The following is a 144,179-nucleotide window of genomic DNA, read 5'->3' as shown; positions in this document are numbered from 1 at the left end:
GGCTGCCATTATGGCTCAGTGGAGAGCACTCACCTAGCACGTGCGAGGTCCTGAGTTCGATCCTCAGCCCCATATAAAATAAATAAATGAAATAAAGGTATTGAGTCCAACTAAAAATAAATAAATAAGTGCTATTTACAATTTGAAGTGTTTCCATCTAGACCTGTGTGTGTGTGTGTATGTATGTGTGTGTGTAGTTGTATCATTTGGGGGGTGAGGAGGGGTGTTGCCAGAATGCAGTGAGTTCTGGAGCTGTGCAGAAGGGCCACCAGGAGTTGTGGCCTTACCTAGAGGGACTCAGAACACCCAAGAGAGAGGAGCCTGGTTGAGGGGATCTGCAGTATTAGGAATGCCAGAGGACAGAGAGGCGAAGAGAGTAGGTAGAGGCCGGAGGAGAGTAAACTGCACAGGAGGTAAGTACATTTTAAACAAACCGAAGACTGTGGATGTATCTCAGTGCAACTGGCCCTGGGTTCAATCCCCAATACCAAAGAAACAAAAATAAAAAATAAATAAAGAAAGATCAAGGTGCTGGACGTGGTGTTGCAAACATGTAAACCCAGCAATGCACCAAAAAAAACAGCATGTTCAAGGCCAGCCTCAGCAACTTAGTTTGACCGTTTCTCAAAATTTAAAAAATGAAAAAGGCTGGGAGTGTAGCTTGGTGGTAAATCACCCCTGGGTTCAATTCCCAGGACCAAAATAAATAAATAAAATAAAATAAATTGGGATTACGAGAGGGATGTCAAGCAGTGAGTGGTAGAGCACTCGCTTAGCACACTTAAGGCTCTTTCTGAGACCACCAAAGTAAAGAAATAGATAATAAGGAAATAAATTGGAGTACAGTTTGAGCTTTCTATTTTAAGCTGGGCTTAAAATACATTGTAAGAATTTTTATATACCATATTTTATATACTACAATACATATTATTATAAATGCATAATAATATATATTATAATTTAACTTGTTATAATTTATAATTAATATAAATTAGGGGCTGATATATATATATATATATATATATATATATATATATATATATATATATATATATAATCTTTTATAATACAAATACACACAAATATATATATATATATATATATATATATATATATATATACATACATATATATCATTTATATTATGTATCTATACATTATTTATGCATTGATATTATGTTCTATATTTATGTTATTTGTATATTTACATTACGTATTTCTGTACTATTACATAATATATAAACATTTTATTTATTATACTTCACATAGGTTTTAAAATGTTAAATGTATTGTAGTATTTAGATTTTTTTAATTGTATATATATTATAAGAATGTTCTTCCAGCCAGGCACAGTGGCACATGCTTATAACACCAGCAACTCAGGAGGTTGGTGCAAGAGGATCACAAGTTCAAGGCCGGCCTCCGCATCTTGGTGAGATCCTCAGCAACCTAGAGACAGTCTGTCTTAAAGAAACATCTTTAAGGGGGTTGCTGGGGATGTAGCTCAGTGGTTGAGCACCCCTGAGTTCAATCTCCAGCATCAAAAGAAAGTAAGAAAGAATGTCATTCAAACGCAAGATATTTAAGGACTGCAGACCATTTGAAGGACAGCACTTATTGACCCCCTCATAGAGCCTGTCCTGTCTTCCCCACATCAAGGTCCTCCCTGAGTCCTTGCAACAACTGCTGGTTTTCCCACCCATCTCTGGCTCTGGCTCCTTCAGTTCCTGCTCTGCCCATCCCTGCAGGGCTCATCCTGAGACACAGATCTGGTCACGCTATTTTCCGGCAGAAGTCCCCTCCATGGCTCCCTACTGTTCTTGGCCTGAACTCCAGGCTCTTCCATGTGTCTGGCAGGGGTCTTCAGGCCCTTGCCCCCTGCCCCCCTACAGACGCAGCTCCAGCCCTCCCCACTGGCACCACATGGTTCAAATCTCAGCTCTCCTTCTTGCCCACTTTCTGACTTTGTAGATGTTCCCCATGCCTCAGGATGATTGGGGGACTCCATGAGTTTCTGCATAAAGAGCACTCAGAATGGTGTTGGCATGTGACATAAGTGCTCCTAGGATACATCAGATGTTTTCATCATCAGCAACCCTCCCTGAACACAGTGGAGCAGTTCCCCAATCAGAGCCCCTGGAATCTGGGTGGGCTTAGGATGCTTCATCCAATAGAATGCAGGGGGAGTTCTGCCTGTGACTTCCAAGGCTGTCACACAACGCAGTGCAGAGCCTCTTCTCTAGTGCAATGCTTCCTCTCCAAGGCACCCTGATGGGAAAGAGCCCATGCCACACCTGTGGGAGAGGGGCTGGCAGTCCCAGTCTCTGGGTCACCCTGGCCAGACACAGGAGATATCAGATCATTTCAGCCTCCAGTTTTTAAGTTGCTCCAGTCTCTAGTTTTCCTACTGAGACCTCAGACTCTAAGGAGCAGAGACAAGCTCCCTCCACTCTGCCCTGCCCACATTCCTGACCTACTGACTGTTGTTTTGTTTTGTTTTGTTTTAGTTGTAGATGGACACAATACCTTTATTTCATGTATTTATTTTTATTTGGTGCTGAGGATGGAACCCAGGGCCTCACATGTGCAAGGCAAGCACTCTACCACTGAGCCCCAACCCCAGCCCCTGACCTGTAGACTCTTAAGAGCATAATAAGATGGTTCCTTGAAGTTGTAAGTGGTGGGTAATTCGTTACACAACAATATATAACTCTTTTTCTCATGGCAAACTCCTACACATTCTTCAAGACCCATAAAAATGTTGCCTCCTCCTCTCTGAAGCCTTCCCTGATTCCTCCTTGCCTTGGTGGCTTCCTGTGTGTGAGTCTTCAGGGGCCCATTCCTCACCATGTGGACCTGTTTCCTCATCTATTTCTCTCCTCAGACCAGGCACTCAGCAGGTCCATCTTCATGTCCTAGCACTGCGGCTGCTTAATGGAGGTTACATTTGATGAATGAATGAATGAATGAACGACTGTGGCCAGTGCTGGCCTACCTGACCAAAGTATCAGGAAGATATTCACATAATTACATTGTGGGACTTGATGGATGTTGGTATAGTGGAATTCACTTTTAAACAGCTTTACTGAGGGTTAAACAATGTGCAATCAACAATACATATTTTAAAATGTTATTTTTAGTTGTAGTTGGACATAATACCTTTACTTTTATTTGTTTTCTTATTTTTATGTGGTGCTGAGGATCCAGCCCAGTGCCTCACATGTGCTAGGTGAGTGCTCCACTGCTGAGCCTCAACCTCAGCCCCAACAATACATATTTTTGACAGATAGTCAACTACATATTTTAAAGTGAACAATTTATTATATACATCCACAAAACCATCTACACAATCAAGATAGTGAACTTCTCCATCACCTCATCATCCTCAAATTTTCTTTCTTTCTTTTTCTTTTTTGATACCGGGGATTGAACTCAGGGGTACTTTACCATTGCATTACATTCCCAACCCCTTTATTTATTTATTTATTTTTTACTTTTTTTTTTTTTTTTTGAGATAGGGTCTTTGCAGAGGGTCTCACTAAATTGTCCAGGCTGGCCTCAAACTTGTGATCCTCTTGCCTCAGCCTCCTAAGTGTCTGGGATAACATGCATGCACCACTGTACTCTGCCCAAAAGTTTGTTTATGCTACCTGTGATTGCACCCTCTGAGCACAAGTAACCACCAATCTGCTGACATTATAAAATAGTTTACATTTTCTAGAATTATATATAAACAAAATCCTGTGATATGTGCTTTTAACAAAAATCTGGCTTCATTCACTCATAAAAATTTGTCCACCCTGCTGTGATATAGTCATAATCTATTCCTTTTTACTGTTGAGTAGTATTATTCCATTGTATAGATGTATCACATTATCCTCCATTTTAAAAATGAGGAGACTGAGGTTTGGAGAAGTGAAGCAAATTGCCCAAGGTCATTTTGCTGGTGAACTTGAACCCAGGTGAGTGCCTCCAGAGCCAACTAACTTAACTGCCACCTGTGCCTTCTAACTGGGGCATGGTGACTTTTTTTTCACTCTCTATCTTTTTTTTTTCCAGTGCTGAGAGGCATGGTGCCTTTTGCTGTGGTAGACAGAATAATGACCCCCCAGAGACATCTATGTCCTAATTCCTGGAGTCTGTAAATATGTTATATAAGGTGGCAAGGGGGAATTAAGTTTGCAGATAAAATCAAGGCTGCTCTAAGATGGCCTCAAGACAAAAAAGATGCCCTTGGTTTCTTACACTGGGGGCCAGGGCAGGGTAATCACAAGGGTCCTTTGAAGTAGCAGAAGCAGGCAGAAGACGAGAGGAGGGAAGAGATCTGCAGATGCTGTCTTTGAAAATAGAGGAAGGGGCCACAAGGCAAGGAATGCAAGAGGTCTTTAGGACTTGGAAATGGCCAGGAATGCTCCAGAAAGAATGGAGCCCTGCCAATACTGGAGGGCAGGGGAGGAGCTTGGGGCCCACTTCTGACTTCTGGCCTTCAGGACTGTAAGATAAATTTGTGTTGCTTTAAATCCCTCATTTGTGCAAATTTGTTACAGCAGCAACAGTAAACTAATGCAATGACTTTGACCATTTGTTCTAGAAAGTATGAGCCCTTGGACGAGAGCTAGGGGCTACTGTGGTGTCCAGGGAGAGTTGGGGGAAACTGAGCCTATCAGAGGGTGTGGGTCTCTGGGCAGAGTGGTCACACCCCTATTCCCTGCCATAGGCTCAGTCCCAAATTCTGGGTAAAATATTCCCAAGTAGCGAGCATGGCTCGACGGTGGGAGACCTTGAAGTTCAGACCTGTCTAGGCTGAACAAATAATTTCCTGGTTCTTTGAAGTCCTGGGGTAAACACAAGAGATAGGTTTTCTCCACCAACTGAGCCCAACAGATCCAGGCCCCAGCTGCAGAAGTTGCTGGGAATGTGGGCATGCTGGCCTAAGGTCAGCCTTGCCATGGATGCTCAGAAAACAGAGATGATCAAAGCCTTTGGAGAAGGAGGGCTCGTGGGAGTCCGTAGGAGCTGACAGCAAGTGAGAGTAACTTAGTGCTTATATAACAGAACAAGCAAACTGTTTTTTCCTTCCTGCGCTCTCAACGGCCAGCACAGAGGACTTCTGTGGCCAGGTGTGGGGGTTGCTTTCCTGCACCACACATTTCTCCAATGGACATCTGCTGGGTGACCTGCCATTCAGCTCAATTCTGACACCATTGAGAGGTAAGTTAGATTTCACAGGTGAAGGACTCAGCCCCACAAGCCTGCCCCCACCCTAGTCCAGATGCCCCTTGTAAGTCACAGGTTGTCACCTATATGTCACACCAACTGGCTATAATAAATTGGAGTTCACACGGTGCCTACCTCAGGTTTGATAACTAAACAAGAAGGCTCACAGAACTCAGGGGAACTTGCCTCCTGGTTCATTAAAGGATATGATAAAAGACATCAATGAACAGCAAGAAAGAAAAAATGTGAGAGAAGAAAGAACAAAAGTGTAGTCCTGGGGCTGGGGCTGGGGCTCGGTGGTAGAGCTCTGAACCAGTCCTCAGGGAAGGAGCTGCTGTTCCCATGGAGTTGGGATGCATCGCCCTCTTGGCACGTGAATGTATTCACCAATCTGGAAATACAGTGAGTCCCCAAAGTTCAGAATGTTTAGGAGTGTTTTATATTGGAGGTATGACCGACTGGCTTATTGAGCAGAGTTGGGATTTGAACACTGGGCAATCGCTCCATCACTGAGCTACACCCCAGCCCTAGGCCTGCTTTATTTTCAACCTAATATCCAGCCCCTCTCCCCTCCCTAGAGGATGAGGACTGACATGGAAGGATCCAAACTTCTAATTATGGCTTGATCATGTTGGATAGCAGTCCCCATCCAGAAAACTACCAAGAAAGTCACCTCATTAAAGCAAAGGACACTACTATCACCTAGGAAATTGCAAGCATTTAGGAACTCTGTGCCAGGAACTGGGAATGAAGACCAAAATGTGTGTGTGTGTGTGTGTGTGTGTGTGTGTGTGTGTGTGTTATAGTACTGGGGATTGAATTCAGGGGTGCTCTATCACTGAGCTATACCCCAAGTACTTTTTTATTTAATTTTTTTTAAGAGAGAGAGAGACAGAGAGAGAGAGAGAGAGAGAAAATTTTAATATTTATTTATTTTTTTTAGTTTTTGGCAGACACAACATCTTTGTTTGTATGTGGTTCAGAGGATCGAACCCGGGCCGCATGCATGCCAGGCAAGTGCGCTACCGCTTGAGCCACATCCACAGCCCGGTACTTTTTTATTTTGAGACAGGATCTTGCTAAGTTACTGAAGCTGGCCTTGAACTTGGGATCCTTCTGACTCAGCCTCTGGAGTCACTAGGATTACAGGCATGCACCACCATGCATGGCTCCAAAATATTTTCTTTATTTATAAATCACAATGTCAGCTGGGAGAGGTGGCGCTGGTCTATAATCCCAGAAACTTAGGGAGACTGAAGTAGGAGGATCCCATGTTGGAGGCCAGTCTTGGTAACTTAGCAAGACCCTGCCTCATAAAAATAAAATATAAAGAGCCACAAATATAACTCAGTGACAGAGCACCCCTGGGCTCAACTCCAAGTACTACACAAATTAATCAATCAATCAATCAACCACAATATCATAGTCAGTGGACTTCAAACACAAATCCCTCACTGCAAGGTGATGTACAACTCAGAAGACATGGGTATTACTATAAGTCCATTCAATCATTAATAATTAGTTCATTCCACCCTTCAGACATATGGAAATGTTTCCCAGAACTAGGTCACCAGGTTTGCAGGCTTCCATTTGATCTTTTCAGGTTCCAAAAACAGAAGTGATCTTGTCAAATGGCTTTGTCTTTTTAGGAATCTGCTCTGATTGACCTAAGAGAGACTGTCCTCTCTTGCTCTGAGCCTCTTCAGGTATCCGTATTCCTTGAATTTCCCTCCTTCCAATCATTTCTTGACCCTCAGTGATTATTTCTCCTTCTGTCCATTTATGCCCAAACTTTTCTACCTTTGGAAGGACACGAGGTTGGCCACCATCCTGATCTGGACTTCAGGCAATAATACCACCTTAGCGAGTGTCTGCCCATCAGCTGGCCCCTGTTCTGGGGTAAGGTTACACAGAAGCACAACTAGCCTGGGGCTGTTGTTACCACAGGCCATGCAGCTGCACTTATTGCTGTTTTTTCTTTTAATTTTTTAAAAATCTGTTCTTTTTAGATATACTCTGGTGCACTCACTGTTAATCCCTCTTTTGCCAAAGAAACGACCCACCCTCCAGGCCCTTAGGAACTCTGACCAAGTCCCCAGTGGAGAGGGAAGAAAGAACAAAGTGTAGTCCTGGTGCTGGGGCTGGGGCTCGGTGGTAGAGTGCTTGCCTTGCACCCCCGAGGCCCTGGTTTCCATCCCCAGTGCCCACAAATGTGCACCAGCCTCCTCCTGCCCTGGTCTGCATGCTCCTAGCAGAGCAAAATGGTATGTTGAGAAGGTCCCGCTGGCTGTTTGGTGGCTGATCCACAGGAGAAGACTGGAGACAGTCCAGGAGGAGAGAGCAGGGGCAGCCAGCCCTAGGGAGGTGGGAGCTAGTTGGAAGGAATGAGATATCTTTTGGAGAAAAAGGGACATGTGACCCCAGGATGAGCCCAGACCTGACTATGCTGGCTTCAGGACTTGCCTTCCAGAAAAAATCTCCAGAGCCAGCACTGTGGCTGGTTGGACACTATGGCGGTGTGTCAGCCACCACTCCCAGGCTGGCCAAACCCAGATTGGGTGTGAGATGGGAAAAAAAAAAAAAAAAAAAAAAAAAAAAAAAAAAAAAAAAAAAAACAAGGCTGAAGAGCCCAGTGTTCCTGAGGGGGTTGGAAAATCCTTTTTATCGTCATTGTTTCCTTCTGGGGGCAGAGTTTTTCTTTTGTTGATTCTGGGGAAGGATCCAAGGACCTCACACCTGCTCGTCCAGATCTCTACCACTAAGCCGCCCTCTCCCCCATGAAGGCTTAAGAAAGCACTTCCTGAGGAAGAATAGGAGCTGGAGGAGGCTTCCTGGCCCGTGAGACATGCTCTTGGTCCACCTGTGTGGGAGAAAGCATGACTGGCAGGGTGGAGCCTGGTACCCTGTCCGACCCTGGGGACAGGCAAGGACTGGGGAAACAATCCCCAAAGTGCTGGGCATGAATTTCCATCCCAGGCCCAGATGTGTGAAGGCCTCTACCCCACAGGCTTCTTCCTCATGGATGTGGCCCTGATATGGTGTCCAGCCTTCCTTGGCTTGGGCCTGCAGGACCAAGGGGGCATCTGGGCAGCTGCTGTCTGTCCTCCACCCTGTTCCCTCTCTGTCCCTGCCATGGTAACAGGAAACCACATTTCTCACCACTATGGACCAAATGGTGCCCATTCTGAATTTCATTTTTTGGAGTCCTAACCCCCAGTACATGTGACTGTATTTGGTGACAGAGTCTTTAAAGTTGAGTAAAAAAGAGGCCAACACAGCTCAAAGAGTGGGCATTTTGGGAGTGTACAAGAGGACAGCTGCATCCAACTTCCCCCTGGGCTTCTACACACCCTCTAATTCTCCTGGGACTAGCTGTGCTTCCTCTGCTACAGGTACACAAAACAAGAGCCATTCCCCCCACGCTATTGAGTTGATGTTCCTTGGACATTTCTGCCTCTACTACTGTGTCCTGGTGACTGCTGAGCATGTGTCTCTCCATACATTCTAGGGGATAGCCAACCCCACTCCCAGAGCTGAATCACTGCAGGACTGAATACCTCCCTTTTTTTCTTTTTTTTTATCTTGGTACTAGGGATTAAACTCAGGGGCACTCAGCCTTATTTTGTATTTTGTTTAGAGACAAGGCCTCACTGAGTTGTTTAGGTCCTCACTAAGTTTCTCAGGCTGCCTTTGAACTCACAATTCTCCTGCCTCAGCCTCCCAAGCCACTGAGATTACAGGTGTGCCCACTCTTCCCCTCCCTTTCCACTTACCCACCCCCACTCAGGGCAGAACTAATCACTCCAAAGTCTACTTCCTCCTTCTTTCCACACCTGTCTTGGATCACTCCTGATCCCCTGCATAGTTTTAGACTCACAGGGAACTTTGGGTTCCAGCTGTCCTGTTAGATTCCAAGGTCCAGAAATTATATTAATTACAAAGCAAGTTTATTTCTGGGAAAAACAATAACAAAACAAAAGTCATGAGGAATGGCCATACTTCCATAGGACACATATCTTCATAAGGAGAGGACACAGACACAAACAGAAAGAAGACCAGGTGAAGACACAGGGAGGAGACAGGAAAGGAGGGAGGATGCAGCAGAAACTAACTCTGCCAACACTTGATTTCAGACTTTTGATTGTTTAAGTCATCCGATTAGAAGGAAAGAAAGAGAAAAAAAATCAGTGATCCTTGTTACATAAGCTCTAGCAAACTAATACAGCCACCATCACGACAATAACAACAGCAAACGCATAACTTTGACCTCCATGTGACAAGCTGATCCTCACTAACTCTGGTAGGTGGGAGTTAGGGACCTTGTTGGGATCATCTGCCACCTATCAGCTATGTGATCTGGTTAAATTACTTTGCTTCTCTGGGCCTTGATTTCTGATTCTATCCCCTGGGACTAAAATAGCACCTACACACCAGTGTGGTATTATAGAATGATATAAAGCATTTAAAGGGTTTACAGCAATTTCTAGAACTTAATGTTGACTTTTATTATTGATTTATTTGAAATGAGATCTGGGCCCAAACTCTTAGGGTCAAGGAATCCTTCTCTTTCAGCCTCCAAAGTAGCTGGGACTAGAGAGGCTCTTGGCTTTAATATTGGCTGTTGTTATTCATCTTATTTTATAGATGTGAAAATAAAGGATCTGAGAGGCTAAATAACTTTCCCAGGGTCACACAGCAAGTGGCAGGGTCAGGATTTGAACTCACACAAGTTGGACTCCAAACTCAAAGATGCTGCCTCCCTTCCCACCCCTCAGCTGCCCAGATGCAAAGGCCACCTTGGTGACTCTTTTTTAATTAATTAATTTATTATTAGTTCTAATCAGTTACACATGACAGCAGAAAGCTTTTTGATTCCTTGTTCACAAATGGAGTAGAATTTTTCACTCTTTGGTTGTACATGATGTAGAGTTGCACCATTCTTCAATCATACATGTACCTAGGGTAATGATGTCCATCTCATTCCACCCTTAGTGTCGGCCTCCCCGTCCCTGGAAGCCCCTCCTCAGTCCAGCCCAACTGTGAACACTGGACTCTGGACATTGGCATGGGACAGAGCACTGGTTGCATGGCCTCAGGTGCTCCTCCTCAGTTCATTTCCTCTTCCAGATCTCACTGCTGCCCCAGGCTCTGGGCAAGGCCAGGATGTGGCTTACCCCAGGACACACAGCTGATGAGGCAGAGTAGGGAGGGTCCCTGCCCTTCCTGCAGCCCCAGGTCCATCCTCTGGCTCACAACAGGCAGCCTCAGAAGGGAGATGGGACCATGCCTGGGGTCCTGGGCAGGGACCAGAGCCTCTTGATCCTGGGTGGTCTGGTCTCCTGGGCAGAGATTCTCCTTCAGCTGCTGCCCTGATAGCGGCCAGGTGTATCTGCAAACTGCTCCATGAGCTCAGAGGCCTGTGAACTGAGGACATATGATAAGAAGGACCCTCAGGCACGTCTTGGGAGATCTGTGGCCTTTGCTGGGCAGACTTCATCCTGAAATGCACAAGGTGTCCTTGATATACCTCTTCTCTGCCTCGAAAGTGACCATTCAGCCCACACTTCCGGCATCTTCTGCAGCCCTTGTCCTAGGGCCAGGTTGTTTATGGTCGAAGTGAGAAAATCTAGCCAATGTGGTCAGCTTGGAAGACAACCGTCAGACCCCCACCTACTAAGACCTGATAGGGGGTGTATGTCTCCTCAAATCACAGGCTAAATCAGTAACAGCACAGGACCAGTCCTCCTGTGGGTGCCTCGTGCCTCATGGCCCTGTTGGCCTTGAACATCTGAGCTTCTGGCATGGGGGTTGGCACCTGGAATTGAACCCAGGGGTGCTTAAACCACATCCCCATCCCTTTTTAAAATATTTTATTTAGAGACAGGGTCTGACTGAGTTGCTTAGGGCCTCATTAAGTTGCTGAGGTTGGCTTTGAACTCACATCCTCCTGCCTCAGCCACCCAAGTCACTGGGATTACAGGCATGGGCCAGCTGGTTTGCTGCTTTTTTAAGGAGTTGGAGACCAAGAGAAGCTTCCCAGCTCCCAAGCTGACTTGTGGAAACAGCTGGGAGTGTGTCTCAGTAGCTGGCAGTGACTTGATCCCAGCTTACCACTTGGGCACAGGTCCCTGTAACTGGCCTGTGCTCTTTTTGAGTGGGGGGGAGGGGGGATAGGCATGTCTCTGGATCTCCACACCTATCTGGTCACCCTGTCCTGCACTGTGTCTTGTTGTCAAGTTCCAGAGGAACACAATACCTTTATTTTATTTATTTATATCTATGCTTAACACAGTGCCTCGCACGTACTAGGCCAGTGCTCTACCACTGAGCCGCCACCCAGCCCCCAGCACTGCATCTATCTGGCAGCTCTAATAGTCCTGGTTCTGGCTCTGCTTCTACTCTGCAGCCTGCAGAGTCCTCTGGCCTTAGTTGGTCCTTAACCCCTAAAACCCTTGTCAGCATTTTCCCATCTCTCCTATGATGAATCAAAGCTTAATGGCCTCATGGCCTGTCCAATCTGGCCCCCACCTCCTGCCCATGCCATGCTGACCCTCGCCCTTCCAATCTTGGCCTTGCTTCCTGCAGTACCCACCTGGGAAGCCCTCCATCCCCCATGCCAGATGGCATGTGAGATGAAGCCCATCTGCCACCTCCACCCCAGTTCAGTTCCCAAGGTCTCTCCCAGGGCTAACCTTCATCTAAGTCTGTTCTAACCTCAGTTGGTGATTCTGCAGTGTGGGAAGAAAGGGACCCCAGCCCTCTCTTTCATTCCAAGGGGCTGAGAATGTGAATCAGTCCATCTGCCTTCACTTGGGGATCTGATTCCTGGAGATCTGCCTCACTCCCACCTCAAGATAGCTCCTTCTTCATTGGATTCCACCCTGCCCCTGACAGTGCCCCAGCTAGCCTAACATGCCCACCTGTGAGTACTGGGCTGTTGAAAGCATCTATGGAGGCTCACACCTGCTGGAGCCTCCTGGGTCTCCCACAAGACTGTGGAGCAGGAAAGAGCACAGGACTGTAGAAGCCAAGGGGTTGGCTTCGGATAGGTCTTGTCACTGGAGGGGGTCTGATGAGGTCCCAGAGAGGAGGACCTCAATTCAGGACAATGGGGTCCTTAATGTATGTGAGAGTAAAGAATTCTAGCCTGTGTCAGATATTGAGGTACACAGATTTATTTAGGAAAGCAAGGAGTACACATTCAAGAGAGAATTCGAACCAGGTGTCATGGTGCCCACCCATAATCCCAGCAACTAGGGAGACTCAGGCAGGAGGATCATGAGTTCAAGGCCAGCCTCAACAACTTAGCAAGAACCTGTCTCAAAATAAAAACAATAAAAATAGGGGCTGGGGATGTAGTGAGTGGTTCAGTGCTCCTTGGGTTTAATCCCTGGTACAAAAAAAGGGGTGGAGTGGGCAGGAATACAGGCTATATCAAGAGTGAGAGCACTTCTGTGGTTTGGGCTCTTCTTTTAAAGGAAACTTGGTGAGTGTGGGCCTGGGCAGGTATATGGAGATGACATCAGTCTGGTGATCACAGATGGCTTATGGAGTTCTGGGAGTTCCAGGGATCCTTAGATTGACATCTTCTCCATTATCTAATCAATAGATAAGATTGGGAAAGTACCCTATGTTATAGGTTTACTATCTCCCTTTCTCAACCAATTTTAAAAATGCATGTATTAGTGGGCTAATTAAGAGTGCACAGGGCAGTTTCCTAAAGTGGTGAGTTTCCTGTGACTTGAAGATTGTGGGTGATGATTTGGGAGTGCCAGGTCTAGGAGAAAAACTGGCTTGGGGAGTGAAAGTATAAGGAAATTTATGATGGTGCTTTCAGATGAAAGGAAAAAGTGTCTTTTTTCCTTTCTCTTGTCTCATTTTTACCTGTTTTTTTTTGTATCTCTTCTATCCTACCTCAAGCTGACATGCCAAGGTACCACTCCTGCTTGCCTGAAAAGCTCCATCTTAAAATGATTCCATGCAGTTGTCTGGGGTCAGGTCAGAAAGCTAGGAGTCCTGGTTTCCCCCAAGCACCAGTTCTGTCCCTCAACCTGAGCTGTGGGTGTCTGAACAAAACCTTGCCCTTCTCTGCTGTTGCTCATTTTATCCATGCAATGAAAGGAAATGAGTCAGGAATTGGTTTTGTCTGATTCTCTTTTGAAAAAGTTAGAAATTCAAATTTTGGTATAAAATTTAGATTTTTAGTTGCTAGTAATGAATTCAAAATTGTACACAATACCTCTGGAGATCAAAGGAGACACTCCAGGGGGCAGACTGGGCCCAGAAACCCCGGCTTGCTAACTTGGGACTGGAAAGTCTCTGTCTGACATATAGTGCTGTGGTTTTCATCAGCGCAACTCATTGGAAATTTCTGAGGATTTAAAAAAAAATTGACTCCCTAGTACCCCCAAAGTTCTGATTTAATGGCTAGAAGCAGGACATGAACATGAGGTACCAGATGCAGGGCTGAATCCTGGCTGTGCTGTGGACCCGAGAGGTAAGTTCCATATATATATCACTGAGCCTTGTCTTCACAATGTGACTAGAAGGCTGTGGGCAATGCAGGAAGGACTCTCAGGTAAAGCTTTGGAACACAAAATGTGTTCAATGAATGAAGGGGGAAAGCTATCGACAGCTACTTTTTACTTAGTTACTTGAATCTGGCCTTGGAAAACAAGCCCATTTGCTTTCAGGACTGAGTCGGTATAATGTTCCACAGGGATGAGGGTGGGGAGACATGAATCTGGGTTCCATTTCTGCCTCTGGTCAGCTGTGGAGTTGGCGAGTTTCACAGTTTGATGTTCTCTGTTCTGGGCCTCAGTATCACCTACTTCTTTAACAATGCTTTGGCCAGGGCTGGTTGTTCAATGTGAATGCCAAAATTTCATTGCAGACTTATTTGTGGGGTTGGGGAGGGGTGGGGGTTGACTGACTCAACCAACTCAAAGCTTCTATCTGGAGGCTGAGGCAGAAGTATCACAAGTTCAAAACCAGCCTCATAATTTATTTTTTTTAAAAAGCTGGAGATTTGGCTCAGTGGTGAAGATCTCTTGGAATCAATACCTTGTATCAAAAGCAAAAACAAACAAATAAACAAACAAAAAACAAAATAAGAAAAGGGCCTGTGGATTTACCTCTGTGGTAGAGGATTTGCCAGGCAAGCAAGAGGCTCTGGATTCAATCCCAGTACCACCCTTCCCACCAAAACAAAGAAATAAATAAATAAAAGCAAAAATTACACATATCCAGGCCTGTAGTGAGCATGCATGTAATCCCAGTGACTCTGGAGGCTGAGGTAGGGGGATCAAGGCCAGCCTCAGCACTTTAAGATCTGCCTCAAAACAAAAAGGACTGGGTGTATTTCAGTGGTAAAGTGCCCTTGGGTTCAATCCCAAGTGCTACAAAAAGAAACAAACAAAAAAAATATATTGGCCAGTGACGGGTTCTTGTGCCCCAGCTTTCGAGCCCTTGAAGGACCAACAGAACCTGCCCAGTGTGTCCCCAGACCTCCAGAGGAAAGGAACCCAGGGGTCTGCGGCAGGGGGCGTCTGACCCATCATGCAAACCATTGTCCTCCTGGCCCTCAGAGGAGCCTCCTGGGAGAGTCTCCTGGCTCCTCGCTCTGGGAAACCCCTGGGCCGCAGTTGCCACCTCCTGCCTGCCAGGTTGCACCCAGACCTCTCACGACACTGCCAGGTCCCTTACCCCGCTCAGCCCTACCCCGCCCCCTAAGGGGTGCCCCAGTCCCAGGTGATCCCCCTCGGCTCCCGGCTCCAGGACAGTCCTCCCCCACTCTGCCAGCAGGGTGGCTCCTCAGTTGGGGGCCAGGAACACCCCACCACCGGCCCCCCGCCCTGTGCCCCCAGCTCCGGGGCTCCCCAACCCGTCTCCCCACCCCGCAGCCTGGCTTTCTGCCCCTCTGCCCCCTGTGGCTCTGGAATTCTTGCTGGAACCTACACTGCCCTCCCACTCTCGCCTGCATGGGGTGTGCAAGCGAGTTTGCACTCCACTGAACAGGGGGTTGCGGGGAGTCGTGGCTGCGCTGGGTCCCTCTAGGGGGTGCGTGAATGCGCACAATTGCTATTTGTGCATCCCACTGTGTGCCTACACCGGTGTGTAATTGTTTGTGCACACACACTCAGGGACTCTTGGGGAAACTTTTCTGAAAATCCTGGGCTGGCTGTTTAAATATAAAGAGGCTTTGTTTAATGCCAGAAGCATTTCCCCCAAGTTCCCAGAATGGTAACCTTCACCTGCTTGCCCCTTCCTTAGAGACCAGGAGGCCAAGGCTTGCTGGGGGTGGGGGGCAGAGTGGGGGTGGGGACAGATGCCTGGTTAAGAGATTTTATTTTCCAAGGTTTGTCCTCATCCCCCCGCCCCCCAGACTTCAAACCTCCCCAGGTCTCTGTCTCTCCAGGCGCTGTTTAACTTTGAATCTTTCCTCTTCGAATATCTGGGAGTGTTAAAATGATGCCAACATCATTCTGGTAGTGGAATTCAAGTTGAAAAGCGGTAGAATGTGGAATGCTGAGGAGCTAGGGGATGCAGTAGGGGAGGGTGATTGGGGCAAAGCAAGGAAATTGAGAGAAAGGGGAGTAGGGTGACCCTACGAGTGGGTGTCCTCACCCACCGTTAACTGCTTTACACTGAAGGAGAGGACACCTGTCTGATAAGGTTATTTGGAGTTTCCTTCCTGTACTATAGATCTGATGCCTAGGACTGTCTGCTCAACAAAGGTGCTAACAAATTGATCACTTCATTGGGTTTTTATGAGCAGGATAGGAATAAGGTATAAAACCATGCACATTGGGGTTTTGGGTCGGCATCCTGGCCACACAGTTTTCTGGTAGTATCACTCCATGTAAATTTCTGCATTCCCTCTTTCCTTCTCAGTAAAGTGGAGCCAATAATGGTTACACCTCTCCCAGAGTTATTCTAAGGATTAAATGAGTTAATTTACATAAGCACTAGAACAATACCTGGCACGTATAAGTGTTGTGTATGTTTCCTTTTTTTTTTTTATTATTGGCATCACCTGTATTTATTTCACCCTCCCTCACGTTAAGAATGTTTTATACATCTGCACATTTTTAAATGGTTGCGCAGGGGAGAACTCTTTTATTTCAGGATGCATGAAATGGAATTCAAAGATCAGTGTCCGTAAATAAAGTTTTATTGGCACACAGCCACACCCATTTGTGGATGCTTTTCTACTGGGAAGGCAGTTAAATCCTTTCGATGGAGACCTTATGGCCCCCAAATCCAAACATATTTACTATCTGGTTGTTAGAGGAAAAGTTTGCTGAGGCCTGCTGGACAATATCACCTCCATGAGTGCAGGGAGCTTTGCCTGTGTGATTGTTAGCATATCCCCCTGAGCCTGGAACAGCACCTGGAACATAATGCATGGCCAGTAAGTATTTGTTGCATGAATGAGTTTGGTCCTAGGCAGTGGTGGAGCTGTGGCTCTCACATGCCTGAGCTTGGCATGAGAGTCCATAGTGATTCCAGCAGGTGCTCCTTTGGAGATCCAGAAGAAGGAATCTTTCTCCTACCTCTACCTTCTCAGGGGTGACCAAGGAATCAGATGGCTGCCTGTAAGCAGGAGCTGCCCACTTTAGCCTTGCTTTAGGTTAGGCACTTACCTGGCTCAGGTAGGCGCCTTTCTATAAGCCCAACTGTATGAGCAGATTCTAAGGAAGAGTCAGCTGGTCACCAGCAGTAGGTGTGTGTTCTTATGCCTTGCCTTCCACTGTGGCAGTCTGGGAGCAGGAAGGAGTTGGGAAATGACTTCTCTGACCTTCCTAGGTGGGATGATCTCTGGAGAGGAGGTCTGGGGGATAGCCCTTCCTTTCCTGGAGCCCAAGGATCCCTGAGACCATTAGCCATGATGAGAATCCTCTGGGCCCTGTGAAGAGGCTTTATAAGGATCCTAGTGAAAGGTTCTTGTGAACATGGCTAGGGGAAAAACAGTTACTCCCCACGTGAGGAAAAAGCTGGTGCGCAGCTCAGTGGTAGAGTGACCCTGAGTTCAATCGCCAGTATTACAAAACAAAACCCTCTCCTCAAACCCCAAATAAACATGAGATCAAGAAGAAAATGCAGACAATGCCTGGCATTTAGGAAGTGGTAGATGCCCCATGTTGGCTGGCCCACTCACGCTGGTTGCTGGTCAATATAAAGGTTTGGGGAAGGAGGTAGCTCTTTCTCACTGACCTTGAGACTGCCAGGACAGCCAGACCTGCTGGCAGCCATACTGTCATTCTGTGGACTCCGAATGAAGTCACCATTAGGGAGTGAGGGTGGCAGGCCGAGTGATGGAGAGACAGCTTGTGTCCCTTGTCATATTACTTGAATACCTGAATCCTCCCGAGTCTGAACCTGAAACTACAATTATTTTTGCTAAATCCAAATTTTGAAAAATCACTTACAATAGAAAAATTCCGATTTGTGGTCACTGTCATCCCCGCGTGTCCACTCCGAGGCTCCCCAGCCCAGAAGGCACAATGCATTGATCCAGGTGGGCTTTCTACTGGGGCAGAAGTCCATTCAGAATGTTCAGAGATGGAAATCTGGACTGGGGTGCAGCTCAGTGATAGAGCACTTCCTTAGCAAGGGATGGAGGTGGGAGAGTGAGCCACAAACCTGCCTGACATGTTGAGTGTCTTTTGTTCCTGATGAAACCTCTGAGCATCCCCTTCTCAACTCCCAGATGTCCTGAAGGGGGCAAACAGAACCCCAGCACCTCTGAGGATCAGAAGGAGCTGCAGATCAGCAGGGCCTGCAGCCTTCTATCCTGGATGCTCAGCATAGCCTCCTGGCCCCTTCACTCTTGCCAGGAGCTTTGACCTCCTTCCTACTAAGGTGCCCCTTCCTTCTGGCAACCACTATTCCAAGGAAAGCAGTGCATAAAAGGAAGGCAGAGCCAGGCACAGGTCTGTAATCCCAGAGGCTGAGGATGAAGGATTGCAAGTTCAAGGCCAGGCTCAGAAATTTAGTGAGGCCCTAAATAACTTAGTGAGAACTTGTCTTAAAATAATAAAAAAAATTAAAAAAATAAATAAAAAGGGCTGGGGATTTAGCTCAGTGGTTAAGTACTCCTGGGTTTAATCCCCAGTATCAAAAAACAAAACCCAAAACAACACCCCCCCCCCCCAGAAAACAAACAAACAAAAACAGGGAGACAGGACTGGGTAAGATAAACAAAGAACCGAGTCTCTGTCCCAGGGCAAGTGACTTCTTGAGCCTCAGTTTCACTCCTGTAAAATGGGACCCTCTTCACCTCCCTGCCTGTTCGCCATATGACATTTCTTTTGAGGAGCCAGAACTTCTCTCCTGAAGTGCAAATACCTAAATACTGGGGGCTTTTCCAGCCCTGCTGGGTACCAGGGCAGGCCTCTAACCCTATAGGAACTTTCTTAATTAGGAAGGGCTTAGGTCTAGTTGGAGGGGGTAGAAGGTACCTAGGACATTTGACTTGAAGCTCTGTCTCTGCAAGATTGAGACAACATCAGTTCCACAACAAAGAAAATCCCCCAAACAAGTGTAAAATTTTTTCTTCTATTGGGAGCATATGAAATTCTGTATTATTTTCTGCATGTTAAAAATCTTTCAAGTAGCTGGATCCAATGGCACATACCTGTAATCCCAGCAGCTCCGGAGGCTGGGGCAGGAGGATCATGAGTTCAAATCCAGCCTCAGCAATGGCGAGGAACTAAGCACCTCAGTGAGATCTGGTCTCTAAATGAAATGCAAAATAGGGCTGGGGATGTGGCTCAGTGGTCGAGTGCTCCTAAGTTCAATGCTTGGTACACCCTCTCAAAATCTTTCCACTAGGGGCTGTGGGTGTAGCTCAATGGTAAAACGCTTGCCTAGCTGTCGCGACCCCTTGCCCGCAAGGAAGACGCAACACTCGGGAATCTTCTTTCAGCAGTTTATTCAGGTCCCTGATATTTCTTATTCTTTCTTCTTCTTCTCTTCTTCTCCTTCCCGGATGCCCTCCCAGCCTTAATAAAGCATCCCAAGCCCCAATGCAAAGCTGCCGCGTGGAGCTTTCTCACAGGGTGGTGTACAGGGTGGTGAAAAATCATGTGCCAACTCTCTCAGATAAGGAGTTGTTTGTCACATACCACAGCGGAGCCAGCGCCATCTCGTAATGGCGACCATAGTCTGCAGAAACAGCAGAAGCGGCTCACCACACCTAGCACATGTGAAGCACTGGGTTTCAATCCTCAGCACCACATAAAATTAAATAAATTAAATAAAGGTATTGTGTCCATCTACATCTAATTTGTTTTTTAAATTTTTTTAACTTAAACAAAAGGTTTTGGGGATTGATGGAGATCTGGGAAAAGGGTATCTGCCCCCATCCCATTGACACCTGAGACAATTGTCTGTGGTTCCATCTTTATCTCCATCTCTAGCTTAACCTCCACTCTATCTAACGGTTTATATATCCATCTATCTAAATCGATACATCAATGCTATGCTTCAGGCAAAGTGTAGAAGCTGGAATTAACTAGCTGGAGAGGGGAAATTTTCCAATTTTGGAGGGAGATTCACCTGGATTTCAATCCTGGCTTTATCCCTTAAGGGCTGTGTGACTTTGGATTAGGGACATAATCAGCCTTCATGAGCCTCAGATTTATTACATGTAAAATGGAATTTATAACAGCACAGTGGGCATCAGCTTAGTTGTGTAGGGAGAGCTCTCTGTAGGGCATCAGGTGGGGCACTGGGAGAAAAGTGTGGGGAGGAGGAGGTTGTCCTTCCCCAGCCCAGGGGATGCTGCCTATCAATTTGTCCACTTCAGACCCAGGCGAGGTTTCTGTGAAGCACGGGGCGGGGGAGTTATGTTGGCTTTTTGAGAAAGGCTTGGCGTCTCAAGAGTAGTCAGTGTCCCCTCGGGCCACTGTGGGGAGCCTGAGACGGGAGGCGCACTGGGCATGGTGAGTGCAGGGGGCATGGCCTGCGAGTGCAGGGCGGGGCTGTGGCTCTGGCCCTGCCCCATGCTCACAGGCCACGCCCCTACCCCGCCCCTCAGGTCTCGCCCTGGCTGGGCTCCAGCTTGCAGTTCTGGGAGGTCGCTGGTGGGGTCTTGGGCAGTAGGGAACCCTGTGAGCGGAAAGGTGGGGGACATGGAACGCCTCGATGGACCCGGTGGACAAAGGCTCCCACTTCCTCAGGACCAGCCCTGCATCTCAGGCATGGTGAGGAGGACCCAAGTGCTGAGTGCTCTGTGGCTGAACCAGATGAACCAGCCCACCAGGATGGGCAGGTGGCCAGATGTCAGCCTGGGGCCCTCTTTCACTTAAAAACAATTAAACTGCAAAAACTGGTTTTCAACATTTTCCTGCCTCCTTTTGCAAGGGAAGGAGCGCCCTTGCCTTCTCCATCTGATAAGTTTGGCACCTGAGTCCAGAAAGTTTCTGACTGCCCCCCCCCCTTACTCCCTCCAGGAGAAAAGAAATCTAGAATGTGCCATGAGGCAATGTATCTAGTGAATCCACTGTGTCCCTTGGCTTGCCCCTCCCCCACTGGAAGTTCCATCAGGCAGGAGACCTTTTTGCTTTGCCCAGCTGCATCCCCCAGCACCTGGCCAGGGCCTGTCCTAGGAGAGGTCAGTAAACATTCCTTAGGTGAAGAACACAAACTTTACATTTACAGAGAGTAAGAGGTGATTTTTTTTTTTAAATCACTGTTCTATGTCCTTTACCTATTGGCTCCTATGCTCCTCACAGCTGCCCTACAATGTGGGTACAAGCATGTCCTCATTTTCAAAGATAAGGGAACTGAGTCACAGAAAAATGAACTTAACTTACTGGAGGCAGAGAAGCTGAGAAAGGAATGACATCCACTCTCATTCAGCAAACTCAGGATGCCAGGGCTCCTCCTTGGACCCCTCTTCCAACATTTCCTTGGTACCTGATGTTGGAATTGAGAATGTTGGCTTCAAAGATCAGCCCTGCCATTTGTTGATACTGTGAGCTTCTGCAACTCTTCCCCAAACATCAATTTCCCCATGGGCCCTGGTGAGGGGGTGCCTTATCTTTCTTTCTCTGCCCACAAGCCCTTTAGGAATCCTTTCCTTGGCTGGATGGCAGCTCTGCTCTCAGGGGCAGGAGAAGTTTTGGAGTGCAAACAGAGACTTCCTGAATCCTCCCCTCACTCCTTGCTTTGGCTCTGGGCAGGAGCTCCAAAGCCTCTCCCAGTGGGTGCCAGAGGCCAGAGCTGCATTTGCCTGCCCCAGGAGGCCAGCCAGCCCCTGCCCAGGCCTGGGAGATGTTTTCTTTTTCCCCTGTGTGTTGTAGCTGGGACCATTTATAATAGGGAAAAAAAGAGAATGACCAGGCCAGCCAGCTGGAAAATAAAGACTTAAAAAGAAAATGGCTAGGCCTGTTCTTCTCCTGTGGAGGCTTTGGTTAAGCAGAAAGTTTTAGTTCCTTTCTGAAAGGCATTTGGGCTTTTGAAGTCCCCGGCAGGTGCTCCCTCTGGCCCCTGGGAAGCCAGGCTCTGGCATGTCCCAATGTGCATGACCAGGATGGGGCCAGGCCACTCAGAGAAGGCAGCAGAAGGCCCTGGGAATTGTAGCACCAGGCTGGGTCCATTGGGGCCTTTGGCCCCACCCCCTCTGCTCCTCTCCCAGTGGGGCCCAAGCCCCATAACCTCCCTTTAGTGGCCTCTTGCCTGAATTTCCTCTGCTCCCTCTGGCTTTAAATGCTGGCTGGGTGCCACTTGGGCCAGAGGGTGGGAATGGACTGCTTCTTCATTCAGAGAACCAGAGAGATTTTGCAAACAGAGAGACTGAGGCAGAGAGGGCTTACCCCAGGCCATTCAGAAAACCTAAACATACTGAGTTGTCATTGTCTTGTAAATGTGAACAACAGCTACCATTTCTTAAGCACATGTAATATGGAAGGATGCAGTTGATGAATCCAGGAATTCACCTGGCAGAGGAAACCCAGCAATCTGTCTCTCAAGGACACTGCCTGGATAGCTCTCTTCAAATCTTATTTAGTTCCAGTCATTGCAAATGAGCCACTTCTTTGTGTGGCCACCCCTCGCTAGGGTCTCAGCTACATCTATTACTGATGAAGGAGCACTATCAAAATATATCTAATAGCTGGGCATGGTGGTGCAACCTGCCAACTACTTGGGAGGCTGAGGCAGGAGGATTGCAAGTTCAAGCCCAGTTTCAGCAACTTAGTTGAGAATCTGTTTCCAAAAAAGAGGGGGGGGGCTGAAGGTGTGGCTCAGTGATAGAGTGCCCCTTGGTACCACAAAATTAAAAGGGCTGGGGATGTAGCTCACTGGTAAAGCACTATAATTACCAGTACTGCAAACAAGAAAAGAAAAAAAATTAACAGCAAGCACCTACTAGGTGCAAAGTGTCGTGTGCTAGACTAGACATATTCCAGCTTTAGCCCCCGCTCTGCTCTCCACACAGCAATGAGCCTGGTCACTGTGGTGCTACCCTTCCAGGGCACCCCCCATGACTTACTTCCTCCAACAAGGCAACTAGGCCCTACCTCCTATAGTGTCCATTACCTCCTGATGGTTTGTTCAAATATGTAGATTGATTCACTGACAAAGACAGAGCACTCATGATCCAATCACTCCCCCAAGCCCTGCCTCTGAACATTGCTGCTCTGGGGACCAAGCCTTCAAGATAGGAGCCTCTGGGAAAGGTTTCAGGTACAAAGCGCAAAAGCTGGTAAACAGCACAGCTGGGATTCGAATGCAGCACTGCCTGGTTCTTTACTCGATATGAGCCTCTGTGCTATGTGGCGGCCCTCTCTGTCCAGTGCCTACCTCTGACCTCTGGGCATTGCCCTGACAACTACTCCAGTCACCCCTCATTCACTGGGCAGGGAGTAGGCACCATGATGAGATGGGGGTATATATCAAAATCTAGGCCTCTGTCCTGAAAGAGCTTTTGGTTTACTTGGTGGGCCAAGCTTTCTACCTCTGGTCCTCTTGTCCACTAGAGAGCCTTTATGTGACAGTGGTTGAGTGCACTGTATATGGACCCCTCCTCTATATGTCAGCCAGGATTCTGGTCTTGCTCTTGATGACATCACTGCATTCTGAGCATCCGTAGGGCACAGGGATGTAAAGGGAGCAGTAGACCGAGTGGATGACAGAATTTCCCTCCTTTATGCCCGTGGGTATTGGGTCCCCAAAAGCATTCCATGTGTTCAGCTGAGGCAAGGACCACACATGCTGACACCTCCCTAATATTTCTCCTGGGCCTGTGTATCTAGGAGATTCTTTCTACGACAGTAGGAGTGGAGGTGCAGGAAAGGGTATGTACACAGGAAAAAGAAAAAGTACTCATGCTGGGTGTAGGGGTACACACCAGTAATCTCAGCTACATGGGAGGCTGAGGCAGGAGGACTGCAAGTTTGAGGCCAGTCTGGGCAATTTAGGGAGATGCTACTTCAGAATAAAAGGAAACAAACAAACGTTTTAATTTTTCTCAAAATGATCTGAGCCAGGTTGGTGCTTCTTGGTAGATTCAGATAACAGTGTTATAAGACAGGTTAGAGTCAGGTGTGGTCTCCTGCTGCCCTCCAACCTCTCTAGCAGGTGATAGTGAAGGCAAATGTTAGACCAAATTTGCTACACGAATTGACAGTCATCACACAGACATTCAGCAGCAAAGTGTGGTCTTTTTGTTGTTGTTGTTGTGTGTGTGTGTTGGGAATTTAACTCAGGGGCTCTCAACCACTGAGCCACATCCCCAGCCCTATTTTGTATTTTATTTACAGACAGGGTCTCACTGAGTTGCTTAGTTTCTCGCCATTGCTGAGGCTGGCTTTTTGAACTCACGATCCTCCTGCCTCAGCCTCCTGAGCTGCTGGGATTATAGGTATGTGCGTCTGCGCCTGTCAAAAGTGGGGTCATTTTAAAGATAAAACAGGACCTATAAAGTAGTTTCAACATCTCAGTGAAGTCCCAGCTCCATGTTTCAGGCTATCTGCCCACACCCAAGGGTGAGGAGCCCATCACATTCCTAGGCAGGCTTTGGTGTCCTCAGAATTTCTACTCATGGCTGGACACAGGATGGCCTGGGGGTGGAGCTGTGTGTGTAGGGGTTGCGCAGTTACCCCAGCCTCACCTGCATGCAAGGTAGAGAGCATTCTAGACTCTGTTTGTTAAACCATACCTCAAAGGCCTTGGACGTCACCAATGAGAGCCCATTTTTAAATCTACCACATTTTTGTTTGTTTGTTTTCTAATGTGATAATTAAATTTATTGGTGGCTGAATGATCTACTCAAGACCAAAGGACATGTGACTAGTCCTGGAATGTGCCCACTGCCTGCTGGTGCTGTCTACATGTGCACTGTGAGTCAAAGCTTATAAAACCAGGCCTCATATCACATTTATTATATTTAGTTTAAAAAAAATTAAATTAAAGAAAATACTGCTGGGTGCAGGAGTACATGCTGGTAGTCCCAGCTACATGGGAGGCTGAGGCAGGAGGATTGCAAGTTTGAGGCCAGTCAGGGCAATTAGGGAGATGCTATTTCAGAATAAAAAATAAAAAGGATGGGGGAATGTAGCTGAGTATAGCATGCCCAGGGGGTCGGATCCCTAGTACTGGGGGAAAAAATGAAAGCCAGTCACCAACATTGTAACAGAGAACAAAGTCCCAAATGAACCAGAGTCCAGCACCTGCAGGCTCCAGTGTGCAGCAGCACACCAAGGGCAGCTGAAGGTGGTCTGGGCGGAGGCTCCTGGGGCCAGGGCCAGGAGTTTCAAGCTTTCTGAGGGTGTGAATCCACCAGGGACCCTCCCAATGATTTGGTTTCCTTGCTGCCTTGTGGGTGTTTCCTGCAAAGACTGCTGATGCTTGAAGAACTAAATAATTATAATAGTGATGATAGAGATGGATTTCCCAGCTGAACAGAAACTGGAGAAGACAAGGGGATTCCCACACCCAACTTATGTTTTATGGCACCAGGCTCCTGCAGCCCCAGGGAGGCAGATGTCTGGGTCTGCTGCTGGCCTCTTTGAGTTGTGGTCATGGGGGTGGACAATGCGGAACCTCTGGGGAATTTCAGAAACATCTGCAGGGATTTTCCTCCCCCAAAATGGCAGGCTGAGAACTAGAAGCAAAGGACTGGATAAGCTCTTCTCTCTTGCCTTACCCTCTTGTGAATGCCTAGAAACTTCAAGACCAGCTGGGTGTTGTGGCACATACCTGTAATCTCAGTGACTGTGGAGGCAGAGGCAGGAGGATTGCAAGTTTGAGGCCAGCCCAGACAATTTAGTGAGATCCTGTCTTAAAATAAAAGAAAAGGTGCTGGGGTTGCAGCTCAGTGGCAAAGCACTTGCGTGATGTAGAGAGAGGTCCCGGGTTCAACCTCTATGACCACAAAAAATGAAAAGCAGGAGAAGCCAAAACCTCAAGACGAGGAGGCTGAGGCAGGTGGATTGCAACTTTGGAGCCAGCCTCAGGAACATAGGGAGTCCCTGTTTCAAAATAAATAAATTAAAAAAAAAAAAGGACTGGGAATGTAGCTCAGTGGTAAAATGCCACTTGTTTCAAACCCCAGTACCAGAAGAAAAACCCCCATCAACAACAACAATACAACCTCAAGGCCAGGTTCCTGGGGAAGAAGCCCTCAATCTGCCCAGACACTGGCACACTGGGAAAGAAGCAGCCAGACCCATCCTTGTGGGTGGCTGCATGTGTTGCACCTGGCTACCTGACAGATTCAAGGAGAGCACATGGCCATTGCTTCCTTACTGCCCCCTTGACAGGATGCCCAGGGAAACATGGATTCCACAGATAGATGTATCATTAAATGCAACAAAAAATGCACAATGCTGAGGCCCTGGGTTCAATCTCAAGCACAAGTGCACAGAAAGCATACTGCCTCCTTGGTAGACCTAAAGCAGTAATCTTCTAAAAAGCAAACACAAGTCTGTCTCAAGGGAACATGAGATGGGGGAGTGCCTGAATGAAAGGAGGGAATTTACAGTTATGTGGTTGGCTCTCTCTAAAATGGCATTGACCTTGGCGGTGGTGTGCTGAGAGCCACGGCCAAGTCTGTATGGCACCTGGCATTTTGCCAACAGTATTGATTGACAGGCGAGGCATTACTATCCGCCTCTGCCGCAACTTTTGAGTTCTCGCACTATTTTGGAGTTCTCGTGGGGATTTCCGGGGATTCCCCGAGAGTTCCCATTGGTTGGGGAAGTGCAGGAGGAGGGATTTCCGGGAGAGATATTTCTGGCTGGGGGTTCCTGGACAAGCCGCCTGGCGTTCGGGAGGATTCCCCGGGAGCTGTGTGAAGTGTTTTCCTGCAGTTCAAGAATAAAGTTTGTTCCTGCTTCAGTGGCTCATGATTTGTGCCCAGCCAGACTGCGGCATTTGGCGGCCCATGCGGGGAACATCAGAAGCTTCGAGGTAAGTGAAATTGCTTGCCCCTAAGGGAAGGCGAGAGAATGGGTGACCATTTTAAAAAACAATGTGTTCTTGTTTTGTGTTTGTTTCAAGCTGCCTATCCCTAGAATTTTCTCAGGCAGATTGGGAAAAATGGTTGGCTCAAGGTTTGAAGTTGTTCGCCCCTGAGGAAGAGATAGAAATAGACCACAAATGCACATATCAAGAAAATAGGAAAATTGATACAACGATTTTTTGTTCCGTTTTTGTTTCATTCTGTTTCGGTTTTGTTTTGTGTTATCTTATTGGGTTGCGTTATCTTTATAACAGATTAGAAATTAGTAAAAAACAAACTGAAAGAGTGTTAAGTAAATTGTTAGAGGTTCAGACCATGGAGAAAGACATTTTAGATCAAGCAAAAGAGAAGGTCTCTCAAGCTAGTCAGATAGAGGAAGAAAATTTAAAGGAAGAAAGCTTAGAGGAGAAACAGCTATTAGGGAAAAAGCTACAACAGGAGGCTGCTACTAACACCGTTCTATCACCAGAGGGCGTAATTCAACCAACAGCTCCCCCTATGGAGATAGCTGAGTGGCCCTCAAACCCCGTAGTTGATAGATGGGATCCTGAGACAGGACCTCAAAGATTAGCATGCCCTGTACTTGAGCAGGCAGGAGGGCAGCGAATTCACCGTGCTTTAGATTTCAAAACAGTGAAGCAGTTAAAGGAGGCTGTAACAACCTATGGTCCTCAAGCACCGTTCACTGTAAGCATGGTCGAATCCATTACCAACTTGGACATGACGCCAGCAGATTGGGCTAGTATGTGTAAATCTGTGCTAAATGGAGGACAATATTTGTTATGGAAGGTTGCCAATGAGGAATTTTGCAGGGAGACAGCTAGGCGAACTGCAGCAGCCGGTTACCCTCAAAGAAATCTAGATATGTTGTTAGGAAAAGGACCTTATGAGGGTCAACTGCAACAAATTGAATATGATCCTGGCGTATACACACAAATTGCTGTAGATGCGGTTAGGGCATGGAAAACTTTACAGGGGCATGGAGATTTACAAGGTCAATTATCTAAGGTAATACAAGGAACTAATGAACCTTACGCTGAATTTGTAGATAGGCTTATTCAAGCAGCTTCCAGAATTTTTGGGGATACAGAACAGGCAATGCCATTTATAAAACAACTGGCTTATGACCAAGCAAATTGTTGCTGCAGAGAGGTCATTAGACCATGGAGACATGAAGATTTAAACACATATATTAAATTATGTAGAGACGTTAATGAACAAGGGCAAGTCTTAGCAGCAGTACAACAGGCTTTAGATGCCAGGCCAAAAACATGCTATAATTGTGATCAAACAGGACATTTTAAAAAGAGTTGCCCCATTGGAGGAGGGTTTAACAAAGCTAGGTATCAAAGGAATAGAATACCGGGTATTTGCCCATGATGCCATAGAGGGAAACATTGGGCTAATGAATGCCATTCTCAAACCACCATAGAGGGTATTCCATTATCAAAAAACAGACAAGGACCAGGTGTTTACCCACGATATCGTGGAGAAAGGCAGCGGGCTCCATTGTCAAAAAACGGACAGGGGGACCCAATGCTCCGGGGCCCATGACCACAAATGTACGGGGCACTGGAGGAACCCAGAAACACCATGGAGGAACCCAGCAACACCATCAGCGTAGTGCCCAGGACACATTATCCATCAGATCTCTCATCAGACGAACCAGAGGGAGCGCATGGTTGGACATCTGCGCCTCCGCCAGAGCAGTACTAACTCCAGAGATGGGAATTCAAATCATTCCCACAGGAGTAAAAGGACCTCTTCCCCAAGGAACAGTAGGCTTATTGTTAGGACGCAGTTCTTCTACGCTAAAAGGACTTATGATAAGTCCTGGGGTAATTGATCCCGATTATGAAGGTGAAATAAAAATTATAGCTAGTTCTCCAAAGGGTATATCAGTAATTTCACCAGGAGATAGAATAGCACAGTTATTAATAATACCCAGCCTACATGATAAATTTTCCAGTAGTACTATAGAAAGAGGTTCCAGGGGATTAGGCTCCACAGGTGTAGATTGGGCTATGCTGTCTTTAAATTTAGATTCTCGCCCCATGCTAAAACTAAATATTCAAGGACATGAATTTAATGGGCTACTGGATACAGGTGCAGACCTTAGCATCATATCTCGTCAAGAATGGCCAAAACATTGGCCGTTACAACAAGCCACTCAAATGCTTCGAGGCCTAGGAGTGGCAACTAATCCCCATAGAAGTGCAATGGTATTAGATTGGAAGGATCCTGAAGGATGTGAAGGAACTATACAGCCATATGTATTGGATCATCTTCCTATAAATTTATGGGGACGAGATGTCCTAGATCAATTAGGTTTGACATTAACAAATAACATCAATCCAAATGCACCCACTATTAGGGCTAGACAAGGTTTCAGGAAAGAAAGAAGATTAGGAGAACAAGGCATAGCAGCACCAATTCAAATAGATCAAGCAATAAATAGACATGGACTGGGTTTACAGAAGGGGTCACTGAGGCAATCAAAATTACTTGGAAATCAGATAGACCAGTATGGGTTCCTCAGTGGCCCCTGACTAAAGAAAAGATACAAGCAGCCCATGACCTGGTCAAACAACAATTAGCGGAGGGACATATACAACCTTCCATATCTCCTTACAATACTCCCATTTTTGTCATTAAAAAGAAATCTGGTAAATGGAGATTATTGCAAGATTTAAGAGCCATTAATAATGAATGAGATGGTTATTATGGGACCTGCTCAATCGGGGATTCCTAATTGTCTGCTTTGCCAAAAACCTGGTACGTTTTAGCTATAGATATTAAAGATTGTTTTTTTTCAATTCCAATTCATCCTGAGGATAGTCCACATTTTGCATTTACTATCCCTGCACTGAATCATGAAGGTCCTGATCAGAGATATGAATGGAAAGTACTCCTTCAAGGGATGGCTAACAGCCCAACTATGTGTCAAATTTATGTTAACAAAGCAATCCAGCCACTTAGAAATCAAAATCCTAAACTACAAATATTTCACTATATGGATGATGTATTGTTAGCACACAAAGATAAAAACACATTGCTAGAATGTTATGCCACACTTACAAATTTATTAAAAAATTATAATCTAGAGATAGCAATAGATAAAGTACAATTAAATTTTCCAATTAATTATTTAGGAGTTCTATTATCCTCAACCATGGTCCGTCCACCAAAAATTCAAATATGAGTAGATCAACTCAAATCACTTAACGACTTTCAAAAGTTATTAGGAGACATAAATTGGATAAGGCCTTATCTAGGCATACCAACAGGAGAGTTGGGACCTTTATTTGATATCCTAAAAGGTCCATCAGATCCAAATTCACCCCGCATGTTAACGCCTGAAGCAAGAAAGGCATTAAAAATTATTGAAACATATATGGAAAATATGCATTTGGATAGAATTGATATAAGTTTGCCTTTATTATTTATTGTACTACCAACAAAAAATATTCCTACAGGAGTATTTTGGCAAGAAGGTCCATTATTATGGATACATTTATCTTATTCTCCTAACACTATTCTTACTAGGTATCCTGAGGCTGTAGGACAATTAATACTCAAAGGAATAAAAGCAGCAAAGGGAGTGTTTGGAATTTCTCCCAATAAAATTATTACTCCATATACTATGGATCAAATTGATGAGTTAGCTAATGAGTTAAATACTTGGGCAATAATCATGTGTAAATCTAATGTTTCATTTGATAACCACTTTCCATCTAATCCTTTGTTGTCTTTTTGGTCTTCGCATCCTGTAGTTTTTCCAAAAATGACAAGAAAAACCCCTATCATGAATGCTCCAAATGTATTCACTGATGGGTCAAATAATGGTACAGCAGCAGTATTTACCCCTGATCAAACTTTTACATTTTTAGTACCCAAACAGTCAGCTCAAAAGGTAGAGCTTAATGCAGTTTTACAAGCTTTTGTGATATTTAAAGATTCTGTATTTATTTTCTGATAGTCAGTATATAGTTAATGCTATAGTATCCCTTGAAGATGCTGGCAGGATTTCCCCTTCCTCTACTGTTTTCTGCTATACAAAGTCTAATCTGGGACAGAAAAGATCCATTCTTTATAGGACATATCAGAGCACATACAGGATTGCCTGGAACCCTTAGTTTGGGCAACGATTTAGCAGATAAAACTACACATGACATACATATTTTCTCTACACTAGAAGAAGCTACACATTTTCATAAAAGGTTCCATGTCAATGCTAATACTTTACAAAAGTGTTTTAAAATAACTAAGGAACAAGCTAGACAAATAATAAAACAATGTCAAAATTGTGTGACCTTTTTACCACAAGTTAATCTTGGAGTCAATCCTAGAGGACTGATACCTAACCGTATTTGGCAGATGGACGTCACACAGTTGCCAGAATTTGGAAAATTAAAATATTTGCATGTTACAGTTGATACTTCTTCTGGATTTTTGATGGGCTCCCTTCATTCCAGAGAAAAAACTAAAGATGTTATAGCTCATTGCTTACAAAATTTTGCCACTGTGGGTGTTCCAAAACAGTTAAAAACAGATAATGGTGCTGGTTATACTTCTACCTCTTTTAAACAATTTTGCTCATCATTTGGCATTACTCATATAACAGGAATCCCATACAATCCTCAGGGACAAGGCATAGTTGAAAGAGCTCATCAAACTATTAAAATGTACTTACTAAAGCAAAAAGAGGGAATTGGAAAGGGGTATATATCACCCAAAGATAAACTTAAAATAACCCTTTTTACTCTAAACTTTTTAAATTTGGATTCATCAGAGCTTAGTGCTGCGGAAAGGTATATGTGTCCAAAAAATGTACATAAGCCTAAGGTACTTTGGAAGGATATTCTAACAGGACAATGGAAAGGTCCTGACCCAGTGATTGTCTGGAGTCGGGGTTCTGTTTGTGTTTTTCCACAGGGAGAATAGCAGCCAATTTGGATTCCAGAGAGATTAACTAAAACAATTTCTACAGACCAAAAGGAAGATGATTTGACTCAAATCCATAACAGCTGATATCCAGAACTCCAGTTTGGCTATTCTTACATCTGCGACAGTGATTAACCAGGATGCTTTTTTCAATATTTATTTTATTATTTGCCTTTTCCCACATCATAAAGTTCTATTTTATTTTTGAGCTCATACAGACCTAGGTTAATGTTTTTCTGATCAGTTTTATTTTTTGACTGTGGAGATTTTAAGCATTGCAATGGAGATTTCACCTAGGTAAAGCTACAAGGCCTTTACTATTGTCTTATGTGTTGTATGTTATGTGTGCACACTTCTGTTTTGTGTTGTATGTCTGTATGTGCGTATGTCCATATATCATATATGAGGAGCGCTCATGAATAAATGGATCCGAATTTTTTTATTCAAGTGATTTTAATGGTTTAATTTAGATTGGGTAAACAGCTGTTGAAAATTGTTTTAATATGTGAACAAATAAGGAGGTTAACAGATCTGTTTGTTTACTTTCAACTTTCCTTCTCATTATATTTAATAATTCTGTTCAGGATAATGTAAATTGTTCAAAAAATTGTTTTCTTAGTCCCTGTTGGAATGTTACATAATTTTTTTTCTTAGCATCATTGCCAGAATTCCTATCTTCATCCCAGTGCTGGTGAAGACAAACATAAAACCAAACTACAGCTTCTTCGATAGTTATCACAACAAACTGTATAAACTGATGCATCAATGAATAATAACTCAACAAGTAATGCTCAATCAAGGAGTCGATTTACTTTGGGAGGAAATGGACATATTGACAGATTCCTCTGCTTTGAACTGCTTGCAGAACTTGCCTGGACTATGTATCACTTGTATGCATTGTGAACTATCTGTTGGTGCAGTGAATTGTGGTAGTGCTGGAGTATTTTTGCTGATGGTGTCACCGGTGGTACAATTTTTCAAAGGAGCCCTCAATTGGCTTAGTGTCATGGCATTTTGCATCCTCCTCCCTTCTACTAGTGATGGTCTAAAATTTGGGGGCCAACAGAGGTGAGGCAAAGAACCTCACCCCCCCACTGGCACAAAGGCCAAATTTGGGGGCCAACAGAGGTGAGGCAAAGAACCTCACCCCCCCCCCACTGGTGCAAAGGCCTATCCACAAGTATGGCTGTATGCTGGACCGGTAGTCAGTGACGGGTATGATCCAATTGCAGTGGTACCAACCTAAGACAGGAGGCTGACGCCTAGAGGTCAGTTCATCCGATGACGGGTAAGGACCATATGTTGAATTGGACTGCCTAACAGGCACGGTCCCTAAGCCACATTGCTTGTTGTTTAATTAAACAAAAAGGGGGACATGCTGAGAGCCACGGCCGAGTCTGTATGGCCCCTGGCATTTTGCCAACAGTATTGATTGACAGGCGAGGCATTACTATCCGCCTCTGCCGCAACTTTTGAGTTCTCGCACTATTTTGGAGTTCTCGTGGGGATTTCCGAGGATTCCCCGAGAGTTCCCATTGGTTGGGGAAGTGCAGGAGGAGGGATTTCCGGGACAGATATTTCTGGCTGGGGGTTCCTGAACAAGCCTCGTGGCGTGTTCGGGAGGATTCCCCGGGAGCTGTGTGAAGTGCTTTCCTGCAGTTCAAGAATAAAGTTTGTTCCTGCTTCAGTGGCTCATGATTTGTGCCCAGCCAGACTGCGGCAGTGGTGAAGGTGAGAGATGGGAAAGGAAGAGATGGAAGTGAGGCCTGGTAACAGCTGTCTCGTGGCCTCTTTCTAGGCCAGACAGGCAGTGCTTACTGACATAAAATTCTGAGGACAATCTCATGAGATCTGTGCTATCAATACTCTCATTTTGCAGATGAGAAACTATAAACACAGACAGCCCTTTGCTTGAGGTTCTCCAGTGAGGCAATGAGGAAGATGGATTGGAAAGGGGATGGGATTGGTTATAATGCCTCCTTTAGTTCTTTGCGGGAGCTGTGACAACTTTTCACTGCAAACAACCAGCTTCCTCTCACCTCAGGCCCTTTGCACATACTGTACATTCTATCCTTTTCCTTGACTCCTTCCTTCTCTTCCCTCAGCATGTTAGCCAAACCACTTTTGACCCTTATTTTTCTGGCTTCATTTGTAATTTTTTCTTCTCAGGATTTGTTCAAAACTGTTTAAACCATTATTCTCATAATCTTCTATTGAAAGTTAGCCTTAGGGCTAATTTTTAATACCGCTAAGCCACAACCCCCCCCCCCCCCCTTAGGGGCTGGCATTGTAGTGATAGAATGCCTGACTACCATGTGTGAAGCCCTGGGTTTGATCCTCAGAACCACATAAAAATAAATAAATAAAATAAATGTATTGTGCTCAACTACAACTAAAAAATATGTATTTTTAAAAAATAGTTAGTCTTAGTTGGGTGCGATGGCACATACCTGTAATCCCAGCGGCTAGGGAGGCTGAGGCAGGAGGATTGCAAGTTCAAATCCAGCCTCAGCAAAAGTGAGGCACTAAGTGACTCAGTGGGACCTTGTCTCTAAATGAAATACAAAACAGGGCTGGGGATGTGGCTCAGTGGTGGAGAGCCCCTGAGTTTAACTCCTGGTATCCATCCCCCCAACAAAATCCTCAAAAAAAAAGGCTTTTTCATCACCCTAGCAAACAAGCCCCAGCAGGGAATAGTTGTAATCCTTCTTCATTGTTGTACCCTCAGTCTTGGCACACAGTAGGCACACAATCAATAAATAAATGTTGAATAAACAAGTGAACCAAGGAAGTTATAAATCTTCCTCCCCATAATGACTGATTCTCAGGGGCTGATGCAAGTTCTCCCCACAGAGAGTGAGACTTTCAAGTAATTAACCAGCAAGCAAAAGTTGCAAAATTTAGATTGCATATATAGAAGTGACAGGTGTCATTTAGGATAAGTGTGCATGTGTGTGTGTGCACATACAAGTAGAAATATTTAGGGGAGAAGGTGGTCACTGGATCACATACTGCAAAGCATCTTTTTTTTTTTTTAAACCGGTAATTGGGACTTGAATCCAAAGATGCTCTATCACTGAGCTCCATTCCTAGCCTTTGTGTTTTATTTTGAGACAGTATCTCCCTAAGTTGCCCAGGCTGGTCTTGAATTTATGCCCCTTTTGTCTCAGCTACCCTGATAACTGGGATTACAGGCATGTGCCACTGTGCCTGGCTTTCAAAGATTCTTGTAAAAGACTCTGGGAACTCTTCAGGATCTAATTTAGAGGCCTCAAAAGGAACTCTAACATAGGATTTTGTTGGGGGTGGGGGGTGGATACCAGGGATTGAACTCAGGGGCACTCAACCACTGTGTCACATCTCCAGCTTTATTTTGTATTTTATTTAGAGTCAGGGTCTCACTGAGTAGCTTAGCACCTTGCTTTTGCTGAGGCTGACTTTGAACTTGCAATCCTCTTGCCTCCGCCTCCTGAGCCGCTGGGATTACAGATGTGTGCCCTGCGCCGGGCTCTACAGTTTTACAGGTTTTTTTTGTTGCTGACTGGACTCTTGCATTCACCAGATCGCTCTGGATGATACACTTGCCTCTTCTTGGAAATTCAGAGCAGCAGCCTCACTTGCTCCATGTTCAGAGACACATTCTCAAGATGCATCATTTGGGAGAATGGCAGCTCTTTGGCTTCCCCTCCTCCATCCACATGACGACTGAGGGAAAATGCCTATTTATGTGAGCAAGTCTTCTTTGTTTTCAAAATCATCAACTTGTAATCTTTCTTGCATTTATGATGTTGGTTTCTTACAGTTTACTCTGGGTTTCCCAACCACTTCTCTGAGCAGGGCAGAAGTTTCCTCCTCTAAATCTTGATCCACCTAAAGCAGATGAAATTGAGGTCAGAAAGTGCCTTTTAAGTGTTATAATTGCCATGTGCGGTGGCACAGACTTGTAATCCTAGCAGACCTGTAATCCTAGCAGCTCAGGAGGCTGAGGCAAGAGGATCACAAGTTCAAAGCCAGCTTCAGCAAAAGCAAGGCACTAAGCAACTCAGTGAGACCCTGTCTCTAAATAAAATATAAAATAGGGCTGGAGATATGGCTCAGTGGTAGAGTGCCCCTGGGTTCAATCTCCAGTACAAAAAAAAGTTATTGTTTCTATTATTATTATTATTATTATTATTATTATTATTATTATTATTATTATTACCACCATTGTGGATTGAACCCAGGAGCACTCTACCACCAAGCTACATATATAGTCCTTTTCATTTTTTTTTAAATTTTTGAGATAGGGCCTTGATAGATTGCACAGGCTGGCCTCAAACTTGAGATCTTCTTGCCTCCTCAGTTGCTGGAATAACAGGCATGCATCTTGGGCCAAAGGGAACTTTTTGACAAGGGAGGGGCCCTAAACCCTGGATTCCCTGCTGGAGGTAGGCAGATGCTGTAAAATACATCACCTGAAAATGACTTTCTGGTACAGAGTCACCAGATTGGTGAGAAGTAAGGCCCAGGCTTCAACAAATGTCCCTTGAGACCCTTCAGGTATGAATCTGAGCTCAACAGGGCTAGGGTAGTAAGAGGGATAGTACTGGTTTTTTGCAGCTCTGAGATTTTCCTTATAACAACATTTTTCTGGAAGGAGTTTAAAATGAAACAAGCTTTAGAGGAAACAGGAGAAACGAGGCAGGAGGAGGTCGAGCTCCCTCAGCACCCTGGTGCACCCTGACTGTAGCTGACAGGGGCACAACAGCCAGGTCTGGGGTGGGGGCGGGGTGAGGGTCTAGTCGCAAACATGCTTCAGAGCAGTGTGGGCAACTCATCCAAAAAAAAAAAAAAAAAAAAATGTGTGCTGCTCCAGGACCTTCATCCTTGAGGATTAGTTCCAAAAGGTCTTTGGTCATCCCTGCCACCCCCCACCCTCCCAATTTCCCCCGCGCCCCGCCCAGTCCATTCTGTTACCTCCACCTCTGGCCTCTGAGCCTCCCGCAGTTCCCTTAGGACAGAGAAAGGGCAGAGGCACTGGCGCCCCTTCCCGCCAGATGACCCCCTCCTTTCATCCAACACAACCCATCCCCACCTCGCTCCTTTTGTTTGCCACCTCTCTCCTGGATGGGTATGATCTGCATGCAGTTTCCACACCCCCCCCCTGCACGGAGAGCAAGGGCTGGCCCTCTCTCCTTGGGCCTCGATCCCAGGAGCCAGTGGGGGTGGGGGGGAGGCTGGTTCGGCCCCTCCTTCCTGGCTCTTTCCCAGTCGCCTAGCAAACTCTGCCCTCGCCTGGGCCCTTGGCACTCTTCAGTCTAACCCTGGCCATCCCTGGCTGCAGGAGGTGGCTCCTTGGAAATGTTGGACATTCTCGGACTCACGACCTGGGGAGGGCGGTGGCTGAGAGTGGCAACCCTATTCCAGAGAAGGGGAGGACCTCTGGGTCTAGGTCTTACTTAGTGGATGACAGGCTAAGGCCTGTCCGGGTATCCTCATGCTCGGTCTCTGCTGTAGGAGTGTTTGCCTGGACATTGCATTTCTCCTGTCACCCCACTGTACCTCTGAGATGGCCTTGGGCGCATGCGCAGGGCCCCCTGCCTAAGGCCTTTCTCCGCATCCGCAGGCCTGCTCTCCCTAGCAGCAGGGGTGCGGGGTGGCATCTACCTCAGCAATCAGACCAGCACGGGGTTGGCGAGCAGGGCCCTTCGGGACTGCAGAAGCTAGCTGAGGGGGCCGCGGGCAGGCGGAACCACGGGGTGCGGGCACCCTGCTTGGGGCAGCGCTGCTTCTGGGCTGGCCCAGCGCTGCTCTCAGAGGCAGCGGGTTTTTCCGTGAAAGGTTGCCCTGGGTAACTCGACTCTGAGGGGACACAGCCCTCCCCTCTCCAAGTGGCAACATATCCATCCCCGAGATTGATAACCTCCAGCTCTGCTCCGTGCACCCGCTCAGCTCTCCAGGCTCAAGGCACGCAGGCCCAAGGTGGCGCCACTTGCCTGGGAGGGGGAGATGTGGGGGCCTCTCCCCTACTCGGGACATGGAAGCCTGCAGCTGGCGGGGGTGGTGGACGCTTCAAAGTAAAGGTTTAGGGGAGCCGCCCAGGGAAGACTTTCCTTAAGCATTTGCCCTTCCAGGACCCCAGGACCTGCTAGGAGATCTGAGCCTCAACTAGTTCAAGAACTACAGGGACTTGAGGCGCCCCCTGGCAAAACTTTGTGGAAAGTAGCAACTGGTTTATTTTTGCCAACCTCGGAGGGAAGGGGTGCTACTGCAGTTTTCCTGAGATAAGGTGTTAGAGTCACAGCCTGGAAGTGCGCACCAGGCTCAAGAACCCTACAAATGAGGGTATAGGCTAGCCCAGTGGTGTAAGCGTTTGTTGGATGTGGGGTAAGAGTGGTCTTGGAACACCAACCCATAGTCAAAAGTCAATTGAGAGGGAACAGCTAGGTCTGAGGATAATTCTAGTGCGTAGCGCACAAGAAGCAATGCTAGAATAGCTAACCTCTTTGCTCCCCTATTCTTTCAATATTTGCAGTTTGTAATGCTAATGCATCTGGGTGAGCCTGACAGCCCGCGTGGGCCTGCTGTTCCCTCCTCCTGCCCCCTGCAGCCAGAGCCCAGGCCCTTCGAGCCAGTGCGGTGCCTGCCTCCGTGGTCTGGGTTTTGCGGGCAGCCAGAGCTGTATTTCCAGCGCTGTTGGCCCTCTCACCGTCTGATCCGAGCTGGAGCAGTGGGGGGGCGCCCCACGGGATCAGAGCTCCCCTACCGGGACTCAGCTCCTCACATCCTCCTGCTGGGACCTGGCTACACTTCCAGCCAAGCCTGGGTTTATTATGTGTCTCTGCAGTGCAGCCCCAGCAGCCGGATTGGGAGGAGGAGAGCCAGCGACCACAAAGAAGACAGGAGCGCAGGGAGGCTGGCGGGCAGGACGGCATTGGCTGTGGCTGGAGAGCAGAGGAGCAGGGGCGGAGCCGCTGCTGCCTCCACCGCTGCCACCTGCTCTTCCTCCTCCTCTGCCACCGCGGCCGCCGCCTCCCCCCTCTCCGAGCCCCTGGCCCACGGAGGCAGCTAGCAGGCGGCGACTTGGCACCGCCTGGGGTTAGGCTGCACACCTCTCGCGGAGCACCGCAGCCCAAGGGCAGGCAGCCGCGCCCCCGGCGCCTGGGCTGAGCGATGCCTGGTGCATGGGTGCGCCTGCCCGCTGCCGCCTGAGCGCCCCCTCTGGGGGGCCGGCGCCAGACTGAGCCAGAGAAGGGGGCTGAGCCAGGGGCTCCAAGCCGGGGCTTCCAGCCACTACAGCAGTTTTGAGCCCCCACCCCCAAGTAAGCTGAGTTGAGGTACCCCCTCGCCATCCATCATAATCTCCAAACCTGGCGTTTGGGCATTTTTTTGAGCCATTAATATTTATTTATTTAGTGTGTGTGCGCAGCAGGGGATATTTGAAGCATTTTTTTTTTTTTCCGCTGCGGGTACTGAGCTCCCGAGCTCCCGACCACCTCCCGGTCTCCTCCCCTCCTGAGACCCTCTGGACTCCAGTTCCGTTCCCACTCCTAGAGGGGTTCATTGTGAGCTCCTGCGTTGCAGGAAGCCTGCAAACTTTGCACAAAAATCCGGCAAGGGGCAGAGGGGGAGGAGAAGGAGGAGGAGGGTGAGGGTGGTGGGGGGTGGGGGAGAGAGGAGGGGCCCTAGGGGCCGGGGGCTGGCTGGGGGTAGGGAGGAGGGGCTAGGAGGGGGGGCTTTTATTTTTTTGCATAACTGGGCTCGGCCACTCGCCGCAAGGACCGCCGCTGGGACCGGGAGCCCATGGCTTCTGCATTCCAACAGGCAGGGCCCCGGTGTGCCCCGGGCCCTCCCCCCCCCCCCCCCCCCCCGCAGCGGCCTGAGCTGCCCCCCCCACCTCCCCCCAGAGAGGCCGCCCCTGACCGGCGGTCCGCAGCCACCAACCCGGCTGCAAAAAGGGTTTCCGAGAGGCAGGCGGAGAAGGGGGAGGAGGGCTACCCAGAGCGGGGAAGGGCGGCTGGGGGCCCCGGCCGCGAAGGGCGACGGAACTCCAGGAGTCCGGGACAAGCCCAGGCAGAAGCAGGGGAAGCCGCGCTCAGGGAAAGGTGAGTGTGGGAGGCCCGGTGGAGGCGGGAGGGAAGGAGAGAGGGAGGAAGGACTGGCGAGCGGGTGGGCAGCTGGGGACCCGCGCGAGCGAGGGGAGAGGATGAGGAGGAGGAAGAGGAGGGGGAGGAGGAAGCCAGGAGCGGGAGGCGGAGGCGGTGGAGGGGGCACGCCGTGGACACCCTACCGGCCTGGACCCTCTCCGGGCCTGGAGCCACCTCTAGCCGGGGACCCGGGCCTGGGGTCGCCTACAAGGGGCCCTGGTCGCTCCCTCCTTGTGGGCCCCAGGCCCCCGTGGCCAATCAAGGCGTGCCGGCCGACTTGGCGGGGATTGCGAATTGGTGGCAGCGAAAGGAAGAGGCAGCGAGGACGGGCGCCCAGGAGGCTGGCAGCTTCCAGGCCGCCCTTGCTGGCCCCAGGCCTCACTGGCTTTCTCCAGCCCCCTCCTTGTTGCCCAGGGATGTGGAGAGCAGAGGGAGCGTGCTTATGGCAGTATGGTCCCAGGCCACCCGGCTCCCCCTCTCCCCCAGCGCCCCTCCCCCCCCAGCCCAGACCTTGCTCCCTGCTCAGCTGTGCACTTCCTGCCTGCTCCACGCGCTTCCTGCCTGCTGCACGCAGGCCAACCCGGCAGGGAGCCTCTGCCAGGAGTTCATTGTCTAGGCCAAGGGGACGCAGGTCCTTGGGGAGCGCTGCAGCAGTCAGGAGCACCTCTCCATGCAGTGTGCCGGGTACCCCACCCCTGGCACACTCACCTTCCACACCCTGGCCAGCTTCCTGCACCGAGTCCCCAGGGTGTGCATGTTTTTGATGAGATATGGATGTATAGGTACGCACATGCACAGCACTCGCAGGCACTCCTTCTCCTTGCTTTGATTTCTATTTACAGGATGTCCCCAGCTCCAGGGGCCCCTGGAGAGCAGAGGCCCTGGGGAGAGGCAGTGTGAGGGCTGAGCCCCTCCCCTGCCCTTTTCCCCTAACAGGCCGCCCTCTCCTGGCCTGGCCTGCTGCTTTGTCCCAATTCCAGCCCCTCAGATGGGTGCTTAGCCGTCTGGACACACTGAGGGATGACTGAGGAACAGGATGAGAGTGGCTATATGCCTCTGGAGCCTTAAAGTCCTGAGGCCCTTGTCCTCTCCCAACTCCCTTGATGACCTCTGGCCACAGCCCAATTCTGCTCTGAAATGTTCATTTCCTGAAGGCCTGCACTAGGAGGCAGTGGGGCCCCTCTCTCTTCCTGCCAGCCTTGCTCTTGGCTGGAGTGGTTGAGACTGAATCTGTCAACACGGGTGATACACTAGCCACCTCCCTCCTTCTAAAGTCCCAGGAAAGCCAGTGGCAGCCGGCCTGATGAGATGCTCCCTGTCATCTTAGAAGAAAACCAACTCAGTTCAACTTTCAGCAGTGGGACTGCACCTCTATTACACTTTAGGAAAAGTTGGTCTTACTTCTGCTCCTTGTTCTGTATCACAATTCGGAATAGCCTATTGTGTCCCACAGAGGTGGGGGTACCAAGGGAAGGAAACCAGAAGAGAGACTCCCAGAACAGTAGAGGGAAGAAGGGTCGATGTTTGTCCTTTTGCTGAATAGAAGGGCACCCAGAGCTTTAAGTAATATTTGATTTCTTTTCTCTTTTCCTGGCTCATTGCTCACTCCTTCTAGAGCCACTTAAGAAGCAGATATTGGAATTGGAACTACTGGATACAAATAGAGTTTTCTTTAAATCAGGCAGTTGATTTTGGGTTAAACTTGCAGATTTTTTTTTTTTTTTTTTTTGGTAAAGATGCAAAGCTTGCTTACCTATAACCTGGTAATGTGTCTTCAGATCTCCTTATTTTAGAAGGCAAGCCACAGAAAGGAAAGGTAGAACAGTTTGCAGTGAACAGATGGGTGGGTGTTTCAGAGTTGCTTGAACTGAATTCTAAAACCACTCTGTGGATCTCAGAGAAAGACTCAAGAATTGGTCTTTAGCCTTTCACGAAATGAGCCTTTAAATGATTTTAAATGAATCTACATGTACATGTGTGTATATGTAGCTGACAATTCAAGCAAATTGAGGAAGGAAGATAGCTAGGTGGGAGAAGACTAGTGAAGGCATTTTGATAAGTGTTGTACCAGCCACACAATCTCTCTGCAGAACCTTGGCATCGGAAGCCCCCTGATTCTTCCCATGGAGCTTTACATTTTCTAAAAGCAGCCACAACCTTTGTCTCTCACCATTTTGCCTTTTATTCAGTTTACTGGAGTGCATAGGGTGGAGATGTGGCCACTTATCAAGGGAGGAATTAAGAGAGTATATAATTTGAATAGATAAGAGTTACAGCAGGTGAGAGATTTATTGCTTTTCAAGAACTGCCCCCCTTCTTGAAAGCAATATTCAAAAGTGTGTTCTTAAGTGTGGACAGCTCTGCACCAAGTGTTTGAAATGGCAAGGTCTTCACCTTTAAAGATGCTTGAAGATGCTTCTTAAGGAACAGTGGTGCCTTTTACATTTTAATTTATTTTATTTTGCCTCCACTTCTGTGTGTCAGGGCTAACGTGGTGGCATTGCAGACTTCCCCAGCTCCGAACATTCTGCAGTGGAAGTCGCTTGACCATAATTTGTAATTGATCTGGGAAATATGAAAGCCCGTAGCAGGAAGGAAAGACAGAAATGTAACAATTTTGAATGGATGATCAGAGAGTGTGATTTGAAAGCATAGGCCTTGCTGCTTTGAAAATCAATCAGGCCTGGGGGGGGCTCACTTCCCACTTCGGGGACACAGCCTCCCTCTGGAGTGGAGGGTCATTTGTCCCCCCAGGATGTTTGTTCTTCTTTGGAAAACCCAGATTTACTGGAGGGAGGATTCCCAACAAATAGAGAAGGGGACTGGGGTGGTAGGGCAGGGAGTGAGCAGCCTCATTGGTTTTCCAAAGCCTTGTGATTTTGTTAAAAAAAAAAAAAAAACAAAGAAAGAAAAAAGAAAAAAAAACAAAAAATCCATGAATGTTACAAAAGTCGCATTTTCTGACTTATTTTCCTACACCCCTTTCCCCTTTTGTGAGTCCTGGTGGTGCGGTGTGGTAGTTGCAATGATTTGTTCCCTTTGATAATTTTGGCCTCATTCTCCAGGCTGTTCCAATCTCACTCACTGATGTTATTTTGGCTGATAATATCAGATGGTTTGGTAACAATTACCTCGCAGTTCCCTCTGCCCCTCAATTGTTAAGGAGCCCTGTCTCCCTTTACCCTATGGCTGGCTGCTGCTGGATTCCTCAGATCCATGAAACAACTTCTCTCATTTCTATGGAAAAGGAATACATCTTTTTTCCCATCCTTTTAAAAACTTTTGAATAATTTGTACTGCTGTCAGTTTTTCTCCATCTAGCAACTGCCTGTTAATTACAGTTCTTAATATTAATTAGCACTCAGGTTGTGTCCACATACCCCCACCCCAACATCCAAAACTACCCCCAGTGACTTTTCTCTCCTTCCCTCCCCTTCTTTGTCTTCTTCTGCCAGCCCCGAGCTCCTCCAAAGTCCATTTTATAATTTTGGTTGTCTAGGGACCTGGGAACAGTGTACCTTGCCATTGCTAGTGTTTTCATGGAAATAATTGAGATGTAATAAATAGAGGCATTCTGAGGTTACAGGTTTCTTGATTCATCTGAGACCACATACAAGTGTAAATTGTTGACATTTGTTTGGCTAAATGTACATGATCTTGCAGGAAGGGCAAAACAAATCCTTTGTACGTTCCATAGCTTTCTATGTGGATTGGGGTAACTGATATTTAATCCTAATATTAATCCCCCCCAATTAAGTTACCTATTCTTAGCTTTGGAAGGGCCTGTTTCATTCTAGAAAACATTCTTTATTTCTAGTAATTGCTGTTTAGATTCTTACACCTGTTTCCTTGCAAAAACTTAATAAGCAATAAAATAAGATAACTATGTGCCTCTGGCAGGAGAATCCTGCTAACATTTAACCATAAAGTGCCGAGTGTGCATTTATAATGAAAAGTGCAAAATGCTGGTGACTTAACAGTCATAAAGTAATTCCACAGAACCCGCCAGCCCTGGCAAATGTTGTGGCCTGCTACAGTGTGTTCACAGAGGAGGAGGCCTGCTACAGTGTGTTCACAGAGGAGGAGGAACCATGCAAGGAGGAAACTGGAGCTAGGCATCTTGGAGTACAGCTCTCCTGGCTGGAGTCGGAAGTCTGGGGATATGGTTCAATCTAATACAAAGTTGTAATAATTACTATGTCAGTAGCCAACTCTTCAGCTGGTGGCTGTGGTGGAATTCTTCCCCTGAAGTAGGATTTAATAGTCTGGCAATTAGATGCATTGATTTCTCTTAACTGTTCATTTGGATGTGTAAACGAAAGGAACTCACCACTGAGGCCAGCATGTAGACTTGCTGCCTGGCTCTGGAAAAGACTCATTTGTGTGGCAGTGGTGGGAGAGTGTGTTTTCAAGGCAGCATTAGGACCAGCTCCCTCTTCTTTTAACATTTCTCCCCATTTTAGCAATGAAATGAAGGGAGCCTGTTGTTCAAACACTTTTTAAAAAGACAACAGTGTCTACTTCTGTCTGAAAAAGTAAAAACAACCATTGCTGCCTCTGGTGCTTCGAGAGTAACATCTTTGTCTCAGAGTGACAACTTGGTTGCATACTTTTGGCATGTGGTCTGTTGGATATCAGAGGAACAAAACACTTTGTCTGGGCTCTTCAGCAGAGTGTCTTTCTCTCTTTCTCTCCTCCTTCACAACATTCTAGGACTTGGAGCTACCTGTACCAGGAGCTCTGTCAAGCCCTGAGTGGGGGTGACCTCCTTTGGGTGTTAAGGCCATCATCTTGGACCTTTTGGAAGGCTGGTGGCTGGATACATCAATGGTTCAGAATGTGTGTAGATTATAAACTCTCTTGAACATTAGTTCCCCCTTACTTCCTGCTCCGGGACCTGGTATTTTTCTTAAGTGTCACTAACTTATGGTATGCAGGCATCTTAACTGTTTCGAGGTAATCTAGTGGTGGATGGCTAGGTTTCCTGATGGCCCCATCCATTTTGCAAGGTGGGTCGGTGGCTTTAGGTGCTTGCTTTTCCTGAACCCTGGCTTCATGAAGTAAAGTCCAAACTTGTCTATGCATGGTACACTGATGTTTGCAAAGAGTATTATCTTTATTTCTTGAAAATATTTGTATAGATATCAGGGTTTCTTCCTATCTGAGTGAGTATCGGTAAAACAGAAGAGTACCTTGGAAACTCTTAGTGCCTGGTTATAATAGGTAACCTCAATAGGTGTGGTTGGGCCAATTTGTCAATTTCTGCAAATTCCCGTTGGCTTGCAAGGGCGTTTTGTGTGTAGTTATATTAGTCTGTAATCAGAGTAGTTTTGCACTCAAAGTGGACTAGTGAAGCCTGTATTGGTTATATATCCCACTTGAATATTTCAGTGCTGGCTGTCAGTTTCCTTAGCCTGCTGTGGGCTCCAGGCAGGGTGAAGTGAGTGGAGGAGATAAAGATGGAAACTTTGGATTCATAGCATACCTGCCAGGATGGGGTAGCAGCCAGCGACTGGGGTTGTACACTCAGTAAATAAAAATATTTTACTGCTTTCAAGGATCACCAATTATCTGATTGCTCTGCATGGCTGTCTTTAAGGAGAGTGCTGTTTTACCTATCTTCTTGTACAAATGTTTGATTTTTAATGTCTTGTGAAAAGGGTTCTCTTTGTCTTGATTGATGTCAGGAATAAAAGCATGATGGTAATATCCCTTTGAAAGCTATTGTATTGTCAGCCCTGCCTGACAGCGTTATAGATTAGTGCTGTGAAAACACTGACATTTTCTTTGTTACATTGCTATTGTTCTACTTGCAAAGTCAATTACACAATGTTGGAGCTCAGTTACCCAGTTGACTTTGGATGTAGCAGTGTCTTTCACTGTCTTCTTGAAGATATAATTTTGTATTGTTATTGTTGCTTTGTTTTCTCCTTTTCCTTTTGAACCTGCCTCCCTCCCTGGTTACCTCCCCTTCCATGTGCTAACAGCACCCCCCCCATTCCCCCCCAGAGTCTGAACATGTGAGCAAGGCAAACACTCTGGTTTTAATTGTGACCATCCAAATTCAAAGACCGCTACATCATTATCTCTGAATTCTTCTGCTCATTCATATCTCAGTGGCTTTTTATTAATATAGTGACTACAGCAGCCAAGATACATAAAAAACCCATCCAACGAGATTATAGTGTTGATAATCTCTTATCAAGTGGGTTGTTCTCTGGATTGGGGGTCACTAAGGTTGGCAAATTCAGAGCTTGCTTTTTAATTTTTTTTCCTCTTCCCACTTCCTAGAGCCTGCAATTCGAGCTGAACCAGGTTCCCTGGTAGATGGGACACTGGCAAACAGTTTATTATTATTATTATTATTATTATTATTATTATTATTATTATTATTACAGATGTAGCATTCAGCTAGAGCCATTGAGTTTGGGGTTTAGGATCCTGAATGGCCTTTTGTCATGGGTGGAAGTGGTCTCATAGGAGAAGCATGCAGTCCATTCTCCCACTGCAGATGACAAATCAGATTATAAGGTGTTGTTTTGAGGGGATTCCAGTCTGCCTTTTTGGGCACACTTGGGCTTGGGAAGGATTTACATCCCTGTGTGAAATCATGCTACTGAATGGAAGGAAGCCTCGACATGTCTAAAGCTGAAAATGGTTCCAGAGGGTGTTTTTATTCACCTGCCATCTTCACCATCCCTCCCTTCTCCAGAACATCTGAAAGTCCTGAGTTCCCTAACCTTGTCACGGAAGAGGTAGTCACCTGGAGCAGGGGCTCGCAGAACTGTCTCTCTCGCCCCACAGAACAGGGTGTAGGAGATATGCTGGTGCTGCCCGCCACCACCGCAGACTGCAGATGAAGGGCTCCATCAGGAAACTCCATCCAAGGACACTAATTGTGGGCCCCCGAAGTTATTATTATGAACCACCAGACAAGAGCCTGTGTTTGCCAACAATTTGTCAGAACTAATTTTGTTTTTCTCCAATAATTGAAAATTAATGTCTTGAAGTGAAAGCAGATGTTGATGTCATCTTCTGAATTGGGATATAAAATGGGGCTCTGTGGATGTGCTCACTAATCTAACAGCAATTTCCCTCTCCTCTATAATGGGGGTTGCTCGGCCTATGTCACCTAAGGCCAGAGATTGGGAGCTGAGAGAAGGGGGCCTGGGTGGCACTCCTTGTGCTACTTGGGGGTTTGGAGCTGTGTGACTCAGGCACACACTCCAGTGTCTCTGGGCCTCCTTTGTCTAAACTGCATGGTGGTCATGGTGGTCAGGACACTCCCCTCTCAGAGCCGCTGTGAGGGACGAATAAAATGATGGCAGGTGTGTGACGCTGAGCTCCCCAATGTGGTGGGAAACGAAAGCTCAGAGAGGTCAATTGCCTACCTCAGGCCACACAGCTTCCTGCAGGGAGATGATGTCTTCACTCCACTGTCCCCTTCTGATTCTGTTTGGGGACTGGGAATCGGCACCCCCTGGCTGGGCTGCTCGAGATTCCCTGGGAAGGAGGAGCGTGATGGAGACGATGGGTGTGGGGGACCCTCACGCTCCCTGAAAGGCAAAGAAATTGTTTGCAATTTCCTTTGCTGAAAAGCACCTGGGGAGGTGACAGAAGGTAGCCTTAGGGCAGGACATTATGGTGCAGAGAGAGGAAGGTCGGGCACAGTGGTGTTTGGGGGTGGCCTTTGGGCTTCCCTGGACCAGAGAGACTGCAGCCCTGTCCCCACAGCAGCACTCACCGGCCTTGGCCCTCTCTGTCCCTGGACCCTGTCTGCTTGTCCCTTTCTCCCTCCCCGAGAGCTCCCGCTGGTGCCTGCTCCTTCCTCTCCCTGCACCCCTCCCCCCACCTTGGTCCCGAAAAACACGGCACCTGGTGGGGGGGGCTGCCTGTCTGGAGATGGGGGGCAGGGCAAGCGGACGCCCAGCTCTGGGAGGGGACAGGCAGGGGTCACCCTCCAGCCCCCAAGGGATCCACTGAGGACTTGGAGGTTCCACTCCAAGACCTGCTTTCTGCACCCTGAGCCCTGGGCGACCTGAGAATAGGCGTCTGGGTCTTGTTAAATTATATTAAAATGATTTCATGGGCCGGGTGAAGTGGGCCACACCTGTCACCCCAGAGGCTCTGGAGGCTGAGGCAGGAGAACCGCCAGCTCAAAGCCAGCCTCAGCCACAGTGAGGCCCTGAGCAGCTCAGTGAGACCCTGTCTCTACAGAAAACCCACTATAAGGCTGGGGATGGGGTTCAGTGTTCGAGTACCCACTCCTGACCCCTAAATAAGTAAATGCCACGTGGTTTTTTTTTTCAATGTTGCTTCTAGAAAATTCAGAAAGTGCCTGTGTGTAGCTTTCACCCTTTCCTCCTGGACAGGGCGGCTCTTGAAATTGAAGATGTCCATCCTGGTCACCAAGGAAGTATCTGTCCAGCCTTAGCCTTTGGTTTGTGGCTGCTTTTCTCCTCTGGTCTGTTCTCTTACTTTAGAAAGGAGAGAGAAATTCTCCTCCCACTGAAGCAAACGAGGTTGAAGTGGGGAGATCAAGGAATTCTTGCCACTAATGACGGTTTCAAGGCCCCCCATTCTGGAACCCACCCCACCGTGTCCTCATGGGGGTCCGGGCAGTAAGGGTGACATCTTTCTTGACTGGGGTCACTCTTAGACTCTGAGGTAGGTCCCTAGATTCTTCCCCTTGCTGGGGCCTGATGTTCACCATCAGAGTTGACTGGGTAAGACCCCGATGGAGCAAGGCCTGCTCTTGGCACCCAAGGCTGGGGAGCCTTTGCGAGGACTGCTGGGGTGGCCCAAGGGGGCAGCAGGGGTGGTCCAGGGCTCAGAGTGGGAGCCCAAGGCCAGGCAGGAAGCTGATATGAAGGCCTACACATATGCCAGGCATCTCCTGTGTGCGCCAGCCTGGATAGACACACACGGACCCTGTGCTCAGGAGAGAGTGGCTGAGAAGTCCCAAGCTCCGTCACCCCGTGCTGGTGGGTCATAAGCACTGTCTCACCTGGCTTCCATGTTGGTCCCGTGAAGCAAAGTTCACTGTGCACCCCATGTCCCTGAAGAAGAGCCTGAGGTCAGAGAGGGGCAAAACCCACATTAGCTGGATTCCAGTCCTTCTGTGCGTGGCCCCAGACCCTGAGCCTCCCTGGGGCCTCCCAAGTGTGCTCTGTGCAGTGGGACCTGGGAGGTCCTGCCTCCCTCGGTGACCCTGCCTTCCTCCAGCCATCACGATGCTGAATTCATGGTCCCTGCTGTTAATGGAACCCTGGAGAACCACTGCGTCCTTTCAGCCTGTGCCACCCTGGGGATGGTGACACTCATGAGTTGACTCCCTGCTGAGTAAAGGACTGAGCACTTTGATTTTCCCCAAGTGCCGTTGAGTCTCCTGGGAGGTACGGGGAGAGGAGAGAGGCCTGTCTGGATCTCGTCACCTGCCTCCTCTCAGTGCCCCAGCCTCCCTGGGTGGTGGCAGGGGTGCCCAGGGCACGTGGTCAGCCTCACACTGGAGCATGGACCTGACTGCACCCCCTCCCTGTGTCCTGGGCGTGAGGTCTTGCCCAGGAGACTTCAGCTGGCCAGGCCTCAATTGGCTCCCCCACATCCGGGAACAAGGACCCCAGTCCTGCAGGACATGGGGACTCGACTGAGGGACCATGGGAGGTTCTGGAGGAAAGGGGGCTTCCCTGCCCACCTGGGCTTTGGTGTGGTGGCACTTCACTGATACATGTAGGGACAAAGATGGCTAGGGACATTATTAATAGAGTTGGAGTTATAAGATATCAGCAATCCTTACTGAGACCTGGACACCATTCTGTCCTCACCTCTTCCACTCTCCTCTCCCGCCCCACCTCAACTCCATCTTCCGGCGTCTCACCAGCCAGGCAGCCCCTGCCTCAGGGCCTTTGCATGGCGCTTTCCCACCGCCTAAATCACTTTCTCCAGAAAGAGTCACGTAATCACCCCCTTCTCATGAAGTTGCTGCCCAAATGTCACCTTCTCCAATAGGCACCTCAGGACCCTATTGAAAACTGCAGCCCCTCGCCCCTCATTCTCCCAGCTCTTCTCTCTATAGCATCCTTCATTTCCTATCAAACCGTATTTTTTAAAAAGGACAGGAGTGAGGACATCATGTTGGTCCCACCACATCCTCGGAGCACCCTGTGTGGACCAGGCTGTGTGCCAGCTGCAGAGGGGACACTCAGGAGCCAGACAGTCAGGTGAGAGTCCCGGCTTTGGAGAAAGTGGACAAGAATCAACAGCGTTAATACCTTAAAAGGAGACTTTCTTAAATATTCTGTTTTTTTACTTGTAGTCAGACACAATACTTTTATTCTATTTATTTATTTTTATGTGGTACTGAGACTTGAACCCAGGGCCTTGCACGTGCTAGACAAGCACTCTGCCACTGAGCCATGACCCCAGCCCCTTAAAAGGAGACTTTTTAAAATATGTATGAGACTTTGTAAGGAAGGTTATTGATAGGAATTGTTTTGATTTTGCTGTGTATTTGTTTTAATTTGGGCATGAGGACCTCTGGGTTTACATTCAGGCATCTGGAAAATAGGAAGTTTATGCAATTGAGGATTTTCAGAGTTCCACAGTGTTGTGTGCTGTTGACTGAGTATATCAGAAAGTATGAGCAGTTCTGTATATTAATAGTGAGTTCTGTGCCCTTTAATAGTGAGAGAGTGGCTGCATGTACTATGGGTCTGTGGGAGTACTGTGGATTTGTAGATTCAGACGGACACGTGTGTTCCCAGACTTCTGTAATCTAGGACAGTGAATGTATTTAGCATGTGTGATGGCTGAGTATTTATTCTCAAACTGTAGATGGGTGGTGTGTGTTTCCACTGAGAGAATGTAGGAGTTATATTTATATGGGAATACAAGTTAGGAGGATTGGGTACTGACAGTGTATATGGGTTATTATGACATGGTGGGACTTGTGAATAATTATTAAGAAGAGGGTTTGAATGGAGTATTTTGGTGAATACTTTTTGATATTCACAAAATATTGATTTTTTAATTTAATTTTATTTTGTGGTTAGGGAAGGGTGTGACATTAGAGTGCAGGGGTAAAACGTGTGTATTAGAGCCACACATATGTTATGTGTGTATTTGGGAAATGACAATGAGTAGATTGTAGGTGACATCATTGTTGTGTACATTTGGAGAGGGTTGGGAAACTTTATGTGTGTTTGGGAGTTGGTGTTTGCATATCAAGTGATTCTGGCAATATGGACTCATGTTTATGTGTGTATGTTTGTGGTTGTACCTGTGTCATTTAGGGTTAAGGATGTCACATTTTTGTAATCAGGTATTTCTGGTTGCACTCAATCTTGGAGAAGTTCAAAGAGATTTTTGTGTATATTGTATTTCTGATGAGAGGATCAAGACTGTGAGATTTTCCAGAGTACTTAGGGTTTTGTTTATGTGACTTCTGGTAACAAATAGGGTTTATTTTGTGTGTGTGTGTGTGTGTGTGTGTGTGTGTGTGTGTAGGGGGTTTGTATGTTGTATTTCTGTGTGCATGCATACTCAGTGTTTGGTTATATCATGTGCATGCCTTCAGGAAGTGTAGAGTATACAGGAATGTATAAGCCTGCATTTGGAAAAGTATACATTATAATTGCATGTCTGTCAGTACAGGCATGTGTATTTGTGGGTATGTATATATTTTTTTAGAAAGGAAGTGGTGGTGTGTGTATTCAGGGAAAGCAGGGATAAAGGTGATTTATGCATCTGTGTTTTTGGTGGGATGGCAGTGAGTTGTGGGTCATGCACCTGTTTCTAAATGTGAGGTGTTTTAATGATATCTGTGGTGGAAGGGGGTTTAATGAGTGTGCATCTTTACATGTACGTGCCTCAGCAAGAGGTGTTCTCAGGTCTCTGTGGCTGGGTGGCATGTGTGCATCTGTGGCCGTAAGGGATGGCAGGAACACATTGGTTATGGCAAGCCTTTCCCAAGTGCACTGATGCTTGTTCCTGTTGATCTGGAGCTCCAACAGTGATTTCTGAGTTCTCATTCTTATCTGACATCTGTCTACATTAGTTGTGGTGGTGGGTGGATGTGCCTCTTGGATCCTGGGCTGATGGATGGGAGCTGATCAGGGATGGTCCCTCAGGAGTGGTGGGGGGAGCTTTTCCTCCAAGATGTAAGGTATGGCCATTGTGATTCAAAGGGACTGACTCTGGAAGGAAACTGCCAGGAGTTTCACAGATCCAAGGACAATTGTTGAGAGAGTTGTTTGTTTGTCCACCTGTTGCATCCTCCCTTGCATTTTTCCCTCTGCCAAGACAAAGTCAGAGACCCTAAGCACAAGTCTCCACAGAGCCCTCCCAGCTTGGTGGTGTCCTTGGCCCATATGTGCACATGACTGGCCTCATGGTGGGCATGCTCTGGCAACATCACAAGCTCTATAATTATTACACCACTGCAACTCAGTCAGATTAGGAGAGGAGTTAAGAACTTATTGTACAATGATATTTATTTTAAATTTTCCTGTGGAGCTACCCTCATTGTATTCTTTTTTTTCTTAGCATGACCAAGTGAGTGATTCATCCTTTCAACCTGAATGATCCTTTCACATTTCTACTCATAGAGAACTTCCTTCTGATAAGTTTCTACTAGTGGAGAATTTACTTGGTTTTTATTTGTGTGGAAATTAGCAAAATGAGTTTAATTTTATATACATTTTCAAATATTCACAGCAAAGTTTTGTCATGTCAGCTATTTGGGAAGGCACATCAGTGGTGTTCATTACACTTATTTTTCCATTCTTTGGAAACCACCATGCAGCCACAGAACTTTTCTCATCTTGCAAAATTGAAGCTAATTTGTTAGACAGTAATCATCAATTTCCCTCATGCTCTAAGAAGTCACCATTCTCCTTTCTGTATTATTTTAATTACTCTGTGTACTGCACTTCATATAAGTAGGATCGTACAGCCTGTATTCTCAAGGTCCATCCTTACTCTACTATCAGCCGGGATTTTCTTTGTTTTTTAGACCAAATAATACTTCATCATGTGCTACATGTAAAAAATAAAATATTCCTTGGGATAGGAAAATGGCAAAATTGTAGAATGAAATTGACCATACTATCCTATATACATATATGAAGAGACCACAGTGAGTTTTATCTTTATGTATATCTGTAAAGCATGAGTTAAGAAAATTATAAATACATGGATGGAAGACCAGTATAGAAGAAGAAAGGAAACTGGGTCAGGGAGGAAGGGAGGGAAAGGGCAAGTTCTCGAGACTGACTTGGAACAAACTATATTCCATGCTTTTGTATAACTATAATGCACAGCTAAAAATAAAAATATTCTTCCTGAATGTACCCTTGAGTATAATAAATAATCCTGTAGTAATTACAAACATATAAATATCTCTTCAAAAGAAGTAGAATTGAAGGGTCATTTGAATGATCCTTTTGATAATTTGGGGAACCACCAATCAGTTTCCCATAGAGCCTGCACTACTTTGCATTCTAACCCACTAGGGTTCTGGCTCCATCACATTCTCAGCAGCACTGGTGTTTTCTGTTTTAGTTGTGGTGGTGGGTGGATGTGCCTCTTTGTTCCTGGACTGGAGAATGGGAGCCGATCAGGGATTTTTCTGTTTTCTGTTTCTTTCTGTTTCATCATGTTTTTGAAGCTGGATCTCATTGTGATTTTGATTTTGATTTCTCCACTTATTATTGATATTGAACATCTTCCCATGTGCTTCTCAGCCATTTGCATATCTTCTTTGGAGAAATATCTGTGCAAGTCCTTTGCCCATTTTAATATTGATTTGTTGTTTTCTTCTTATTGAGGTATAAGGGCTCTTTATATCATAGATCTTAAATTCTAATCACAAATATAATTTTCAAATGCTTTCTTGCATTTAGTGAGTCATCTTTTCACTAATGACTGTGTCCATTGATGAATCAAAGTTTTGGGATTGATGTAGTTCAGTTTGTTTCTTCCTTTTGGTGCCTGTGCTTTTGATGTGCTGTTCAAAAAGTCCCTGTCAAAATCCCTTGTCATGGGCTTTTTCTATTGTGTGTTATGAGTTTTATATTTCAGATCTTACATTTAGGTCCTCTATTTATGTTGAGTTAATTTTAGTCCATGGTGTCAGATAAGGGCCCAGCTTCCTTGTTTCATGTGTTGCTATCTATTCAGTTTTCTCAACAGTATTTGTGGAAAATACTGTCCATTTCCATGGAATGCTGTTGTCAGAAATCACTTGAGAACTTTTTTTTTTCATTTCTGAATTTCTTACCATGTTTTATTAATCAACATTTCTGTCTTTTGTGTTTGTATGACTGGTAACTTTATAGCATGGAGTTTTGAAATTATGACAGGTTAGATCACCAATTTTGTTCTTGTTCAAAATGTTTCTGAAGTTGGTTGTTTTCACATTCCCTATCATTTTAGGTTGGAATTTTAAATTTTTGCAATGAATAATCTCTGCATCATGTACAACAAGACTGGGATTTTAATTAAAATAAGATGTATTCCATGTTTTTATGTATAAATTAAAATATTCTCTACTATCATGTAAAATGAATATGAGTAAATAAAAATATGAAATAAAATGGTATTCATGAAAAAAAGAAGTTAAGAATTTTTTTAGGGATGGAACAGAAACTGTAGATCTCTTTGGATAGTGTTGATATGTTAACAAGTTTAAGTGTTCCTGCCCATGATGGTTTGATATCTTTCACTTTTTGGTGTTACCTAAGTTTTATTGCTTGTTTTAAAGTCTTCATGTTTGATCTACTTGATTGGGTAGTATTACATTGGGTCTAGTATTACATTTTATTTTACTTGTCAGATGAAATTGTTTTCTTGATTTTCTTTCCATATATATATATTTTTATTATTAGTGTATAAAAACACAGTTTGTGTGTGTGGGGTTTTGTATTGGTACCTTTGCTGAATTTATTCATTGTGGTGATTATTTTCTTGGAATCTTGAGATTCTCCAGATATAACTTTATTTTGCTGATAAACAGAGGTTTTTCTACTTCTACCTTTCCATTTGGCATGCCCTCTGCCTGTACTGCTTGCAGATTGATCTGGCCAGGATTTCTAATATGTTAAAAATAACAAGTGAAAGCATGTAAATTTGTCTTCTTTCCATTTTGGGAAGAAAATATTTTGTTTTTTGATTATTTAATGTATTAGAAGGTAATTTCTCATGTGTGATCTTTATTTTGTTGTTGTTTGCATTTTTCTTTTTTTTCAGTATCAAGAATTGCATTCATGGGGGACCCAACATGGTGGCCAGTGAGGAGGCAGCACTTTCAATACCTCCAGAGTAACGGGATCAGAGAGACCCATTAATACACCTACATGCAACCTGCTGAGAAACTTCTAGCAAAATTCCGCTGAAAGGAGACCTTCTGGGAATTAGTAAGTTTATTGGAAGTGTCAGTTTGTCTCGGCCAAGAGGTGCAGGGGCCCAGTCCCGCCGGCCACCGCTGAAAGGCTGCTGCTAGCCCGGCAGCGAACCTTCAAACAGCCGCTGCCTGCCCGGGCCCCTGCCGGCCCTGCTCTGTGAACCGCACCCGGCTGTTCGGCGCTGCAAACGACCCCGCCCCCCATTCGGCGCTGCAAACGACCCCCCCTCCCTCCCCTCAGGTGAACAGCTCCCGCCCGCCAGGCTCTGTGAACGGCCCCGCCCAATCGGGGAAACGCCCCGCCCGCCTGGCTCAGGAGGTGATGTGAAGGGACTCTAACCAAGCCTTTATGAAATAGCGAACTGGGAGCTAAAACCAGAGATTGAATCAGACCAGAGACAAGCCAGTCCCACCCCTCCCTTCGGATACTCCGGCAAGGAGCCAGGGGCCCGCCATAGCAGAGAGGGGAAGTCACCAGAATTCGGCCAACAAGATTCCTTCCCAGCGGAATCTACTTTAGCAGGTGTGTGACTCCCACCAACACCAGATACAAACAACCGGGAAACTTCAAAAATCTCTCCATGGGCGTGACTGTAAGGGCCAAGGGACTCCCGACCCCCAACTCCCCCTACCTCCAATGACCTGGGCATGACTGTAGGGGTGGAGGGAAGCAAATAAGACTCCCCACCCCCAACTCCCCCAACCGCCAACAGAGAGGGCGTGACGGTAGGGGCAGAGGGAAACAGAGGGCACTCCTGACCCCCAACTCCTCCTACCACCAGCGGAGTGGTCGTGATTGTAGGGGCTGAGGGTAGCAGAGGGGATTCTAGACCCCCAACTCACATTACCACCAGTGGCGACACCCAAGGTCTTAGCCGCCAGCTTCCCAGGGCGTGCCCACCAAAGGGGTCCGGAAAAACTAAACTATTGACTCCCAGACCACAACTCCACAGCACTGGGGCTTAGATGAATGGTAGAGAGAGTACTCAGTCATTTGGGAAATAGGGCACGCAGTGGGGCTGAAAGTGTAACCAGATCCTTGGGGAACTGCCTCTGGTGAGCAGGACCTGGCTGGCTGGCAGGAGGAAGGGGAGGAGGGGCCGGAGAAGTGGAATGACTCTGGACTAACAGGATTGAGAGACTCCCAGGAGCTGCCTTACACGGATTGCTGTTGACACATAGAGGGCAAAACTCAGCCTGGAGGGCACAGCTCTGCCTACGGGAAGAGAAGAAAATGGATCTCTAAGACCTAATTTAATTTCTTATTTTATTTTATTCTATTTTTTCTCTCCCCTTTTCCTTCTTTCTTTCCCCTTTCAAGTTTTATTGTTCTTTCCATTCTCCTCTATTCTATCTATCTCCCTCTCCTTCTTTCTTTTTAAGAGCACCTTCTTTCCCCTTCTCTCCAACTTTCATCCCAAGCATTATGTCCTCCATTATGTGAAATTGTCTAAATGCAAATAGGTGAATGTTTCGTGGCTGTCTATAGGGCTCCTAAATACCTAGCTACTACCAACAACCTGATCCAATTGACGGTTAGTATCCCCCTTCAGTAGAGCAACCTTCTAAAGTAGCCAAGACATACTAACCCTTATACCTTCATTGCACCTAACCTAAACATAAAGTCCTAAGAACAAACAACAAATCACTATATGCATACAGAATCCGGAAGCCCTTTATAAATTGAATGAATCAGCTTAAAAGTACAATAAAGCCCAACATCTCTAGGCATAATCTCCCACCACAAAGGAGAGACAACAGAGATATACAAAGCCAAAACAAATGTATAGGAGAAAGCAGTTACAAAGCACTCAAACAGAGCTGGAAAGTAACGTGAACACCATGAAAAAACAAGGGAAAAAAAGAGTACAAACAATGCAGGACAACTTAAGTCTACAGGAGGACCTAGAATCATCAGAAGCATGGATAGGGAAAGAACTCAAGGCATACCTAACTCAGATGGAAAGGAATATTAGAGAAGACATGAGACAGCAAGTCCAAGCAATAAAAGTATATTTTGAAAATGAATTAAAAAAACAAATTCAAATGGCAAAGAACGAGCTTTACCAGGAGATAGAGATCTTAAAAAAAAAAACCAAACAGTAATCCTAGAAATGCAGGAAACTATAAACCAAATTAAAAATTCAAACGAGAATATTACAAGTAGACTAGATCAAGTAGAAGTCAGAACATCAGATAATGAAGACAAAGTTTATCAACTTGAAAAGAATATAGTCAACACAGAAAAGACGCTTCAATCCCACGAGCAAGCTATTAAAGAGATATGGGATGTCATAAAAAAACCAAATTTGAGAGTCATCGGGATAGAAGAAGGCATTGAGATTCAAACCAAAGGAATGGACAACATATTAAATGATATAATTCTAGAAAACTTCCCAGAGATGAAAGATGGAATGGATTGCCAAATCCTGGAAGCCTACAGGACCCCAAACATTCAAGACCATAATAGACCAACTCCAAGACATATAATTATGAAGATGGCCAACATACAGAACAAGGAGAGAATATTAAAAGCTACGAGAGAAAGGAGGCAGATTACATTCAGGGGTAAACCAATTAGGTTAACGACTGATTTTTCATCACAGACTTTGAAAGACAGAAGATCCTGGAACAATGTATTTCAAATGCTGAAAAATAATGTATTCCAACCAAGAATACTGTATCCAGCAAAATTAAGCTTCAGATTTGACAATGAAATTAAAACCTTTCATGATAAACAAAAGCTAAAAGAATTCACAGCCAGAAAACCAGCACTACAAAACATTTTGAGCAAAATACTACAAGAAGATGAATTGAAAAATAGTGCCCCAAACTAACAGCGGCAGGTATCTCAACAAAGGGGGAGGAAAATAACCAAAAAGTAAAAACTAGCCAAACTAAAATAAATAAATAAATAAACATGACTGGAAGTACAAATCATATTTCACTTGTAACATTAAATGTTAATGGCCTAAACTCACAAATCAAGAGACATAAACTAGTAACCTGGATCAAAAAAACGAATCCAACAATATGCTGCCTTCAGGAGACTCATATGATAGGAAAAGATATACACAGGCTGAAGGTGAAAGGTTGGGAAAAATCATACCACACACATGGCCCTCGGAAGCAAGCAGGAGTGGCCATACTCATATCGAATAAAATCAACTTCAAACCTAAATTAATCAAAAGGGATAAAGAAGGACACTATATACTGTTAAAAGGAACCATCCACCAAAAAGACATAACAATTATCAATTTGTATGCACCAAACAATGGTGCGGCAACATTAATAAAACAAACTCTCCTCAAGTTCAAGAGTCAAATAGACCACAACACAATAATTATGGGTGACTTCAACACACCACTTTCGCCATTAGAGAGATCCTCCAGACAAAAGCTGAATAAAGAAACTAGAGAACTCAATAACACAATCAATAACCTAGACTTAACTGACATATATAGAATATATCAACCATCATCAAGTGGATACACGTTCTTCTCAGCAGCACATGGATCTTACTCAAAGAAAGATCATATATTATGCCATAGGGCAACTCTTAGTAAATATAAAGGTGTGGAGATAATACCATGCACCATATCTGATCATAATGGAATGAAACTGGAAATCAATGATAAAAGAAGGAAGGAAAAATCATGCATCACATGGAAAATAAACAATATGTTACTGAACGATCAATGGGTTACAGAAGACATAAAGGAGGAAATCAAAAAATTCTTAGAGATAAATGACAATACAGACACAACATACCGGAATCTATGGGACACAATGAAAGCAGTATTAAGAGGGAAATTCATTTCCTGGAATTCATTCCTCAAAAAAAGAAAAAAAAAAAAAAAAAACAACAAATAAATGAACTCACACTACATCTCAAAACCCTAGAAAAGGAAAAGCAAAACAACAGCAAATATAACAGAAGACAAGAAATAATTAAAATCAGAGTGGAAATCAACAAAATTGAAACAAAAAAAAATTGAAAAAATTGATAAAACTAAAAGTTGGTTCTTTGAAAAAATAAATAAGATAGACAAACCCTTAGCCATGCTAACGAAGAGAAGAAGAGAGAATACTCAAATTACTAACATACAGGATGAAAAAGGCAATATCACAACAGACACTACAGAAATACAGAAGATAATTAGAAAGTATTTTGAAACCCTATATTCTAATAATATAGAAGACAGTGAAGATATCGATAAATTTCTTAAGTCATATGATCTGCCCAGATTGAGTCAGGAAGACACACACAATTTAAACAGACCAATAACAAAGGAAGAAATTGAAGAAGCCATCAAAAGACTAAGAACCAAGAAAAGCCCTGGACCCGATGGGTATACAGCGGAGTTTTACAAAACCTTCAAAGAAGAATTAATACCAATACTTTTCAAGCTATTTCAAGAAATAGAAAAAAAAGGAGCTCTTCCAAACTCATTCTATGAGGCCAACATCACCCTGATCCCGAAACCAGACAAAGACACTGCAAAGAAAGAAAACTACAGACCAATATCTCTAATGAACATAGATGCAAAAATTCTCAATAAAATCCTGGCGAATTGAATACAAAAACATATCAAAAAAATTGTGCACCATGATCAAGTAGGATTCATCCCTGTGATGCAAGGCTGGTTCAATATACGGAAATCAATAAATGTTATTCACCACATCAATAGACTTAAAGATAAGAACCACATGATTGTCTCAATAGATGCAGAAAAAGCATTCAACAAAGTACAGCATCCCTTTATGTTCAAAACACTAGAAAAACTAGGGATAACAGGAACATACCTCAACATTGTAAAAGCTATATATGCTAAGCCTCAGGCTAGCATCATTCTAAATGGAGGAAAAACTGAAGGCATTCCCTCTAAAATCTGGAACAAGACAGGGATGCCCTCTCTCACCACTTCTATTCAATTTAGTCCTTGAAATACTAGCCAGAGCAATTAGACAGACAAAAGAATTAAAGGCATAAAAATAGGAAAAGAAGAACTTAAAATATCACTATTTGCGACTACATGATCCTATAACTAGAAGACCCAAAAGGGTCTACAAAGAAACTACTAGAACTAATAAATGAATTCAGCAAAGTGGCAGGATATAAAATCAACACGCATAAATCAAAGGCATTCCTGTATATCTGCAACAAAACTTCTGAAATGGAAATGAGGAAAACCACCCCATTCACAATATCCTCAAAAAAAATAAAATAAAATACTTGGGAATTAACCTAACAAAAGAGGTGAAAGATTTATACAATGAAAACTACAGAACCCTAAAGAGAGAGATAGAAGAAGATCTTAGAAGATGGAAAAATGTACCCTGTTCATGGATAGGCAGAACCAACATCATCAAAATGGCGATATTACCCAAAGTTCTCTACAGGTTCAACACAATGCCAATCAAAATCCCAATGGCATTTCTTGTAGAAATAGATAAAGCTATCATGAAATTCATTTGGAAAAACAAAAGACCCAGAATAGCAAAAGCAATTCTAAGCAGGAAGTGTGAATCTGGAGGTATAGCGATACCAGAGTTCAAACTGTACTACAGAGCAATAGTAACAAAAACAGCGTGGTACTGGTACCAAAACAGGTGGGTGGACCAATGGTACAGAATAGAGGACACAGAAACCAATCCACAAAACTACAACTACCTTATATTTGATAAAGGGGCTAAAAGCATGCAATGGAGGAAGGATAGCATCTTCAACAAATGGTGCTGGGAACACTGGAAATCCATATGCAACAAAATGAAGCTGAACCCCTTTCTCTCGCCATGCACAAAAGTTAACTCAAAATGGATCAAAGAGCTAGATATCAAATCAGAGACTCTGTGCCTGATAGAAGAAAAAGTTGGCTCCGATCTACATATTGTGGGGTTGGGCTCCAAATTCCTTAATAGGACGCCCATAGCCCAAGAGTTAAATACAAGAATAAACAAATGGGACTTACTTAAACTAAAAAGTTTTTTTTTTTTTTTTTTTTTTTTTTTTTTTTTTTTTTCTCAGCAAGAGAAACAATAAGAGAGGTAAATATGGAACCTACATTACATCCTGGGAACAAATTTTTACTCCTCACACTTCAGATAGAGCCCTAATATCCAGAATATACAAAGAACTCAAAAAATTAAACAATAAGATAACAAATAACCCAATCAGCAAATGGGCCAAGGACCTGAAAAGACACTTCTCAGAGGAGGACATACAATCAATCAATAAATACATGAAAAAATGCTCACCATCTCTAGCAGTCAGAGAAATGCAAATCAAAACCACCCTAAGATACCATCTCACACCAGTAAGATTGGCAGCCATTATGAAGTCAAACAACAATAAGTGCTGGCGAGGATGTGGGGAAAAGGGTACACTTGCACATTGCTGGTGGGACTGCAAATTGTTGCGGCCAATATGGAAAGCAGTATGGAGATTCATGGGAAAGCTGGGAATGGAACCACCATTTGACCCAGCTATCGCCCTTCTCAGACTATTCCCTGAGGACCTTAAAATAGCACTTTATAGGGATACTGCCACATCAATGATCATAGCAGCACAATTCACAATACCTAGACTCTGGAATCAACCTAGATGCCCTTCAGTGGATGAATGGATAAAAAAAAGTGTGGCATTTATACACAATGGAGTATTATGAAGCACTAAAAAATGACAAAATCATGGAATTTTCAGGGAAATAGATGGCATTAGAGCAGATTATGCTAAGTGAAGCTAGCCAATCCTTAAAAAACAAATGCCAAATGTCTTCTTTGATATAAGGGGAGCAACTAAGAACAGAGCAGGGAGGAAGAGCATGAGGAAAAGACTAACATTAAACAGAGACGAGTGGTGGGAGGGAAAGGGAGAGAGAAGGGAAACTGTATGGAAATGGAAGGAGACCCTCATTGTTACACATAATTACATATAAGAGATGGTGAGGGGAAAGGGGAAAAAAAACAAGGGAGAGAATTGAACAATAGCTGATGGGGTAGAGAGGGAAGAGGTGAGGGAAGGGGAGGGGGGATAGTAGGGGATAGGAAAGGTAGCAGAATACAACAGTCACTAATATGGCATTATGGAAAAATGTGGATGTGTAACCAATGTGATTCTGCAACTTGTATTTGGGGTAAAAATGGGAGTTCATTACCCACTTGAATCAAATGTATGAAAGATGATATGTCATGAGTTATGTAATGTTTTGAACAGCCAATAAAAAAAAAAAAAGAATTGCATTCATGATCTCACATATGCTAGGCAGGCATTCTCCCAACAACAGAACTAAATCCTGACCCTTTTATAAATATTGAGACAGATTCTGGTCAAGGGGTTCAGGGTGGTTTAGAACTTATGTGTTTTCTGCCTTGGACTTTGAATAGCTGGGATTACAGGTATACACCATATCATCCAGCTATTTTTCTTTCTTCTATTTCTAGTTGTTTTCAACTTCTAATCATGAAAGATTTTCTTGCAAGATGGATGCAATGACAAGGTTTGTAGTTCAAGGATCTTTTTGTGAACAGATAATTGAAGGAGACACTCACTAGATAGAGCATGAGGAGTTACTGAAGTGAGAGTTCACTGCCTTAGATAAGGGGCAGTGGGCTCACCCATGGGAATGGGAGGCCTTGAGGCAGAGAAGGAACTGGGAAGCTGGCTTTGACAAATAAAGAGACCAGATCTGGGATGCTAAAGTTAGTGATAGGATATGACTATCACTCCATAGGATATGACTACAACTGAGTTTGGCAAATAAAAATTTCTATCAACAGAGAATGCTGATAGAAATTTTGTTTCTGTAGCTTCATTGGGAACTTGACTAATTTTAGATGAGATTAAGTAGAAGAATTTTTTAATACTGCCCTACTTTTCAAATTAGAAGCCTACTGACTGCTGGGGGTAGATTCTTTATGTGTTATGATATGGTGTATACCTGTTATCCCAGCTATTTAAGTCCAAGGCAGAAAACACAACCACTTATATGCTAGCTACTGCAGGGCTTGGAACACCTCATTTGACCAAAGAATCCCTTTTCGAACTAAATGGAGGTCAGGAGCCTTACCAGAAAAAGGTGAGAGACTTAATCCAAAATTACTGTTCTTTTCTGTAATTTTAGTTTTGGATGGACATATGGGATCTTTATTTAGTTTCATGGGGTGCTGAGAATCTAATCCACAGCCTCACCCAGTGCCAAGAGGTTGATTCAGACACATCCCTTCACAAAGCACTTTACCAAAGAGCCACAGGTGAGGCCCCTTCATTTCCATTTTGAAACTGTTTTCTTGAGGCTTCACAAAGGGGTGGTCTGAGGCGAAGACCTTCCTGTTATGAAGGGGAATTGAACAATAGGTAAGAAAACAGCCCGGGGACAGACTTTTCCACAAGATGAACACTAGGGCATTGACAGCTTCTGATCATGCTACTTAGGTTGCTATCTAGCCAAGCAGGGTTTCTCCACTGAGACCCTTACCAGTCACACTGATTTCTGAGTTTTCTGAGATGCTTGGCATTCCTTTCAACAGTCCAGGAAATGGCCATTTCACAGAGCTTGGAGCTGGTACATATCTTGGACACAAAACCATGAGCCCCTTCTGGAGAGTGGCCAAAATTCAGGAAAAATTCAGGAACTTAGGAACATAGTAGGTCTTGCCCATTTGCAAAGCAAGTGGCAGTCTATTCATATATTCATCAGGATGAGTGCTGGAAAGCTTTCCACTGATGCATTCTGTTTCTCAATTCTTTGTTTCCAGAGACTCAGTAAAAACTACCTGAGATCAGGTTTTGGAAGGGCACAACCAAGAGTAGGAGAGATTAAAGGCTCAGTCACTGTAATCTCCTCTGCCACCTACAAGGTTGTGAACTGCTGAGCATTTTCCATTCCAGTATGTATTCACAGATATTCTTCTTCTTCTCCCTCTAATTGTGTATAACTTGGGGTGATGGTAATGTCAAGGCATTGTTCTGGATGACAGTGGGAAGTGATCTTGTGTAGCACATGTTCATATACACATTGGATTGATTTTAATATTTTCCCTTTGAAGTATTGAATCTCTGACCCTAACCCATACCCTACTAGACTCTGAGTACTAATCCTAACATATGCATAAAAGCAAACCTAAAATAAAGAAATGCAGGCAGTTCATAGGAGGAATTGTGTATACTTTGATTTTCCTTTTGCTTTATCAAGGGTATGTGTTATAACACTAGTCACATTTTCATTCTAATACTTCTCCATGGATCGTCAAATTTAACAAATATATAACTTATGGATTCCCTTTCTCTGTAGGCTGGGTCAGAACATGTATTGTTATATACATAGATATTGCCCTTCCTGCTATCACAGGTACATTCATGTGAGTACTCTGACTTTGGCAAATAAAATTCCATGAACAGATCACTCCCACCCAAACCCCAGGGGAACTGAAAGTTCAACCAATGGTGAGCTCCATAGTTGAACAAGTTTATACATAACCCCATGTAGAGTCAATTGGATATTTTTGTGATCTTTGAATGATATATGTTCCATTAAGAATTTGGATTTGAATATCTATTGCTTCTTTTACATGTATTTAATATATATATATATATATATATATATATATATATTTCTCTCTCTTTTATATATATATATATATATATAAAGGAGTTTTCTCATCCCTTAATGGTTCCTGAAAGAATCAAGACCCACAGTGCCACCTACTTCATCCTTGAATGATGTCTAGACCAATACAGTGTAATATTTGAAATTCTCATGACCAGGAAGCACTGGAGATCCATCGGATCTCCTATTGCTCAACATGACTGAACCAGATAGTGCTTTTTTTGACTGGAATTCATGAAAATGGTGTAGAACAGAGATGCCATTGAGTTGGAGCCTGCTGGGAACTGGGCCTGGATCAGTAGAGTGCAGGTGTATGATAAAAGATCTATGGTGGAGCCATGTGGTTCTGTCATTGGCTTCCAAATGACATGTGACTGACATGGGGCAGTCAGCAGACCCTTATATGTAAAGGCCTCTTGTTGTGGGGAGAGGCTTTGGGGTGATAATCAGAATCAGATTGCTACTCTAAGTGGGAAAGATGTATGGGACAGCAGCCCAGTTGGTGTTTTCTCTTGCAACACCTGACTCACCACATGTGACAGAACTCCCTCCAGTGCTGTGTCCCAGTTTGTTGTAGGGACAAATGAAGCAAGGCACTGAAGATAGCAGAAAATAGTTTTATTTGGCTGCAGCCAGGTTCAGAGAGCACAGCTTTTGCTGTTATTAATCAATCCCTCCAAGTTCAGGGAGTTTCAGAGTTTTAAACCCAGCATGTAATTAGAGGGGCTCAGAAGTTCACGGTCTGCAGAAGTTCACATAAAAGCAGCTTTCTCTTTCACTGTTCTGGGCAAGTTAACGCTTCAAGGACAATACTTGAGAAGAGGAGAACTTCTTCTTCCCTTTCTTACTCCCTCTGCCAGCTGTTACCATGGAGCCCATTTGTAACTTTTCTTTAAAATGTGGACATCTCTGTGAAGCCCAGCTCAAGGCCAGAGGCCTTGTTTGCACATTTCTTCAAAGTACTATACTGGATATATTTGTGAAAATAGTAAGGGGGTGTCCAGCACCTGGAGTGCTGGTATCTTCCTGGCCAGTGGCCAAGTAAACAGGGCAACACAAAAATAGAAAGTTTATCTACACTGAACTCTTTTGCAGAGACTCTTTGGCTGACAGTCCCCAAATCAGCCATGGTGAAGAGGACTTTTCTGTGGAGAAAGGGGGTACCACTTCATTGGGTCCCCCTCTTCCTCCAGGGAGAAGTCTTTTCTGCTGTCCTTTAATAAAGCTTCAACTTTCCTATCTAAACTTGCCTTGACATGCTTCACTGGTGTTATACTTCAGCATTGGGAAAGCAAGGCCTCATTACCAGTAAACAGCAGTAACAATAACAGTCAGAGGACAGAGATAGTGCCAAAAGTAAAGTCAACATTTAGAATTGAAGATAATAATAATCTTTAGTGATACAAATTCCTTAATTTAATACTTTAAAAATAATAGCAACATGTTGCCAGGGAGCAAATTTGTGACATATGCAGTCAAGGGGAGAAATAAAGAATGTCCATGCGTTTCTGCCCCTTTCAATTCTTTATTCACTCAAATTCTTAATACAACTTTACTCTATAGGTTCCTAATGAAGAAAACAACAATCCTTAATGATAGGCACTGCAGTGGAGATAATCAAATAACACCAAGCAATTCTAGATTAAATAATTCCCAGAAAACAATTTTAGATTAACTCTGAACATCACAAAACAGATTTAATCATGACAGGCTAGTGACAAACATTTCCTCTGAATGCTAAGTTCAAAACTCTCAAGCCTTAGGCTTTATGTCCTGCAGATGGACACTCACTCAGACAGCAGTGATCAGGTCCCAAACCAAAACAGGCTTTTTCTGGTGGGGAGTGGACGACCAGTTGAGGAGAGGGTCACAGGGAGATGTTGCAGCTCTCACAAAGGTCCAGACAAGGTGGTAGAGTTTGAGAGCAGTGAGGATCACACAGAGAATAGGAAAATGATGTCAACTGATGGGATGTCAGCGTAGGTCCTCATCAGGCTCTCCAGCTGGAGTACATACTTGTTTAGGCTGGCTGAATCCCTGTTTATTCACTCTATTTTATACTATTTTTTAACACACCTTGTAATTATCAGGTGCCACCAGATTTCTCATTTACCCTGAGGTCAGAAATGTCTGGTCTGGTGGTCTTCATCCTGATATTCTCACCTTTCACTCTTATCAGGAGAGGAAAGCCTGCCAGAGGCTTTATTCAGTTTATCAGGGTGAGGGGAAGTAATTTGTCTGAGGCCATATTAGAGGACTCTGTGGGTGTGCCCTTGATAAATGACCTCTAATAATGAACTCAGGTTTCAAAATTGAGTTTTTAAATGAAGTGAGAAACTGATGTGACTCAATTTTTGAGAAACCAGCCTCTGCGTCAGAGCAAAGCCTGTCCAAACTGGGGAGTTACCCTTGTCCATGGAAAAACTCAGAGTGCTCCTAGGCATATGCCCACCCTGCTGAGTTGTTTGTTTGTGAATAACCAGAGAGATCTTCCATGCCAAGTGATCCTGACTCAGTTACACTAGGTTAGGACCCATAGCAACCCCCTAGCTACCACAAAATGCATGAGACACAGAAAATAACTGAAACACAAGGTGACCTTCCCAGTAGTTTTGTTGATTGGTAACATGATTAGGCAAGTTTATCATATACACTCTTGCAACCTCTCATGGCCTAAACCAATCAGTTCAAATGTATTCACAACTTGAACTAACCAATCACCCTTACACAACTTGTTCCTGCCAATGAATGTGCTAATCAATGTTAAGAGTTGTTGTTTGACTTTTCTGTGATGTGAAATGATTGGCTGTGTGATGTTGTGATGCATACAGAATCCCCAAAAATCTATTAATCCTCACTGAATTAAGGGTCAAGACTCACTCTTTGGGACCACTGTATCTGAAATGGTTGTGAGTCCAGGCTTGAGCTTACAATAAACACTCTTGTGTGATTGCATCAGATTCAGCTCCTGGAGGTCTATTGGGGTCCCATGAATCTGGCATTACAGGAGTTGCTTAGGCTCAGGCCTAAGGCCATTCTCACACAACCCCTTTCACCTTGACAGCTCTTCTGCAGATAAACAGAAGCCATAACACATAACTCCTGTCTTCATAAACTTGATCTCTTGAGTCCAGTGTCATTTCAAGTTCTGGGTTTAAAAAGACATATTCATTTTCCTTGATGTTTTCAATAAAGCACACAGAATTCTTAGAAATAGCTTGAAAGGATAACAATGTTACATTGCAAAACTTCATGAACTTTCAAATTGCTTGCTGTGTGTGACTGACCAGTATGTGAAAGGCCTTGGGGATATGTGAATATATCATGAATATAATAGAGAGAACTCTTGAGACTTTTTTTCTTACTGTACACACATTCTGAGGCCAAATGAGGCTGTTTACTAGAGGTCATTTCTCAAAAAAGAGATAATGATCATAAAGGAATAAATTAACCGATATATTATAAATAAATCTAATATATATTTGATTAAAATTGAGGACATATATAGTCATGCCAAATAGTTTGCTGAATCATTTCAATTACAGTTATTTAGTTATTTTAATGTTTTGTTTACTATCTGCATTAGAGACATCATTGACCTGCAATTTAGAAAAACTGTTAATTCTAGCACTGAATTTATCAGGTTTTGACACTTTGATATATTACTTATTGCCATAGGATCTCTTGTTTCTAGATGTGTATATTTATAAATTTACACATTCTAGAAGGTTTTAGAAAGATAAAATAAAATATGTATTAAAAGAGTAGTTTAAAAAGCTCTTTAATGTACCATTGCTATGGTTATTAAATAGCATTTTCTTTTTAAGAATGTATTAACCTGGGGCTGGGGATGTGGCTCAAGCAGTAGCGCACTTGCCTGGCATGCATGCAGCCCGGGTTCGATCCTCAGCACCACATAAAATCAAAGATGTTGTGTCCACCGAAAACTAAAAAATAAATATTAAAATTCTCTCTCTCATAATGATACATGTACATGTCCATTTTTATTAAGGTATAGTGAAATACATCTATTTTTGTAATATACTTTTGTTCATGAAAACATCGTAAATATTATTATCAAATATTATTGTAGCTGCACAAAATTAAAAATCCAAATTGTATATATATCAGTAAATAAATAGCTTTTAGTGACTGAAATTTCTGAGTCTGTTATTGTGAAACACAAATATTCAGTAAAATATGCTCTGAAGAAAACCTCAATTTGAAAATGTGAAAACATAGAAAGGAGTATTTAGAGTTGTTTTACCATGAGATTAATTTAAAATACTTTTGATACCCGAACAAATACTCTGAAATTTTTACTCTTAAGAAATACATATGAAAGAGTACAGCAATTCTGTCTCTGAGTAATGCAAGCATAAGAGAAAGATGATAAGAATATTAAGTAAGCCTCAAAAATCTGAGGATCATGAAATAAATAAATTCTTGGCAAGAAAATATCAGAATCAATTTTGATGTAAAGTCAAAACTAATAAGCATTCTAATTTAACAAATCTTAATGATTTAATATATTAGAGAAAAAAAGTCAGAATTCTAAGCAAATACTTGAGAAATGGGTGTGCACAACAAGGTTTAACCTCAGAAAATTTTATACATCCCCTGTGTCTGTCCATGTGTCTCTCTCACGTCTTTCCACTGTGACATAAAAAAAAAAAAATAAAGAACAAGTTTTTGAGTAATTATATTTAGGTCTTAAAACAGTTAAAGAAGATAATTAGCTCTCTTTATCTATTTTTAGAAGTAATTTTCCTTAGTATTTCTTCAATAATTAATGATTACCCTGTGCTTGTTGCTCATAATACAGAATGTGTAGAACCACCCAGAATGAGAGCACTATTTAAATAATATCAGAACAAAAAGTGCTATAGAACAGTAGGAACTGAAAAACAAGGCCAAAGCCAATGCAGGACCACACAGCATTTAGGGCTATATCAAAGAGGAATGGAGTTTGTCTTAAGAGGTCTGACTTCCCTTAGCCAAGACAAAGGACTAGTACATATTGTCTTAAAAAATATTTTTCTTCAAATCTTATATTTTAATGGATACATGGTAAGAATCCAGAAGTTAAATGTAAACTAGCAAATTTACATTCATTTCTGGGACACTTTTACTTCTAGTTCTCTAGATTAATTAATTTTAATGCCTTTCACCATGTCCTAATTGATATTCTAGCTATGGTAGATAACTTTTTCTTATTCAACATTTATCAGGTAATTTACAAAGGACTCCATTACAGAATATAGTCATTTTTAAAAATTCATAAAGCAACGGATGAAATTATTTAAAACACAGACACAGTAATATCACAGGATATAAAGTCTGTGTAGACACCATGGTCTTTATGTTTAGCTCCTAGTTTAAAGAAAGGTTGAATGTCTTGGATGTTTAGTTTTAAACCTTATCTCAAAAAACTTGAAAGAACTTCTCCTGTGTCTTTAGACAGGGAGACTGGTGGTAACTCAGGGACAACTGTGGGTTTGGCACCTTTATTCATGATCACTTTTTACTTTGTGGAAAGACTTTAAACTCTTTGAAGATTTACATTCCCACTCAGCAGTAGGGAATTTTATTTTTTTCATGTTCTATTTCCCCTTTTCCATATCTCATTTCTCTCATTTTAGAATCATGTTAGGAAAATTTATTCTCCTTGTCCAATCTTCTGTTTTCATTCTGAAGAATCTTTTCAACATTATCTTCCAGGTTTTATAAGCCATCTATTTTTTTTTTTTTTAATTTTTTAATCTTGTTCCTAATATACAAATTCTCTGCCTTCATTTTTGAGTTTTGCACCTGGTGAGGTGTGACTCATTGAGTTCAGGTTTGAAAAAATAATCTTTAAGTTATAAAGTTTCAATCATATATATTAAGATAAAGAAACAGTTTAAAATTACCGTATTTGCTGTAATATTTTAGGTACAATAATTTTAAATTACAAATATTTAAAATACATTAATTTTCTTTCTCATTTGGGAATCTTAATGAAGGCATAATGGCTCATTCTATTTTTACTTATAATTTTATCCTATTAAATATGCCTTTTCATTTATTATTCATGTAAAATTATTAATAGAAATTCATCACTGGTTAAGAGACATGAGTCAGCCAAGAGGCAAGTTAAATAAAAATTCAAGTTTTTCTCCATACACAAAATAACTGTCTAAGCATACTTTATGCTGGAAAAATACTTCAAGATGGCAAGTAGCATAAACAAGTGTGCTGAAGGCTGAAACTGATTCTGAAAGCTAATGCCTCCCCCACAGCACACCATCACAAAGTGAAGATTTCTAAAGTCTGGGAGACTAAGGTGGATATTTTTGATGAAAACAAGTACTCTTGTGATACTAACAAATTGTAGAGGAAAAATGATTCATAAAATCCATGAAATGCAGGAACCCCAGAGTTCTGAGAACTATCTCATATGTAAGCCACCCAGTAGACCTGCCTGACCATTAGATTTTGTTCACTTTAGACCTTTTAGAGTGGGAAATAAACATTGATTAAATAAATCACTGAGATGTGAGGTTCTAAACAACATTTATTTTCTCAACTATACAGTCTAAAACATTACCTAATGGATTAAAGCACAAGTATCTGGGACATATTTTTCAAGGCTTTTTAATTTTATTAGAATATACATTTAATGTGCCACATTCTTTTCCAAATTTCTTATGGAACAATATTAAAGATTTGACATTATGCTTGACGATACTTAGGGAGTCACTTCAATAACTGTCGAGTCATTCCACTCACGCCAAGATGATATCATATTTACATAAAGAGTGAGTTTTTAGGTTGTTTGTGGTATAAGGTACAGATTCTATTCAAAACATTAGCAAAAGAAAATACAATCATTGTCAGATGAAGTCCTGATATATAAAAATAAAATAACTTAAAAAAAATTCCAAGCTGGGCATGGTGGCGAATGCCTGTAAACTTGGTTGGTTCTAGAGACTAAGGCATGAGAATTGCAAGCTCAAAGCCAGTCTCAGAAATTCTGCAAGATTAAGTCTCAAAAAAAAAAAAAAAAAAGAAAAGAAAGAGCTGGGGTTTGGCTCAATATTTAAGCACCTGTGGGTTCAATTCCTGATTTAAATAATAATACTAATAATAATTCTAAATGACATCATGATAAACACAATAAAAATTTGTAACTGAACTTTTTTCTTGGTGGTACTGGGGATTAAACCCAGGGCCTTGTGAATGTGAGGCCAGCACTCTACCAACTGAGTTATATTCCCAACCCTATAACTGAACATCTTACTAGACTCTAGCTTCCTTCTGTGACTTTTGTGCTTTTGGTATTCCTTCTCTTATTCTATACTTTCTGCCAAAATTTTCTTCAGAAACGAAAAACTCACTCCTTCCACAAATTACCTTCATAAAGGAAAATTTCTGGACATCTTCACCCCTTTGGTAAGGATTGTCAAGTCTTCTATTATGAGTTAAAAACTCTATCCTGTTCTTTAATTTGATACTTCTGCCTGTTTTTCTGTCCTTTTGTTTAAAATTGTGATTTATAAGTGTATAGTTACAATTATGGTTTACATTGCTTCCTTGCCTTAGAACAAATAAGCCTTTTGCACACTTATCTCTAAACCCCAATACTCATGCTTTGATTTTTCTTTGTGTTCAGCTACATCACCAAGGTGGTTACAGGTCTTAATGCAAGCAGTTTCTGTTTGATCTGGTCCTGGCTTCCTCCCTCCCATGTATGGTGTCCAAAATTTTTTGTGCTTGGTGAGACTTTTAGTGACGTTACATCTCATATACCAGTTTTGATGTAATGCGATGTCTTTTTGCAAATGTGGTGGATGTGATAAGTAGATGTGATATTGGGACTTCATGGAGATAAGTGACTGCAGTGTCTACCTGTCCTGCTATGAGGTCTTCTTCATGGTATAAAAACATTGTCTTATCCCTTGTTTACAAAACTTGAATTGATGGAGTATACAAACCAAGCTTCATGTAGTTCTGATCTCAGAAGTTATGACCACTGCATTTCTACATTGTATAGAGCACTTGCTTTTTTTCAGGGCTACTTAACTTTAGAAAACTCTGAACAATTCTTTTATAACATATAAGTAAAGAAAACAGGGCTTGGGATGTGGCTCAAGAGGTAGTGCGCTCGCCTGGAGTGTGTGCGGCCTGGGTTTGATCCTCAGCACCACATACAAACAAAGATGTTGTGTCTGCCAAAAACTAAAAAAAAAAAAAAAAAAAAAAAAATCTCTCTCTCTCTAAAAAATAAATAAATAAATAAATATTTTTTAAAAAGGAAACAATGTTGGGCATGTTCAAATTTTCCAGAAAAATCTGAGAGCAATTATTAATGATTGACAGATAAGCAAACTGAGAATCCCAGAGTTAAGTGATATATCATAGTTTATAAAGTTACTAAGTGAGAAAAGCTAAGATTCAAATGAAATCTAGCTAAGGTTTTACACCTAAAAAATACTATAATATTCACAAAGTCTTACACCTAATACATTATGAGGCAAGGCTATTACTTTATTGGCTTCTCCATTTAATATTTTCATTTTAGAAACATTTTATTAGTAGAATTAATAGTATTTCTGATGATAAATATATAAGACAATATTCAACACCTTCAACATCCACAATGTTCAATAGAAACCATGTAGAGTTTTTATACCTTTATATCAGATTTTTAGAAAAAGCATTTATAATCTGATAGTTAAAATCATTTTTTAAATTGTGCTACTATAAACATTGTTGTAGCTGCATTTTTGTAGTATGCTGTGATGCCCTTCAGTATATGAATTGATAAAGAAAATGTTCTTTTTATACAAAATAGGATAATGCTCATCATTAAAGAGAATGAAATCATGGCATATGCAAGTAAATGGATGGAGCTGAAGAATATTATGCTAAGTGAAGTAAGCCAATCCCCCAAACCAAATGCTGAATGTTTTCTCTGACATAAAATTTCTGATATGTAATGGAAATGAGGGAGAAGCATGGGTGGAATAGAAAAAACTATAGATAAGGCAGTGGGGAGGAAGGGGAAGAAAGGGAGCATGGGGATAGGAAAGTGATGGAATGAGATGGATGTCATTACCCTAATTACATATAGGAAGACATGAATGGTGTGACTCTGTTGTGTACAAGAGATATGAAAAATTGTACTCTATTTGGGTAATATGAATTACAATGCATTCTACTGTGTTTTATAACAAATTAGAATAAAATCTAAAAATTATGTTATAAAAGATTGTGAGCAAATTCAGAGGAAATATAATATTTAAATACAAAAATAAAAAAAAAAACATGTTTATATATGTTGAAATGTTTTATATATTCCATTCTGGAGTTTGTAATACTCAAGAATAATTGTAACATATTATGAAAAAAAGCAAATACTTTTGAAGCAACTAAAATATATTCATTTATTAAAAAAATAATATATTGTCTCATTTAAATCTATTCTTTGAGTGAGATAAAGAAAGACAGAATACAAAGAGTGATTAAGAAAGTAAAACAAAATAGGTAGAAGTGGAAAACTAAATATACAAATGAAGAAAGAAGTCTTAATGTACTAGAGAATCCATGCTAAAAATAAGAAAAGTAGTGAATGCATGATAAGACTGTGAGGAATGACAGATTATTTATCCTCTGATAAATCTCTGAAAACTTATTTTCTTGGGATAAAGATAACATATGAAACTATTTCTCACAAGTTTAGACAAGATTTTGTAATTACTTATTCATGAAAGTTTATTAAATAATATCAAAAGTAGATACTTCCTGGAATTTTTCTCCAAGTCGATGAAATCTTATATATATTTTAGAATATGCATGTGCATGTGCACTCTAGAACACTATGTATAAATGTATATATGTTTTATCTAAGGTTAACTTTTCTATATATGTGAAATAATTTGATTCTTTTATATATTTCTAAATATAATGGTAAATGAAATATTTTTGTAGAAAATATAATGTGAGTGATCTGTTTACTTTATTTTAAAGTGTCTGATTTTTTTTTTTTTTTTTACATAACTGGCTTTGTAAAGCCAGTCATTTCTATATTTTAAATAAAAGGTGTGTTTGAGGGGGCTGGGGATGTGGCTCAAGCAGTAGCGTGCTGGCCTGGTATGCGCATGGCGCTGGGTTCGATCCTCAGCACCACGTACAAATAAAAATGTTGTGTCCGCCAAAAACTAAAAAAAAAAAATAAATATTAAAAAATCTCTCTCTCTCTCTCTCTAAAAAAAGGGTGTGTTTGAATAAAAGCATTTTAAGAAAGCCTCCACTCAATGTTGAATAAAATTCCCTATTAAAGAGTATTTATTTATTTTTTAGTATAAAATGTTTCCCATGAAAAGAAGCAATGGATGTTAGCCCACCACAGTACGCTAAATCACCTTTCATATAAACCTATGGCAGGGATGCTAAGAAGATTATATTTCAAAGCACAATGGATCTCAAACATCAAATAAAACTCTAGGCTTCATGAAACCAAAAGAAAAGATTTTACCAGCATTTTCTATTTACCACAAAGCCTTCTCTCAATGAAGTAGGCAGTCCTATGCTAAGTATTTGATAGCATACCCTTGGTGTCAACATTTCCTATTCTTCTATAACAATCACTGAAGGTCCAGATTTCCCCTCACAGTCAGAATTCTCATTTTCTTCTATAGGGTATGCTCATAAAGCAAAACAAATAGGAGTTCATGGAAAAGGACTTTTTCACTCATATTTTCCTTACTGACTTTTTTCTGGAAACAAACAGAAGGCATCTGTCTTCAAAATTGCTTTCACCATAGTTTACTACAATTTTCTAATCCCAATATTGGACTGCAGGATCCTCTTTTGTGGGAGCCAGTGTTGAGGGTCTTCTGCTTCCAAACAGAGGCCTCACAAGCCATGCGGAATGTGGATGATCCATGTCATGTCTTGTGAGCTGCATGGCTTACACATTTGCTTTCCAAAAGAGTCAACCTGATGTGATCTAAAAGGTCCTGTATTGTATAAATTATGATTTTCTTTGAAATTGGCCATCTTTATTCAGCTCAGCTAGTGTGCTGCTCCTAATGGTCTCTGCATTAATATTAGTGAAACACAAAAGAGCAGTGGGCCTCAACCATTATTTTTCACCTGTTTTAATCCAAATATTCTTCAGGACTACTTCAGGATTTTTTGTATAAAAAGCCCAGCCATCTAAAATAGGTTAATATACCAGTGGATTAAAAGGCCCTATTCTTATAGCTTTATGACTCTAATTAGCTTGAATACTTAAAATTGATTTAAGTTATAAACCATGCTGTTTTGTGGCAGTAAATGGTATTGTGTATGTGCATCAAATCACTGTATCAGTGTGAAGTAAATGTATGGATACTTAGATCAAGACAGCAGAGGCAGGGGTGAGAAATTCTACACATCAAGAAAGACCTGAAAGACCTGTGTTTGTGCCTGGAGCTGGGATTGTGACTCAATGGTAGAACACTTGCTTAGTATGTTTGAGGCACAGGGTTTCATCTAAGCACTGCATATAAACAAAATAAACAAAATAAAGACCCATCAACATCCAAAAATGTATATAAATAAATAAAGTGCTTAAATACTTTCTCAGAATTAGTCTATGCCGTTTTAAGAAAATAAGAACAAAATAAAATGTTTCACCCCTTGTAGAAAAGCTATTACCTTCAATAAAGTGCTGCTTATAAATTTATTTCTTCTTTGTTATCCTGTGAGGAAATTACAACATGTTAAAAATTCAGTTGTATGTTATCAGCCAAAATAATGATTGAATATCAGAGTTTTTCTTCCTATGCAAAAATCACCACCCTTACTGTTATTGTAGGAGAAATTAATAAACACAGAAAGCTTGGCTATTCTCACAAAGTTTATGTAAACATGTTACTCTAAATTAAATTTATATAATCAATTATGATTTGCTACCAATGCAGATGTCTCGTTACCATTTGGAACACATGAAGAGGTCATGAATTGATCGCTATTTCAGTTTCAAGAGAAACATTTCCTATAAGGGTGTCTGTATTTTGTCAAGAAGATAAAACAAGAACAGTAAGGACTTATTGATTCCTGATCCATGCAAAAATAACTGAGAAAGAAGGGTGATATCACTTAGAAAATGTACACAAGTCTATAAACCACTTTTAAAAAATCATATTAAAAATACATACAAACAACTACAGATCCAGTTATCTTTCTCTTCCTGTGTCAGATGGTGAAGTGCCTAATTTTAAACCACATTTTGAGATGAATGTCCTTAAAAAAGTTTAGAGATTTTTCTATTGACTTTGAATTCCTCTGCAGTTTTCAATGTTGCAAGTCATATTAAAATAGGCAGACTGCATAACCAAATGTTATTCGGATGTCTTCAAATAAATTTAATAATTTCTTTTTTTATTCCATGTACAAAGGAATAATTTAATTACAATGAATAAAAGTTGAGAGTAGTTGGTTCTTTTCATAAAGCAAAATTTTTTAGACATCAAGAACTCCATGAATACAATTTTGAGCTGAAATATGGGTGGGCTCCTCCTGCCCTGGCTGGCCCCAGCGCACCTCTGGCACACATGTCCACCCAGAAAGTTAAGTCATGGGGGAGCGAGATTGGCGCCTCTGAGGCCCTGGCTCCGGCTCCCCGCCCCCGGCTCTGGCTCCCCGCCCCAGGCTCCCGCCCCCACCGCTGCTGGCCTGGCTCCCATCCACGGACTGGCCTGCTCTGCCAGAGCCTCCGCCGCCCTGCCCGCTGCAGCTCCTTCCTGTCAGGCCCTGTAGTGTGGCGCCCCTGTCTCTGCCCCTGGCGCGGACAAGGGCGGCCGCCTGCGGGGCGGGGCTCCCCTCCTCCTCCTTCTCCTCCTAGAGGCTCAGCCGGGGGTTGCCTCTGACACTCCGCTTCACCTTCACACACCCCCAGCACTTCCCGAGTCCTGCCTCCCCTGGCTGCCCTGGGGAGAGCTGGAGCCTAGGCTGTCTCCAACCCCGCACCAGTCTGGGCGGCAGGCGCTCGCTTCTCCAGTGGGGGCCGCGCCTGCGCCCCCCCCCCGCCCCCGCCTCGGCGCTCACCTCTGGCCTGCACCGGGGGCTGCAGCCTCCCCCCGCCTCGCGCCCCGGGACTCGTCTCCGGAGTTCTCCCAAGGCGCTGGAGGCCTCCTTTCTCTCCCGCGACTCCGCTTCTCCCCCGCGCTTCCCGCCCTCCCCACCCCAAACCCCAACTCCCCAGCTCCATGGCGCCTCTGGGATGCAGCTCCCCTTTTCCGCACATTCGGGCAGCGGTGCCCGCACCCAGAAACAGCCCTCTTGGGGGCGCTCGGCTCCTCGGGGCTCCGCGTGGGCACTCACAGCCCGGGGTGGGGACCCGGAGCCCCCGCCTACCTCCCACCCGCCTTCGCAGCCCCTGAGGAAGGCCCGGTGACTGGCTCCTGTCATTGGTCCTTCAGGTGCTGGCTGCCCAGGGCGCTGACCTTCGCTGCCAAAGCTGTAGCTGAGGCTGCCGCCGCCAAGTTCCCTTGTTATAACTCCTCCTGTTAGCAACTCCTCCTGCTCCACTCCTCCCCCTCCTCCTCCTCCACTCTTCTTCCTCCTTCTCCTCCTCCTCCCACTGCTCCTCCTCCCCTCCTCCTCTTCCTCCTCTTCCTGCTCCACCCTCCCCCTCCTCCTCCTCATCTCAGCATGAGAGAGTTGGACCGCACCAGCTCTGGAGCAGAGGAGGGGGCTCAGGAGCAAGGCCGTCCCTCCCTCCTCCTCCCCAACAGTGACCGCTGCCAAGTCCTGTCACTGGGGAAAGGACAGTGCAGAGGAGGGGACAAAGGTGGATTGAGGAAAAAAAAAAAAAAAGAAATATGGGTGGAGGGCATAGGAGGTGGAGAGGTGGGGCAATTCTCCCTGGGCCATGGAAGTTTTTCAGTATCTCTCCACCAAATTAAAAGTAATAAAAATTAAGAAAAAAAACTTATAAGGAGAAAAAGAACTTCTGAAGCCATCAACATTTTTCTTTTTCTTTAGTCTCCACCTTAGAACCTAAAATATTTTATGCTGCTATCATCATCCAATGATGGTTCTGCAGGCTTATGGGGGAAAGGCATTTTCAAATTTTTAAAAATCTTTCTGGATGATTTGCACTTATTCTTTTATTAATTATGATTTCTTTGTAGTCTATCCTAAATATGATTTTAATATTGTCAATTTTCCTTATGTGTCTCAACAAATCATTTTTTCCTCCACTAAAATCATTAGTATTCATTCAACGAATTCTTTTTTGTTATTTAAAAAAAATTACATTTTCCATAATGTCTAGAGGCAGGACTGAGATATTTGGCTTTCATAATTGTGCTAATATTCACACCAAATTTATAAGGTAGTGGGAGAATATTTTCACAATTAAAGGCATATATGTCTATAAATATTTTTCTATAGTTCAATACAGTTTACTAAGAGAGTCAACAAAATTTTAATGAAGAAAAAATAAATCACTGTCTATAAGATGACTGCTGTTTTTCATACAACCTCTGCACATCATGTGATTGAAACCTGGCATCCAGCCTATAGTGAATAAATTAACTAATTATCTGTCACTAATTAACTCATTCTAAAACTTATTAGCTCATGTTTGGGATGGTCGTCAATTTAGGCTCAGTTCACCTGGAATCTTTGCTGCATATGATTAGCTGATGGTTGGTAAATACAATGAACTTTAGAGTATAATCTGGCTGCCAATAAAACACCCTGATGTTTTTTCCCCAAATAACTCATGATTAAAAAAGTATTGTGTGCTTGTTTTCATGGAGGTACCAGTGTTCTGAAAGCAAAAACGAAAACATTCAAATGTTTCTTGACCAGATACCTGACTAATACTCTTTCATAGCAAACAGCATTACATAATTCATAAGAATGAACAACTGGATAGTGGCTTTGCAGGTTTTTTAGGAAGGCAGGTGAGTGCCCAATGCCTGGGATCCATGTGACTTACCTGGAAACCTGACAAGCACCAAGTTGATCTTTCTTTGTGCAAGGCTGCCAATCATGAGGCCACTGCAGATATTTGTGACCAGTCAACTACTGAGCCGAGTGCCCAGCTGGGTTTGACATATTTCTGAGCTGACTCAAATCTTCTGAAATGATTCCTGTTTTCTGCCTCCAGCCAGAAAGTCATCTCAAAATATTGATTAATTTCAGAAGGAGGAAAATAAGGTTCTACCACCAGTCTCGCTTGAACAGCCACCAGCAGGAGTATTTCAAAATGGGAGTGCAGAGGCACCGCCCAAGCCTCGGATGGTGTCGAGGAATTCCTTCGGTGGCTTTAGCGTCATCGCCCGGAGCGGCGGCCTAGAAGGTAGAGCCTGATGGGCACCACGACCGGCTGGCTGCCTGGAGCTCCACCTCGAAGGGACTGTGAAAAGGGACCTGACCCCGGGAGCGCCGGCCCTGGCCTGAGAATATGGCGACTTGCATCGGCGAGAAGATCGAGGATTTTAAAGTCGGAAATCTGCTCGGTAAGGGATCATTTGCTGGTGTCTACAGAGCTGAGTCCATTCACACTGGTTTGGAAGTTGCAATCAAAATGATAGATAAAAAAGCCATGTACAAAGCTGGGATGGTACAGCGAGTCCAAAATGAGGTGAAAATACATTGTCAATTGAAACATCCCTCTATCTTGGAGCTATATAACTATTTTGAAGATAACAATTATGTGTACCTGGTATTAGAAATGTGTCATAATGGTGAAATGAACAGATACCTAAAGAATAGAATGAAACCTTTCTCAGAAAATGAAGCTCGACACTTCATGCACCAGATCATCACAGGAATGTTGTATCTTCATTCTCATGGCATGTTACACCGGGACCTCACACTTTCTAACCTCTTACTTACTCGTAATATGAATATCAAGATTGCCGATTTTGGGCTGGCAACTCAATTGACAATGCCACATGAAAAGCACTATACATTATGTGGAACTCCTAATTACATTTCACCAGAAATTGCAACTCGAAGTGCCCATGGACTTGAATCTGATGTTTGGTCCTTGGGCTGCATGTTTTATACATTACTAATTGGGAGACCACCTTTTGACACTGACACAGTCAAGAACACATTAAATAAAGTTGTATTGGCAGATTATGAAATGCCAACGTTTTTGTCAAGAGAGGCCAAGGATCTTATTCACCAGCTACTTCGTAGAAATCCAGCAGATCGTTTAAGTCTGTCTTCAATATTGGACCATCCTTTTATGTCCTGAAATTCTTCAACAAAAAGTAAAGATTTAGGAACTGTAGAAGACTCAATTGATAGTGGACATGCCACAATTTCTACTGCAGTTACGGCTTCTTCCAGTACCAGTGTAAGTGGTAGTTTCCTTGACAGAAGATGACTCTTGATTGGCCAGCCACTTCCAAATAAAATGACTGTATTTCCAAAGCATAAAAATTCAAGTGACTTTTCTTCAGGAGATGGAAGCAGTTTTTGTACTCAGTGGGGAAATCAAGCACATGAAACCAGTAACAGTGGAAGAGGAAGAGTAATTCAAGATGCAGAAGAAAGGCCTCATTCTTGATACCTCCGTAGAGCCCATTCCTCTGATAGATCTGGCACTTCTAATAGTCAATCTCGAGCAAAAACATATACAATGGAACGATGTCACTCAGCAGAAACACTTTCAAAGTCCAAAAGATCAGGAATAGAAGAAAATGAAGACCGATATCCACCCACAAATAGCAATGTCAATATTTTTCATTTCTTTAAAGAAAAGACATCTCGTAGTTCTGGATCTTTTGAAAGACCTGATAACAACCAAGCACTTTCAAATCATCTTTGTCCAGGAAAAAGTCCTTTTCCATTTTCAGACCAGACACCTCAAACTGAAATTGTACAACAGTGGTTTGGAAATCTGCAAATGAATGATCCTCTTTCAGAACAAATCAAGACTAGGGGTATGGAGTCAACAGTGGGATATCAGAAACACACATTGCGAAGCATTACGTCTCCTTTGATTGCTCACAGGTTAAAACCAATCAGACAGAAAACTAAAAAGGCTGTGGTGAGCATACTTGATTCAGAGGAGGTGTGTGTGGAGCTTCTAAAGGAATATGCATCTCAAGAATATGTGAAAGAAGTACTTCAAATATCTAGTGATGGGAATATGATCACTATATATTATCCAAATGATGGAAGAGGCTTTCCTCTTGCTGATAAACTGCCCTTACCTACTGATACCATCAGTAGGTACAACTTTGACAATTTACCAGAAAAATACTGGCGAAAATATCAATATGCTTCCAGATTTGTACAGCTTGTAAGATCTAAATCTCCCCAAATCACTTATTTTACAAGATACGCTAAATGTATTTTGATGGAGAATTCTCCTGATGCTGATTTTGAGGTTTGGTTTTATGATGGAGCAAAAATACACAAAACAGAAGATTTAATTCAAGTAATTGAAAAGACTGGGAAATCTTACACTTTAAAGGATGAAAATCAAATTCATAAATTAAAAGAGGAAATAAAAATATACATGGACCATGCTAATGAGGCTCATCGTATTTGTTTAGCACTGGAATCTGTAATTTCAGGAGAGTAAAAGAAGAGTGGGAGTGCTCCCTTTTTCCCAATAATTGTGAGAAGAAAACCTGGTAATACTAGTTCACCTAAGGCCCTGTCAACACCTCCTTGTGTGGATCCAAACTACGCAATAAGAGATGCACCATCTTTGGGTAGATTGATCATGAATAGTGCTACTACTCCAACCCAGGCACCCATACTTAATCCTTCTATAGTTACAGCTGAAGACTTGGCCATACCACTACAGCTTCAGGAACAAACGTCTCTTCGAATAATCTAAAAGATTGTCTTCCTACATCAGCACAACTTTTGAAGTCTGTTTTTGTGAAAAATGTTGGTTGGGCTACACAGTTAACTAGTGAAGCTGTGTGGGTTCAGTTTAATGATGGGTCCCAGCTGGTTGTCCAGGCAGGAGTATCTTCTATCAGTTACACATCACCAAATGGTCAAACAACTAGAAACAGGGTCTCACTGAGTTGCTTAGGCCCTTGCTAAGTTGCTGAGGCTGGCTTTGAACTCATGATCCTCCTGCCTTATCCTCTCCAGTCACTGGGATTACAGGCCTGTGCCACCATGTCTGGCTAATTATCCTATTTTAAGAAGAAAAAAAATGGGTATGGAGACAATGAAAAATTACCGGAATACATCAAACAGAAATTACAGTGTCTTTCTTCCATCCTGTTGATGTTTTCTAATGCAACTCCTGGTTTTCATTGATTGAAAAGATACCTAAATTTAATAAATAACTTTTTGGTTGGCTTTCAAGTAAAGTGACTTTTTATTTAATATAACTTCTTCAGAAAGCCTATTAAAGAGAATTTTAATCTGTACAGAAAAGGATGTGTACTAAGAGAAAACTGAATGAAATTTGAGTCGACAAATAATTGGTCGCAGAGTACAATAGGATGCCTAACTTTGCTCTGAAAACATACCCTCAAGCTTACTGAGTATATTTGTATTGAATGTTTTTTTAAAAGCAAAAATATAAATGGTGTGTGGTGTATTTATGCTTTTATTGTTTCTCTACTTCCCAGACATGTTGAGAATCATGGACAAAATATGCTGTAGTTCGAATTTTTGAACATGTAAATAATATGTATTTGTTATAAGTAACATATGTAAACATGTATAGTTGTTTTATATTTATTTTTGTAGACCCAACATCAAGCAGTTACACTTTTTTCTCAGCAGCACATGGATCCTTCTCAAAAATAGATCATATATTATGTCACAGGGAAACTCTTAGACAATATAAAGGAGTAGAGATAATACCATGCATCCTATCTGATCATAATGGAATGGAACTGAAAATCAACAATAAAAGAAGGAAGGAAAAAGAATACATCACTTGGAGAATGAGCAATAGGTTACTGAATGATCAATGGGTTATAGAAGACATCAAGGAGGAAATTAAAAAATTCTTAGAGATTAATGAAAACACAGACACAACATATCGGAATCTATGGGACACATTGGAAGCAGTTCTAAGAGGAAAATTCATTGCTTGGAGTTTATTCCTTAAAAAAAGAAAAAACCAACAAATAAATGATCTCATACTTCATCTCAAAATCCTAGAAAAAGAAGAGCAAAACAACGGCAAAAGAAGTAGAAGGCAAGAAATAATTAAAATCAGAGCTGAAATTAATGAAATCGAAACAAAAGAAACAATTGAAAAAATTGACAAAACTAAAAGTTGGTTCTTTGAAAAAATAAACAAAATTGACAGACCCTTAGCCATGCTAGTGAAGAGAAGAAGAGAGAGAACTCAAATTACTAGCATACAGGATGAAAAAGGCAATATCACAACAGACACTTCAGATATACAGAAGATAATCAAAAATTATTTTGAATCCTTATACTCCAATAAATTAGAAGATAGTGAAGGCATCGATAAATTTCTTAAGTCATATGATCTGCCCAGATTGAGTCAGGAGGATATAGACAACCTAAACAGACCAATATCAATGGAGGAAATAGAAGAAACTATCAAAAGACTACCAACAAAGAAAAGCCCAGGACCGGATGGGTATACAGCAGAGTTTTACAAAACCTTTAAAGAGGAACTAATACCAATACTTTTCAAGCTACTTCAGGAAATAGAAAAAGAGGGAGAACTTCCAAATTCATTCTACGAGGCCAACATCACCCTGATACCTAAAGCAGACAAAGACACTTCAAAGAAAGAAAACTACAGACCAATATCTCTAATGAACCTAGATGCAAAAATCCTCAATAAAATTCTGGCGAATCGGATACAAAAACATATCAAAAAAATTGTGCACCATGATCAAGTAGGATTCATCCCTGGGATGCAAGGCTGGTTTAATATACGGAAATCAATAAATGTTATTCACCACATCAATAGACTTAAAGATAAGAACCATATGATCATCTCGATAGATGCGGAAAAAGCATTCGACAAAGTACAGCATCCCTTTATGTTCAAAACTCTAGAAAAATTAGGGATAACAGGAACATACCTCAATATTGTAAAAGCAATCTATGCTAAGCCTCAGGCCAGCATCATTCTGAATGGAGAAAAATTGAAGGCATTCCCTCTAAAATCTGGAACAAGACAGGGATGTCCTCTCTCACCACTTCTGTTCAACATAGTTCTTGAAACACTGGCCAGAGCAATTAGACAGACGAAAGAAATTAAAGGCATCAAAATAGGAAAAGAAGAACTTAAATTATCACTATTTGCAGATGACATGATTCTATACCTAGCAGACCCAAAAGGGTCTACAAAGAAACTATTAGAGCTAATAAATGAATTCAGCAAAGTGGCAGGATATAAAATCAACACGCATAAATCAAAGGCATTCCTGTATATCAGCGACAAATCCTCTGAAATGGAAATGAGTACAACCCCTCCATTCACAATATCTTCAAAAAAAATAAAATACTTGGGAATCAACCTAACAAAAGAGGTGAAAGACTTATACAATGAAAACTACAGAACCCTAAAGAGAGAAATAGAAGAAGATCTTAGAAGATGGAAAAATATACCCTGTTCATGGATAGGCAGAACTAACATCATCAAAATGGCGATATTACCAAAAGTTCTCTATAGGTTTAATGCAATGCCAATCAAAATCCCAATGGCATTTCTTGTAGAAATAGAGAAAGCAATCATGAAATTCATATGGAAAAATAAACTACCCAGAATAGCAAAAACAATGTTAAGCAGGAAGTGTGAATCAGGCGGTATAGCGATACCAGACTTCAAACTATACTACAGAGCAATAGTAACAAAAACAGCATGGTACTGGTACCAAAACAGGCAGGTGGACCAATGGTACAGAATAGAGGACACAGAAACCAATCCACAAAACTACAACTACCTTATATTTGATAAAGGGGCTAAAAGCATGCAATGGAGGAAGGATAGCATCTTCAACAAATGGTGCTGGGAAAACTAGAAATCCATATGCAACAAAATGAAACTGAATCCCTTTCTCTCGCCATGCACAAAAGTTAATTCAAAATGGATCAAGGAGCTTGATATCAAATCAGAGACACGCCGTCTGATAGAAGAAAAAGTTGGCTATGTTCTACATACTGTGGGGTCGGGCTCCAAATTCCTCAATAGGACACCCATAGCACAAAATTTAATAACTAGAATCAACAAATGGGACTTACTCAAACTAAAAAGTTTTTTCTCAGCAAAAGAAACAATAAGAGAGGTAAATAGAGAGCCTATATCCTGGGAACAAATCTTTACTCCTCACACTTCAGATAGAGCCCTAATATCCAGAGTATACAAATAACTCAAAAAATTAGACAATAAGAGAACAAACAACCCAATCAACAAATGGGCCAAGGACCTGAACAGACACTTCTCAGAGGAGGATATACAATCAATCAACAAGTACATGAAAAAATGCTCACCATCTCTAGCAGTCAGAGAAATGCAAATCAAAACCACCCTAAGATACCATCTCACTCCAGTAAGATTGGCAGCCATTATGAAGTCAAACAACAACAAGTGCTGGCGAGGATGTGGGGAAAAGGGTACACTTGTACATTGCTGGTGGGACTGCAGATTGGTGCAGCCAATTTGGAAAGCAGTATGGAGATTTCTTGGAAAGCTGGGAATGGAGCCACCATTTGACCCAGCTATTCCCCTTCTTGGTCTATTCCCTAAAGACCTAAAAAGAGCATGCTACAGGGACACTGCTACATCGATGTTCATAGCAGCACAATTCACAATAGCAAGACTGTGGAACCAACCTAGATGCCCTTCAATAGATGAATGGATAAAAAAAATGTTGCATTTACACACAATGGAGTATTACTCTGCATTAAAAAATGACAAAATCATAGAATTTACAGGGAAATGGATGGCATTAGAGCATATTATGCTAAGTGAAGCTAGCCAATCCCTAAAAAACAAATGCCAAATGTCTTCTTTGATATAAGGAGAGTAACTAAGAACAGAGTAGGGTCGAAGAGCATGAGAAGAAGATTAACATTAAACAGGGATGAGAGGTGGGAGGGAAAGGGAGAGAGAAGGGAAATTGCATGGAAATGGAAGGAGACCCTCAGAGTTATACAAAAGTACATACAAGAGGAAGTGAGGGGAATGGGAAAAATAATACAAGGGGGACAAATGAATGTCAGTAGAGGGGGCAGAGAGAGAAGAGGGGAGGGGAGGGGAGGGGGAATAGTAGAGGATAGGAAAGGCAGCAGAACACAACAGACACTAGTATGGCAATATGTAAATCAATGGATGTGTAACTGATGTGATTCTGCAATCTGTATATGGGGTAAAAATGGTAGCTCATAACCCACTTGAATCAAAGTGTGAAATATGATATATCAAAAACTATGTAATGTTTTGAACAGCCAACAATAAAAAATTAAAAAAAAAAAAGAATACCCCTTCTAGCAGTTTAGATCACCTGCATTTTTGTTGTACAACTTAAAAGTATAAGGCCAAGTGGCTGAATTGGATTAAAATCTGGATTGCTGCTAGACAATCACAGTCCATCATCATTACCAGTGGTAGAGTTAGAAAGGCAATTGGAACTTAGAAATATATTTTTTAATGGCACGTAGTAAAAATGCACAATGTACTAGATATTGAATTTCCTCTGACTTGGGAAAAGTTATAATTGTTTCTAATTTTCTTTTATGTGATATATGACCATCTGAAATCAGGCAAATAGAAATTTCTAAATGTCAATGTATCAAGTATTTAATAAACAAAAGACACAGCCAGAAAAAAAAAAGAAAATAAGGTTCTAATGCTGCCATTCAGGTCCAAGTCTTCTCCAGGGCACCTGCTAGGCCTGCTGTGAGCCTCCATCAAAATGGTCAGGAATTCACTGACAAATTTCAAAGGGGCTGAAATGTCATTACTGTTTGTATAATTTTGGATTGATTAACAATTGCATAAATGACACAAACATGACAAAGGTGGAAGGTATGAAGCAAACCTTTTGTTGGCAATCTTTCTTTATTCAGTATTCAGCAGTAGAGTCAAGCAGTGGTTTACCTAGCATGGCTTATTTGGGGGGCAGAAAGTGGCTTAAGTGAGGATCTGAGTTACATAAGCTTCTTTCACCATATCAATTTTCTTTCAGAAGCTTACAACATTCTTATCATGGACACTCATGCCATCCACATCTCCAAATACAATATGTCAAATCTTTCTTTTCTGAAATCTAGATTCTATTTTTTAATGTTTCATAGTCCTGTCAGTAATTATATTTCCCACCTTGGTCTCCTTTTTCCTCTATTTGCTTTCTATTTAAAAAATGAAATAAAATAAACAAAGAAAAAATTAAAAAAATTCTTCTGAATGCCTATATATCTCACATTTCTTTTTGTTTTGAAAACATAGGACTGTGTGGTACTTTACATTCTCTCTAGATCAGCCTGTTCTCTAATGAATAAACCTTGATTAAACTTCCAATATATTCAATGACAACCTATATTTTGTATGTAAAGGGGTATTGAGATAAATTCTAGCTGTTGTTTCTTTGTTGAGAGCCACAGCCAGTCAGAATGATGTCTGGCATTTGCCAGAGAGAATGTTTGAAAGGTGACAAGGAATGTTTGAAAGGTTAAGCCAGGGAACCATTGAGATGATGATTTGAGTTAAGCTATATCTAATTGCTGTGATGCTAGATTAATTGCATTGAATATTTGACCTTTACTGTCGGGCAATGGGGTGGCTCTTGCTGCCTTGGGCGCCTGCTAATTTGAAGTTCTTGCTCTACTTTGGAGTTCTCCTGAGGATTCCCAGAGAGTTCCCATTGGTTGGGGAAGTGCCAGAAGGGGGATTTCCAGTGTGGGGGGTTGCTGGAAGGGCTATGTGAGTGGCGTTGGCGAAAAAGTACGCGTGCAGTGCCGGTGAGAGTTGAAATAAAGTAGTTGCTGTTTGAACCTACAAGGCTTTGTTGTGGCTCGGTTATTTGTGCCCAGCCAGACTGCGGCATTTCTTCTTGATGTAAACTGTGAAGTGTATGAAAAATAAGTCCAAGCACATTACTCTAAATCTTTTGTCATTTAAAATGATAGACCTCAGCCAGAGCAAAGGAACATATACAAAAATACTTGCACCAGCCTGGTTTCAGACCCCCCCCACCCTAATGGAGCAGCTGACCCCAAAACAATAAGCCCAGGAAATACCCTATTCACATTCTGGTTCCATGTTAATTACTCAGCTGGGATCAGTGCAGAGAAGTAGGCAAATATCAAAAGTGCCAGTTTAGCTCAAGACATTATCAGCATATTTTCTCAACTACTATTGCTGGGAGTATTGTATTGTGGGTGTAATAGTGTAGAATAAAGTAAATCACCAATACCCTGAGCGAGACCTTCCAGAGCCCTGGCCCAATTCTGCTGACCACAGTAATAACTCCACAACTACCAATTGCTCCTAAAAGAAATTTGTTTGTGCACTGTTTCAACTTTAAAAAAATTTTGTTCTAGTTACTATGTTCTGAAGTTTAAAGTTTTAGATGCAAAGGTGACTGGGCATGTGCAAATATCTGTAAACTGCAAACAAATAAATTTGCATTCTTTTTTCTAGAACTTTTATGGACTATGGTTTCCAACAGTCATTCACAAAAGAGGTTAGAAAAAAAAATCCCTGTTTATTCCCAAGGAATCTTTACACAACACTTTTACACTGGCTACTTCACATAAATTTGCCTCAGGGATTTAATTCATAAATCAAATGAATTTCCTGCAGCCTGTACAGTGCTGTTGTAATGGCTATTATAATAATGTAAAATTGTCATGAGTGATGAAACATGCCTGGAATCCTAGAAGTTCAGGAAAATGAGGCAGAAGAATTGGTAGTTTGAAGACAGCCTCATTCACTTAGCAAGACTCCAAGAAACTTAGTGAGAGCCTGTCTCAAAATATAACATAAAAAAGACAGTGAATGTGGCTCAATGGAAAGCACCCCCAGGTTCAGTACTCAGCACCAAACCAAAAATTAAAAAATAAATAAATAAACATAAGGATTCAGGGTACAAAAACATGTAAAAAATGTTGGCAACAGCATAAATTTAATAAATATATTTTTGACAAAAGTGTTAAGGTTCTTTAAAAGCCCAAAATAAATATGCTACATAATCCACTAGTAATTATTTGGGGTACTACCACAAGGTTGTACATGCCTGTACTCTCTGTGCCTTAGAAGGGTGAGACAAGAGGATCTCAAGTTAGAGACCAGACTCAAAAACTTGGCAAAGTCCTAAGCATATCAGTAAACCCTGTCTCAATAATAAATAAATAAATAAAAGTGGTGGAGACTGGGTATGTAGCACATTGGTAAAATGCCCATGATTAATCCCTGGGTTCAATCCTCAGTACCACAAATAAGTAAATAAATAAAATAAAAGAGAGAAAGAGATAGATTGAACTATCATGTAATTTAAATTCAAAATAAATTTTTAAAAAATATGGGTATATATGTAAAGCAATTGAAATCCTTTTGCTGAAGATATTGCTACACTTCTATTTTTATTGTATCTTAATTCACAGTATCCAATAAAAGGAAACAAGTGTCTTTTAGATAAAAGGTATTATCAGAAAATGCCTTCCAGCTGCAGATTATTCAACTAATGCCTTTAGAAACTACACACTTAAAATTAAAACTGGTCTCTAGAAGGCAAGACTCAGATACTGGTGTTTTTAAAGTACTCCAAGATATTTGGTATCTGTGGGCACCTTGTTTCAGACTGTTCTAAAATTCAGAACGAGGTACATATGGGAGGTCAAGATGAAACCACAATATACAGTAAATTCTTCAATGGGTAATCTTAACTCAGACACTCTAATAGATGAAACAGTTTTGGAGATAAAACTAGATTCCCTGTTTCACTGATTTCTGGGTTATGGATTCAATCCAAACATATATTAGAAAAGATTTAAGGCTACTGGTTAAAATCTATTTATAATAGGTATTGAAAATATACCAAAGGCTGGCTGTGTTGGTGCAGGCCTGTAATCCCAGTTGCTGGAGAGGCTGAGGCAAAAGCATCAAATTTCAAAACAGCCTTAGCAAAAGTGAGGTGCTAAATGACTCAGTGAAACCTCATCTCTTAATGAAGTAAAAAATAACCCTGAGACTGAGTCTCAGTAGTTCAGTGTTCCTAATTTCAATCTCTAGTATCCACCATGAAAAAAAAAATATGTACCAGGGGGCTGGGGCTGGAGCTCAGTGGTAGCTAACTTGTCTGGCACTTCTTTTAATTCTCAGAATTACATATAAGTAAACAAAATAAAGGTCTATCAACAACTAAAAATAGTTTTTTACAAAGTGTACCTATTTGTTGACAGCCTGTGACCTAATTTGCTGTGTACTTTAGTTTTTGAGATGGAAGTTGGCCATGCATGGTGGTGCATGCCTGTAATCTCAGCTGCTTCAGAGTCTGAGAGAGGAGGATCCTGAATTTGAAGTCAGTCTCAGCAATGGTGAGAAGCTAAGCAACTCAGTGAAAACCTTTCTCTAAGTAAAAATAAAAAATAAGGGTAGGTATGTGGCTCAGTGGTAGAGTGCCCATGACTTCAATCCCTGGTTTTGTCTCCCAAAATATGGGACTGGGGATATAGCTCAGCTAGTAGAGTGCTTGCCTTCTAAGCATGAGGCCCTGGGTTTAATTCCCAGTACCACAAAAAACAAAAAACAAAAAAAAGGAAAGAAAGAGAGAGATTGATCTTTCATGTAGTTTGAATTCAAGTTTGTCCCACTTTTATTTTCCTGCCACACCAGAGAAAGGTGTTTACTGAAATGTTTGGAATGTTTCTATGGTTCAGGGCCATTTTAATAAAAAGGTCTTACATATGAAAACAAAATGAATTGAGGACCTTTATTGGGACACATAAACTACACTACCTCATTTAGAAGAGATTAATTCTTTTAAATGTCACCTAATTTTATTCTGCTTTATTCATATGTAAAAAGCTCGGATTGTTGGTAAAGATGGTGCCTGGAGGGGCTGGGAATGTGGCTCAAGGCATAGAGCACTCACCTGGCATGTGTGCAGCCCAGGTTCCATCCTCAGCACCACCTACAAAGAAAGATGTTGTGTCCGCTGAAAACTAAAAAAAAATAAAAAATAAAAATAAAAAAAATTCTCTCTCTCTCTCTCTCTCTCTCTCTCTCTCTCTCTCTCTCTCTCTCTCTCTCTTTCTTTCTCTCTTAAAAAAAAGATGGTGCCTGGAGCATTTCTCTTCCAGGAGCTCAGGTCCATGACACTGAATGGCGTGAATTTTAATGGCACAATGGAACACCTCCAAATCCCCAAAGTGGCGTGAACTCTCAGCCAATAAAGAAGTAAGAGCCCACTCCCCCCTGCTACTCCTCATCCCCCATTGAGCTCATAAATATCAACACCCTCTCCCTCTCCCCGTCCCCCTCCCCCTCTCTTCCCCCTTCCCTCTCTCTTCTTCCCCCTTCTCTTCTGTGACAGGCCTCTACAGTCCTGTTTGTTGAGTTTATGGAGCTTTTCCACCATTCCTACACAGATGATAAATCAAATCTTTTAAAAATGTTCTCTAGTTCTTAAAGAAAAATGAAATGAAATATGGGAAAATAGTCATTGATAATGTTGAAAGTGGAGTTTTGAGATGAAACAAAATTTCTTACTTTGCCAATTGCATCTGGGTACTTGTCTCACAAATTTTAAAGAATAAAATCTATTTAATTAAGCAAGTTGAAATAGAACTCCCACCATGTGGGATGGGGAATGATACCAGATAAACTCATTTTTGTGTGCCATCTTAAAAGTTTACATATGTTTTTCAGCAGAAATGGAAAAAAAAATTATTTAAAATAGGTTTTAGAAAAGGCATCCTGACTACCATATGGGTTCATTTTCATCTTTTCCATGACCCATCTTTCCTCTTGCAACTTCACCACTGGACAAAGGACTTTGTTGAAGGTGTTTCCAAAAGTGGGCATTAAGGTTTTTTTACATTTGAAATAGGCCTTAATGGTGCTGATTAACATATCTTCCAGTTATCCTCCAGCTGTGTTAGAATAAGGTTCATAATCCTGATTACACTGTAATTTTACTATCCCTTCTATTTTATACTAATTCACTATGAAAAAAGAACCCTAGATTTGATTATGTGAACAGAGAGCTAGAAAACTAGAGGTTTATTCTCACACCTAGGAAGAGCTAAGCTGAAGTTCTGGAATTTATATTGTTGTTCTGAATTTGTGATACTACTTCCCCTACATTAAAAAAGCTCTTGAGGGGCTGGGGATGTGGCTCAAGTGGTTAAGTGCTCGCCTGGCATGTGCAGGGCACTGGGTTCGATTCTCAGCACCACATAAAAATAAAATAAAGATGTTGTGTTCACCGAAAACTGAAAAAAAATAAATATTAAAAATTTCTCTCTCTCTCTAAAAAAAAAAGCTCTTGAGTCATGAGGAGCATTGAGTTAAAATCCAGCATCAGCAACTTAATGAGGCCCTAAGAAACTCAAAGGGACCCTGTCTCCATATCAAAATATTTAAAAAGGGCTGGGGATGTGATTCAGTGGCTGAACTCCCCTGAGTTGAATTCCTGGTACCAAACACACACACACACACACACACACACACACACACACACACACACACATACACACACACAAAAAAAAAAAAAAAAAAAAAAAAAAAAAAACGCCATAACACGCTCTAAAAGTACAATCTCTCTTGTGCATGGAAACAACAAATGAAGTTGGGGTTCTCTTCAGATAATTATTCCAGTCTTCACCACACAATGTGGGAACATGCTGGACTCATTGCACATGGATGCCCACAAAGGGCTTTAGAGACAAGCTGAAAACACCATACAATTATCGAACAAAATGCCCAGGTTTTTAACTGCTGATCTAAGCTTCACTAGACTAGTAAGGGTCTCCACAGAGACCCTCTGAGGAGTCCTGTGAAGATGACCTTAGGCCTGAGCCTATATAACTCTATTTTAAAAATTCTAGTTTCAAACCTGCAGTCTCACCAGGCACACACACACACAGAGCACTCCAGTATGGCCTCAATCAAGTTATTTCCCCCCAACCTGATAAATAGAGTGAAGCCCCTGGCAGGCTCTCCTAGCCTGATAAGAGAGAAAGGCAAAAATGTCAGGGTGGAGACCACCAGACAAGATGTTTCTGACCCCAGGGTAAATGACAATGAGAAACCTGGTGTTAGCTGAAGAAGATTGCAAGGGGGGTCAAAAAGCCCAAAATTTTATGTAAATAATAGAGCTAATGAACAGGGATTCAGCCAGCCAAAACAAAGATGCACTTGAGATAGATAGCCTGATGAGGACCTGACATCCCATTAGTTGTCTTCATTTCCTGATCCTCTGCATAATACTCACCACTCCCCAACTCTATGCCCTTGTCTGGACCATGGTGAGTGCTGCAACTTCTCCCTATGATTCTCTCCTCAACCAGTCATCTGCTCCATACCAGGAAAGCCCTGCCTTGGTTTTTGTCCTGATCACCCTGGTCTGAGTGAGTGTGCATATCCTGGACATAAAGCCTAAGGCTTGAGACTTTTGAACTTAGCATGCAGAGGGAATGTCTGTAATTAGCCTGTCATTATTGCATGTGCTTTGCAGTGCTTAGAATTAATTTATAATTGTTAGCTCTGAATAGATTATGTCTATTGCAGTACCTAGCATTAAGAATTGTTGTTTTCTTGATTAAGAACCTATAGAGTGAAATTGTGTTGAGTAATTGAGTGAATAAAGCATTGAAAGGGGCATAAGTGCATGGAAATTCTTTATTTCTCTCCTGTACTGCATATATCACAATTGTTGCCCCCTCAGAACAAGTACCTAGCCACAATTTTCATTTTCCACCATTGCCACTCTTGCCAGCTTCAAACAACATAGTTATCCAGTCTCAAGATAACAAGGCACTCTTATAATTTTCTTGCTTTCAGGGTTTTCAGAGTTCTCCCTGTGATTTGTTTTCAGCTTCTTCTTAGCACAGAAATTTGGGCTCTTCATCCATGACAGAAAGCCTACAAAATGATTAAAAGAATGGCACCTAAGGGACTGATTGGACAAGTCTTCAGGCACTGACTCCAACCTAAGCCAAGTGGGCCCAGAATCAAGTCCAAAAGGCAAGCTGGTCCATTTTCATTGTTAAAAGACTAAGGATCAGGGCTGGGAATATGAACTTAAATAAAAGAAATTAAAATACTTCTTATAAGATATCTGCTGTTTTCCAGATATTCACTGTACCACATATGATTAAAACCTGACATTTTCCCTCCAGTGGGTATATTGTTGTCTATAACTGTATAAGAAGTCACTCTAAAACTTACTAGTTCACATTTGGATTGAACTGCATTCATCTGCAATATTTTTGCTGCATATGTTTAGCTGTTAAGATTACTGAACTTCAGAGGGTGATCTGGCTGCCAAAAGAAAAAGGACCCTGAATCTTCTTCACATGATATCTCAGAATCTAATAAATTAAGGTGAGCTTGTTCTCATTGAGGAGACAGTGTTCTAAAAGAAAAAGCAAAAACATTAAAAAATATTTCCTGACTAGATACCTGACTAGTACTCTTTCATAGCCACAACTTTACAAAAGCCATAAAAAAAGAAGAGCCCTGACCCAAAGTTTGTAGAATGCATTCTGCATTTGGCTAGAGTAGGACTAAAATCACATTACCAAATTTCTGCACACAGATAAGGCTAAAGGACTATTGATATTATGTCACTAATTCTGCCTTTTGTAACAGATGAGGTTAATACAGCTGTTCAGTGTCAAAAACATATTTTCAAAATCCCATAAGTACTGTGTGTGTGTGTGTGTGTGTGTGTGTGTGTGTGTGTGTGTGTGTGTTTATATGAGTGTAGTGCTGGTGGTTAAACTGAGAGAATTAATATTCCTGAGCTATATTCTCAATTTTTTCCTTTTCTTTTTCTTTATTTTGAAACAGGATCTTACAAAGATGCTTTGTTGTGTGCCCACAATTTTTAAGTACATATCAAGATCAAATATGCCTGACACAAAGGCAAAACTTACCTCTTTAGAAGCCATGATTCATCATTATTTTTAAGTAGTGACATTTTTAAGTACTGACATTTATTCAAAAAGGGGAGGGGGGTTACACACATATGTGGCTCATGTCAGCAATCTTAATAATTTGGGAGACTTAAGCAGAAGAATCACAGTTTCAAATTCAGCCTAAATAATATGAGAGGGCCCTAAGAAACTAAGCAAGACTTTGTGTGAAAACTAAAAATAAAATAAAATACAATTTTAAAAGCCTGATTATATAGGGGTTTAGGAGAACTACCCTGGGTTAAGTATTCATTCCTCTCCCCTTAAAAAAAGAAAAGAAAGAATAAAAAAAAAAATAAAAACAAATTTTTTACATCTGATGAACTTTTTATTCAATGGGGATAATATGTTTGAGAAAAAAGTCTAAAGCTTATAGCAAGGAATTAAAATAAACTTGGGAAATTGCTGAAAATTGAATTGAAAAATCAAGAACAAGCAATATTTTTAAAATTTCTTATCAGGAGAAATTTGAAAACAGCCATATTTCATTTCAGTCATGATGAAAATGCAGGATGCTATGGAAACTGCAACAAAAGGACTGTATCTGTATCACAAAAGTTTTGTAAATGGAGAATATGAAACACTACATTAAAAAAGTGTGGGTGAGACAACATTAAGGCCATATGTGTAATCTAAAATAAATAATATACTAAATCTCCACTATATGAATTTTATCTGGGAGTATGTCTACAAAACAACACAATACTCCTTGAATAAAACAGAGGATTTGTGATAGTATCAAATTAAAAATGATTTCACATCTGCGGCTGTTGTGCAGGGGCTTATATCAAAAAAGTAAGGTTTGGGGCTCAAGCAGTTGAATGAAGATGTGAGGAACTTTTGGGATGGTAGGCATGCTACTTTTGAAGGCAGCAATAGCCCATAACCAAACTCTAGCTTCTATCCCTCAGCCCCCCAAATTATTAAATGGAACTTTTTTTAATGCAGGTCAGACAAAGAAAGCATATCAACAACATTTTACTGATGTAAGAGCATGCTCACAAATAAATGTGTTTTTTTTTTTTTTTTTTTTTTTTTTATCTTGAGTACATAGATTGAATATGATTGTTTATGACCTTGGTTACTTGCTAAAAATACAGCCCTCTGGAAGCCGGGCCAGATACTAACATACATGGTCTTTTTTGTCCTTAAATGCCTCATGGCATTGAGCATTTTACAACTTCTACTGTAAGGAGCAATGCTAACCTCTCCATTCTTAAGGTGCAACACAGAATGCTGTTTATCTCTAATTCTTACAGACAAAAAATAATAATCTTGCTCTCTTGCCACCTGGGTAAATTATTTTTTAAGTCCACCAGTTCTGATTAACAGGTAAAATGGGGTAAATTTGGATACCTGGGCTGGCCATGCCAGTTGTTCACTGGAGCCATTGGCTGCTGTTGTTTCATTTTATGCATCATCCATTGACTGGACTTGAAGGCCTTTATCCTTCTTCTTCTCCCCAGACTCAATCATCACAATGGAAAATGTTGATGGGTATTTTCAAAATACAGACATCTTACTCTACTGGATATACTTTGGATTCCTATACTTCTTGATTATCTTGCAATTTCTCATTCTGGTAGTCTCTCCTACACTTGCATCAGTTTTTGCTGTCAGATCTATAGAAACCATTCATCCCATGACCACAGCAGCTGCACATGACTCATTTGACTACTTCCCCAAATCATCTATGCCATTGCTGCCACTTTTTTCTTTGGCCAGGGGCTGGAGCCTGGGCTTCAGCAATTCATTGATAGTTCAACTTCCAAGGTTCATGTTTCCACACAGTGCAGTCCGAATCCTTATTTCTGTTTACAAGGAACTAATCCCATTATGTCACAGCTCTCCACAGGAGTTCACTGTAATTGGACTGAGGCAAAAAAGTGTTGTATGCTTCTTTGTGTCCATAGGTGCCACTACTCCCCTAAAAATCTCCATGAATCTATCAGGACTGAGATATCTCTCACCTGCAAATATCCTAAAGACTATGCGAGTTGCTGTGTGTGTGTGTTGAGACCCAGGATGTAAATAAAATTTTGGTCTCTAGCAATTGAGAGATGTGAGGAAGAGTTGGCAGCGTAGTCATGCTTATGCAGAGGTAACAATAGCTCCCAGGTAGCCCAGAGCATCCAGCCCTCAGAATCCTGCATCATTCCATATGTCTTTTCATATATAGGACAGAAAATGAAGGTGCATGATCAATATTTTACATAGCGAACACATGCTCAGAAGAAAATGTTTATGACAATTAATGTATACACTTAATCAAGGTATTCATTACTTAAATAAATGATAATAATATTAATCATCATCATCATCATCATCATCATCATCATCATCATAACAGTAACCTGTTGGAAGCATCAACAACAGAGTAGCTATAGCCATGTTTGGCCTTTCCAATGATCCACCCTTATAGGTTTCATCATCAAAAAATCTACACACCTGAAGTCTTCTGCAAATATCTATTAGCAAGGAGGTAAGAGCTCTGCATCCACAGGCCTCAAAAATTATGCTGTATTGTGATATGACTAGAACAGAATCCCCCTGTCTAGGATTACTAAAACCCATCTCCAGATGGTATCTAAACAAGCTCATCATTCTTGCAACTTATCATTGATCAACTGCTGCGTGGTTGCATCTAAAGATATCATATGTATTGAAGTCATACTGATATTATTATATTGCAGAAACCCATTCCTGTGCTGCTGATAACAAATCAACTACTATGTGATTTTGCAACACAACTTTTTGTATTTGATATTTCTCTTTATTAACTAGAGTTAGAGCCTGCTTTGTATGATTTAAGGTTTGGCTGTGTACTCTGTATCTTATTCACCAAGGTTACATAAAAATAAAGAAAATACCTCACCTTCATGAGTTTAAAATTTTGTCATATAGTCTTCTCTTTAGCTATAACCACACCATAATTTTCCATAGGCTGTATGGTTTGAACCTAGTATCCTAATAATGCCAGAAGAAAAACCAGAAGTTCAAACATATTGAGTAACATTTTCAAATTAAATCAAAGTTTAGGCAGTAAAAAATTGTCTGGATAAAATGGAGATCAACAGACTGTTGACTATAATAGATAATGTTACCTTCAGTATACATTGAAATATGGGTTTCAATATGTAAACCTTAGCAATTAAGCCAGAATTAATAAAGGGGTGATTATAACAGCTGCTTCTCTTCTTATCATTTCAATTTTGCCTATTCATAAACCAGGAAACAAGAGCCAATATTGTAATGCATGTCTGTAATTTCAGTGACTCAAGAGGCTGAGGAAGAAGGATTTTAAGTTCAAGGCTAGACTCAGCAACTCAGTGGGGCCTTAAGCATCTTAGTGAGAACTTGGCTTTTCTTTAAAAACAAATGGGCTGGACATGTGATTTGTGATAAAGTGTTCTGAGTCCAGTCCTTGGTACAAATAAATATTCTGCTTTTTTGTGCCACTATCTAACTTCTAAGACAATAATGAAAGACTGATAATTCATGTAGTCTAGAGGATGTGAGTTGTGGCTTTGGGGTCACAGAGAATTGTCCCTGAATTCCAGTAAAGTTGCTTAATATTCAGGAGACCTTTCAAATATTCTTTCACACTGAACAGCTATGTAAACCTCATCCATTACAAAAAGCAGAATGATACCGAGTGTCAACATATTAGCAATTCTTTAGCCCTATCTGTACACATAAAGTTGACAATGAGTTTTTACTCCTCTTGTAGCCAAAGTGCAGAGTATATTTCACAAATTTTGGATCTGAGCTCTTATTTTTTTGTGTGTGACTTATGTAAATCTGTGACTATGAAAGTGTATTAGTCAGGAAACATTTTGAATACTTTGTTTTTACTTTCATAACACTGTCACCTCCATGAGAATGAGCCCACCTTAATTTATTTGATTCTGAGAAGAAGGGTGCTTTTTTTGGCAACCATATCTCCCTCTGAAGTTCAGTAACCTTACCAACTATCACTTAATCCAGTAAAAATATCCCATATGAACCCAGGCTTAATTGATGATAAGCCCATACTTGAGACAATAATTTTTATATGGTTTCTTTTTATTCAGTGATAGATATCTAATTCACTAAACATGGGCTGAATGCCAGGATTCAATCACATGTGGAACAGAAGTTACATGAAAAACATATTGTGCCTTATAGGTACTGGTTAAATTTTTATTAATTTAAATTTAAACTTTAATCTCTTGACAGGCTTTATTGAATTATATGGAAATATGTGTAGACTTCTATGCCTTTAATGTTTGATGATATTCTCAGAGTACCCCATCCTAAAGAAGAAAATTGAAATAACAACCCTGCATTAGGCTAAAGACAAAACTGCAAAATAAATTTTTTAAATGTTTAGATTCTAGTTTCTGGGTTACTGATGATCTGATTACCTAGAGTCTTCTCTCCAGTGATATCAACCTCTTTTGGTTAAATTATGATATCTAAAATGAAAATGGATCTGTGCCCAGAATCCTGTGAGAAACAGTTTCCACTTTTGTACACTTCTGAGTTGTAGATGGTTTCTGTCTCAAAGTGCAGAGTCTCTCCTGTTCTTTGGCCGTAAGAGAATGTTGTTTGGTATGTTTATTCCATAACCTATGACGCAGAACTGAGTTGTCCATTTTTTTCACCTTGCTGAGGTCAGGGTATTTATGAATCTCAAACATAGAATATAGCTGTAGTGAACATAGATATCCCTGAGAGGTCAAGAGTGAATTTTAGGATGAAGCTTGAAAAATACATTTATTTATTAGTCAATTTATATTTTCAAAAATAATAATATTTTGCATATAGTGGTTTAAGTTATTAAATTGATTTAAGCTCTCCTTCTTAATTTTTATTATGAATACTAGAAATTTTTAAATTATACTAATGCATTATATTGTTTTTCCCTCTGGGAAAATATTAATGCCTTAGGACATTGCTTAGAAGTTTAAAATAAAATTTGCTTTCTCATAAGACCAGACAGCACAAAAGTTAAATGAAATTTTAAAGTAATTTTGATAAAATTTTTATTCATAGAAGTATACATTTTGGGTGTGTGGGAGATCTTGCCTCTTGGGTTTATTTTCCCCATTGGGTTTCTCCCCACTGAAATTAAGTTTTCATCACATGAGAAGAACATCATATATGTAAGGGTAAAAGAAATTGAAGTTAAAGCGTAAAAGTTAAAGGGTAAAAGACGGGGTGTTGTAAAGTTTCTAAGCTGCAAGGTCTGAGTTAAAATGTAAAGGATTAGGTATTGTTAGGTTTCTATGCTACTTGCAAAACCTGAAATTTCTATAGATGTTAAGACAATGCTTGGAACTGCCCAGTAAATATTTCCCCTGAGTACTTGGTTGTTTAATAAGGGCTCTGTGTGGTCAAACGTAGACATTTCAGGGCCTGGACCAATCAGTTTAAATGTAACCCCCTCCTTAGGAATGACCTATCACTCCAGCTTTACCTGTTCCCGCCAATGAATGAACTAATCATGTTTAGGAGTTGTTGTTCAATTTTCCCGTGCCTCATGATGATTTGTTCTGATGTATACAAAGCCCTCTGCCCTCCCCAAAAAGTGTACTTAAGCAGTGCTCAGCCCCTGCTCAGGCTCTGGGCTGCTTTCCCTTCTTGAGTGGGCATGGAGCCCCAGCATGCTGGTTCAATAAATCCCCCTTCTGCCAATTGCATGAGTGGTCACTTGGTGGTCTCTTTCTCCGACGTTTCGCGGGACCCTTACAATATAGTCTTTTACTTTTCCCCCCTCTCACTAAGGTGTGGCTGTAGAGTTTAAGAGTGGTGAGGATAATACAAATGATGAGAAGTGATGAGATGTCATTCCAAGTCCTCATCAGCCTCCCCAGCTCAAGTGCATTTTTTATTGAGCTGGCTGAACGTCTGTTCATTTGCTCTACTCTTTATACTAAATTTTGCAGCTTTTTTACCCTTTTTTCAAACCTTGTTAGTTACCACCAGATTTTGCCATGACATCATTTACACTAGGGCCAGAAACATCTGGTCTGGTGGTCTGCACCTTGGTCTTCTCACCCTTCCCTCTTATTAGGTGAGGACAACCTGCCAGAGGCCTCACTCTGTTTATGGTGAGGGGAAGTGATTTGTTTATGTCTGAAGGCAATACTTCAGGGCTTCTTTAGGCATGCCTGGTGAGACTGCATGTTTCAAACTGAAGTTTTTAAAATGGAGTTTTTTTAGGCCAGGCCTAAGGCCATCCTCACAATAGTGTAGTTAATTTGTCCAAAATTAAGGTGTTTTTTGTTTGTTTCTTTCTTTCTTTAATGTATTTGTCATCAATTGAATTTTTTTCATTTTTCTTCTTTTTTTTGTACCAGGTATTTAACTCAGGGGCACTGAGATACATCCCCAGTCTTTTTTTTTTTTTTTTTTTTTTTGTATTTATTTAGAGAGGGGGTCTCACTTAGTTGCTTAGTGACTTGTTTTTGCTGATGGTAGCTTTGAACTCATGATACTCATGTATAATTCTTCTGTGCCACAGGGGTTATGGCCTGTGCCACCAAGTTTGCTTTCAACTGAGTTTTTAAATATGTAAAACAACTTTATTAAAATGACATTTAGAGGCATTCCTAATATTCAAGCAAACTCCTTTGTCCTGGTGTGGCAGGAAATAAAAGTGGAACTGGACTTTAATTTAAATAACAAGAAAGTTGAATTGCAAGGGCTTAATTAGAACACAGATAATTAGAAGGTTACAGGCCATAGCGCTGTTGTACTTGTTTAAAATAATTTTTTCTTAGTTGTGGATGAACAAAATATCTTTATTATTATTATTATTATTATTATTATTATTATTATTATTATTATTGTTATTAATGTGGGTCCAGTATCAAACAGACTGCCTCATGCATACTAGCCAAGTACTCTACTACTGAGCAACAACCCTAAATCCTTACCTGGTATTTTTTTAAATTTTTTTATATTTAATTTATTTATATGGGGCACTGAGAATTAAGCTCACGGCCTCATATATGCTAGGCAAGCACTGTACCACTGAGCCACACCTTCAGCTCTTTCCTGGTACTTTTTAAATACCTGTTTTACATAAATTTTAATTAGTAGCTTTAACCCTTTTCCAATATCTGTTTGGATTAAATCAATAACCTAGAAATCAGTGAAGCAAAGTCTAGTTTTATCTCAAACTCTGATTTTACTTCCTCTTTCTTCCCCAGACTCAGACACCTTATCACAGTGTCTGAATTAAGATTCTCCCTTGAAGAATTTACTCTATGTTGTCCACATTCCAAACTCCAAAATTTACCTATTCCTTAATTTTGGAAAAGTCTTATAGAATTTTTCCGGAGGTACCAAAATTTTTTGGAGTACTCAGAAGAATCCATATCTGAGTCTTGCCTTTTCGGGAGCAGTTTGAATTATACGTACGCAGCCTTTAAGGCAAGTAGATGGATGATCTGCAGCTGGAAGAAACCTTTTCATCAATACCTTGCATCTAAAAGGCACTTCATTTGATTCCTTTTATTAGATACTGTGAATAAACCTACAATAAAAATGGAAGTGAAGTAATATCTTTAACAAAAGTGTTCCAATTTCTTTAGATATTTACCCAGAATTATAATTACTGGGTTATAGGGCATTTTTTAAACCAAGAATTGTTATTGTTATTTATTTTTACTTATTTAGGCACTTTACCACTGTGTTATATCCCTATTTTTTTTTTAATAAGACAGGATATCCCTGAGTCACTTAGGCCATTGCCAAGTTTCTGAGGCTGGTCTTGCATTTAAGTTCCTCCTGTTTCATCCTCCCAAGCCACTGAGAGTACAGACATTCACAATGATACCCTGCTTCAAAAAAAAAAAAAATATTATTAGTGGATTATATGGCATTTTTATTTTGAGCTCTTAAGAACCATTATAGGGGCTGGGAATGTGGCTCAAGCGGTAGTGCACTTGCCTGGCATTCATGTGGCACTGGGTTTTATCCTCAGCACCACGTACAAATAAAGATGTGTCTGCCGAAAACTAAAATGAATAAATAAATATTAAAATTCTCTCTCTCTCTCTCTCTCTCTCTCTCTCTCTCTCTCTCTCTCTTTAAGAAAAAGAACCATGAATTTTTTTTCAAAAGTATCTTTATTAACTTCATATTGTAACCAAAATTTTTATCTATGCATATACACCTATACTCTGGAGTCCCTACTATCTTTCAGATATTTGTTTTGTTTTGTGTGGTTTGGTGCTAGGAATTGAACTCCGCGGGTGCTTACCACTGAGTTATGTCTCCAGTCCTTTTTTTTTTTTTTTTTTTTTTTGAGACATGTGATATATCACTAATATCTCAATAAGTTTCTTATAGCCTTTCTATGTTGTTAAGGCTGTCTTTCAAATCACAATCCTCCTGACTTGCCTCTCCAGCCTCTAGTATATTTGCCACCATACCTCGCTCTTTTAGATTATTATAATAATCTTTTCAACAATACTGCCCAGGCTACAGAAAATCTCTTTGACTGATGCATTTTATCCCTGAGGGAAGTTTATATGAAGTAGCCATTGTAGGACTATTCTGTAAAGATTTGTTGGAATAAACAGGGATCATTGTTTTTTAAGCTCCTTTCTGAACAGCTGTTTGGTATCATAGTTCATAAATGTGCTGGGAAAAGGATGTAAATTCATTTGTTTGAAATCTACAGAGATTTACATAAGCTCAATCACCTTTTGTTCTAGAGTTTGGGACTTCAGGACATAGTAAGGTAAATAAAATATTTTAAAGTTGAGATATTCAGTACACACATTGACACACACATCCACACACACACACACACAAAAAAAAAAAACTTTCTAGGAGCAATTGGTAGTTCTGGCATTATTACTAGTGTATCAGGGACATAGTAACATAAACAAAATATGTTAAATGTGAAACATTCAATACACACATACACACACCCACAAAAAAAAAAAAAAAAAAAAAAAAACTTTTTCTAGGAGGAATTGGTAGTTCTGGCCTTATTACTAGTGTATCAGTGTTGGGCAGGATTCAGGAAGTGCCAAAATCTCACTCACGCTTAGAGTAGTTTACTGGATTCCTCCCTATTTCACCTATAATACAAGCTAGAGTGAACTTCATCTGTCAGCAACAGCAATTGGGAAAATATGCTGGCAGTTTTTTTTGAGATAAATTGACAGCTTTGACATTTGGGTATTTTTGTGTCTTAGTCACAGCTGATGAAACACTTGTGAAAAATTTTATGGCTCCTAGGTATCACCATTTTTTTTTTTTTTGTATCATTTCTTTCATATTTCCTTCTTTTTTTTTTTTTTTTTTTTTTTTTTTTTTTTTTTTTTGTGGTGCTAGAGATTGAACCCAGGGCCTTTTGCATACAAGGCAAGCACTCTAAAAACTGAGCTACATCCTCAGCCCCTCTCTCACATTTCTGTTCACTAGAGGTGATGATGGTAATTGGGAATTTTGTCCCAAATGTGGTACATTTCTTAAGACTGGACTAATATCCAGTGTATCTAAATCTCTCTACTCATTCATGATTTTGCCAAAGAGATACTCACAGTAGTTTTTTTTTCCTTAAATTTATCTATAGATGGAGGGAGAGTGTCTCATTTAATATTCTGCTTTATTTTCAACATCCTTCCCTGTTAATATTTGCTTTTTATAGTGTTGCTAAGTTTGGAACTGACTATCTTGCACATTCTGCACACACACTCTAACAGTGAACTTTGCCTCTATGTCCCAATTCTAACTTTAGGTTGGATAGATACATTCATTCACGTCTAATTTTATTTTTCATATGGTCCATTTTACATATGCCTTTCTATTGCTCTTAACAATACTATTGATCTACATATGGTTTCAGATTTGATTTATATTATAATATATTGGTCTGTATTATTGCAATATAGTTTCATAATATACATTAAATGTGTCTCATAACAATAACTATATTATTTGTTGTTTTTTTATTAAAGGTTTTGGGGTATTTTACATATATTTTATTTCTAAGATAATTTTTTCAGTCCCTTCTTTTCTTTTCTTTTATTTGGTACTTGGAATTAAACTCAGGGGAATTGAGCCACATCCCCAAACATATTTTGTATGACATTTAGACACAGTATCTCACTGAATTGCTTAGTGCCTCACTTTTTTTGATGCTGGACTTGAGCTCACAATACACCTCCCAAGGCACTGGGATTACAATTGTGCACCAACAGGTCCAGCTCTCTTCTTGAATTTAAAGAAAAACATGCTAAAATTTTGATAGGAAAATATTATATATTAAATTGAGTTAAAATAGTTGTCTTTTTAATGATTAGTTTTATTTACACACATACTATTTTATGTGCTTTTGTACATTTTTATTTTGTTTGAGATAAGTTCCACATATTTTCCTTGAAATCCATTATACATGTGATGTATTTAACAGATGTAACTTCAGTATAATACTTATGTGGTATTTTGTACCCTAATTAAACCAAAAATCTTTCTGCGCTCCAGAACCATTTTTTCTCAAACTTTATTATTTTTATTTTTCTGAATCACCTCCTCTTTCCTCCTAGGCTGCACATTTCTACTGTATTGACAAGTATAGCTCTAGTCTTATGCTATCACATACTTGTACACTGTCGTTGTACACACATACTATAATTTCTACAGGTCTAAGCTGCTTGGTGAGAAAAAAAAAAAAAAAATATATATATATATATATATATATATATATATATATATATATATATATATACAGTTTTCATGATGAAATAACAGCAATTTCTACTCCATCTTTAGTTCATGATAATTTGTTCTGTGTCCTCATCAATACATTGTATTCTTTTTGTTGTTGTTTTTTACTGGAAATTTAAATCAGGGGCACACAGAGACTGGGTCACACATAGTTGCTTTGGGCCTTGCTATGATTCTGAGGCTGGCTTTAAACTCAGGATTATCTTGCCTTAGCCTCACAATCCATTGGGATTAGAGATGTGTGCCATGGAACCTGGTTCTATTTTATTTTTATATTGAAATATATATTACTTCTGAAAATAATTTATTCTTGATATTAAGAAAGCATTGAATACCATTTTCCCCACAAATAAATCCCCTTTTTTTTGGAAAAGATGTCAATTTTTTTTGGAAAAGATGTCAATAGTGCTAGATGTATAATTTATTAATGTCTAAATGGCAAGTTTATTATTATTATTATTATTATTATTATTATTATTATTATTATGCTATGTATTAGTTACAAAACTTTATCTCTTCATATTATTGTTGAAAGAATTCCCCACGCAAAGACACTTCGGCTGGAGAATTCCAATTTTATTGCAAAAAGCAGTGTGCTTATATAGAACTAAGGGGGAGATGGTAGGGTTTAGATAAATGGCAGGCAACCCGTTTATTGGCAAGTTCTTTCAGATATCAGCTCTGGAGCCCAGGAATTAGTTCTCATTGGGGCTAAGGTTCCCCGCCAGCGAGGTTTGAAATTGGCACCGGCGGGAGAGTTCACACGGGTGGGAACTTTTCGCGCCACTGCAGAAAAGAAGAAGGTAGGAAGAAAAGGTGCTTAGGCGCCATGTTGGGTTTTTTTTCTCTGGGGTATGGCTGCCGTTTATACTTTTCCCAACAATTATAAGGTATATACTCTTTTTCTATAACTTTATAGCATACATCATTGTGTATCAAAATGACCTTTTGGGGGTTGGGAGGTGAGGGGAGGGATCATGGGGTTAAAAATGATGGTGGAATATGATGTATATTGTTATATAAAGTATATGTATGAAGAAGTGATTCATGTAAATATAATTTGTATAAAACCAGAGAAATGAAAAATTGAAAAAAAATGTCCGTTGGTGAGTTGTAAACTTTATGAAGTACAAAATGTATCCTGAACATTTGGTAATACATAAACCTAGATGTAGGTATTTATAGTGTTGTCAGAAAAATTAAATAAATACTGTAGAGTTCATTTTTTTGCAATGTATACTCATAATTATATGAGATGCATTTTGTACATATACATGTATACTACCATTATATATAATTAATAAATGATTACTACATCTCACATTAACTACATTTATTTCAAATTAATTTGTCTTTTGAAAGCACTGATATATGACACTCTTTGATATGTACACATGGTGTGTCCTCAAATTTGTCAATTTTATGTGTTATGTTCTTTCCTTTATTCTCCTTTTTATAGAATTTCTTTTTCCAAATTATTGAGATTAATAAATTTTAAACAATTCAGTATAACAGTGCAGTCTGTAGATTTTCTTTTTTAACTTAAGACAAAATACATCCCAATTTTAATAGGCTTATTGTTATGTAAATGACTTTAAAAAACCTGTATATATAACACCCTTACCTGACCTTACTCTGGACTATTGATATCTGGGTGGAGGGGATCTCAAAGTGATCCATGGAAAAGGCAGAACAGGGATGGATCAAGATGTGACCTTGGTGGATACTGAGTATGTAGTAGTGAGTATTCATGAAAAAGTATTGGTGGAATAGGTACGGGTAGAGAAAAAAGTGCTGTGAAGGAAAGAGGGAAAGAATGACCAGCTCAAGAGTTCAGATTTAAAAAGTCTAATGGTGGATCAATGGTAGTATGAGGGTAAAGGGTAGTTTCTTTGGAGGCAGAAATAAGGTAGAAGTGAAAGAAAAAGGTAACTCTGGCACAGTCCCCAAGAGAAAGAGTCAAATGAACACTACTCTCTCTCTCTCTCTCTCTCTCTCTCTCTCTATATATATATATATATATATATATATATATATATATATATATATATATATATATCAAACTTCTATAACATTAGATTAAATTCAGCCAGCCTCAGCAATTTAGTGAGGCTCTAAGAAAATCAGTGAAACCCTTCTTCTTTATAGAATATTTTATTAAAGGCTGAGAGTGTTTCTTAGTAAAAAAGCATATCTGATTTCAATTTGTCATATGAGAGAGAGAGAGAGAAAGATCTTGCAAAAATTAAAAAAAGTAATCAGTGACACTGTTATTTGCCGCAGTATGGCTGGGCACAAAATCACGAGCCACTCACAGCCTTGTAGATTCAAACAGCAATTCTTTATTCCCAAACTGTCACCAGCACTCTACACACATGTTCTTGGGAAAAAGCACTTCCACTGGGCTCTGCATCCCAAAATACTCTCTGAATCCCGCGAGAACTCAAAGGGAACTCAAGGAGCCATTGGGCGCCTGAGGCAGCAGGATACGCCCTAGTCCCAGCAGGGTCCTCCTTAAACCTGGAACTGCCCTAAACCCAAGGAGCAGGCACCTGAGGAAGCAAGATACTCGCTATTCCCAGAAGGATACACCCTAAACCTGGACCCACCCTAATCCAGCAGGATCCTCCCTAAACCCGGATCCATCCTTGTCCTTGAGCAGGGTCAGCTTACTCAAACATACATGCTATGTCACTGCAAATGACCTGGGTCCAAGGCAAGCCCATTTCCACAATGGAGAGTCCTCGTCTAAGCAACATGGGGTAGGCTGACAAGGAAATTTCCATGTGTCATTCTTACTTAGCTATGGCTCTCAGCAGTTAGTGTCAAGAATGTAAATTATTTAAAAGTAATAGTGAGCTAGTTGGAAAACTCATCTAGGTTACTAACTACTGCTAGGGAAGTTAGTCTACTCTCCAAAATATAAAAGTGAGAGAGAAATCCTTTATTAAAGTGTATATAAGAAAAAAGAGGAGTTTTGACACAGCTTTTAGATGACCCAGACTGGGTCAACTTTAGCAGGTGATTAGGGTTCTGCAAAGATGATAAATCCTTGAGTTATTTGGAATAATGTGATTTTATCTTGTCTTCATAAATGAAGATTGAGGTCTAATATAAATCATGCTTGGTAAAGGAAAAACATTTCAATGAAAAGTAAATATATGAATAAACACATAAAACAATATTTAACCAAAAGTCAACCTTCAGAATATTTATGCAATTATGTAATCACCAGTAATGTAAAAACAATGACAACTAAAGAAAAAGTGAATTAATAAAAAAACAAATAAATAATGTAATGAATGAATTAATTAATGAATAGCTAACAAGTGCAAAGATGTAATGTGACTGGAATTGTCAAGTCAGCTTGTAGCCATGAAAAAGTGTAAAGGTACATAGAAATGGTGTTTTACTACTTACTGAGACATACCCTATGAACTATAAATTCCACTCCTAGGTGGGAAGAGTTGAACATAGAACCCACTCACCTGGCTCTCTCACTTGGGAACTGTGCAAAAAATTACCTTTTTCTTTCCCTCAAATTTTATTGCTGCTTCCAAGAACACTACCCTCTATATTCACGCTATCATTATAGACTTGTAGCATGTGAACCCCTCTACTGTTCAAGTTTTTCTTCTTTATTTCATTGCTCTTTTTCTCCCTACCCCCATATCATCCACCAATACTTATTTTGTATAGCAAAATCTACATACTCAGCAATCACCAGTCTTATATCTTACTATATCAATTTCCTACCTTGTGCATGAACACTTTGAGATCCCCTCCATGAAAACATGAATAGTCCAAAGTGATCAGAATGGGGGTAAAAATTGCAGAATATTAAAGGTCAGTTACACACAAGAAAGCTATAAAGAGTGGATTTCATTTAAAGGTGAAAATAAAAAGAAAATCTTTAGACTTCACTAGTTAAAATAAAGGATCAAAAATTTATGAGTCTCAATAATTTGAATTATACTTGTGAGTCACGTTTTTTGGGGAAGGGATAAAAGAACATTGCTAAAGAGTTTAAAGTTCAAACTGTATTTTTTTATGAGACAAAGAATAGAAAAATTATATATATATATATATATATATATATATATATATATATATATATATATATATATATATATATATATATATGAAAGTAATTGTGATATCATTTTCATAAAAATATATATACATATTTATTCACAAATTGCTTTAACCTTATAAACAGTCATAAGTGTCAATACATTTCTCTCTGGGTGAGGTCCTATTATTGGAAGAAAACTTTGCCTTAAAATAACACCATACAGAGGCATTTAATGCAATTAACAGGCCTCTAATAGTAATAATAATAATAATAATAATAATAATAATAATAAGAAGAAGAAGAAGAAGAAGAAGAAGAAGAAGAAGAAGAAGAAGTAGTGAGGTGGGGAGGATTTCAGGTTGTGAAGCATACCTGTAATATAAGTTACTTGAAAAGACATCACAGGAGAATTTTATACATTTTCTGAAGACATATATGTATATATTATTTATAAAAAGTGTTTATGAGTTCTGTAGTGAGGGTGCACAAGTCCAATACATAGTCTTTTTTTTGTTGTTGAATATTTTTTTGATGTAGATGGACACAGTATCATTAGTAGTTTCTTTGTTGGCTTTTTTTAATATTTAGTTTTAGTTTTTGGCGGACACAACTTCTTTGTTTGTATGTGGTGCTGAGGATCGAACCTGGACCGCCCGCATGCCAGGCGAGTGTGCTACAGCTTGAGCCACATCCCCCTCTTGGGTGGCTTTTTAATATGGTGCTTCGTGTTCAACCAAGTACCTCATGCATGCTAGGGAAGTTCTCTACCACTGATCCATAACCCTAGTCCCCAAAGTCCGTTGCTTAATGTATTTTTTTTTTTGGCGGGAGTGTATGTGTGTAGTGAGGGGATTGAATCCATGGCCTTATATAAGCAAAACAAGCACTTTACTGACTAAGCTATATTCTCAGCCCTGATCTGTAGTCGGTTAACAATGACAATGGAGCAGCCTGTCATTCAGACATTGATTCTGTGCCCACTTGGCTCAGGTTGGAGGCAGTGCCTGAAGCCTTGACCAATCAGTCACTTAGGTGAGAACTGTCCAATCCTCATGCAGCCAGTGATGAGGGGGAGGGCTTCCACAAACTTCTCTTCCCTTGGTGTCTGGAACCCGCCATTTTAAAAATCTTTTTGTAGGCTTCTGTTCTGGATCCGGAGCCCAGGTGTCTGTGCTATGCAGAATCTGAAAACAAACCACAGGGAGAACGCTGAGAACCCTGAGAGCCAGGAAATGGTAAGTGTGCCTTGTTATATTGAGTCTGTGTAGGAAGGGGGCTTAAAGCTGACAGGAGTGGCAATGGTGGAAACTGGCAGTCATGGCTAGGGACTCCTCGTGGTCCTCTCCAGAGTCTTGTGGCCAGAGGGTCTCTCTGTGGTAGTTTAGTTTTCACCTCTGACTAGTTTAGTGAGGCTTAGATCAGCAGTTGAAAACCTGGGCATTTTATTCCATAATTGTATGGTGTTTTCAGCTTCTTTCTAAAGCCCTTTGTGGGCTTCCATGTGCCATGAGTCCAGCATGTCTCCAGATTTCATAGTGAAGACTGAGATAATTACCAGGAGAGAACTACAAATCCATTTATTGTATTCATGCATGAGAGAGGCTGTTAATTTTAGGGCTTGTTACTCATGAGGGTTTGTTTGCTTGCTTGTTTGTTTATTATTATTATTATTATTATTATTATTATTATTATTATTATTATTATTATGTGTATGTTGTCTTCTTTTTGGTACCAGAAATTCAACCCAGAGGTGTTCATCCACAGATTCACATTCCCACCCCTTTTTTAATATTTTTATTTAGAGACAGGGTCCCTTTGAATTTCTTAGGGCCTCACAAGTTTGATGATGCTGGCTTTTAACTCATTCTCTTCATGAGTCCTGGGATTTTTAAATGTAGCAGAAGCAGTATCTCAAATCCAAAACCAAAATCTGAAATCCAAAACTTCAGTTTAGCTCTCCATAGGTCTTAGAATAAACCCCTAGTTTTCTAGCTCTCTGTTCACATATCCAAAACTAGGGTTCTCTGTTCACACAAAATAAGTATAAAATAGAATAGATAGTATAATGACCATGTAATGAGGATAATGGGCCTCACTCAAACACACCTGGTGGCTAACCTAAAGATGTTAATGAGCACAATTAAGGCTTATTTCAAATGTAAAAGACCTTGAAGCCCACTTGTGGGAACACCTTCAACAAAGTCCTTTGTCCCAGGGGTGATTCCTGATTGAATTTGAAGAAAAAAAGATGGGTCATAGAAAGAATGAATGTGAACCCATATAGTAGTCAGGATGCCTTTTCCAAAGCCTATTCTAAATGCATTATGCTTCCTGTTCTGCCCAAAACCATCAGTAAACTTCTAAGATGGCACACAAAAATGAGTTTGTTTGTTTTTTTCTGGTATCATTCCTCATACCACCTGGTGGGCATTCTATTTCTTCTTGCTTAAATAGAGTTTTTTTTCCTTCAAAATTTATGAGACAAGCACACAGATTCAATTTGCAAACTGAGAAATTTTGGTTAATGTCAAAACTCCACTTTCAGCATTATTAATCATTTTCCCATGTTTTATTTCAAATGTATGCACCATTTATAATGTTTTTCTTCAAGAACTGGAGGGCATTTTTAAAAGATTTTAATCTTTTTTAAAGAGAGCGAGAGAGAGAGAGAGAGAGAGAGAGAAGAGAGAGAATTTTAATATTTATTTTTCAGTTTTTGGTGGACCCAACATCACTGTTTGTATGTGGTGCTGAGGATCGAACCCGGGCCACATGCATGCCAGGCGAGCGCGCTACTGCTTGAGCCACATCCCCAGCCCTAAAATATTTTAATTTATCATTCTGAGATTTTCATATGAGAAGAAAGCAGAATAAAAGTAGGTGACATTAAAAATAATGAATCTCTCCTAAATGAGGTTTATGTGTCCCAATTAAGGATTTTTAGAAATTGTAATGGGTCATCAATTGAGGGTTTATTTATTTATTAATTTGTTTGTTTATTTATTTATGGTCAGGCAATCTGGGGTTGTGGCTCAGTGGTAGAGCACTCACCTAGCACGTGCCAGGTCCTGGGTTCAATCCTCAGCACCACATAAAAATAAGTAAATAAAAAATAAATAAATAAATAACCCACACAAACATTCCAAATATTTCAGGAAACTCTTTTATTCTGGTGTGGCAGGAAAAAATAAAAGTGGGACTAACTTGAATTTAAATTACATGCAATTTCAATCTCTCTCTCTCTCTCTCTCTCTCTGTACTGGGGATTGACCCCAGGGCCTCATGCTTAGAAGGCAAGCACTCTACAAGCTGAGCTATTTACTCAGCCCCATTTTTTTGGGGGGGAGACTGGGGATTGAAGTCAGGGGCACTCTACCACTGAGCCACATCCATAACTTTATTTTGTATTTTACTTAGAGACAGGGTTTCACTGAGTTGCTTGGTGCCTCACCATTAATGAGACTGGTTTTGAATTCATGATCCTTATGTCTCAGTCTTGTAAACAGCTGATATTACAGGCATGCACCACCATGCCTGGCCAACTTCAATCTTTTTTTTTTTTAAGAGTGTGTGTGTGTGAGAGAGAGAGAGAGGGACAGAGAGATATATATATATTTTTTAAATTTAATATTTATTTTTCAGTTTTGGGCGGACACAACATCTTTGTTTGTATGTGGTGCTGAGGATCGAATCCAGGCTGCACGCATGCCAGGCAAGCCCACCACCACTTGAGCCACATCCCCAGCCCCAACCAACTTCAATCTTAAGGGCTAAATTACACGCAATTTAGATCAAAGTCCATGTCAATATCTTGGTACTATATATATAATGTTGTTGATAGACCTTATATTCCAGTGCCTCACATGTGCCAGAGAAGTGAGCTCCACTGAGCCCCAGCCCCAGCCCCCTGGTACATTTTTCATGGGGGATATTGGAGATTGAACTCACGAACACTTGACTACTAAGACAAATCCCCAGGATTTTTTTTTTTTTACTTTATTTAGAGACAGGATCTCACTGTGTTTCTTAGAACCTCACTTCTGCTAAGGGTGGCTTTGAAATTTTGATAATTCTTCCTCAGCCTCTTCAGCAACTGGGATTACAGGCTTGCACTAACACACCCAGCACCTGGTACATTTTTAATACCTGTTTTATGTAGATTTTAACCAGTAGCCTTAACTTTTTTTCTAATATATATTTGATTTGAATCCATAACCCAGAAATCAGTGAAACAGAATCTATTTTTTATCTGCAACTCTGCTTTTGGTTATGTCAGTGTCTGAGTTAAGATTCCCCATTAAAGAATTTACTATGTCTTGTGTTCTCATTCTGACCTCCCATATGACCTAGTTTTAGAATATCTGAAACAAGGTTCCCAGAGATTCCAAATTTTTTGGAGTATTTAGAAAACACCACTCTCTGAGTCTTGTCTTCTAGGGACCAGTTTGAATTTTAAGTGTGTAGCTTCTGAAGGGATGGACTAATTGGATGCTTTGCAACTGGAAGGCATTTTCTGATATACTTTCTATCTAAAAGGTACTTTATTTGTTTCCTTTTATTAGATACTGTGAATAAAGGTACAATAAAAATAGATGTGTGGCAATATATTTAGCAAAAGGATTCCAAATTTTTTACATATATACCCAAAGTTATTATTTTATCACTTCTTTAGGCCTTGGTGAAGGGTCTTTTTTTTCAGAATGTAGATTCCTTCTATTATCAAATGGGTCCATGCTAAGTGTGTTGAAAATAGAGATTCTAAAACTTCACACAATGCACACATTTCCAAGAGTATAGGGGAAAGGGAAAGACAATATTCACAACCAAGAAACCATTTCGCATGGAAGCACAGTATCAGTGTCCAACCTGGAGTGTAATCTGGATCTTCCAGTGGTAAGGTTGTTTAAGAACCACAACCATAGGTTTTTGGCATCCTCTAAAGTACACTGAATGGCTTTAAATCACTTACTCTTCTTCAAAATAAAATTTCTGCTACCAACTTAAAAAATAAAGTACTATGAATGAGAAAGGTGAATGAGACTTAAGTTCTTTGGAGGTACTGAGGTTGACGTTTAATTATAGTTTATAAATAGTCAAATAAAAAGTGCCTTCGAGTTGTCTCAACTTTTCCAACACATGATATAGAATACTTAGATGAACTGACATGAAATAATGAAAATGCATTTCAGGGAAGTGATATCACAGAAATTTTCAGGGTAGAATCTTGGAAATGTGGGAAAATATATATTAATATATATATGCTTTTCTATAGAAAAAAATAAGTGATAAGTACATGAGTATGAGGGTAAATTCAGTGTGCCTCATGCATTGTAGGTTGAAAGTAATGATAAAGTAGTAACTGAGGAGATCCAGAACTCTATAATCCTGGGAGACATTAATAGCAATTTAGAAAAAGAAAATATAGTTAAATCCCTTTAGATTTACCTCTGTCCTCTGTTCCTCTTATGAGTTTGATTCTGTCAAATGAGATTATGTGGGTATGGTTCTCTCTGAATTTATGTTTTCTTTTGTTTTTAGGATTTTGTCAGCTATGTCATGTAAAGCCCTGTCTTAAACTCACTTTGGGGGCTCTTTTACATCCTGTTCTGGACTGCAGAGCAGAGACTCACTTCACTCAATCTGTGCAATGAATTGACTTTTGTCAATCTTTGCAAACAATGGTTGGAAGAACAAGCATATTGGAGCGTCTTTCATATCCTATAATATGGTTGTCAGACCCTGTGGGTTAAAGGGTAGTTACTTGCTATAATTGAAAAATCTTCCCTATGAGAAGGGCTTATCTATATATTTTTTTTGTTTTGGAAGCCCCATAAACACAGAAGAGAAGCATTTATAGTCACAAACAAAGGAATGCCAGAAGCCATTAGATATGAGAAAATACAAAAATAAATAAAATCTTCTCTTAGAGCTTTTAGAGGTAAAAAGTATATTTCTGTTTTGTGTAAGGAAACTAAAATTTCTCTTTGGCCTGACAATATTTTGATGTTTTAAACTTGATTGTAATTTCTACCTGTGTTTTGAATTCACCTATGCCTGGCTATCCCTTACCAGATAACAACCCTCTCTAAAACCTTACTGGTGCCTCATAAATTCTGGCTCCTGCTGACCAAATAACAATTCTCTCTATATCTCAGTGGCAACTTATAAATTCTAATGTCTGGAACTGAATTTATTTTCCACCTTGAAATGTTAGCCACGTAGATCCATAACCTGCTATTTGCCTTTGTATTATGATTGTCAAAATCTTGTTAGCTGTAAGTACCTTAGACACCCACCTCCTTTGTAACTTTTTGTGCTGTAAAAACGTTTTCCTGATGATCAGGTGGATGATCTCTAGCATGGAATCTTTTTTTTTTTTTTTTTTTAATATTTATTTATTTTTTAGTTTTCGGCAGACACAACATCTTTGTTGGTATGTGGTGCTGAGGATCGAACCCGGGCCACACGCATGCCAGGCGAGCTCGCTACTGCTTGAGCCATATCCCCAGCCCACTAGCATGGAATCTTGTAAGAGACAGTCCTGGCCAGCTTTTGTGTACATAATACAATCTTGATTTAATTTGATTTAAAATTTGAGTAGGTGGTCTTTTGTTTTTTGGTTTAACATTAACCTTTTTTTAAATGTCACTGTAAATAAAACCAAAGAACACAACAAAACTCCTGTAAATGAGCCAGGTACATAAAAATAGTCATTCTTTACTGAAAGCACAGTATTCATTATAGAAATGATATAAGCTTAAAAATTAATTAAAAGATATCTCAAATATCAAGTGAGTTTAGGAGTTAGAAATTTTTTTCTTTCAGAATATAGGTAGTAAAATAGGACAAAAGAGAAAATGTGAAGCATAAATATATTAAGTAATATGCAAAAAAATCACCAAAATATTTATTACAAAAAATCATATCTACAGAAATGGTTCAAAAGAAGCAGTCTTTTTGTCAGGAATAAACATTTGGACAGGAATGGAAGTTTTGGTTCTCTTTTTAAGTAGTTTTACTCCTAGTGAATAATCTTTACACTATTTCTGCATTTTTCTGGTTGGAATTAATTATAATTCATATATCTGCAAAAAAGGTACTGAATGCAGAAAAATATTATTGCTCATGTTTAAATCACCTCCATTATTTGATCTTTCCCTTTTTAAACCAAAAATCTGCATAAACCATCTCTTAATAAATATATCTCTGTATATTAGAAGCAACTGAGTTATAAAATTTGCTATGATCACTTGTCTCTTCATGTACTTAAAGACTATGAATTTGCTACTTAGCACTTAGGTATAAGTCTCTATGATGTTCTCTAGTTGTTTATGTCACTCTGCCAAGTTTTATACCAAGCTCTTAGTATGTGCCTTAATTACTCTGTGTAGCAATGTAGGATTTATGTCTCATTTGTGACACTTTGTTCCCAGAACTGTGTCTAAAGGGATATTGTAAAAATGATTATTTAGGAAAAAAATCTATCTAATATTATATTTTATTTTATATTTATTTATATATTTATGTATACATATTTTTATTATTTAGAAACACACTTTGGTCTGAAACTACAGTGATACTAGTGTATTTTAGCTTGAATTGGTTGTGAGAATCAAACTAACAAGACTTTTATGTGTGTTGGTTGGTGATTTCTGCAACCTCAGGAACCTAGTGAATAATAGCAGAAATAAATAAGTAACTCTTTAGTTTGAGGCAGAACCACCAAACTAGATGATGTTTTGCTTCTGCTTTCTATCTTGATTATCAGAAACATACCTTTAAATTTACATGGAACTCTTTTGGAATTCTGTTCTGTTAGTTCTTCTAAAAAAATCAATGAAACTGAAAAATAATGCAGGAAAGATAAATAATTAATTTCAAACAATTCATTTCTTAAAACAAAATTTTTTTTTCAAATCACCAAAAATTCTGAAAAGTTAGAAAAGTTAAAAGCTTTAGAAATATCCTAATGGAATTTATCTTTTGCTCAGAACAGTAGACTATATCTCCAACTCATTCTTCTCTAGAATTGGACTGTGTGCAAATATAAAAAAAAAAGTGCTAAGATGCCCCAAATGGCCTATAAGTTTTAAAATCCTGAAAGGAGCTCAAATCTGCCATTTTTCTACTTTACAAAATACAAAATCTTAAATTTGTATACTTAACAAACATTTGCAGAAGTGTAATTCAAAATGACCTAAAAAAATATTGAAGGACTGACCCACTGAACATGAGGGACTTATAATATTGAATCCTTTATATTAAATGTCTTTTTATCATTGTCAAAATTTTCCATGTTTATATAATCAATATATTAATAAATTTTTTATGCATTTAATAACAAATATCTAATTTCCTATTTTATTCAGTCTTTTAAAAAATTAGTAGTAATTAATATTAATAATTTAATTCTCATACTTGTGAAAGTATGGAACATATACTTTAAAAGCTATGGCTATAGCAAATCAAAAATCCAGCCTAATTTCCTTTTAAGATTGGGAGCCATCTCATCATAAAGGCATGAAAAGTTAATTTCTGCTTCATTATAAATTACTGTGATTTGCTTGAAATGCATGCCTACCAGTGCCTTGAACTCACCCATGTCTGGTTTTACCTGATGAGATAACAACCCTCCCTGAAACTTTAGTGATGACTCACAAATTCTGGCTTTCCCTGACCAAATAAAAACTCACTCTGAAACTTTAGTGGTGGATCATAAATTCTGATGTTTTGATCTAAATTTACTCCCTAAGTGCTAAACCATTTAGAGCATTAACCTACTACATGTCTTTGTATTATGCTTGTGAAAATCCTGTTATTTGTGTAAGTTCTCAAGTCACCCCACTTTTGTAACTTTTTGTGCTATAAAACTACAGTCCTAGAGAACTGGAGTGCTGAATTCTTTTTCCATGGGTTTCAGAAGAGACTGTTATGCTCAAATGCAGGACCACCAAAAGACCACTAGAGACCAATATTGATGTAAGCACCAAAGAGGTGTTTATTCCAAGCTAGCTCAGTCCTCCAGGCACACAGAAACTGGTGACTTAGAGGCCCTGAGCCTGGGGTTTGCGGCAGTTTTATAACACTTTGGGGAAGGCAGGAACTCCAGAATACATCATAGCATCTCTTAGAAAATCATCACACACCTTGGGAAAATCATAAACAACTCTAAAACATGATTAGCACATTCACTGGTGGGAACAAGTTGGGTAAGCATGATTGGTTAGTACAAGATGGGGATTCATTTGAACAGATTGGCTTAGGCCATGAGGGGATTATATGCTGTACTATATGGTTTCCCAAAATTTTATTAATCACCATAAACTACTGGAAGTTTCATTTGGAATCCCAGGAATTTTCCCAGTCTCATGCTGATTGGCGGCTGCTAGGGGGTTGCTATGGATCCCCACCTAGCCTGACTGAGTCTGGGACACCAGGCACAGCAGAACTCTCCTGTTATTTGTAGATAAACAACTCAGCAGGTTGGGTATGAGCCTAGGAGTGCTCTGTGTGTCTTTGCAAGGACAAGAGTCATGCCCCCTTCTTTGGACAGTCTTTGCTCTGAGGTAGAGGCTGGTTTCTCACCTTGTACCGTATGTTTTATATATATATATATATATATATATATATATATATATATATATATATATATATATATATATATATATTAGATGTAGCTGGACACAATACCTTTATTTCACTTATTTATTTTTATGTGGTACTGAGGATTGAACCCAGGGTCTTGCACATGCGAGGTGAGCACTCTATTGCTGAGCCACAATCCCAGTCCCTTATGTGTTGTTTTTGTTGGGCATTTTTACTTTAGGGGTTTTCTTCCCAGTTCAAAGTTCAATCTGTAACCTAAAAAGAACAGAGATCCAAAAATAAATAAATAAAATTCGATAATTATTGTCATTATTTTATATTAATTCCTTAATAATATACAAGCATATATAACCCATAAACTCAAATGATTTTATATGTAAGTTTAAATGAAAATGTTCTGTTGGTTGGGTTAGTTCCCACTAATGGGAAAACAACCTTGCCTCAAAATAATAGCAGCCTGAGACTCGGGGGTACATTTCTCAGTTAAAAAAAAATAAATAAAAAATAAAAACAGCACTCAACGACCTGAGATTCTAGTCCTTATTCATGCCTGGATTGGATAATATTCCCTGTCACTCAACAAAGGGCTCACTTCTCTCAGATTCAATGTTCATGATCTGAAACCCCTTTCAATCGAAAGCATTTTGTGGGAACTGTCCAATCGTGTGTCATCAGGGAGGAGGAGGGTGGACTTTCACTTCTTATCTCCTGAGTCCTCCATTTTTGCCATCTGTAGTCTCATACTTCAGAGTCACAGGTTCTGCTGTGCAGGAACTGAGGATCCCAAGTAGCCCCACTCCTGAGAACCAGGAAATGGCGAGTGTGCATTGGCCTAGCAAGAGAGGCTGGGGGAGGAAGACTATTGGAACCACAAGACTGGCTGTGTTGAAAACAGGAGCTAGCACATTGGGACTCTGGGCAGTCTCTGGAGTCTGCAGGCTTTACTCCTCCACTTGGCCACTATGTGCTCAGTCTTGCTGGCCAACCAGGTGGGGAACATGTCAGTGGCAGAGACTCTTTGCTGCCTTCCTTATGCTCAAAGGGCATCCTCAGAATCTGCTAAAATACTATGTGGCAGGAGTGTTCCTGCAGCCCAGTGTCTTACCAGATGCTGGAGATTGACAGGTGGAATAATTATCAAAATCAAATCTCCAAGGTCCATTTTCCTGCAGGAGAGGAGCTGTCATTTTTGGGTACCTAAATTCCTTTTTAGCTAGCTAATTTTCATTTTGACATTCTTTTATTTTTACTTTCTTCATTATTATTATTTTGTTAAAGTTAGGTGAACTTAGGGATACTGTACTACTTAGCCATATCCTTGGTTGTGGAGCCAGATTTACAGATAGGTTGTTAGTGTACTTAGGTAAATTGGGTCTAATATCCAGTAAAATCAAGAATGAACAGCATATTGAGGATGGAGTCCAGGATAAGGGGAATTGAAAATGTCCCCAAGGCCCTGAGCCCATCCCAAGGAAATTTTAATGAAGCAGCTCACAGCAAACATGGAGATGCTAATCCAAAAGCCCTTCCTGCCCAGAATACTCCTTCAGCCCACCTGTCCTCCACACTTTGGGTCTTCCCACCTACATTCCAACACTGCAAGATAACATAACAAAGGACAGCAATGTGACAGGAATGTGGGATAGCTGAAGGAAGACCTTAGCTATAAAAAAGCTAACAAAAACTTAGTTTAAAAAAATCCCTTTCATGGATTCTACATCTTTGGTCCCCTTTTTCTTCTGGGGAGAAGTCTTTTCTACTGTCCTTTAATAAAGCTTCTACTTTCCACTCTAAACGTGCCTTGGTGCACTTCTCTGGTGTTTTATTTCAGCATTGGGGAAGCAAGGAATCTTCACCTGTAAACAGCCCTAACAGGTTTAAATTTATTTTGAGAAAGGCCCTAGTAAGTTCCTGAGATTATTTTTGTTATGGTTTAATTTATCTATAATTTGCTATTGCAATAAAACATACTGTTTTTACATACATATGTATTCACATGGGGATCTTATTTATATTGTCATTCTTTATTATTGTAATATTATATTTTCACAATATATATGAATAATAGGCCATGATAAGTTCTTTTTTTGCTCTTATAATTGAAAAGGTTTTTGGCTAAAGTTACATATAACTTTGTAGAAGAATTTTAAAAATTTATGCTTTGGTTTCTTACTTCATGTAAAGTAAAGCTTGATGATTTTTTATTATTGCATTATTATTGTATTTAATAGTCAGGTTTATTTTGACATAGCCATAAAACATGAAATATAATTTGCTCCCCTTAAGTATCCAGTAGTTCCCCTTTCCCTATTCTCCTACTTTTTTTCTATCGTATATTTATTTATAGTTTTTTAAAATTATTGCTTTATAGAATACACATAAAAGTAGACTTCATTGTGATATATTCATATTTGTACATAGTAGTTTTGGTGAGATATATTGTTGGTTAATTTTGGGGAAAATTATCACCTTTGTAATGATGAGTTTTATTATTTACATGGGATGTATATTTCAGTCTTTTATGTGCTTTTTTGTGACTTTTATTTTCTCATAAATTCTACATATTTTGTTTCTAAAAATGTATACATGTGAAATACCACTTGCATAAGGCACCTATGTAAAATATATACATAGTGTTTTATGCTCTTTTTTAAACTGGATATATTATGAAATGTGACTGGCCCCAGTGACCATTTTTCCTACAGATTATTATTTATCTCTTCCAAGATGTATATTGTATTGAGCCATGCCCCTGGGCTTCAGGTGTTTGGGTGAGTACCATTGCATACTTACATGTTCTCATGATCACATATGCTCTAATTTCAGTAAGTCTCTGTGATGGGGAGTATCATGTATATTCAATAGCAAAATAGTTTCCACAAATAGATACTAATTTAAACTCCTTTTGAGTCAATGATTATTAATTTTTTAAATGTTCATCAATATTACTTAATTTTTCCCATGATGGGTTTTTATTTTGTATTTCTTAACTTTCTAAAGATTTTGAATTTTTATAGTTAATAAACATATCTCATGTATAAATTTGAAGTTCAATCTTCTGGCTTTTATATATTTTTGGCTTACAAGATGAGAAAAGGATCCAAAAATGCAGCTAGAGTTTGATTTCAAAACAAAGAAAAAGGTTTAAATTATTTTTTTTAATTTATTTTTTTTTCTTTACTCATCATTTATTATAGGTTTCTTGTATGATTGTAAGGGTAGATTATTTAAATAGGATTCTAGGGATTATCTTTGTTAATTACTACAGGAAAAAGAAATAAGAAATTTCTCTTCACTCTGGCTGCAGGAAAATGAATAAATTTCTTTAAAATCATATGGTAATAAAATTGTTAAATGACATACTTACTAAACAGCCACTCCTTAAAAATTTTTTTTCTGTAATATTTTGGCAGTGAATCATGAATTCTATTATCTGGATTTTGGGTTTTAATATAAAATCATGTGGAATAAAATTTAGCCAATCCTAGATATATTCATACATAATTTGTTTTTTACTTAATGACATGTTGTGGAGATAGCAACTAGTGAACATATTTATTTTTAGAAATAGTTACTTTTTTGCTTTTAAGTTTCTAGTAAGCCTTTTAGATTTATTTCCTTACTGAGTCACTCAGGGCCACTGATGGTTTTTTTTTTTTTTTTTTTTTTTTTTGTAATCTCCAGGCATTTACCCTTCTAAAAAATCTGTCTTGTGAGCTCTGTTTCTGAAGAGTTTCTTAATATGAAAGAAAAAAAAAAAAAGTTTTTATGTTGCCCCTGAAATGTATTATCAATGCACTCTCTTCAAAATGGAGAGAAAATAATATTTCCCCAGACTGACATCCCTGTGTCAGGAGCTAATAATACACTGATGGTCTTTGAAGAAATTTCATACAGTTCTGTCTCTGGGCAGTTTTCTGTGGGCTGCTAAATTGCCATTTAGTATCCAGATACCCACGATTTTTCATCTGTACTAGGGGAATAATTTTAGAGAGCACAAATGAATAATGCTCTTCATGGAGGCTATGTTCTGTAGTGCACAGCTGACAAGTCCCCTGGAATACACTGTGCAGATTCTATTTGGTTAACCATTATCTGCCACTCACATGAATTTCCTTTCAAAAGCTTGTAATAACTTTTTCACTTTAGGCATTCATGTCATCCACATTCCCAGGTATAAAAGTTTGAATCTTTCTTTTCGGAATTCCAGGTTTCGTTTCTCTTTGGTTCAATGTGGTACAAATAATTATGTTTTTTTTTTTCTTTCTTTTACACTGTGTTTCTAATAAAAATGTTCTCTGCTCCAAACCTAGAAAATGACATAAATAATTGTATTTGATAATTTATAAAGGAGAGTTGAGAATAATTCTTGCTCGTGTTTCCCTTCATTAGAAACTGACCCAGAACTGTTCTTGGTCCTGAAAAGGGAGGACCATAACCAATCAGGTATATAAAAAAATATGTTGATTGATTGTATATTCTCTTCTATGAACTCTATGTTCAGATCCTTGGCCCATTTCTTGATTGGGTTATTATCATCATCATCATCATCATCATCATCATCATCATCATCATCACTATTATCATTATTTGCTTAGTTTTTTGAGTTCTTTATATACCCTAGAGATTAGTGCTCTATCTGATATGTGAGGGGTAAAATATTCCTCCTAAAATGTAGGCTCTGTCTTCACCTCACAGATTGTTTCTTTTGCTGAGAATAAACTTTTTAGTTTGATTCAACCCCATTTATCGATTATTTGTTTTAATTCTGGTGCTATCAGTGTCTTATTAAAGAAATTGGGGCCTAATCCCACCTGATGAAGATGAGAGCCTGTATTTTATTCCATTGGACACAGAGTATCTGGTTTAATTCCTAGGTTCTTGATACACTTAGAGTTGAGTTTTGTGCTTGGTGAGAGATAGTGTTTTGTTGAAGAGGCTATCTTTTCTCCAGTGCATGTTTTGACACCTTTGTTTAATATATAATAATTATAATTTTGTGGGTTAGTCTCTGTGACCTCTATTCTGTACCATTCATCTGCAGTCTGTTTTTTTGCAAATGCAATGCTGTTTTTGGTACCATTGCTCTGTAGTATGGTTTAAGGTCTGGTATAGTGATGGCACCTGCTTCACTCTTTCTGCTAAGGATTACTTTTGCTATTCTTGGTCTCTTATTTTTCCAGATACATTTTATGGTTGCTATTTCTATTTCTATGAGGAATGCCATTAGGATTTTGATCAGAATTGCAGTAAATCTGTATAGTGCCTTGGTAGCATTGTCATTTTGATAATATTAATTCTGCCTATTCATGATCAAGGTAGATCTTTCCATTTTATAAGTTCTTTTTTGATTTTTTTTTCCTTAGGGTTCTGTAGTTTTTCTTGTGTATATCTTTCACCTTTTTCATTAAGTTACTTCCCAAGTATCTTATTTTCTTGAAGTTATTGTAAATGGGGTAGGTATCTTCATTTCTTTACCAGAAGATTTTTCACTGATATACAAAATGCCTTTGATTTATGGGTGTTGATTTTATATCCTGCTACTTTGCTAAATTTATTTACTAGTTCTAGAAGTTTTCTGGTGGAGCTTTTTGAGTCTTCTAGGTATATAATCATATCTGGCATCTGCAGGTAAATGGATAGCATTGGAGAAGATAATGCTAAGTGATGCTAGCCAATTCAAAAAAAAAAAAATACCAAATATAAGGAGCCTGACTCATAATTGGGTAGGGAGGGTGATCATGAGAGAAATAGATGGATTCTCAATAAAGAAGAGGGGTAGGAGGAATAGAAAGGGGCAGGGGATTAGCACGAATAGTAGAATGTGATAGAGACCATCATCAAAAGTACATGTACAAAGACACAAATTTGTATCACCATACTTTATATACAACCAGAGATATGAAAAATTGTGTTCTATACATGAAATAAGATTTGTAATTCTTCTGTTGTCATTTCTTTAAAAAACTCGATAGAAATATGAAAAAATTTGTTCATAAATTATATACATTAAATATGTGCATGTTATATACAGAAAATATATATGTTTATATATAGATCTAGGGAAAGGCAAGTCTCTTTCCTGAATTTTTAAAAATTAATTAATTTGTTAAATTGTTCTAACTTGATAATAGAGCAGAATGCATTTCACTTCAGAGCACACAAATGGAGCACAAAATTTTATTTCTCTTGTTGTACAGAAAGTATAGTTACAAAACCCATGTAACACTATTTTCTGTACAACAAGATTTTCATCTCATTCCACCATCTAACCTACCTCTATATCATCTCCCATCACCTCCCTCCCCTTTGTCTTATTCAATGTTTCTTCATTTCTTCCATGCTACCTCCCACTTCCCTCGTTGTGGGTCACCATCCACTTAGCAGAGAAAACCTTAGGTCTTTGGATTAGGAGGATTGGATAACTTGCCTTAACATGATATTCTCCAACTCCATCCATTTACTTCCCAATTCCATAATTTTATTCTCTTTTAATGCTCAGTAATATTCCACTGTGTAAATAGACCATATTTTCTTTATCCATTCATCTATTGAAGAGCATATAGATTGGTTCTATAGTTTACCTATTGTTAATTGTTTTGCTATGAGCATTGATGTGGATATGCCTCTGTATTATGCTGTTTTTAGCTCTTTTTGGTCTAAACTGAGGAGTGGGATTGCTGGGTAAATTTTGGTTTCTTTCCAAGTTTTCTAAGGAATCTCCTTATTCTCCAGATTGGTGTCACCAATTTAGAGTCCTACCAACAGTGTAACAGTGGGCCTTTTTCCTCACATCCTCACCAACATATATTTTTGCTTGTATTTTTAATAATTGCCATTCTTATTGGAGTAGTTTTGATTTGCAATTCTTTAATTGCTAGAGATGTTGAACATTTTTTTTATCGATTGATTGTTTATATTCTAAGAAGTGTGTCTCTTCAGTTCCTTAGCCCATTTCATTTAATGATTGGGAAATTTGTTTTTTGGTATTAAGTTTTTTTAAGTTCTTTATATATCCTGGAAATTAGGTTTCTATTTGATGTGCATGTGGTAAAAATTTGCTCCTATTCTCTGTTATCACTTTTCACCTCACTGATTGTTTCTTTTGCTGAGAACAATATTTTCAGTTTGAATTCATCCCATCTAGTGACTCTTGTTTCTATTTCTTTTGCTTTAGTAATATTCTTAAAGAAGCAAAATTTCAAATCCCCTACCTGGGATTACAGGTGTATGACATCATGATAGCCACACAATTCATCTTCATTTCAAGCCCACTTTCATAAGAGGGTTTCATCCTAGGAAGAAAAAGAAAATGTTATAGACAGGCCATTGGGTCAAAGGCCATGGCATCAAATAAGGAATATACCATTAATCAATTTAAATAATAGACTCAAATCTTTGGATCTGGGGAAAAACATACACACACACACACACACACACACACACACACACACACACACACAACATACACTTTCTGGTTAAATCTTCTTGCCCTCACTCAGGCAGTTTCTCTCTAGTTTTTTTAATATCTCAGGAGAAATATTGGTTAAAAAATAAATGTATCTTTCACCTGTAGCATAAAAAGAAGTGATAAATCCTTCATCTTCCTGAACTCAAGACAAGCACAACTCTCAAATATGGTTCTGTGAACTGAGATTTTCTTGAGTCTTGACATGGTTTTGAGGGTGCTGTTCCAAAAATACATATACTTTATTAGTAATATTTTAAATACATAATGGTAATTTTCACATAGTGGAAATTATGGGTTATACTATAAAATTCAATTTTTACTATTTTTATATGAATTCTAAAAAAATAATTATCTTTCCACCTCATACAATTTTAATGTTTAATCTATTTCCATACCAGAGAAGTTAACTGAAATTTTACAGGATTGTCACTGTATTATTTCCATCAATAAATAATATATTTACATATATAATCTACAAATTCAAAAGGCCTCATATGCAAGTTTAAATGAAAATGCTTTTCTGGGTTGGCTTTATTTTACTTCTCCAAGGATACATTGCCTTAAATTTGCTGCAGCCTGAGGATCTGTATTTCAATTCCCAGAGCCTCAAAAGAAAAATAAATAAATGAATAAATAAATAAATAAATGTACAGAAAAGACCCTACAATTGTGACATCGTTTGTTTCTAGATTTGAAGTTATCTCCTGACTCTCAAAAAAATCACTAGGCTCAGATTGAGCATATGAAGACATAAGTTGTGTCTAATCAGGACCCCTTATATAAGCATTGTCCAATCTACTCATATTCAGTAAAGAGAAGTTTTGACCATCTAGTGTGAAGTCTGCCAGAGTGGGTATCCATTTCTAGGCTTCCTCACTTATGTTCAGTGAACCTGATTTTTTTCTCCTGTATAGGTACTTTGTGATTTATAGAGAGGACACATGGTTCCAAAAATACAGTAAATGATGAGTGTGCAGTGAAATCCTGAGACTGGATGGTGAGTCTGGTTGAAACTGGCTGCACTGACTATGGTGGGAACTGGCAATTGTTGGCTAGAATCCCTGGTGTAATTTTTGGTTTCTGCAGTCCTGTATCTTTTTCTGAGAAAGGTCAGCCCTTAATTTTGATGAGCCAGTCAACTGGACCATATATTAACAGTAGACACTGGAAGTCCTATAGTATCCTATAGAATATCTTCAGCCCCTACCTTAAATTCTATGTGAGAACATTTGTGGCAATATTTGTGAATCTTCTCAGATTGTGTTGTAGATTCTGGAGTGAGAAGATCATCACAATCACAACTCCATGTATTTTTTCCTCCAGGAGGGGGGTGAGATACTCTATACATATCTCAGTTTTTCTTTTCTCCTGAATTCATTCTCCTTCTTTTTGGAGACTGTGGTATTCTGGATTGAGCCAGAGGCACTGTACCGCTTAGCTACATACCTGGTACTTTTTAATTTTTTTATCTTCAAACAGTTGCTGAGTGTGATTTTAAATTTATGTTCCAGTATTGTGAGTTGTATTTATATATAAAATTTTAGCTTCCTGTTCAATGACAACTTCCCCCTTTTCCAGTATTATTAGTTACATTTTTTCAGTATTATCAGTTACTTTACCCATATTGTATTTCAAATGAACATGGTATTTTCAATTGTTATACCAAAAACCGGATGAGACTTTAAAGTATTTTTTTTTCTCTCTGGGTGCAATGATACATGCATATTAATTCCAGAGACTCAAGTGGCTAAGTCAGTAAGAGTGCAATTTCAGGGTAAATCAGGAATTTATGTAGACTAATTAGACAATTAGAAAAACCTGTCTCAAAATTTTAAAACATGGCTGGGTATGTACCCCAGAATTAACATGCTGCTGTTTCAAATCCCCACTACCATAGAAAAAGATCAAAAGCAAAATTTGTTGTTGTTGTTGTTTATGAGCATTTTATATGATTGAAAAGTAAAGAAGAATCACTTTAGCTTGGAAAAATCATGTGTTTCTATTCTTCCTTTGTGTCTCCAAAGGCAGACAACCTGTCAGAGTGTCTTTATGCTCAGATTTTCTTTTGTGGAATGTATATGAGAACATTCTCATTCCCTACTCTGGCATTTTCCTGGAACTGTGTTTCAGAACTATGTAATATGAGGATTCAACAGCTGGCACATCTAATGACTCTCATAAGTCCAGATCAGTACTTGGTTCTTTTCTTGTTCAAGAGCAGTATAAATGTAGAGAGCTTAGTTTCTCAAAGAAATAACTAAGAGAACTCTCAACTTCCATTTTTTTAAATGTGTTCACTAATTTTATAGTCTAGCACAGTGTTTCTTTCTTCCATATTCATATAATTGGAGTACTACTTACCATTCCACTTTTTGAGAGTAGCCATTCTAACAGCTGTGTTCATGCAGAAAATCTTATAGTTGGATGGTCCACCAAAATTCTGATGCAAGCTTTTTAGATTCCAGTGTGCCTTATGCTCACTGGAAAAAAAATTGATGTGCATCTATTTTAGAAATAAAGAGGGATCTGTGATTGTAACAATTTTTCTTCACTAATATTCAAGATTTTAGCCCATTATAGTGTTTGCACACCAATGTGAAAACACTCCTTTTTGTTCTAGGGAGATTTGCATCTGCACAGTTACCAGTGCTTTCAATGCTTTGAGGTTTCAGATGTAGTCCATTGAATGGAAAAATTAATATCGGGACAAATTACTTACAGAAAGAATGGGTTAGGTCTGGTGTTATTAGTAAAGTGAGCTGGGTGAGAGAGCTCAGGAAGTGCTAAACTGCCACTTTGGCTTTCAGTGGTGGCCTATATTTCCCTGTTAATTTTTTGGTACTGTCTAGATAAAAGTTCGACTATCAACAACAGCTATTTGCATTTTTAGAGAGTGTTGGCAAATCCCTCTAAGGGATTAAGGGGTTACCTTAAGATTTAACACCTCTTTCACTCTGGTCTAATGGGATAAAGCCCATGGATCTTGCATGGCCATAGAAAACCACTTATTTTTCCCCCCTGGAGTAAATACTGATTTATATCTTATTCCTTCCTCTGTGTGTACAGATAAATTAGCATTTAATCTACAGGCAATTTAGAGTTAAATAATATATTTCAAACCCAAATCAATCTTCCTTTATTTATATTAACACTGGATTTGGACATTTTGTTCCAGTAATTTTGCATATTGCTCAAATCAGCAAAATCTTCAAGTGCATTCTACTTATCTCTTGGACGATATTTTTTTTTTTCAGTTTTCCAATTTGTGTGCCTCTATTTCATTTACAGTTTTTAGAAGGACTCAAAACAGGAGTATATATTTATTTGGTGTATCCATAAATAGAGGGAGGCTTATATTCTGCTTTTATTTATTTTTATTTTATTTTTTAAAATTATCTTTCTTTATATCTGCTCTTTGGTTGATGCTTGTGTATAATTCCAGTGTCACACACATTCTGCACACAAGTCGCTTTTGTAATCTATGCCTTTTATTCTAACATCTACCTTGAGGTTGGATTGTAGCATTCATTCACATTAAATATTTTATTGATATGTTTTGATTTATATACTTATAATTGTTAACAATAAAAAGATATTTGCATACATATGAACTGTCCTATGGAATTTCTCTATTGTGATTTCTTTATCTTAAAATTACTACATTGTTGTAGTATTATAACATGCATTAGTGTCAGGTAATGATCACTAGTACATTTGCTCTTATGTATGAGAGAGTACTTGTCTAATTTTATATACATGCATCTTTCCAGGAAAATTTTAGAAGTTTTTGCTTTGATTTCTTCTTTAACAAAAAGTAAAGAATGGTAAAATTATGACCAGTTATTATTAAAGGGTACCTTGGGAAAAATGATCATTTTTATAATAGTTTTATCCTTTTTAAATATGTTGAATATTTGAGTCTTTTATGTTCTTTTCTGTATTTTTATTTTCTCAAATACTGCATATTCCTTTTGTAAACATACTTGCATATGAAATGCAACATTCATGTGACATCAGCATAAAACATACATGGTATTTTATAGTATTTGTCAAACTGGATATAATACATCAACAAAAATTCTAGCTCCTAGAATTTACATTTTACAAAATTTAATAATTACTTCTTCCTCTTTATCCATGCCCCTTGGTTTCAACTCTGGAAGAATGTGGCTGTATTCTCATGTACATTTGCTGTAATTTTACTCTCTGTTTCCTGTATGGGTGTATCATATACATATGATTACAAAACAGTTTCTACAAATGGATAATAAAAGCTTAAATTATTATTTTCCTTTTTTGTGAATGCATTTATTCCACATGTTCATCAGTACTGTTTAATTCATCTATATGATGTGATTTTATTCAATGTTACTTAACTTCTAAAGATTTTGAGTTTTTGTGATTATTGAACACTTAGATATATCCTTTTTAAAGTGACTCTTCAAGAATTTTCTGGTTTTCTTTTGCATTCTGTTGTATTTTTTCTTCTTATATGTCTTTGATTGTATGTGAGGAAATTAGGGTTTTTTAACTTGACAGTTTTGCAGCTTTTAATGTAATCATTTGATTAATAGATTTTTTTGTATTAATATTTTGTAATTCATAAGTTTAAGTCTATTATATTGTGTAATTTTGAAAACAAAAAAAAATAATTTTTTCTATTGTGATATTAGGGATTCAACCAAAGTGTCTTAATGCTGATCATATTCTCAGCTGTGTTTTAAACTTTATTTCCAGATGGGGTTGGCTCAATATCTTCATTTGGCCTTAAATTTTGAACTTCATGCCTTAGACTCCAGAATAGTAGATATTTCAGGTGTGCACCACCATATGAACCCTATCTTTTGTATGTAAACTTTTGAGCTTTGTACTTTCTTATATATTTAAGTATTATTTATTAATAACTTATATTCAGCATTTAATGTGTGAAAATATGTTGTTATGTTTTATGAGTGAAGGGATAAAATAGCATTTTATTATCACAGTCTTTTCCGAATATCCTAGCATGTTTTAAGAATTTTGTTGTTGGTGTTTTCTGTAGTTCCACCATTTATTTTATTATGAGGATTACTCTGATTGATTTTACTTCATAACATCAATCATTTGGCATCATGGTATTTTGGTCAGCAGTAGACTTTATGTACAACCATGTATCTAGCAAATATCTTATCCATGTATGAGTTTATACCATCTAGATTCTGTCATTGCACTCAGAGAATTGGAAAATTGCAGAAGATTCTGAGGATAAATTTTCCAGAGTGTATTTCCATCAAGTGAGAAATCATTATATATGCCTATATTTGTAATTATATACTGTATAATTGATATAATTTTTATTTGTTGAATTTTCAATTTTGCTAGTGCTTTTTAAGTTGTATCTGCTTTTAAAAAATTTGTACTGAAGATTAAACCCAGGGGTGCTTAACAATAAAGCCACATCCTCAGTCCTTTTTTTATATTTTATGTAGAGACAGAGTATTGCTGAGTTGCTAAGTGCCTCACTAAGTTGCTCAATAAAAAAAAAAAAAAAATATATATATATATATATATATATATATATATATATATATGACAATATTATATATAATATTGTATTAGAATTTATGATCCTTTTTTCTTATCCTCCTCAGTCACTGGAACTACAGTTGTCCATTACTAGACTGGGCTCATTTGCATTTTAAAAGCACCAACATTGATACTGGTAACTCTTTGTTATGTTTATCTTTAATAGCTTCTAATTTTGCTCTTTGCTTAAGACTTTCTTTATTTTTAGTTTTTAAATTATACTTTTTATTGGGATGGATAATTTGATAATAAATTCTAGTCATTTTTTGGCTTACTAATTTTTTTGTATGTTTTATTTTCACCTCAGGTATAGATGAATTCCAATTTTTCCAGCTGTATGGAGGTCTAAGTGAAACATAATAACCTCTATGGATATTGTTAAAGAAATGGAACCACAATTTTACCCAGTTTTTTGACTGTACTGTATATGGCCAAAGGACATAAAATCAGCATACTACATTGACACAGCCACATTAATGTTTACAGCAGCACAATTCACAATAGCTAAGCTATAAAACCAACCATTCAATGACGCATGGGTCCATTCAATGATGACAGGATAAAAAACTGTTGCTTATATACACAATAAAGTATGAATCGGCCATAAATAAGAATGACTTTAGGATATTTGCCAGGAAATGGATAAATCTGGAGATTTTATGCTAAGTAAAACAAACAATTTCTATAAAACCAAAAGTTGAAAGTTATTGCTGATATGTGAAATCTAAAGCTCATAAAGTGGGGAAGGGTAAGAAAGAAGATCAGTAGATTGCACAATGGTAAACAAAAATAAGTAAATAAATAAATAAAAAAAGACAAGGATAGAAATATAAAAGATATATATCTGTGAGTGAATGCTACCATCGTAGCCACCAACAAGAACAGGATTTTAATTAGGATAAGATATATCCCATGCTTGCATAATACCATAAAATCGATTTTACTGTCAGGTAGAATTGGAAAGAACCAATAAAATAAAACAAAAAAACAAAAACAAAACAAACAAACAAAAAAAAAAAAAAACAAATTATGTTTGTTTGAAGAGCTATATGTATATTCCATTATAAATATCATACAATATAAACATTGATCAAAGTTTGTGTGTGTGTATATATATATAATTTTGTATGTTGAAAAATGTTAAAATTATAAAAAGGAAAATTTAAACAGGATTGTTGTTGCTTTTTTATATTAATAACATACATAAAAACCATAAAATGTTTGAATTATATAAACTATTAAATATTTCCATTTAGTGGTCTGTCTACCTTGTTACATTTCAAAACTTCTCTTATACCATTGATATTGGAATTACTAGAGATCTCACTACACATTCAGAATAGCCAGTTCTATCAGAGAAATAACAAATAAGATTCTACACATTACTAAATCTCTTATTAGTGGTTGTACAATTAAAATTTGAGGATTCCCTTTCTTAATTACCATGATTTTCTCATCTGAAAAATATGTATAATTTAGATAAAGATATAAAAAATACAAAATATACATTTTTGTGATAATGTGTGAGTTTTATATTGTGTTTCATAAATGTGGAGTATATATACTTTTTTGAAATTAAATCACTTTTTCTGCAGAAGTAGATAATAGTATCATTGTGTTACAAAACACTACCTACATGATAGTCTACTAACTCTAATTTCAACTGTAATTACATTACAGACTGTGCAAACATTCCTGTAGTCAATGTGTTATTTATTTACCTATTCTTATTTTAGGAACTGTTAACATTTATGGATATATCCATTGATTTTACTGAAGAGGAGTGGGAATGCCTTCAGCCTGCTCAGAAAAATTTATATAGAGATGTGATGCTAGAGAACTATAGAAACTTGGCCTTCCTGGGTAAGTTTAATTTCCCTTTAAAATTATTAATTACTAATTATTATTTAATTTACTTCTGTTGCAGAGTATCTTCTGGGAACTTCTCTATAAAAATGAGTTTCAGATTTATGTTTCAAAGAAAAAGGGCATTTTTAGTACAGATATTTCTCTCTCTCTCTCTCTCTCTCTCTATATATATATATATATATATATATAAAGATAGATTTATAGATATATAATTTTACTCTTTAATCTGTCTCTTTCTTTGTGTGTTACACATCCTTAACTTTAGATAAGTAGTACCTAGTATAATTTAGTGATGTAAACTATTGTAGACTACACATAGCAGGGGACACAGTTGAGTCATTCAAATGTCAAGGAGAAAACCAAACTAAAAAATTTTGAAAGAGTAGTTATCCTTCAGAAGAAATTTTTAGAAGCTTAGGTTTATTTATTTTGATTGTAATCATTTAACACATACTGCCCTATATTTATCACTTTTTCAAATTCCTTGTTGTTCTCTGTTTTCTTCTTCAGTGGTGTCCCAGTTTATTCAGATTAACCATAAAAACCTACCTTTTGTTGTGAGGACCAGCATGATGTGTTTCAAATCTTCTTGTGTGGAAACCTTTAAAGGGGCAAACAGAAGAGAGAGACACACACATACAGTGAAAAGGGAAAAAAAAGAAAAAAACTGGCCACTCCTCTTAACAGCTGCTCATATATTACCCCCAAATTACATAGCTTCTGATACCATGACTACATTCTAACCCAGTGTTTCTTTAACCCCAAGTGCTAGCTAACCAAGATTAGGTACAGTTAATACAAATATAGAGCCCCTTCTCCCTAAGGGCATTACCACAGAAACTAGATAGTGCACCTGTAGAGTTGTCTTAATAGCTTCAGGGAGAAACTTCTGGGCATTACAATTGTGGGACTCAGGGTGCCAGTTACAATTACCCCCACACTTTCCTCTCTATTCGAAGGTCAGAATACCTAATACCTCCTCTCTTTTTAAAGGCCTTTTGAATAAATAATATTACTTATCTCCTTAATGCTGGTGGGGGCAAAAAATAGGGCAGGCATAGACAACAGCAAGTGCCAACATCAGTAAACATCCACCTATGAATATTTTTGGCCCAGATGAAATTGAGTATACATGAAGCTAACCAATCCAACAAGTCCAAAATCCATCATCTTGTTGAACCTTATTAATTATATCTTTAAGGTAATATAAGTCTTTTGAAATAAAATCACTATTATAACTTAAATTGAAGGAACACATGGTACTAAACTTCTGATATCCTTTATGATGTAACAATAACAGACAATCAATTGCAGCATGATTGTCAAGTATGGCTTTACAATGTTGTTTTTGTTCTTCATTAAGCATATTTACATCCATTGAGGCATGAGTAATACTGTTTATGATAGCATAGGCGAGTTTCATAGTAATTTCATAAGCTGGTAGAGCTAGTCCAGGTAAACCAACCAAGGAGAATGTCAAAGTGTTAAATTATGCCTTAGAGAGAAGCTTCACTGAATAATCACAGTTTTTATCAAGAGGAATAGATCTTTTATGAATAAATTGCACAGGATGGTGACCTATTAAATACTATGTGGATGGTAAGGACACATTATTCTGCTAAGACAACAATGAATACCATGAGACATTTTTGCAGGTATATAACAATTTTATGCAAGTGAGTCAAGATATTGTAATGGGTTCTAGAAGTCCAGGATCTGACAGGACTGAATTTCCCAGAGCTGGTGTACAAAAACAGAGCAAAATTGTTATTAAGACCAAAGCATTTACAGAGTTTTGTGTGAGTTTAGCAATCAAAGCAGTAACAAAGTTATCTAGAGTACATTCTAACCCCATTTTAGCCAACACCTGTTGAGCTGAGGCTGTTAATGGTTTTATATCTCCCCAAGTAACTAGAATTCAAGTATTTTGGGGTCTTCTTTTAATGTTTCTCCTCTTTTGAGGAGAATGATTATTCTCTTGTTTGGATGACCTCTTATCTTCCAGGGTTAAAAGAAAATTAGAAATCAGCTTGTGAAGTCCCTGATGTACATTTATAATTGCTATTTTTCAAGCATGAAGCTAGAGTCCAAACAGGACATGTTGGCATAAGTGTAGCAGTCTATGCTTTTCCCCACGTGATCAAAGGCATAGGATCTTGTCATGCTGGTCAGGTGGAACCTCATATATTACATAATTTTATTGGTAATGGCTGTTTGAGAATAAAATGTCTATTCAATGCAGATGACCAATTTTGACTATTAACTTTATGTTGTATATTGAGCACATTAAGTGTAAATAAAACAATATTTAATGCATATTAATAAAAGAGAGGCTAGATCTTTGTTTGTTTCTGTTTTAAAAGGCAAGTATTAGGATACAATTTGCTCACTCAACAAAAGCTTGTCCAAAAGAATTATGAGAAATTACATGATTTAAAACTATATCTCATTGATTAAAAATTGTGCAAAAGGATGAGATGTAAAGGCAGGAGCATTATCCATCTTTAAACAAATAGGGCCTCTAGGAGCAGATCATGCTTGGTTACTTTCCATGCTCTCTGCTGGAACTGACTTGATATTTTCTTTTTTAGATTCATTTCTGTTAGTAATTTTTTTTCTTTTGTTTTGTGTTTTGCAATAATGCATTAGTAATCATAAATATTTTGAAGTGAATAAATCATTATACTTCTACTTTGTACTTTTTTAATTTTTTTTTATTTTTTAAATTTTGATTAGTGATTTAATTTCTGGATCATTGTTTTTTTTAATGTGGCATGCTTGGATACTTTTCGCACTTCATATATATATATATATATATATATATATATATATATATATGGAGAGAGAGAGAGAGAGAGAGAGAGAGAGAGAGTCTTTGACTATAATATCAACCCTACACAAAACACAGTGTGTATGTATATATATATATATATATATATATATATATATATATATATGTATATATATACATATATATATATATATATATATATGTATATATATACATATATATATATATATATGTATATATATACATATATATATATATATATATATGTATATATATATGTATATATATACATATATATATATGTGTATATATATGTGTATATATATATATGTCTATATATGTCTATATATATATATATATGTGTATATATATGTGTATATATATATATGTCTATATATATATATATATATATATATATATATATATATATATCCCACTTCTCTTTATATATCCTATAGATTTTTATTTTTTACAGTATTTTACAAGTTGCTTAGACTTGTCTTACACTTGGTACTGCTTGATAAGCCTCTCCCATATTTGTAGAATTTCAGATTTGTACACTAGGAATGGCCCTCTCATTTTTTCGTAAAGAATTATTCACATAAACATTGTGCTCATTGATGTTAATATTTTTCAGTTTCAGTCTCTAAGCTTTTTTAAAATTGTTATTTAGTGTTCTTTGAGTAATTCATAACTGTCATTATCCTAATGTTAAATTATTAATGTTTTATTTTTCTTTTTTTGTAACTTGGATTTAGCCATGCTTCTCTTTGTTTATATTTGCTGTACTATTTTTTATTTGTTCATTAAAAGAGCCAACAGTAGATTATATAGTCCATTTTCGGGAAAAATAATATAGACTTAAATAAATAAAAATAGGCAAGAACAGTGCTGCATCCTTGTAATATTTGCTAATTGGGAGGCCATGCAAAAGTACTTCATATTTGAGAGAAGTCACAGAAATTTAGAAACAGCATGGCTCAAACAATTTTAAGAATGCTTGTGTTGTAGTTCATGATATAGAATTTTTGGGGTAATCTCAAGCATTACATATGAAACATTAAAAGTTGGATGACCTAAAGATCCAGAATTGCCAGTACTAAATATGTATCCATGAACAATTAAATCAGAAAATTGAAGAGATACCTCTGCTTTTGTGTTTAGTGCCAAAATTTTTCACAGTATTAAAGCTAGGGACTCAATGTGTGTGCCCATTAGTGTCAAATGTTTAAAAATATGTACTTATATACTATTATTACTTAGTTATAAAGTATTTTGTCTCTTAAAGTGTTATAAGAAATATATGCAGTACTTTGAATTAAGTGAAAGGTGGCAGGCAGATATTAAGTTGTAGGAGCATTTGATTCACATGTGGAAGTCAGAAATTTAGTGAGCAAAATTTTGCTCACCAGGTACTGTGTTTTGTGTAGGGTTGATATTATAGTAAAAGTCTCCATATTTTTATTTTATTGAGCATAATAGGGTCAAGAGTTTTATTTTACCACATAGTGAGTGTATTATGTTCTTCATAAACACTAGTAGAAGGAATACAATACCTTGTAAGAACAAAATTGATAATTATATGAAATAATGATTTTGTTAATTCATTCTATTTATTCATTTTACCTTGAATATATAGTATAAAATACCATGATATATTTATAAATAAACAAAGTTGTATTTGTCAATAAAGGAAATTCTCATCACAAGAATGTAAAAATATAAAAATCAATTTATTATACTTGACTGTCATGTGTTGAATTCATCCAAATATTATGGCCATAGGGTATGCAAGGTTTTTATTGTCTTTTAAAATGTTTTTATGAAAAATTTTATAGACATATGTGTATATTTCTTAGTAAATTTTTTGTTCATATTTCTTTTTAAGAGTCCATTGCCTCTTTATCCTTGTTGAATATTTATGGTATTATCACTCAAAATATACTAGCTATTTTCATGTCTCCATGTCATGGTAGACAAAAAGCATTTTTGGACACTCTGAAAAAACCATAAATGTTTATATATGTTTTACATTTCTCTTATTCTACTGACAGTGAAGGTAGCTGTTAGATATTTCCCAAATACACAATCCTATCTTATGAGGGACAAAAGGCTGTTAATGATACTTTTCTACACTTTTTGTGATGTAGTCCTCTTGGATAATGTGGTCTCTACAAGAATTTGGATAATATTCACAAGGTAATTTTTCTCTCCTTTTTTTTTGAAATAATATATTTTTTTTTTGGATTTATGGTGACTTTGGACTTACTAATCTGCTACACTCCTGATGTACTTATTTTTACTTAATTTCATGTTATGTATGAAAAATATATTTATCCCTGACTAATAGGTATTGTTTTTTTTTTATTTTTGTTTATTTCAGCCATGACTCCTAATCATATCCAAGAATATTCATCAGAAAAGGGCCTAAAACATATATTTCATGAAGTGATAAGTGCAAAATATAGAAATTGTGATCTTGACTATTTCCCACAAAAGAAAATATGGAAAACTACAAGTGAGAGTGATGACCAGAAATCATATAAAAACTCAGGCATTGTCCATCACCAGATAATTTATACTGGAGAGAAGCCCTACAAATATAAATAATGTTGCAAAGCTTTTAGTAAAAAAAAAAGTCTTATTTACCACAGAGGAACTCACAATGGAGAGAAGCCCTACAAATGTAAAGATTGTGGCAAAGCTTTCAGTCAAAAATCAGACCTTATTTACCACAGCAGAACTCACACTGGAGAGAAGCCCTACAAATGTAAAGAATGTGGCAAAGCTTTTGGTCACAAATCACACCTTATTTGCCACAGAAGAACTCACACTGGAGAGAAGCCCTACAAATGTACAGAATGTGACAAAACTTTTGGTCAAAAATCAGACATTATTTGCCACAGCAGAAACCACACTGGAGAGAAGCCCTACAAATGTACAGAATGTGGCAAAGCATTCAGTCAAAAATCATACCTTACTTGCCACATCAGAACTCACACTGGAGAGAAGCCTTACAAATGTAAAGAATGTGACAAAGCATTCAGTTTAAAATCACTCCTAATTTGCCACAGAAGAACTCACACTGGAGAGAAGCCCTACAAATGTAAAGATTGTGGCAAAGCTTTTGGTCTAAAATCAAACCTTATTTACCACAGCAGAACTCATACTGGAGAGAAGCCCTACAAATGTAAAAATTGTGGCAAAGTTTTTGGTCAAAAATCAGACCTTATTTACCATAGAAGAACTCACACTGGAGAGAAGCTCTACAAATGTAAAGAATGTAGCAAAGCTTTTGGACAAAAATCACACCTTATTTGCCACAGCAGAACTCACACTGGAGAGAAGCCCTACAAATGTAAAGATTGTGCCAAAGCTTTTGGTCAAAAATCACACCTTATTTGCCACAGCAGAACTCACACTGGAGAGAAGCCCTACAAATGTAAAGATTGTGGCAAAGCTTTTGGTCACAAATCACACCTTATTCGCCACAGTAGAACTCACACTGGAGAGAAGCCCTACAAATGTAAAGATTGTGGCAAAGCTTTTGGTCAAAAATCACAACTTATTTACCACAGAAGAACTCACACTGGCGAGAAGCCCTACAAATGTACAGAATGTGACAAAACTTTTGGTCAAAAATCAGACCTTATTCGCCACATCAGAAATCACACTGGAGAGAAGCCCTACAAATGTACAGAATGTGGCAAAGCATTCAGTCAAAAATCATACCTTACTTGCCACATCAGAACTCACACTGGAGAGAAGCCCTACAAATGTAAAGATTGTGGCAAAGCTTTTGGTCAAAAATCAGACCTTACTTACCACAGCAGAACTCACACTGGAGAGAAGCCCTACAAATGTAAAGAATGTGGCAAAGCTTTTGGTCAAAAATCATACCTTATTTGCCACATCAGAACTCACACTGGAGAGAAGCCCTACAAATGTAAAGATTGTGGCAAAGCTTTCGGTCAAAAATCACACCTTATTTACCACAGCAGAACTCACACTGGAGAGAAGCCCTACAAATGTAAAGATTGTGCCAAAGCTTTTGGTCAAAAATCACACCTTATTCACCACAGCAGAACTCACTGGAGAGAAGCCCTACAAATGTAAAGATTGTGCCAAAGCTTTTGGTCAAAAATCATACCTTATTCGCCACATCAGAACTCACACTGGAGAGAAGCCCTACAAATGTAAAGATTGTGCCAAAGCTTTTGGTCAAAAATCACACCTATTTACCACAGCAGAACTCACACTGGAGAGAAGCCCTACAAATATAAAGAATGTGGCAAAGGTTTTGGTCAAAGAATAGACCTTATTCACCACAGCAGAACTCACTGGAGATAAGCCCTACAAATGTAAAGAATGTGGCAAAGCTTTTACTCAAAAAATAGGCTTTATTTGCCACATCAGAACTCACACTAGAGAGAAGCCTTACAAATGTAAAGAATGTGGCAAAGCGTTCAGTCAAAAATCACACCTTATTTGCCACAACAGAACTCACACTGGAGAGAAGCCTCACAAATGCAAGTATATGACAAAATTTTTACTCAAATTTTACCCCTTTTTTGCCACAGAAGAATTTACACTGGAGAGAAGCCTTACAATTATAAGGAATGTTGCAAAGCTTTTAGCAATAAAACAGGCCTTATTCACCACAACAGAACTCATGCTGGATAATAGCCCTACAAATGTGAATAATGTGGAAAAGCTTTTAATAAAAAATAAAACTTTAGTCACCACAGCATAAGACATGCTGGTGAATGTGAAATGTGAATAAAGTGATAATACTTTTAAAGAAAGACTAAACCTTGGGGCTGGGGTTGTGGTTCTGTGGTAGAGTGCTAGCCTTGCCTGTGTGAGATCCTGGGTTTTATCCTCAGCACCACATAAAAATAAATAAGTGAAATAAAGGTATTGTGTCCAACTACAACTAAAAAATAAACATTAAAAAAAGAAAGACTAAACATTATTAACAACAGAATTTATACAGAAAAGAACCCCTACAAATTGAAACAATGCAGCAAAGCTTTTAATAAGAAATCAATTCTTTTCACCACTAGGCTACTTATTCTGGAAAGAAGACATCTAAATGTAGAGAATGTAAAAAATTTTAAATTATATATCATATATTACTAGACATCAGAGAAAACACACTGGAGAAAAGCTATACAAATGAGACCATTGTACCATTACTCTAAGAAAGGGACAACATTTAATCCTCACCACAATAACCATAGTGTAGAGAAAGTTTTGAAATGTGAAAATTGATAATGTGACAATGCCTCCAAAATTTATTCACCAATACTCAGCACTTGTGGATACATACTGGTTAGAGAAAATACAAATGGAAAACAAAAATGTAGCTACATGTTCTTAAACACTGCTTATTTTTGGAGAATTCATTGTGCCCAGAAACTCTAAAAAGTTAAATAACATTTCCAAAATGTATTTAAATTTTAAATTCATTGAACATCTGAAAACTCATACTAGTAGTGAATATTGAACAGATTTTGTCCAATATGTATGCCTTATATAACAATGAAACATTTATAATAAATGTGAGAGTATAGTAAAGTTATTATCTATATATTACACCTTGATGTATATGAGGATCAGTAAAATACAGAACTCATTTAAGTTTAGAAAACAAGTAGTTGTCTTTAACTTTTGCTTAAATTTATTAAGCATTATCAAGTTATTTTGTAGAAATATCAGTCATAAATATCAAATGCATAGTGAAGAAACCTCATCTTTGAAAGAATATAATTGTTTTTATAAATTAAAATTACTATTTTCACTTTTGAATAGTGATAAAAGAATTATATGAAATCTATTTTTGATGTTTAACACTGAAGTGTAATATTTTAAACTAATATTTGTTTTGTATTTCAGTTTAAGTTTAGGTATTTTTATACACTGAGCCACATTCCTAAGCCCTCTCTCCACTTTTTCAAATTTTGAGACTGTATTGCTAAGTTGCTTGAAACCACACTAAGTTGCTGAGGCTGAATTTAAACTTATGAAATTACTCAGCATCCCAGTTTGCTTGGATAACAAGCATAGACCATGATGTCAGGTTTACAGTGCATTTTTTAACCTATATTTACCTTATGTATGCAATATGTCTTTATAACTGAATATTTGTTTATATGTTAACACTCATGTATTGCATCCTGTTGTTAAA

General features: G+C 39.7%; 1 protein-coding gene and 1 pseudogene across 1 annotated transcript; both read left to right on the top strand.

Moving 5' to 3' along the window:
- Positions 1-80,216: 80,216 nt before the first annotated feature.
- On the top strand, positions 80,217-83,055 carry LOC139707148 (serine/threonine-protein kinase PLK4-like; annotated as a pseudogene).
- Positions 83,056-87,748: 4,693 nt separating this feature from the next.
- Positions 87,749-142,514, top strand: LOC139707019 (zinc finger protein 845-like; the record flags this gene model as incomplete). Its single annotated transcript, XM_071617006.1, is given in 5 exon segments — positions 87,749-87,764; positions 140,610-142,080; positions 142,082-142,224; positions 142,227-142,329; positions 142,331-142,514. Coding segments are annotated over 5 exon segments (1,917 nt in total), but the record flags the coding sequence as incomplete, so codon positions are not given.
- Between the last annotated feature and the right edge of the window lie 1,665 nt (positions 142,515-144,179).

The sequence above is a fragment of the Marmota flaviventris genome, chromosome 9 (genome assembly GCF_047511675.1).
Source record: "Marmota flaviventris isolate mMarFla1 chromosome 9, mMarFla1.hap1, whole genome shotgun sequence".
Lineage (NCBI taxonomy): Eukaryota > Metazoa > Chordata > Mammalia > Rodentia > Sciuridae > Marmota > Marmota flaviventris.
The sequence above is the reverse complement of the archived record's forward strand: the minus strand, read 5'-3'. Positions and strand labels throughout refer to the sequence as shown.